Source organism: Molothrus aeneus, chromosome Z (genome assembly GCF_037042795.1).
Source record: "Molothrus aeneus isolate 106 chromosome Z, BPBGC_Maene_1.0, whole genome shotgun sequence".
NCBI classification, from domain to species: Eukaryota; Metazoa; Chordata; class Aves; order Passeriformes; family Icteridae; genus Molothrus; species Molothrus aeneus.
The window spans coordinates 56,550,046-56,667,224 of NC_089680.1; the positions used below are offsets into that span (position 1 = coordinate 56,550,046).

General features: G+C 39.4%; 4 protein-coding genes across 6 annotated transcripts; 3 read left to right on the forward strand and 1 right to left on the reverse strand.

Annotated features, from left to right (window-relative positions):
- Window positions 1-15,692: 15,692 nt before the first annotated feature.
- AP3S1 (adaptor related protein complex 3 subunit sigma 1) lies at window positions 15,693-43,730 on the reverse strand. Of its 2 annotated transcripts, XM_066568856.1 has the most exons (7): window positions 43,523-43,730; window positions 41,409-41,500; window positions 38,714-38,825; window positions 30,394-30,465; window positions 26,153-26,260; window positions 23,192-23,233; window positions 16,891-17,004 (listed from the first exon to the last, which is right to left on the reverse strand). In XM_066568856.1, the coding sequence occupies exons 1-6, from the start codon at window positions 43,589-43,591 to the stop codon at window positions 23,198-23,200; spliced, it is 489 nt and encodes a 162-aa protein (XP_066424953.1). In that variant the 5' UTR covers window positions 43,592-43,730; the 3' UTR covers window positions 16,891-17,004; window positions 23,192-23,197. The 2 variants fall into 2 exon arrangements, with proteins under 2 accessions (XP_066424952.1, XP_066424953.1); XM_066568855.1 differs by lacking the exon at window positions 23,192-23,233 and having other exon boundaries at window positions 15,693-17,004.
- A 132-nt stretch (window positions 43,731-43,862) lies between these two features.
- Window positions 43,863-48,357, forward strand: ATG12 (autophagy related 12). 2 transcript variants are annotated; one of them, XM_066569472.1, is made up of 4 exons: window positions 43,863-44,044; window positions 44,187-44,323; window positions 45,810-45,872; window positions 46,228-48,357. In XM_066569472.1, the coding sequence occupies exons 1-4, from the start codon at window positions 43,873-43,875 to the stop codon at window positions 46,285-46,287; spliced, it is 432 nt and encodes a 143-aa protein (XP_066425569.1). In that variant the 5' UTR covers window positions 43,863-43,872; the 3' UTR covers window positions 46,288-48,357. The 2 variants fall into 2 exon arrangements, with proteins under 2 accessions (XP_066425569.1, XP_066425571.1); XM_066569474.1 differs by having other exon boundaries at window positions 45,764-45,872; window positions 46,228-46,288.
- Window positions 48,358-54,662: 6,305 nt separating this feature from the next.
- Window positions 54,663-64,740, forward strand: CDO1 (cysteine dioxygenase type 1). The gene is made up of 5 exons (XM_066569013.1): window positions 54,663-54,901; window positions 57,058-57,135; window positions 59,053-59,210; window positions 61,630-61,799; window positions 63,981-64,740. Exons 1-5 carry the CDS (start codon window positions 54,720-54,722, stop codon window positions 64,008-64,010), a joined length of 618 nt encoding a protein of 205 aa, XP_066425110.1. The 5' UTR covers window positions 54,663-54,719; the 3' UTR covers window positions 64,011-64,740.
- A 38,076-nt stretch (window positions 64,741-102,816) lies between these two features.
- On the forward strand, window positions 102,817-110,447 carry TMED7 (transmembrane p24 trafficking protein 7). Its single transcript, XM_066569369.1, has 3 exons — window positions 102,817-103,081; window positions 105,390-105,635; window positions 107,534-110,447. The coding sequence occupies exons 1-3, from the start codon at window positions 102,914-102,916 to the stop codon at window positions 107,768-107,770; spliced, it is 651 nt and encodes a 216-aa protein (XP_066425466.1). The 5' UTR covers window positions 102,817-102,913; the 3' UTR covers window positions 107,771-110,447.
- Window positions 110,448-117,179: the final 6,732 nt, after the last annotated feature.

Here is a 117,179-nt window from a genome sequence, read left to right on the forward strand (position 1 = left end):
TTGAGGATATAGTGGCAGGCTCCAGGTCCTATAAAAAACTGAGAAGCAGCACAAGGTTGTTGTCCTGAATTACACTTTCACACTTCCTACACTGCATCTGTCTCCACAACTCATCTCAGGAACTCCCTTTCACTTCCGCTTTGTCTTGAGGCTTATCTGTCTTAGCCTTGCACTTTTTAATGGACTGCTATGGCTGAGTCCTCCCAAGACAGGAGAAGAGAGGCAGGAGATACCTTGGCACAAGCAGTCAGTACAGAATCTCAGACTGATGAGCAATCTGCAATCCATCAGGCATGAATGACAAGACCTAGCAGGAGGCTTTGTAAAGGAGTGATGTCATGTTTAATAAAGTCTGTGCAGCTCTAAAGAGTTTTTTGTGACACAGGCAGAGCCCTTTGTCAGGCAGGTAAGGCAAGGTAATAATGAGTAGGAACAATAAATAAAGGCTACTAAAAATTCTGATAGTAGAAGCAACAGCTAGAGGCTACTAAAACTACAAACTACTACAGGCTACTAAAAAAGGCACAAAGGGCATACACAATACACAATGGATTCATTTGTTAAAGACAAATGGACCTTTTGTATTCTGTACAAGAAGAAAGAGAATAAAACCGGGGAGTTGAGGAATAGAAAAAAAAAATCACCTAACAAAGTAGTAAACTTTGCTGAGTGAATCAAGCATCTCATTTGAAACAGATAGATGCTAAATGCTCTTTACAATAAATAGACAGATAGGTATTTAATTCTCCAGAATTTTTAATCTCTTTGAAAGCAAAAGGCTGTGTATTAAGTAACTTTGTCATCCAAAAGAAGTAAGCAACTGAATCAAGTACATATTTTATTTTTAACAGCTGTACCAGCCATCAGTAAAAGTTATTTTGTGAGCTGCAAGAAAAGAACATATAATTTTGAATCTTTTTAATGTCTCCATTACATGGCATTTACTTGTATGGAATAGCTTATACTTTCATATCCAGTTAAAACAGCCACTTTCCAAAGCATACAGCCTTGGTTCTTGAGACTTTAATACAATTGCCCCAGCCACATGAAGAAAGTTATCCCAATGTGATGAACATGAAAAGAGCTCTGGAGAGTAATCAAGTTACAGCACTTACAGTGATGTGGATTATATAAAATGTAATGAGTCAAGTTTTAAATCCTAGTAAGAAATATAGGAAAAGACCTAAAATAAACTACTGCCTTATGCGAGGACCCACAGTGAAAGAAAAATTACATATAAAGGAAGGAAATAAATTCATAAAAGAATCTGAATTAGTGTCAATGTAAGGGTTAAAGCACTTTTTTCTCTAGATGGGCTCATGTTAATAACATATGCAACATGCATATGACATTGTAACTCCCATAAACACAATGTATTAGAATTTTTTTAAATTACTTAATATTACCTGTGTTTATTTGTTAGAACACAGTTGGCATGGCTAGGTGAAGAAAACAAATAAAACTTTCCAAACCCTAGGCACATTTATCCAATTCTAAATAATATGTCTTTGGGGAAGTCAGATCTGGTTGCCCTAATAAACAGAGCAAAAACTTTAAGAAGAGAAGCTGTAGAGCTCAACTTTTGTTCTTTATACATCACATAATTAAGACTAAGGAAATAAGAGCAGACACTGCATCCATGTACTAATTTATAGATGAACTCTCCAGCTCTACAATATGACAGGGCAGCCAGTTGGTTTTTATGTTAAACTTCATGCCCACTGAATTACCCAACTGCAGCAGATTACTAATTGTTTATTTATATATCTGAGTTTCCATACTACAGTCATTACATGCCATCCAGATGTCTCAAATAGCTAAAGCTATGCTTACCCATGCTAAGTGGCAGATACACTAATATTATCACTGTATCTAAAGAAGAAAGCTTTTTCAGTTTTCTCCTTCTCACCTTTCAATCTCTTGATCCATCTCAGCCTGTGTGACAAAACCAGACATCTCAAAGACATTTAATTACCCAAGTGTTCTGTATCTACAGAGAAAAAAATGAAATCCAGTATTCTTGCTGAGGGAGCTGCTATACACCATTTCCTTTGGCATTTCATGGCAAGCCATCCATCCCACAGGCTTTGGCTGTCCCCATGGCACACGGCACTTGTGGCCCATTAGCTTGTTCTTAACTGCAGCCAGTGTTTGTCCCCTCACCTCAGAAACACAGGGGGTAGGAAAAGAGACAAGAATACAGAGGCAAGTGGTGAACTGGGAACACTGTGAGCACAGCAAGATCTCAAGTTACTGAGATGCACATCTCCCGGGATACTGGAAGGGAAACTGGCTTGGTGTTGGGTGACAGAGTGCATGGTTTTAGAGGAAATCAGGATTGACTAGTTCTGCTGTTCATGGAATAGCTTGTCTTTCCTTCTGGTTTACTTACAAAGTCTCAGCAAGCACATGGAATATTGCTATTCTAACAGCAATTTCTGATCTTTTAAGAATTGCATTCTAATACAGGCTCTCTTTTATTTGAGATTAATCTGTCATGGGATATTGCTGCTTGAAGGTAATGCTTGGCTAAAGCCGCCTGGATAAGAACGGTTGATATTCCAGTTCCAGGAAACAATACACATGCCCTGCTGTGTGGAAAGTAGGAGGAAAATACATTTTAAAAATCCAAATAAGGAAGGCTTCGCTAAAAAAAGTCCCTACATTGCAACATGTAGCTGCTTTCCCACTCCTAAAAAACTCCAGAGAGATTATTCTCCCTTTTGCAGATATTCACTTACTTCTATTTAACAGGAAAACTGAGAATATCAGGGATCTGGTTTGCATTCCTTTTCCAACTGGAATAATTTGCTTTAGATTTACTCATATTAATTTAGGGCTAGAAATATTTACCTTTACCATTCTCAAAATATAAGGTACTCATATGACACTCCAACCAATTTGTTTTGTTTGCCTTTGCAACTGTCAGTCAGCTTGGCAAGGGACCAAACCCCAAGTCAGGATGCTTAGTGAACCCTAAAAAGCCCCAAGCCAGGAGGAGCTTCGGAGTAGGCAGAACCTTCAGAAATCACCTGTTTGGTGTCACAGATGTTACCACCTTTCCACTGAGTGGTCAACAAGGTTAACTGGACTTCATGATATGCTCAGGAAGACACATCCACCCAGACATTGATTGTTGTGCTTTTTTTAAACCCTTAATCCTTGTTTCTTTTCTCAGCATCCCTAGTGATTATCTTCCCATGCATTGTGTTCCTTGGGTGGATAGACTTTCAGAAGCATAGGTCTCCAAAACCACTGGAGAAGAAGCTGGGCCATGAAATCCAGGTGGCAGAAAGACGCTCTATTCTCCTTTTATTGTTTTAAATCTTGTTTGACTATTTTTTCTGAAGTTTGGAAGCGGCAATTCCTTATCTTAAGGCAGAGCCTATCACTAGTTCATTCATCTACAGCTGGGCAGATTACAGGCAGGGATTTTTATCTGTGTAAAGAAAGAATTTTAATTTAGATTGCTTCTCTAAGCAATCTTTTCTGTTTAAAACAAATTGCAAGCTAGAAAAAAGACCACCAGAAGCAGAGGTCCAAAGTTATTTCATGAACCTTGGCTTAGGACAGTAGTAGTTAGGTGTTCAAATGCCTTTTAAATATGGCCTAATGGACCTTCTTGTCTTTGCACACACAGCCATATTGTGAACCATTTAGGAATGTTAGGATTTTGTGGTTTGATATGGTATGTGGTTTCAAAATGATGCTGAGTTTGTCATTGAGGTTGACCCTGGAGAGACAGACTTGTTTAGATCACTCTTTGCCAGTCTTTGCTCATTTTGCACTCTTTAGGAGTTTGTGCAAACTGTAATATCAAAGGGGCTTCCAGAAATACAGAGGTCCCAAGAGAATACAAGAGTACAAAAATGCATGGAGCAACACTGGCAAATTTGATCACAGGGTTCAGCCCCTCATCCTACTTTCAAGACCCTTTATGAAACTTGCTCAACCCCTTAGTCCCATTAAAAAATACTCAGTTAAATAAAGCTACCCTGTGTTCAAAGCAAGATCTAGCTTCAGTTTCCACTGTTTCAGTCACAGTTCTATGCACAGTGGTACGAGGGCATCAAGGAAGCTGGTTTGATCAGTACTGCTTGGTCTCAGAAATGTAAATTGTAGGTTTATTGGTTTCTTTCCTAGCGTGCAGCTATACACACTGATTGTTTCCACTAATTCGGAGTGGAGTCCCAAATGAAAAGCTCAACTCTGTCACACCTAGAGTGACTTTTTTTGAAAAACTCATTCTCTATGGTCAGAGCTCTGGATTTCCTGATCTTGTTTCCTGGTGTTTAAGACTAAGAAAAAATAACAAACTCCAGATGGTATAAGCCTGGCTTTAACCTCTCCCTACAGCCTTCATAATTTAAATGGGAAGGATATGAAGAATTACATAAAGATATAATGTTTCATAGAAACAAATAATGGTAGCTGTAAACACGGGCATATTTCTCCCATGTAACATTAACTGCCACCTGAAACAAAGAATTTTCTCTACCTTCTGAAAGTATTAGATTTTTGCTATTGCATAACAGAGAAAACAAAAATATCAATCTTCTATTAGTTTGATGTCACATACTGAGAAAAAATAATCTTTTATAGTGGTTTTGATACAAGGTAGATGAATGCATTGGATATTGCATGTTTTTAAACAGAAAAAAACTATGTAAAAAAAGGTTAAATTTCTTGTGGTTGAACCCATGAAGTAAATACAGAACATATTTTGTTTGTTTGGATCTTGGGGGAACAAACTGTTTTTATGTAGTCATATTACACTAAAGAAAGCACTGTAATGTATTGCATTTCAAAATCACATATTTATATAATAGGGAATGTACTCACATCCAACATAATCAGTCTCGACCAGAAAAAACTTGGAAACAATTTTGAAAAGTAAAAACTTGTAAAAACACACCTTTGTTTTCTAAATGCTGACATGCAAAGGAGGAAAAAAATCCCTATAGGCCTGAAGTAAACCTTCACATCTTTAGGATCTAATTGTGAAAAGCTGTTTATCATACATAACTTTCTTACACAAGTGTGATTCAGAGTACCTTTGAAACATCCTGTCTTGCTAAACTCCACTAGCCTCCTCACAATCTAGCTCTTAATGATGCTGCCTTTTACCTTAATTCCCACACTTGCATTTCACCAGGCAAATATCTGATAAAAATAAATAACGTAATTCATCTTCAGTGAAGAGGACTTGGCAGGTATTTTTCAAGTTTAACTGGTAAAGAAGATGGTGTCTTAAGACAACTACAGGTTAAATTGGGTTAGGAGGAGTGCCTGGAAACTGTTCCAACTTTGAAAATGATTCCTGTGCCATTTAGGGAGAAACTCAAGATCTTTCAAGATTTTCTGCAAAGAAACTGGGAGTGAGAAGCTCAGAATAGATAATAACATTTTGTTAATTTGGAACTACTGTGTGACTTCAGGGCTTTAGCTGTCCTTGCACCAGGGCAGCTCTGGTAGTTTCTTTGGTTTTAAGCAAAAATTGCATGCAGTGAAAACTGTCCTTAAAAATTCCTGTCAGCTCAGATTCACTCCTTAACAGTGTGGTCACAACCAAGCACCTTCTACAAAACTCTAATTTTAAAAAATTCATAATCTGCTGGATTGATGCTTCTCTCCCCGACAAACAAGTCACTCTGTACTGATTTACAAGTGATTGCATTTGGGAATTGCTGTGTGGTAGAGAATAGGGACATTTCTAAATAAACAATGATGTTGAGCACAAAAACGCTAGCCTCTGTGATCCACTGAAACATGAGATGGATCTCAGTATTCCTAGAGGAGGGGTAAGTTTAGCTGATTAGTTTTAGGGATACAAATAAACACAGCGTATTTCTAATTACACCAGTGAGTCACAATAGAGTGCTGGTTAATTGGGTAGTTTTGTGCCTGAAGTTCTAAAACCGTTTCAAAAAACAGTGTGCTTGTCCTTCTTCCTTTCCCCAAGCACAGCTTACTTCTTAGCAGCATTAGTTAATCATCACAGCTGACACTGTTTAGGTCACAATCCTCAATCTCCTTTATGTCAGGACATTTATGCTGTCCCTACAAAGCTCTACGTAAGGAAGTAACACAGCCTCGTTGCTCCTTGTGACTGCTTGATTGTGGTAGAACTCAACAAGTGTTATACTACATTAACAGATCTGAAAACACCCCAGTCACACCTGCTCAGGCCACCTCAGACTCAAAAGCATTTAAAAATCTACTTTTCAAAGTTATACTCAAAGAGGCAGACAAGAACATTTTCAAACACAACCCAAACATCAAAACACAAAATCCAGGGATTTAAGTATATTGGTCTTCACAACTTCTTATGGATTTTTTTTTTGTATACTATTACTTCTTAACTAGGGGCATGTGATTTTTCAGACTGGAAGTGCATCTTAGACAGCTACAACTCCAATTTCTTGACTGCTTTACTTTTGTACAATTCTGTTCAATAGAAAACAGAGGAAGGAGAAGAGTGGCTACCTAAAATAGAAATTTTGTGTATTTTTTTTTTTTTGTGGTACAAGGTTTGTTGTTTTAAACTGCAGAGAAACCATGACATATTAAGTTTAATTATGACAGTTGTGCTTATTCCTTGTTCACTATATACAGTGCAGTCATCTTGACAAAACTGCCATGTAAGTAAGGCTATGATTTATTCATCTTGGACAAAGTACATTTCACAGTTATAAAAGAAGTTCTGAAAAGTAGTAGAAAAATTACTTTTTATTACAATGACTTTTATCTGTGTATCTCTCTATCTACCTATCTCATCTCCCCCTTAAACCCTGTCCTGCACACTTAGAAATAACTCCTACACAACTTTGATCCCAATTTCCTCCACAAGCATCAACAATAACTCCTAGAGCCCTACCTTGATTCATATTCCTCTCTCTTCTAGTCCCTCCACCCAAACAATTCCATAACCAGAAAGTGATTGCAGTACCACTAAACTCTTAGTTTATACTAAAACAATGCACTATTAAAAACAACACAACTTTTATGTGTTCACTCCAAGGCTAAGCAGCTGTACAGCTCTCATTTGGACCTGTGTACTTCGGCAAATATGGTAACATAAGTCATGCAAATTCTCTATCATGAATAAAACTGACTTTGTGTGTATATATATATATATATGTATGTATATATATATACACACACGCACATATATATGTATGTATGTATGTATGCGTGTATTTTATATTACTGTGTTCACAAAATAGAATCAATGTGAGTTTGGTATTAAGATTTCATTTATGATGGAAAAGTCTGTCCACCTGGGGAAGACATTTCAGAGTCATCCAGAGACAGAACTTCACCAATATTTCTCCCCAGGGGCTTGATGGGATCCATACTGTTAATTCAGTCAAATGGCTCTGCAGCAAAGCAAAAGACCCTTCTGATTTTCTCATCTGGCAATCCCCTAACAAATTCACCTTTTGCAGAGTCTTCCAGTAGTATCTTGATTCCTACCCTCCCATCCTACATTTGTGAGCCATCTTTCTGGGATTTTTTTTCCAGAAATTTTACATATGGCCTCTGTGTGCCTGTCCTCATTCCTGTAACTTTTTCCATTATCTCTCTCTCAAACGGCTTTTCCCAAACTGTGCTTAATTTCTTTTCTCTTCTTGCCAAGAAACTCCCTTTTTTTCAGCTTCCACTCGCATCCCCAAGTTTTCTATTTCTTTCCATCCATTTGAATCAATTAGATTAATGGATTTTTTCAAAAGCACTCTTGCCTGATGTCAAGCAAGGAAGTTCAGTGGCGTCTCACACAGAAACACCAGAGTTGCAGTTCCCTCTCCAGCTAAAGTGAGGGGTCTGCAGCTCCCCGCATGTGCTGTAACCAAGAGAATTAGGAGGTCTTCCCACACATAAAGCTGTGAACCCAAGCTGTCAATCAGATCACCTATAAACCAGTGCTCCACTCAAACTGCCTCCACAACACCTTATCTGCTAAATCAATAAGAAGAGTAACAATAATGATGATGATGATGATTATAATCCTATCTCTACAATAACTCCAAATGAACCTTTTTTTATACAGAAAACTCAGAAGCTAGGGAGGGGAAAAGAGAACAATTTTGCTAAGGCAAAGAAAACACATGCTGTAATAATTTACTTGGGGACAGAAAAAAATTATAATATATTTGCATTGGCCTCGTGTTGAAACCTTGTGTGCTATACAGGTCTTTGGCCATTAAATGTCACTGGAACTCCCAAACATTTGGCACAGTATTTACATGTAACAAAAAGACTAAGTAAGTGAAAAGCCACTAGCATGTCTTCTGGCAATGGACTATCTCTATTTTCTTTACTGTTTTCCCTAACTTGAAACACCCTGCATTCAGCCTCCCTGCTGCCTTCTAGACACAGCGCTGCTTTTGCCACCCACCCTGGGGTGAGTCTGTAGCCTGAAGCCACAGTAGCAGATTCTCAGCTCTCTGATACACGCTGTGCATTGAAGGGCTCATGGGAGGCTGCAGTTTCCCCATCCCTTCTAGAAGAATACAGGCTCCCTGCTAATGCACCAGATATCTCCACCAGCTAATGAAGATGTTACCAGATGATAAATTGTCTACACCTGGTGAGCTAACACAATGCTTGTTCCCCAAAACCACTGGCCTATAAAACTTCACAATGCCTATTGTGTGAGAAGGAGAACTGGAAGTTCCCCAGCCCCAGTGCCCTGCCAACTCAGCCAGGTCACCTGGAACAGCAGGGTCTACAACCACCAGGGACCACCAGAGAAACCCCCAGAACAATGCATGCGTAAAGGGGAGGGGAAATATGTTAATGATTTTGGGGAAATGATTATCGTATGTATGTTTATTCTGGGACAATCAATCAATATGTGTGCAAAATACGGTATAAAAACAGAAACAATCCAGTACTCAGCATGCACAGATCTTGGAGAAGCTCTGTCTCTGTGCATCCACCCAAATAAAGAATGCCTACTGCTTAATACTACACTTGTGTTAAGGAGTTTTTATTTCACCAAATTTTTGGTAGCAAAGATAAAACTTAGAGGATCAGCTTGGGAGGAGGTGAGTGAAGTGCCTTAATTTTGAAAACTCACTTAAAACCCATTAACAATTCTAGCCCTCCCAACATATTCAAACTTTTATTTGGAAATATTTGGCTAAAAAATGATGAGGCAGGAGTGATGAGTGGGAAGAACAGGAGAGACATTTGAAATTCCAGAAGTGTGTCCTCCTATGAACAGGTATGACTGTCACAGCACACACTGGGCAGTGAATGGGTGATAGATACCATTACAGTCAAACTCTGAGAAGAATTTCAAAATAAAACTCTGAAGTATGAAACAAACTGTTATTCTCACTCCTTATTTTGATCAAGAGACTCTGTCTTCCTTATACTCTTACAAATCGAAATATCTAAAACTTAAAAAACATGGATGCCAAGCAAACTTAATGACTCTGGAATGTTATTCATTCTTCTCGTGGACAGGAGAAAAATTTTCTCAAAGGAAACGTCATTTGGGAATCCCAGTCTTGGCACTGAAACTGACATACACTCTGAAGAAATCCAGCCCTCCTCTCCTTTTAGCCTGTCATTTATTTAATAGGTAGCACAGGTAGAAGGAGGCTAGGGGAAAAGGGAGATTGGAGAACTCATATGTTAACACTACGTACCTTGAATATTCACCCCACCAGCAGCCCTATCACTGTTTTGCATCAGAAAGCGCACAAACATGGTGTAAGTACTTTCTTACACTCACAAATGCTGCTAATACTATGTAGAACATACTAAGAAACAGCAAATTTTCACTTTTCTCTCATTTAAATCCATTCATTTTCTATTCACCTTTGTTAATGCTTCCTCATCATTCATGCTGCCTTTAGATAAATGGTCATCAGAAAAGCAAAATTTGAACAAGCAGCAACTGTCAGATAATAAACACATATTTTAGCAGTTTAAAGCTCACTGCTTTTGTCCTTAGCCCAAGAAGATCTGGGTTTACAATGGCTATTTTCTCTCCCTCCCTCCCTCCCTCTGTCTCACTTAACCCAATAAATGATTTCTCAATTACGTCACAGTTTTGTTCCAAGAGTATAAAATGACCTGTTGAGCTCCTTCTTCTTTTACAACTTTAATTACACTCGTTTTTCTTATAGCTTTTGGGCAGCATCCTTTCCAAGCTGCTCTGCAAACTACCAATTTATTTTTGCCCAAGCCCTCTCTTTGGTATTTGCCTCCTGGGAAACCTAAGTGAGAGTTAGTAGGAAACTTGTCACGATACATACTTATGAAAGAATTAATTTTAAATAATAACTTCAGGCATGATACAACATCTTACTGAGCTACTACCCTCTCACATCACCCTCCCTCCTCCAAGTATTTCTCTTACTCTTCCCTTGGAATTGGTTGGGACAGATTTAATTTTCTTCATAGCAGCATGTGTGGTGCTATGTTTTGTATTTGTAACCAACCAGCACAGATAGGGCCCCCATTTCAGGTACTGCAGGGTCAAGCAAGGCCTTTTCTGACACCACCCCACTCCAAGCAGCGTGGGAGTGCACAGGAAGCTGGGAAATGACACTGCTGGAACAGCTGTTAACTTGTGTTGTGCTAACTCAAAACATTTGGGTAGGTGTTTTTGGATAAGTACATCACTAAGTATTTTAGTAAACTGCGACCAAACTAAAGAGATACTATAGTGGCATTAAACTACTTAAATGGGCTGTAACTGACTCCTAAGGACTGAAATTTTGAAGGTGAAGGAAGCCCATTTAATAGGGTAATACTTGCAAGCTTTTGCAATCTGTTGCACTGATGCCATGAGGGAAAGGATGAGCACTATTTTTTACCTTCCTTCTGATTTCCTGTGTGACTCTAAATTGTAAAATACTCTGTTTCCACCTACCAGTTTTTTTCCCGCAGATCATCTCTGTGATAGCACCTCTTGCTGAAGACCTGGATTAGCCTTCTGTGTAGCCTCACAGCCCCCAGAACAACTGTAACACCTCATAAGGCTTCCTCGGGCCATCACTTCTATACTGCAGATTCAAGTTACCCTCTGGCAAGAGGCTTTGAGGCTTTCACACTAACTTTCATTCTCCCTCCTTTGCCTGCACTACGGTTCCAGCAGGCAGGTCCACAGAAGGGCTTGTCTCTAACCAACCTTTACCTGCCCTTAATTTTAAAGTAGCAAGGGAAACCTCAGCCAGGATGCAGATGTCTGTATTAACATAGTTCAGTATAGAAACATATTCACAGAATCACTGAATAGTTGGGATTGAACAATAAACGTCACATAGTTCCCACCCACCCCCCCCCCCCCCACGGACAGGGACAAATTTCACTGAACCAGGTTGCTCAGAGCTCTTTCCATCTTGGCTTTACACACTTATAGGAGTGGGGCATCCACAACTTCTGTGGGCAACCTGTTTTACTGCCTTACCTCCCAGCCAGTAAAAAATGCTTTCCTAACATGTAATCTCAACTCACTGCCTCTCAGTTTGAATTTATGTTTTGTATGTTGGCAGCACAATCACATCTTGCATGACTGCTCAACACCTTGAGGAGGGACAGCAGCCAGGATGTGCCCTGCTGGACTTGGCTGTAGTACCTGTCCTGAAAACACAGAAAAGACAGACAGACCTCCCTGCCTGTGGAAACAGACTCTGTATGAGAGGCAGGCAAGCAATGACACGATAACATCTCAGTGTCTCAGGAAAGGAAAGGAATTATGAGTTCTGTCCTATGACCCAAACAGTTCTCACATGAAGTAAAACAGCACCTCACTCCGGAATGGGATGGCTGTTTGAATTGTGAAATATTTTTGCTGTTCTGGCACATATCAGCAGAGCAAATTATTGCAATGATTATTTCAAATGCACAGTCCATTTCAGTTTTGCTTCTCTCTTCTGCAGACTGCTTGGCCAAACTTGTTCAGATGGGCCTTTAGGGAAGAAGATGTGGGTGCCAGACACTATGTATACCAGTGAAGTTTCTCAGGTGTACAGAGAGTGCTGATCACAGAGGTATCCTACCATGCACACAGGTCATGCAGTCACCCAGCACACATCCCAAACTGTGACATTCGACTCACATTCCACAGCAACTCTGCTGGCCAAGTCAACAATCTTATAAGAAGAAGGTCTATGAATTTATCTGTGAAAGCTAACAAAAACTGAGGGGACTACAGAGAGGTGTCTATCTAAGCAGCTCACAGGCTGCTGTCGTTACAGGCCTGTGTTTACACACAGCTCTGGTAAGAAGCTTATAGTCCTGTTCACTAAGAATCTGGAGAGGGATTTGCTCCACACCTCCAGCAGCCTTTCTGGCTGTTTTTACAGCAGAGCCAGCACAGAAAGGGACACCCAAAGTCTGTGTCTGTTGCCAAGTCTCAGAAGAGCCCAAATGGGCAGGAAAGCAGTGGAACATGTCACACAAGTGTGCCTGTCAGTCTGCCTCATGGGATGGACGCTGGATCAACTCCAATGTCCCTAGGATTCCAGTCACAGGCATATTTGCTCTGTGCAAAGAGAGGGTGTCTTGACCTGCGGTTGCTCTCGGGTCACACTGCACTCCTACTGTGCCACAAGACCAAAACCAGCAGACAAGAGATCTGGCTGCCAAGCTAATATTCAGAGTGACTACCCTTGTGTTCTTGCCCATAGAACAAAAGCACTGAGTATTTTGGGGTAATCACTGAACACCAAAATTTGCAAGGACAGATAATTTCCCTCAATGGAAAAAGATTTATGATTTGTTATGGTAATTGTTAGCAGCAAATAACAAAACAGTACTTTTTGTGAAATTAATTGTTCACCTTTAGTCAGGTTTTGGCAGTACTCAGTTGCTTTGCTTGTTCTTCCTAAAAATTATGAAAAATCTGTGCAGAAGTTGAGAAATATATTTTCTACAGGACCTAGGCTGTTTTCCTTTAACAGTTACAAGCAGACAATTCCTTTGGTATGCCCTGCATATGCTGTAATTCTGTATCAAGGAGTTTTATGAGGTAACCTTTAGAACTTTAGCAAGTTCTCATTTCACTATCACAGGCCTAAGTAAAACTCAAGACTAATTTTAGCATTTATTGGAACGTGCTGCTAGAAAGAAAAGGTCAAATGTGCTCACAGTAAGGCAGCACCAATGTGAATTTTTGGCTTGAACCTGTTTCTCCTTGCAACAAATTACTTTCTTCCATCTACCCACGTCAAGCAGAATGAATCTCAGCTGCAACAGCTGTTAAAGAAGAGGAATTCTGTATACATTTGTAACATAAAATTTCCCCTTTTCCCCATTATATATGGTGTGGTGTCCAGGGAGGAGAGAGGAACACAATGACACAGCACATGTACTTTCTGTGCTGCTGATACCACAGACAGCATTCTCTGCCAACATGAGATACTTACCTTTTAACAAAAGAAGAGCCAGATATTTTTTCAGCAGTACTTACTGCCCCAGTCCCAGTAGAAAACTAGCTGCTCTGTTCCAAGTCTAAGGAGGCAGATGATAATGCCCACTCACCCTATTGAAATATTATCCTTTCTGCCCTTTCTATTTGGTTAGAAGAATCCATCTTGCAGTTCTAAGAGAAGCCTGGAGTTAGGAAAAATGGCTTTCAGTGATTCATTTACACTCGCTGGTACCCTTAACAGCACCACTTAAAGGCAGGCCCTATGGATTTGGAGAATGGCAAACTAGTTGTCTGTCTCCCACAGGTGATGGATGACTCAAATGGCCTTTTCTCCTTTTTAACAACATGCAAAAGAATGATATCATATAGACATACACATATAAACACATAAATATCCACACAGTCACCTATATCTGCTAAGGGTGGGTTTTTCTGTTACAAAAGCATTAAAAACATTTAAATACATAATCAAGAGCTTAAACATTTAGATCCCACATTCTGTTTCCATTTTGAATCCTAAGCAGTGGTTGAGAGGAAACTGATGAAATAGGAGAAAGAATTCAAAAGGCACATCATTCTCATGAAGGTGAAGAACAAAAGCAGATCAATATTGTGGCAAGCCTATGAATATCTGAGTATGACACAAGGCAAGCCTTAGAAGGTAAAGGGAAAGAAGCCATTTCCATAATTTCTATTAAGCAAGTATCCCCTCTTCCCAGCAGTGTCTAACGACACATTAAGAGGACAATACCTCGCCAGGCAAAGTAAAGATATTCCTCTGGCAAAGGGGTGGCAAGCAGACAGGTTCAGCTACCCAGAGGAAGCCAACATGGTCACAGCATCAGTGTTTATTTTGAGGGGAAAGTGCTACCATTGAGACTCTTCTATGGATGAGAATTTCTTTTAGAAAGGAGTGCAATTTTACTGTGAAAAATCTGATAAAGTGTTTTTTCCCATCTAAAGATCTTCTGAATAAGAAAGCACCAACTCTAAGCTATAGCCTCACATTAAATATTTGCTGACTAGTCACAGAGAAGCTTCATGAAAAGCCTGGTGTCAACAGAAGAGCTGTTCAGAGAAAAAGTCTTTTGGCAGAAGACACATCAGATCAGAAAAAAAGCAGCACATGCAACAGTTATAAAACCCACAAAACTAAACCAAAAGAATTTAGAATAGCCATATAATTGTTAAAAGCAAAGAACCTACTGAACCTAGTTCACCGAAATGAAAGACAGGCTGGCTATTGACAGGTAAGTTAATCTGAAATATGCTTCATGTCAAAATGCATCTCAGACATACTTTCTTTTGGGTGTTCCATCCAAATAAGGACAGAAAATACTTCTCTGCAAGGAATGAAGAATTTTTTAACTACATAACCTTACAAATCTGAAAAAGAACTAGAGGGAAGAAAGTGAGACAAAAATAGAGGACTCACAAGAATTTCTGAAATTCTGAGTTGCTTTAACAAACATCCCACAGAGCATTCTGTGGGTCAGAGTACCAAATGTTTCAAAATGTCCTATTCCTCCTTTGGCAGGAGAACTAACCATATTATAACAGGGGCAACAATGAGGAAAGCTTTCAACATCGTTACTTTCAATGTCACATGTGCCACACATTAAGAAGATAAACAAAAGTAGGCAAAAGCAGGTGAAATGGTGAGTTTCAGTTTTGTACTAGCTAAGATATCCAATTTGGGAATACGGAGGAATATCTCATATGGGGGATAAAAAATGGCCGCATATTTTACTCCCTCACTTTCTTTGGTCAAAATGATAAAGAGGCAGTTAATTACTTAAACCCCATCTGAAATTTTCAGAAGCCTCAAATTAAGAAATTCATTGGAAGAAGAAATATTCTCTTTGAGAGATTGGGAGAGAATAACTCTGTTTTTGAAAGCATTTTTAATATGGTGTATGTTAGTCAGTGTTTACTAAATGTAATACCAAGAATATACATGAAGTTGTTCTCTCCCCACTCGCACCTTAAGAAATACATTAAAATTCGTTGGATCGTATAAGATTTTCTACTACAGAAATAATTTCTCTTTTTCTTTTCTTTCTCAAATACTTCTAAAGATGTTAGCTACTGTTGATCAAACAGAAAATATGATGTGCTTCAAAGTTCATTCTATAGACTATGTCTCAATATTCAACTGAAAGGAAAATAACACTTACTTCACATCTGAAGTAAGGCAGGACGTCTCAGACTGAAATCTGTTGTTCTTGATAGAGAACTGTTGCATTTTCATATACAGTATCAACTAAATACTTCTTTGGAGAAAAAAAAAGGCTTTGCAGGAATTCTTAAATATCCCAATGATATTTTTATTATTCATTAAAACAGACTTGTACATCACACAGAGCTTAAAAGCATGATTATAAAAAACAATCACTATCCCCCTTTTATGTTTTTTAAATCACAGAAGAGTTTAAGGGCTGAGCAACTTACGCAGAGGTGAGAGCACTTAGATTTCTCTGAGATCTTGACAATACTATGTGTCTCATAAATCTAATTCTCAAAGCAGAGAATCACAATGTCATCAGGCACAGAGACCCTATTAGAGTATCCCCAATTATCTTTCCAGAGTGCCTTTCTTTATCACATTATTTGATAGACTCTCATGTACAGGTTTGAGCTGCCCAAATATAAAGTCCTCAGCCCATTCTGTGCTTCTCACAAGACAGAGCAATCACAGGGCCCATTTTTTCCCCTTGACAAAATCAGACCATCAGTGAAAGTCCATCAGACTGTGTAAGTATCAACATGTATATGTAAACAAAAATCATCAGATCTTCGTAAAGATAGTTTTTCCTTCAGTATAATAATGAACAGCTTTCATGAGAAATGTAAAGAGCCAATATGTTCAGCATAATACCCCTGTGTAAGCCCTTCAGAGATTAAACTACAATATCAATATCTGCTACAACATTATTTGTCAATATATAGTCAATTGGCTCCATGAATAGGAAATAATGTGGTTTATTGCAAACAGTAGACTTCAAAAAACAGGTATTTCGAAGTCCAGTTTGTTATGATTTTATTTAACAAAACATGAGTTAAATGTTTTCATGCAACATTTGCACTTAGGTCTTAAATAATCATGACAAACAGAAGTACTTAAAGAACACACTAATTATAGACTTTGGTGAATATACAAAAAACTTCAGCATTTTAGGTTATACAAAGTAAAGAACATCTTAAATACTTCCCCAAAATACTGCAGCAGCTGAGACACGGTGATATGCCTTGCAAGGGCATAGGAATGTAATTTAGAAATCACATGGGAACTACCCCTTTCCTTTAATTTCACAAACAAGACAAAAGCAACATTCAACTCCACACACTGATTTTTCAGGTTATGTCTATGCAGTACCTTGAGTTTTATCCAAACAGTAAAAGTAAGACATGTTTATTTAGTAAACAATTACGCAGTAAATCTCTATTACATTTCTCCCTTGTTATTACCTGGAGTAGCCATGTTATTTAAAAGTGGGCAGGTTTGGTACTTTTATACTGATGTCACCAATATTAATATTTCTTGGGATCTCTGGCAGATTCATATTCTTTACAGCTGAAACAGCCCGGGCTGGAGCTCCTGCTAAACCAGCCTGTATATAAAGTGAGGAAAAATGCAAGTCAGGCAAAGTCAGTCACAAGAAGGTTCACCAGCAATCTACACAGACAACTAACTTTTCAAGTATTTCCATGGTTACACAGTTAGAAAAACCACATGGTAATTGTGTTTGGAATGAAATGGGTTACTTGAAAATATTAAACCAGAAAGAGAAAACAGTTCACATATTCCTCTTTATATGGTAAAACGCGTAATGTCAACTGGATGGAAAAGTATGAGAGGAAGGAACAGGAGGCTTATCCAAGCACGTGTAATGTGCATGTCACAGAACAGACAGTCTCAAGGTGTTGGGTGTCCAGTGTGCTGCCTTTGCCTCTTACCTATGCTAAAAAGTTCACGTGGTTCACACTTGACTAGCATTGGTTACAGGTTCAGAATAAGTAACCTCAAAGTAACAAGGTGCTGAATGTCAGTCAAATCAATGAACAAACACAGACACAGACACACACACTTGTGTGTGTATATATATATATACACACACACACATACAAAAATACATATATATGTACACACAGAGGTATTTCAAGGTGACTTAGACTAAGATGAAAAGGATAAACACCCTGCATTTGTGGTTGATGAAGAGCATGCAGAGAGATTATTTCTACAGCCAAACTAGAATAACCTATTTCCCACAGTAACTAATTATACACTAACATATCTGCATCCCCTTGAGCATTACACAACAACATAGGTGCTATTACACAGCACCTATTCGTTTTTAAAGTTCTCTACTGCATGCAGTGTCTTTGCCTACAAAACTAGAGCCTTTCTGTATAAACATGCAAGTTTTACAACAGAGAATTGCTGACTTCCATTTAGTTATGCTTTTAGTTAAAGCAGCTGCCAAGTTTGCACACTGGGGTATATTATGAAATGCTAATAATTTACAGCTCAGAGGCCTGAAGACATACCAAAATCATCTTTCCCTATTGCTTCTGAAAACACCTATTCAAAACCTTGTTATTTTAAGGACTATTAAAACAAGACTGTTAAGTGTTACTACTATTTTTGAAGTTGTCAAAAAAACAGACTATTCATTTTAGGTACGGAAATGTTTCTCCTGAAAGTTCAGATTCCCTATGCAGATTTAGAATTTGCAGAGTGGTTTTACTTCAGGCTTGCCACAGAAGTGTAAAAATAATTTTTATTTTTGCAAGGAAATAAAAAAGCATGGGACATTTTTATAAGAAGAGCCCTTATTAGCAGAAAAAGGTATCATATTACAAATTTTCTGAATATGTAAAAAGAATTAACTTTTATTTTAATGTTTTAAAAGTAAGATTAAAAATACTCAGAAACAAAAAAAGTCACAGTGTGATTTACTAGTTTTACAGTGTGGCATCTTACAGGTCCACTAAAAAGGAGCAATCCACAAGAAACAAAGCAAGATGCTAGGAATTAGTTTAAAAAGACGAAACCTGTAGAAATGGAAGATCTTTAAATTTAGGTTTTTCAAAGACTGAAGAAACCAGCCCATTTGCATACAAAGTATTTCTGAACAAGAAATACAGCAGAATGAAAGCAGAAAAAAGGTTGTGTCATATTTGATTATTAAAAAGCATTGGTACATGACTACCACTCAAAGTATAACCCTTTCAGATTGTTGGTTTTCACTGAAATTCATTGCAAGTGCAGGGTAAAACTACTGAGGAGTGCATCTGACTTCCCCAGTGTCCACCTGGTCAACTTCACAAAAGGAGACAGACACCCCACACACTTGTCAGATAACAACTCTACTTTTTGAAGGCTATGAAAAAAAGATACTTCCTCCTTTCTACTACTCACTTTTAAGAAATAAAGTCAAGTTAACATCAGATTTTCACTTAACATCCTACCTACTGTTCTTCCTTCTCCCCTTAAAAACATAACCCAAATCAAAATAAAACTGATTGAAGCTTCTGATTTTGAACTAGCCCTTTACATGGAAAGGCTAAAGCGTCATAAATCCCTAGACTTTAGTCATGGGATGATTCCCAGAAGAAGAAACAGAGACCAGAAAGCAATAAGTCATCCATTAACCATATCTTCCCTGTCAAACCCTCCTATGTGAGACATGCCAAAGTTAGGAAAAGCACGTGGGGCAGAGAAGATAGCTCAGAAAACTGCATCTCTATTGTTATCAAATTTGCTCTCACTTGAATCATCAACAGAATTATCTGTTCTCAGAAGTACAGACTAAGTAAAACTCAAAAAGTGCAAAAAAGTATTTTGAAACCCTCTTTTTCCTTCATTTTCCTTAACATCACCAAGTCTGTCAGGTCATTCACCCCAGAGGCTCTTTCAATAGCAGTATTTTTTTAAAGGGGAAAATACTAGCAGTATTAAGAAATGGAAGTATCTAAAATCTGAATACCCCTGAATCTGCAATAAGTTAAAGGAGGAGTATTAACACTGCAATTTCTTTCTATTTACTAAAAAACAGTGCAGAAGGCATGAAGATGCCCAACACTGTCCTGTTATAACTAAGAACTTGGAAATACTAATTTTAAATCAAGAGGTAACTTCCAGTGAAGTCTTATTGGATAAAACAGTAAATGCTTTTAATCCTTTAAATTCTATTTGCAGTAATGGAAGAAAAATTCCTTAAGCAAAATAGGGCAATGTAAACTGTTTTCCACTGAGAAGATGAAAATATTAATTAAAAGCAATGAATTATACAATCTACAACTGAAGTGGTGGGAAACCAGAAAAATATAATAAGGAATGACATGGTAGCACATGGCTGGCAATTCAAAGGACAGGTGCCTTCTGGGTGGCTTGGATGGATATTTTTTACCCTAACTTAATGGAAGTTATTTATTCTTAATGGACAAATAACATTTTTAGTATAACTGGTTATTATTTTTACCTACCTGCTACTATCCTCTTTATACAGACTTACAGTCCCTGCCTCCCGCCCCAATGGCATAGGATACAATGGAGACACAATTGAGAATTATTAAAAATACCACAATTGACACAACCACTGCCCTTCCACCCCCCTACACAGTCATAACTTCCAACAGTCACATTTCATGAGGACCAATCCGGATCAAGATCAGTGAACATCCCTGACAAAACTGCTCTGATTGTCAGATTACCTCTTTTTTTGACAGCAAGATTATCTTTCACTATCACATGCTGGAGTAGAGATTTTCAAGCTATTACATTCTCTTCTCCTGGAATTCTCTATATTAAGTGAGTTTGAAGGATAGCGTATACATAAAATGCATGGCAGAATGCTATTTAGCACAATTAATGTCCACCCTATCGAGCACAATACATTTACACAGCATTTCTAAGAGAGAGCAAGCAGCTCATAAAAAATGTCTAATGGATCAAATGACTGAAAAGCACTTGAACTCCCAAGCTGGATAACAAATATAATTCAAATGCTATTATATTTTAACTCCTTAGCACTCCTTTTTAGCATGTCAGGCAGTGAACTAGTAGCAGAGTCCTTCCATTTCTTTTACTGGAAGTGAACTGTATTTACAAACAAAGGTACAACAAGTAGTACTTTCAGCCCTGTGTGCTTTTGAGGCATTTTCTAGAGAAACCTGATTAATACAGCTTCCACTGTAACACTGAACTCAACAAGCTCCACCTGCCTTTTTGATCATGTAATTCAGCAGGTAAGTTGGTGACGTGCAAAGAAAAAACTGTCCCACTTGAAAAAACAAAACATGTAGCAAGCTTTAAACATGCAGTGAGAATGATGAATCGTCTGTCACAGCAAGCAAATGACTGAAGCAAGTGAAAGTGAAGCTTCTTAAGACAATTAATGCAATTTCAGAAAGACAATATGAATTGCATACAGCTGGTATAACAATGAGCCAATACAACACAGTTTTGCCACAGCTCCTTTGTACTCTCAAATTCATTTGCTGTTGAAGGATGTGCTCTAATGTTGAAATGCTGCGTATTAAAATTTTAGGTTCCATTATTGCAAAAAATGCTTGTAAACATGTTCATATACTTTTAGAGAGCAATACCATATACGCAAAAGAAGATACTATTTCATAGATTGAAATAAACACATTTAATAACAGGATTTTTACTCGACTGGTCCTAATCTATCAAATGAGAAACGTAAGCTGTCATTAATTTACTTAGGTCATTATTAACCACTACAGGAATAAATTTTCTTTGTTCTCATCATCACCCTTTCTTAGAATGCCCAACTGGTAACTTCATATCAAAGTGATCCCAGCAACCCTGTTTTACTCTTTAAAAAGAAATTCAGATAATCTGGGTAAAGTGTTGCACATCACAAACATTGTTAATATACATATACAAATAAAAATGTTACAACTATCATCCCAAATAACTCTACACAGAGCTAGCTAGCACTAAAATAAATATATAAAAAACCACAGCCTACTGGAAAACAAAATAATGAAGGCTAACACTGCAAAATAAGCCACCCTTTTCCAGATACTTCAGAGGTACTAGGACCTCTCCGCTGCTGGTGTTTCATAGCAATGCTTCTTTTCAGAATAAGTATGACTTCAAAGCAGCAGGGATATGAAATCATGAAAGGATGCGATACATAATATAAAGGAATGATCATGTCCCCTGCTCATGAGGTTAAATAAATGAACATAATTAGAGAAAAACCAAAATGAAGTCTGCAAGTATATCAAAATGAGGCCAAACAGATAAGAAGACTTAAGACATACTCTTAGAAATTTTAAGCACTTGAATCACAAAAAGAGTAATGGATGGGAATGATTAATTATTTGTTTGTTTGTTTTTCATTGCCAGACCCAAAAATAAAAACAGAATATGTGTGAGCAGAACACGGAAAAAGAAAAGTAGCTTTGCACAAAAAGAAAAACAAAAACAAAAAGAAACCAAACCAAAAATCTGAGATCAAGCTCCCTAGTGTTACCAATAAAATACAGACTGTATGTTACAAGTGTTAGTTAACATATTAGGCAGAGGAAGGTCACGTCCTTGATTTTCTTCATGTGCTGTAGCATACTTCAAATTTAGGTTAAAGTGTTGCATGTTACCAAGAACTATTTTTAGTTAATGCTTTTACAACTCAGTGCTACTAAATCCAACTGCGGAGTTATATTTGTTAAATCTTAATTGTATTGTCATACACTATCCTAGGAAGACCACATAAAAAGTAAAGAGCAAAGATACTAATAAATTAAATAAGTTTCAATTGCTTAAGATTCCACCTGTTTAAAATACCTGCAGTTTGAATACACAGAGACTTAAAACAAGTGGAAATTAATTTTCAAGTACTGCCATTAACACTGACTGACATTCAAACTGTTGAGCTAAACTAAATGTTTCAAACAACAAATGGCAGGTGACATTGACCATAAATTGAACTTCAAACATACAGTCTCCTTCTCCTTCTTCTGTTCTTTGCTAACATTCATGTTCAGGGACTGCAGTTGCCGGGATATCTTAGACCAAAATCTGGACATTCAGTTTATAATGACAGCAAATGTACATCTCAAGTTGAGTACATGCTGACAGCCCTTCTCATTTGATGTTCAACATCCTTAAGGCTGTATCATCAACTTTGGAAATTCTACATCAACTTTACAAATTGCTCTGATAATTTTATTCTCTCTATACAGAACGATTTCAGTTTGCTGGTTTTGGTGCTGGGATTTTTAACGTTTCATTCACCTGAAGCTTTTTCTGAAACTTCTCTTTGCAAGCAGGTATAAGTTCTTTGTTTTTATCTGGAAATAGTAAATGGTGAAGTAAGAGAGTTTGTATTTTTTATTTTAGATTATCAGGGACAAAATTTTCCCATCAAAGGAGTTATTTGTATTATGTCATCATATCTTACTTTGTTATCTGTGTGTTCCTTTTTTATTGACATTAATTAAGCAGGATTTTTTGGCTAATATTCACACAAGTTCATAATCTTTTGTTTCTTAACAATGATACAAAGAAAAGTTAAATTCTAAAATGCAGGAAGAGAAATAAAATAAAAAATATGATGTCAATGAGAAGCTAGTAAAATACACTATAGCCAATAAAAAGATGAGGGAACTACAAGAAACTAGCACAAAAAGTAGGCTACAAGGACTAGTATGGGTATTTTTACACATAATTTTTGAGTCTGGCCTACGTAATTTATTGCCTTTGACATCATTTTGCTTTCCCTTTTTGTTAAAAGTACATTTTTTTCTAAAAGTCAGCAATACCTTTGTCTACCTGTCCTGTCTGGGAGACTGAAAGATAAAGGTCTGTAAGAGAGAAGAATGGAAAGAGCCAGAAAAGATCAGGAGGTTCAGAAAAAAATGAGGCCCAGCTTAAAAGTCTAAATCACACGCAGTTGAACACTCCAATTAGAGAAGAGGTAGCCCAGGTTTACCTACAATACTTCCAGAAGCTCAGAATAAAATCCCAATGACCCCTCTCCCAAAGAATTCCCTCCCTTTATCACAATGATTCTTTGGCTTTAGGATTGACCAGAAACCCATTCACAGATTAACACTAAACTGAAAGGCAGGGAAATGCATATAATACAACATTTCTCAGGGTACAAATAGTTTCTTTTGTAGCCCATCCAAATAATATTAGCTCAATCACAAATGTAAGCTAGGGACTCTCTTATAGTGGTTTAATTAATCTCTATTGAAAATATTCACGAATTCCTCAAACTGATAATTTTGGTAAGTACATGTAAATTTAATAAATACATTCAGACTTTTTCACTAAATTCTAACTGAAAGCCTGTTTAGAAACCTAGTGCATAACTAAACAAATACCTGTTGTTAAATAGCTAAATTTTGTATATTACTGAAAGCCAGATGGGCACAAGAAAAACTGAACTATTTTTCTGAAAATGTAACCCAGTTACAGCTTTATTAGTTTCATCATTTCAGCTATAAAAGAAAAGGCCACTTAACATTAAAATAGCTGCTTTGTAAATGCAAGAGGCATGATGGTGGTCTAAAAGCCAAAGGGACTAAAGCAACAGTGCTGTGGGGCACAGGTGGCACTCGTATACACTACGGACTACATTAATACTAATTTCTGTATTTTATTTTTTCTAATTAAAGAAAATGAATAAGATTCATTAGTTTTGGTTTCTTAGTGACCAGCATTCAAAATTTATTAAGTTATTACTTATTTTGATTTACATGGATTTGCTTGTGTCTTGAAAATATGTGTTCAGGAAAGACATACTCAAAGATTTACAATCTTGATCAAAAAGACAAAAAGAAAAGAAATAGCAATCAGGAATTTTCTGCGGATATACATTAAACAAATGATTAATGATCTAAGAAAACATTTATCAAGTATTGTGATGTATCTCAGCATTACAGTAACAGTTAAATTTGAAAAGAAATAGTCACTGAACTAAGGAAAAAGAAAGTATTTGTGATGAGCAGACTGAAATGTTCTGCTTCATCTCAGTCACCAAGTGTTTTAATTTATCACTGCTACTTCTTTACCTTCTATAATTCATTGCTGAATGTAAAGGAACAAGTTCCTTTCGCTTGGCATATACTTCAAGTTCTGCGTGGGTTTTTTCAGATCACCTACCATCTACTTTTATACTAAAAGCTCTTAAAAGAAAGAATGACTTGTTGATGAATAATGGAACACAGCAAGTATTGCAGCTGGCTGCACTGAATCGATGTGTTTCAGAAGACTAGTCAGAGTTTGGTCTACAGTTGATCTGGTAAGAGAATTTATGTAATTAAATGCTTTCAGATAGAACCAATATGAACATAATACATGGTAGAGCACAACTGCTGAGCAAGTTCAGCTTTTGGGAACATGACTGCTTTTTTATCAAATAAGGACAAGTGTAAGTATACAGAAGTTATTCAAATATAATAAAAATTTAGGAGAATAACTCCAAATATTCATCTCTGTGTTCAATGTTTCGTTCTGAGTGCAAGAAAAACATTAAAATGAACACTTTGGACATGTTCAAAATCTACTATAGAATCCTTTCAGATGCATATAGCTATGTATTGTGTCACATCATACCTAGCTTTTTATTGTTTTTCACATGTTGTTGACCGGATATAGTTTGGAAGTTGTGCAAAACAAAGAATTAAATGCATTCAAAAAACTTGAGGTGGCACAGCTTGAAACTGCAGAATTAGAACAGTATACACTGTACCACAAAAAAAACTGAAAAATTCATTTTTCTCTTTACTGCACTTCAGTTAGAACTAAGAAGCTCTCTTGGTCCTCTCCTAAAATGTCATTTAGTTCATATTTATGCCACCTGGAAGTCTGCTCAGCTGACTTCAACTTCAGAAAGTCTCCAATTCAAGCAAAGGCCTGTTTAGAAACTTGGATATTATTGTTTTGATGTATTCCTCTGTGGAATTACTCCCATCCTTTAGAATGTAGCACAGACTTAGCAAAGATATATTAGCAGCATTTTGGCTTACAAGGCACATACGGTGACGTTAAAGGGACAGTAATATACTGTATCAAAGATAAAGTAATTCTAAGATCCTTTCTTAATCTAAATGTCTTTCCTAAACACAAATTAAACAATTGTTGAATTGAAAAAGGATTCCCAAAACTCTTATGTGATCCCTCACTTAGCCCATTATGGATGAATACAGAATGTAATTTTCTCACTTATTGAAGACCAAAGGCTCAGATTATCAAAATTGCAGAATTCATATTTACTTTGAAGTGTCTAAAACTGGGCTTTAAAGTCTCTCTAGTCCACTTCAGTCCAATTTATTTCCTTGTGTTGCAGTATTTCTGCTGCTATTTATTTCAGGTGCTTAGAAACATACTATCAGACAGGAATATGTAGTCTTTGAAGACACACTTCGTTTCTTTATCTAACTTCATTTAAGTGCTGAAGTCACTAGTCCAGCATAACAAGTAGGCTGGAACTAAAAGGTTTTCTATAACAGAAACTTAGAGAACTACAGAAGTATCTTAATAGCAATGGTGCACAATGCAATTAGATATAAAAAGTAAAATCTAACCAGCAGCAACTAAACAGTTTATTACTTCTGATGAAAGGTACAGCACCCTGAGATACACTGCAAATTTTGGTACTATAAGCAGGCAGCTTACACTATTTAGTTAGCCACGAAGGACGAAGAGCATTATATAGCATGCATTTACTATAACCCTGTTTTTAGTTTAGAAACTACACAGTGCATCACTCTTACCTCAGATTTCTCCAGTTTATTTTGAGCATCAATCTGAGTGACAATTTCATTCATATTGGTCTCCAAAACCATTCCACCCATAACCATTTCAGCCAATATATTATGGACCTAAAAGAGACCAAAAGAGAATTTAAAAATGAAAAATATCCTACATACAATCTGATAAAATGGTCTAGGTACCTTGATACAGGGAAACAGTCTGTAAGTCGTTTAATTAATGTTAGCACTTAATCTAAAGCCAGCTGGAAACAAAGCTCATCATTTCATATTCCTTTCTGCAGTATCTTCTTTGTTCACACCTCTTACACACATGCTAAGAAACTTTCCCATTCCTCTTTTTTTATTCCCATTTTCCATCCAATTATTAGAGTTTGAGTTAGCATCAAGAGGAGTAACACCTCTAGGAAGCAGGTCCTACAAGACTAAACAAATTGCTCACAAGTAGATGTGTAAATACTCCTCCGGGCTACACCTGAGAAGGAAGAGACTCTGACGCTCACCGATCACAGATCCCAAGATTTGGCTCAGAAGTAGAATTGACATTCCCGAGACACCTGATAAATATGGAGTCTTCAGTACCTACAGCTAAGACTGACAGCTAGGACTCAAACTGCAGGAGCACAGAAACCAGCTGAGGACATTGCTGAAATGGGTATTTTTGAACATCTCTCCTCCCTGCAGCCCTGACTTGAGGATGAAAACTCTGGTTCATAATTGCTGCTTCAGAGTCCGCATTCAAACCATAATAAGACTTGGTTTGGGTTTTTTTCTTTTTAAAAAGGCATCCTTCTGCACACTTACTAGCAAAAATCCAGGGTTACCATGTAATGTATAATATTTTAATAGTATATTAGTATTTAAATCTGAAGACAAGGAGTATTTTTCTACTTTTCAGAAATAAACATGTACAATCTGGTATCTCAAAAGCATAATTTTAACTACTATTTTGGACATTCTCCCAGTTTCCCCATGAATCGAGGATAGAAGTAAATCTCTAAATCAAATAATCAGAAGGCAGTAAATCAAAAACCAACACAGTCCTTGCTTTTGTGTCATACCTAAAAAACAAAATTGAATTTGTTTCTCTGATACTTTTTAGTGTATTTCTAAACAAATTTATAGTTAATGTATCTAGCTAAGGTGAAAACAGCCCTTCTTCAGGCCCTTTTGTGCTCTTCCAAAACTCTTCTTCCTATACAGTTCTTATTCCTTTGCCTCCAGTATCTAGAATATTTAACTTCTTCCTCAATGCAAACCACTCCATACCTTGGGTCATGCTTCTTACCTTTCTCTGCATTTTTTCCTACTTTCATAGTGCAATAGTGAAGTATAACACATAGCCTTTAAAAATGTTCAAAGCATAGATGGCTTTAAAGAAGCTTGACTATTTTGTCTTGCCCCACTTAAAGGACAGCTTTCTAAACAGCATTTAATTAATTTTATTTGGTAATCTCCATATGAAAGGAAATCACAGCTTAACTAATAAAGTCACATAAGGATCATAATCCATTGACTCCCTGCTCTTAAATACATTTGCTCATATGTAAGCAGCAGCAAGATAAAAATAAACAGTAACTGTTTTTTCTTTTCAAATTAAAATTCATTGCATATACATATTAAATGTACAAATACACCTTATTGTCTCTATCTTTTCTTATTTAAAAAATCACTAACTATTTTTGCAAAAAAAACAACGACAACAAAAAAATCATTAATAAAAATGCATTAAGTGGAAATGAAGTGCAAAAGAGACTACAATAGTGTATTCAAAATAGTATTTAAGTGAAAGACTGAAGGCACAACAAATAGATATCTTATATTCCAAAAGGGATCTGACTGTTGAGAACATCAACTTTCTAAAATTTGAAATTGCTGGTTTGTAATAACAATTTTGAAGTGTTTTTACAAAAATCAAGAGTGCTTCCTATTTACATTCGATGCACTCTCTAAAAGCATGAATGCATATTCTAAAGAAGAAGGAATTTATCAAGAAAAAAACTCTCTCAGGGAAATTTGGCAAACACATTTTCTTGTCTTCAAGAAATTTGATTCTGAATGGTTCACTCATCTGGTTAGATAATAAACTCTTGCAAGAAATCATGATACTCCCAGAGATATTTCAATAGGTGCCAAAAACCAGTGAAAAAAACAAAGTATTCCCTTACATCCCTAGCTGAATGTATTCTATTATTTTAGTTGTATAATAGCTTTCAATGATGCCTTTTCCATCAGAAAGCATTAGGCTCTTGGACTCAGTAGGACTGAAATAAACCTGCCCCTCCTCCTCACAAGACATGTGAAAATGTCTTGCTCCAGCTATAGCAAGTTTTTTGGCTGCTTGTAATACAAATGAAGAAAAGTTAAATTCTCTTCTGTATGAACTACACTCCCCAACACCCCAAGTCCTCAACTGCTACAGCACATTAGAAACACTCATTCCACCTATATTCCATTCTCCAAATGAATTCATCATACTCTATCAATATTCTTGAATAAGCATCTGTCTTGGCTTCAGGTTACTCTAAGTCACTGCTGAGTCCTGTACAATTATAAACACCTGAGAAGCATAAATATTTCCTTACAGAAATACCACATAAAATACCACACAGCAACAGCTGTTGAGATTACATAGTTTAACTCTTCTACATGCCACCTCATCTTTTTACAAGAAAAAATGTTGGTTTAGGCAGCTCTCACAAGAGAATTGCAAGAAAGCAACCTCCCACAGCTCCATCAAGAACTGAAGACACAGAACAACTCTCATTCAAACAACTTAGCCAATCATCACTTTTCTCAGTATCAGACCACTCAAAATACAAATATTTTAAAAATTTCACCCCTAACAGCACCCACACATAAGCACTCATTATAACCAAGACTGTGAAGATCAAACAGGAGCAGCTCCTGTTTTTCCCTTTTGCACACTTGAAATATATTAACAAGAAAGAGAAAGTTAATGCACTAACTCTGAAGGCTCAGTGCCTTATTATGGTTCTTGACAAGTTGACCGTATCAGCAGTTTAAAAAAAATTTAACACTTTAATTTAATTCTCACAGATACATCTTCCTGTTTTGTTCTCTGACCTATAAGAATACTGATGAACTTAAACTGGACGGGGAAAACAAAAGGAAGAATCAAGATGACATCAAATTAGTCACAGCTGCCCAACTAATGCTACTGTACAGTTGGTGGCAGCCTTGCCTTAATACAGAAGTTCATGTCTCTATATTGAATTCTTTTGTTCATTTACGCTCAAGTTAAAAATCACTGCACTGGTTAATGTCACATTCAGAGCTTTTTTACTCAAGGTTTCACTGGCTTTTATTGTGAAAATGTATTATTTTTACTAGAGTATCTAACTAGTATTTTGGGTTCTTTCAGATACCTAACTTGGTATTATTTTCAGTCTGCTTTTTCTATCTTTTCCTTTGACATCTTTTGCTGTTGATGCAGAAAGATGTTCACAGATGGGGAAAGGCAAATGCACAGAAAGCAACAGTAGGAACAAAATGCAACTGAAGGAATAAATTCTGTATATTAAATTCTCAGCATTTTAGGTATTACACCGAGAAATGCCAAAGTCCTTTTAAATGAAGGGTGACTATAGTATGAGAATTTCTCTAAACTAGATTAGTAAGTAAAACACTTGTTTCTTATAGCTGGGAATATTCAAACAACATTGTTTCTAAGTGTTTGAAAAAAGACAGTCCGTTTTGAGATTTTAAACAGAAAGAGCCACACAGCATTTCAATTACATAATCATAGCATATTAAATGCACCTTCCATTCCAACATTTGACCAAACACCATCATGTTGATTAAGCCACAGCAGCAAGTGCCATGTCCAATTGCTTCTTGAACACCTCTGGTTATGGTGTCTCCATCAGTTCACTAGGCCATCTGTCTCAATGCCTGACAACTCTTTCAGGGAAGCGGTATCCAGCTTGAGGCCATCTCCTCTTGTCTGCCCATGGTTACTTGGGAGAAGAGACCAACCCCCATCCTGTTACAATCTCTCTTAGGGTGGTTGTAGAGGGCAGCGTGGCTCCCTCGAGCTTCTTCCTCTCCAGCCTGAACACCCCCCTCCCTGCTCCCTCAGCCACACCTCACAAGACATACTCTCTAGACCCCTCATCAGCTTTGTTACCCTTCTTTGGAAAGTAAAGCAGAGTTTAATATCAAGTATCAGCTGAACCAAATGTATTACTTGATAAAAATATTACAGGATGTGATCACAGTACCTTGTCTACATGGAAGATTAAATCCAGCTCACAGACATTTTCAAAGCATTTGTCTAGTGTTTCCACAAATACCTGCAAAGAGGGGAAAAAAGCACCAAAGGTAAATCTTTAACAAAAACTCTGCAGTTCCATTAGGTGTGAGGTTTGAGAAAAGCAAATACAGAAATTAAACAGCGGTCAGATCTTAAGGCATTAAAGGCATCTACCGAAATTATGTGATTAACATTATGTCAAAAGTATGTTATCTATGTAGAGAGCAAAACTGTATGCACAAGCCAATTTAGGTTAAAACTCTGCTTAAAGTCACACAGTTTCAAAAAACAGATACATCTTGAAAAACCAGTAACACAACCTACCTATAATTTTCTCAGCTGTGATTTAAAGTATTCCTTCCCATTTCATTAGAACTCAAGTATGAAGCAAAGAAAACCAGCTTTTCCCATCATTGTTTTTAGTAATTACTGCATTGCAGGCATTTCCTGGTTAACCAGACTGTTAACTTTGCTGTTAAGTGTCAACATCACTCCTTCCAGCAGCAGGACAGTACAGACCCACTGAATCCAGGATGAAAAAGGCATCTGTCTTAATGTCACACCTCCTGATCCTGTCAGGCATATTACCATATAAATTTAGAAAAGTCTGTAATAGTTCACACATAGGCAAATAAATCCTTCCTGAATCAAGAATATAAAAGCATAAAGATCCAAGCAGCTACTGCACTCCAGCCTATGATGCTCCCTGCCAGATATGGTCTGTACATCACCTTCCTCTGGGTGTTTCTGGAACAGATTCCTAGGCATTTATGTTTGTACCTTGCTAGACCAAGAGCAACTGATCCTCACTTAGTCCAGATAATGAAATGATGATTGCACTTGCAGTCCTGAAGTTCCCGAATACCAATCACCATGTGCTTGTGGTTAGTACTGTCAGAGACTCCAGCCTTAGAGAGTTGTACACACAGTTCCCTTTCTCCGAGGGATAACTCCTACAGACACAGGTTTTGTCAAGATCTCTCTAAGTTAAATATAAGATTGAGCTTAGGGTCTTCAAAGTAAATTTTGGAAAAAAATTTATTGATCTTTTATTAATGGCATGAAAATAAATGGCAACTTGTTGCAAATTGTAATCAGTTTTGTATGTTTCAAAGCCATTTTCTCACAACATGTATTTAATATTATTTATTAAGCTGTCACTGTATGCAATTTTTTATTCAATTCTTAACTCAAACATCCTAAAGAAGCAGTATGGAAGACAAACACCTCATTTTGACTCTCTGTTCCACATGATTTATGAACCCCACCTTAGTATTTGAGAGGCAAGAGATTTCAAACTGCCTAGGTCCAGGCACAGATCTGACATAGGTCACAGAATTGTTTAGGATGGAAACCTAAAGATGAGTGAGTCAAAGAGGTAAGCTAGGACTGCCAAATTCAGCTCTAACCCAAGTCCCTGAGTGCTACATCTAGATGTTTTTAAAGCACTAGGCATGGTGACTCCACCGCTTGCCCAGGCAGCCCACTCCAATGTCCAACAACCCTTTCAGTGAATTTTTTTTAATATCCAGTATAAACCTCCCTTGGCATGAATTGTTTCCTCTTGTCCTATTTTTTCTTTCTTGGGAGAAGAGATTGAAGTATCTTTATAACCTCCTTTCACATAGTGGTATAGAAAAATAAGGACCCCCCAGTCCTTCTTCTCTCCAGATTAAACACCTCCAGCTCTCTCAGCCATCACTCCTTGTAAGACTTGTGCTCCAGCCCCTTCACCACTCCACTGCCTTTCTCTGGTCTTGCTCCACCCCCTCAGTGTCTTTCTAGTACTGAGAAGCCCAAAACTGGACACAGGATTTGAGGCACGGCCTCACCAGTGCCCAGTACAGAAGGACAGTTGCTGGCCTCACTATTGCTGATCTAAGCCAAGCTGCCACTGGCCTCCCTGGCTGCCTGGGCACAGCTGGCTCATGTTCAGCTGCTGTCAACCAGCACCCCCAGGTCCTTTTCCACTGGGCAGCTTTCCAGCCACTCTGCCTCAGCATGGAGCGCTGCAAGGACTGCTGTGACCCAAGGGCAGGACCTAACATTTGGCCCTGTCAAACCTCCTACAACTGACCTTGGCCCATCCCTCCAGCCCATCTGAATCCCTTCAGCAGATCAACATTCCCACCTAGCACAAAGTCATCTGCAAACTGGCTGAGGGAACACTCGAACCCCTTATCCAGATAATTGGTAAAGATATTAGAGAGGCCTGGCACCAACACTGAGCTCTGGGGAACACCACTGCTGACCAGACACCACCTGGATGTAACTCCATCCACCTCCACTCTTTGTGGATGAAGTCCTGCTTCTACAGACATGTATTTTTATCTACCAACCCAGGGAAACAGATCTGCTTGACATCACCCATTCCCAAGTGTCTACCTCGCCCTATCAACAAAGATTACTTTCACATCTTAATTGCTGATCTTCAGATCCTGCTCAAACTGTAAAAGAGAGAATGATCACACACTGCCCTTGCTATGACTACTACTATTAAAGTCTTTAAAATGTTGAAATCAAACTATAAATTAACTAATGATCCATGCATTTAGACTATCCTTTAATACCAAAAATACAAATCTGTCACTTAAACTATGAACACAGAGCATATTAAGAGGCAAACTCAGGACAATAAGGTTTGGTGACAAGTTAACTAAGAAAATGAATATGCTTCTGTTAAATTATACTGAAGGGATAATATACAAAGCAGGGATTTTTCTTCAAGCAGTTGTTAATTCATTGCAGTAACAATAGTCTTCTGTAAAGACAGGATGTGAGCAAACAAAAAAAAACTAGTATGTTAAGCAGAAAAACTACACATTTGACAACGTGTGGTGCAAAACAAATCACCAAAGATGTTCTCTTACTTTCCTTGCACCTTAGGAGAATGCAGTTACAAGAACAGTGCTGTGTGACATTAGCTGCAAGAAGAAGATTGGAAACAGTGTAAATGCAACCTCTGTCCAATGGTTTTAGTTACAAGAGCTAAGAGTTTGACACTATTCCTCATATAGTCACCAACTCTGCACATGATTCACACATTGACATCTGTCTAGTTCCTTGGAAAACAAAGGAACCCATTAAAGACACAGACAACACAAGAATCCTAAAAACACCCCCCCCACATGTGTTTAGTAGTAACATGCAGGCTCACACATCAACAACACAGAAGTTTAACTTTTGTGACATTCTTCCAATAAATAAAGCTTCTATAGCAGCACTTCATTAATTGTTGGAGCAGTTACTTTTAAACCTTTACCTATTACACAGCAACCCCATCACACACAAACTCACAAATCTCTGTCTATAGTGCATGACCAGCAATGCACAACAAACATTTTTTAATCTAAGGGAAATCAGCTGGCACTGACTATTCCTTCACAGAGATTTTTCACTGACCAGGGATTTCTCACGGAAGCTTTGGAAATTTCCCCCATCTTCCATTCATGATGGCAAGTTCACTCAGAATAATGCCAGAATTTACAAGGTCTACACCTATTATAAATTATCTTTTAAAACACTAGCCAGCAAGGAAAACTAGATTTTTTACACTAACATTTCTTGGCCTGTTTTAAGATGCCTGCAATAATTGAAAAGGTAAATAAAATCAGAGTGACTTGCATCTGAATTTTAGTTGAGTGAAATGAATTGCACACAGAGGGAAGCAGTGCTAAAATTTAAGTACTTCAGTAATCACTTCAAATGCTGCAGACTTGTAGATCAGTAACCAGAAGAGAAAACACATCAATTGCTTTGACACACACACACATCAGTTCAGATGCACCATATGATGTTACTGGAAGAGTAACATAAATAAAGGAGTGAAATAGCAGGAAAATACGGATGCATGTGGAATTAATTACTAGCTCCCCCTTGTGCTTCATTTTTGAAATTATAATCTTTTATGGTAAAAAGAAAAAAAAACATATACATCTCCATGTAAGTAAACAGAAAACATTTAAAAAATGAAAACCCCAAAACCCCTACACCTTTCTTTTGTAAGAAATATGCTTTAATAAAGACAGATACACACTGGGAGCATAAATTATACAAAACAAAACACACTATTTTTATTGAATATATGCAAGTCTGGAGCTCTCTCTACTCAGCCATATGTAAAAACAAAACATCACCTTTTCAATGAAGGGCTTATTTTTAAAATAAGCAAATAAGATAAAAATGGAGTAAATCATACATTAGTAGGAAGATAACAAGGGCAGCAGAAAACTCAGAACACTTAATCAATTAAATGTATTGGAGCATAGATAATGTCAAATACTAACAAAAGCAGGTACAAAAGATAAGCTAAAAACAACAGGAGTAACTCATACCAAGAATATCACCTTCTTCTTCCTTACCTAAACAGCAATGGTAAACCTGAGGACAGAAGTAATTCAATCTGCCCTTGGAGAGTTCTCATCTCAGTCATATGCCTCTCTGTTTTTTATTTAATTAGCATAAAAGCATCCCTGGTCAGGATCCTTTATCTTTAAGAACTGAGATAAACATGTTACATAAACTGCACTGCACTTTCCACATGCCTCTCACTGAACACCCTTACCTTGAAAGGCTCCATTGAATTTCCCATGGAAGACTGATCTCTCACAGATTCCGCTGCTTGCTGACTCATTATGTCTTCAAAGTACAGCTATGGGCCAAGACACTCACAAATTCTTGGAGCTGACAGAGGCTCTTAGGTCCATAACATAGTTAAAGTACCACTGTAAAGACCCTTCATTTTTTCTTTATGGCAGGCTACAGCTAGTTGTGTTTTCACACATATTTCTCTTCCATGCAATAAAAACCTTACACTTCACAGGCTAACATAAAGATGCTAAAATAGCATGACAGAATTTACAGAATCCAAAAGACTGCAAAACCTAAGCATAGCACAGATGCTGACCTATCTCCCAATTCAAGAAAATAAATATAATAAAAAGAAACTTGTGTTTATATTTAGGAAAAAAAGGGAAGAAAATGGTCAAAAATTAACAAAGTGAATTTGCCTTTCGAACTAAGAAATCCAAGTTGAGACAGTATCAAATCTGAGGCAGAGTCTATGATTTGTAATGCATAAAGCATATTCAGTAAGCCTGAGTCAAGAAGATTTACCTGTGAAACAGCTCTGACCTAATGGTGGGAGAAGTGGCATTCACAAAAGTATCTTAAGTATCATGACAAAAACTTTCTGCTGAAAAGAACTGCAGACTACCATATGTAACCTAATCTCCTATGCATTTACCCGGTTTACAAGACAGAAACCTCAAAAGTGCTATACTGAGTTCTAGGTTTCTTTCACCAGTTTACTTTCCATCACAAACTACTACATATATCTACTTACTTTGTCATACATTATATGTATGTCATAACAAAGCCCAGATGTCTTACTCCTACCTGTGTTATCTCTGAACTACAGTAAACAAAGATGTATAAAAATGGTTCAACACTTTCAGGAAGAAACAAAGCTTATTTGCTCCAGTCAACATCCGTGTGTATATCCTGTTAGTCTACACTGCATGTGTGATTGACAAGTAGTAAGAAACTTTCTGAGGGCCCTCTTTCAGTAAAAGATACATTCTGATTGCTACTGCTAAGAGGATTACAGAGATCCTTCTTCTGAGCCAGTCTAGAAATTAAAAATATTTAATTAATCTCAATATTCTTAATATTTAACACATCTCTAATACCATATGCTATAATCAAATGGTTGAATGACAATGTGTAAGAGAATTTTGAATCCTCAACAGCTGTAGGTACTGTGGTGAGACTGTATGATTTATAAACAAAATCATACAACTCAGAAATACAAAATATTTCTACAAATGGAAATTGCATTTTTATTATTTCAGTTTCCTTTAAGCAATTATGTTGACATGTAATTAAATACTGGGGCATTTTTGGAAACTATGTGAAATACAAAGACTAGGAGATCAAAACCTACTTAAGCATTTTTGGTACAAGAAGCAGAATATTATAGAGAAAAGTTTAAATTCTCTAACTCAAAAAGTTTGGGGGCTATATAATTATGGGTAGTAGTAAGGGATTTTCTTCAACATCTGAATGTACAATTCAGGTTGCACTGTCTACGTATGAATATGCTTCTTTTCTCTGTTCATAAACATTTGGCCTCTTCCAAGTAAGAACACACAATATGTGACAGGCAACTAAGCAACCCTGTACAACAAACTGCTAGGAACAGGTAAAACCATCATGTACCTTACTCATTAACACTGCACTGTTCAGATACTGCAGAATGTTCAGTGACCAAAGATCATATAAGAATCCAGACGGGAGTTTTCCTTCCCTCCTACCCACGCAGGCACTCGTCTGGATCTACTGTCCGGAACAGCAACACTGGAGCAGCTGTTCTGAACAGCAGGAGGTGTCTGTGAGAAGCTATGCAACTTCAAGAAAGGTCTGCAGCGAACTGGGAGGCCTTAGAGACACACAGTGTTTCCACAGTGAAATAACCAATTGATACAGTCCCACATGTCAGGACAGATTTTACTTATGTAATAAACCAATTCTCTTGATGTGCAAACTTTTGAAAGGCTTAACAGTAAGTTATATTAACTCTTTTCTAGATATATATATGTGTGTATGTAAAAGAGATCCATTTTATGCAATGACATAAATCACTTAATGGTGTGAAACTGTTTTTTGCCACATCTGAGTTCACTAAGAGTGAAACTGTTTATTTGCAAGTTTTAAGTTGGAAAAATCACTGATTTAGTCAGAGGCCTCTTGACCTAGGAGCATTCATATTACTAGACATGGTAGTTGTTACTAGGTTGATAACAGACATATTTAGCAGTTTAAATATTGCCCACAGCACCAAGCCTGCCTGAGTTTAAGAAGCATTTGAACAATGCTTTAAGGCACATGGTGGGATTCTTGGGGGGTCCTGGGCAGTGCCAGGAGTTGAACTCAATGATCCCAATGGCTCCCTGAGTTGGAAGGAAACTGTACCTGGAAGCCTTGCAGAAGATATTCTGTTTGAGGTGTCAGTGATCTTGAACAGGCCATGTCTGCTCTACTGGGCTGAGCAGGCCAGATCTCAATATAATCTATAACCTGTGATGTCCTTGGCAAAAATGAACTGTAGGAAAGGAATGTACTGATTCTGACTAAAAGACTGTTGCATGTTTAGGGGTTAGCCATCCACATAACACAACCTGAATAGACACAGAGGCCTGTGCTGTGCTGCAAAAATTCCTTGGCCAAGGGATAAACTCAGCCAGCTCACTGTAACAGGAGCCTGCAGGCAGCTCCCACGTGGTACCAGCGAGCATGCCACCTGCATGGCCTTGCCATGACCCCAAACTGCAGCAAGAAGTTCTCCTGAAAATATCCTTTAGCAAGAGCTGTTTTCCCTTGAGGAAATTATATAATAGCTCAAATATTCAAAAGAGGGAAAGCATCTCTCCACAGACAGGAACTGCTCTGCCCTGCACACTGTGGGAAAACCCAACTGGGATCCACTGGGTGCCACATGAAGGTGGCATGTCCAGCACCTGAAGGGCTGTAAGATTTACCACCTACATTCATCTTCTCACTCTGCTCTAGTAAGCAGTATTCTTATTAAACCATTTGTGCTGTTGAGCCTTTCTCACTGAGAAAAAGAATGTAGGCTTATGGACCATCTTCCTCCCGAACAACTCCCACCCTACCCATCCCAATTACCTTAGAGCAGAACACACACCTAGGGGACCATTTGCCCTCCTTTTCTAAGGCATACCTGTCAAAAAGCTCATGAACCACAAGGAAAATTTAATCCAAAGAGTTTTTGGACATATTTATGCATTATACTTATATATATATTTATAGTGAGTAAATATATGCATGCATCTATGTGTGTGTGAGTCTGGATATATATTAATATACATAAATATAGACATATACATACAGAGCATTGCCTATCAAAGTTCTCACGATCCACACTTGCATAGCAAATGTTTGAACTGTGCCACTTTTACCTGCAGCCAAAAAAGATCTTGAAAAGCTAAAACAAAAACCAGTTTGTGCTCAGGAGGCTCCCAACAGTTTCCTCGCTTTCCCATCAACTTGGACAACGACTTTTCCAAAGACAGTCCAGAAAACTGTAAACAATCTGAAAATAATACTCAGCACTTTTTGGTATGTTCACAGTATAAAAGCAACCTTCCAAAAAAAGGCAAGCAAAATATTTAAGTTCTAAGCTACTTTAGAGTTGAATTACAGTTATTAAGAATAAAAAAAAAAGCAAAAAAACTCCAAAAAACCACAAAGCAGCAAAAAGAACTTACTTGTATGAGGTCTAAAATACCAAGCTCACTTTCTGAGGAATCCACACAGAAGACAAAATACAAGGTGGCATAGTGTCGGTAAATTAGTTTGTTATCGGATCCACCTATTAATCTAAAGAGGAAATAAAACGAGGAAAGTTTAGTTAGCATCTCAGGCTAAGCTGAGCAAATCCTCACAGTAATTTCAATTAACAGGAGGCCTATTATTAACAGCTGGAGCTACATTGCATCTTTTATTTTGTGATATAATTTCAACAGAAGACTAAGTAATAAGGCAGCTCAATTTACATTTACCACACAAGCAGTTATTGTTATCCATATGGATAAAAAATGACATCAACCTGTGCACCTTTTTATTAAAATCAATTCAAACAGATCACAAAAAAGCAGGTAGTAAATGTACTTTCATTCCGCACTAGCAGGCAGGCACTGAACAGGGATTAATCTGCTTTACAGATTAACAGTGTATGCCTATGAATCCTTCCCTGACCTTCTCAGAAGCGTATCAAGAGGGGAAAAAAAAAGAAATCTGTAATGAAGACTGGCATTTAGATTACCAAAAAAGCCTTAAATTAGGTTTATGATCCATTTCATAACAAAGAACATACAACACTTGTGCTACAAAATGTCTGATATCTTGAGAAATAGGACCATACTTCAAGCAGTAATTCATGATGCAATGTTACAGTCACAGAAGCAATTATATTTTTATGGACTCACTAATCATCATGGCCCTGAATGAGAAGAGGTCTAAAGAGGTATGTTCTTCCATTCTTCTGTTACGGCCTTCCAAAAAAAGGCACATAAAGCACAGGAGATCTACCTCAGACCACTGACATTTGCTTTGAGCTGTAAAAGGTCCACTCCCAGATAAACAAAAGTATTTTTTAGGCTCAACCTATATGGCTGTGACTGTTGTGACTTTTCCTTAACTCTGTACCAGAACTGACTCACTCATTTTGTGCAACATAACTCATCCCTTTAATTTCTGTCATTATCACAGAGAAAGAATACACTGATTTAAAAAAAAATCTTTTAGGTCACTTTTGTTTAAGCAAATTGCTCTGCATTAATGCTTGGTAGGGAGCAGGGATGGGGGTAAGGAAGGGGAACCCTTTGTTTCTGTAGAGCAGGAATTATGTTTGTGTCTCAGACAACACTTTTACAAACAAATAGGACAGCGGAAATACCTAGCAATTGAAGTTTCTTCTTTTGTCATCTATTTACCCAATTCTTTCAAATACTTCATACTTGCAGTACACATAGTTCTACACATAAACTGTTGAGGCCTTTGGGTAAACTGCAAACTATAAAGTGAACCCTGTCCTGAAAGAAAAAAAAAACTGAAAAAAATATTGAAATGGTAATCCTGTAACTGAGCAGCAGGGGGAAAACCAGAATTCTGTTCTCTATCTCAGTTTATTCTTGTTAAGCAGCTGTCATTTTTAAAAAGCTCCAAATGTCTTCTGCCTCTCACTTACAGAATTCAAACCAGAATGCTTTCAACTTGAGATCGTCTCCAAGAACCTGATGATAGAATCACCAGTTGAGTAGTCAGAAAAGAATAATTTAAATTTAAAAAACAGTATGTAAAAAAAATCAGGAATCATTTTGAGCAAGAAAAAAAGACATCCTAGCTTATATGGTAGAGCTAAGCATTTAACTGACTCTGCACACAGAAAATCTAGGTGTTAGAAGACCGACTTTCAGTAACCAGAAATTTCCATAAATATAATTTTAACAATCTATGAAAATCTCTGTCACAGACTGGAGATCGTGAGCTTATTCCACCAATTCTGACCCCTTCTTCTAGAGGGTGGCTTTTTATCTATTTACTCTTGAGGGCTAATAAATACTTCAAAATAAAACACATCTCCATTTCAGAATTTCTTCAGCTAAAGCAAGATGACAAAAACAATGAAGATGATTCAAAAGAGATTTTTTTTGTGTGTCTTACAGAGACAGAACATCTAAGCCTCACTTTCCTCCTACCTTGCTTTTCCTTTATTAATAAAATATCTTGGTTGAAACTGTACTAGTTAGTGCATTTAAAACCTATTTTTTTTCTTCCTAGTTCATGCAGCAAGCCCAAATCCTGATAAAAAGGCTGCGGAATCCTACTATAAAGGCTATCTGCTCAAATATTAGGAGTTCAAGTCAAAGAACAGTTACAAAGTATTAAATTTTCTAGAGATTTAGCTCAGTTGTCAGAACATGGTGCTAAAAACAGCAAGGCTGAGTTGTGGATTCCTGTACAGGCTGTTCAATTCAGACACCTTGTGGGTCCCTTCAGAATATTCTGTCATTCTGTGAGTCAGTGGGTATGGCAAATGCCAATGCCTCTTAAAATGTGACCAGCAATCTTCAGCTTGATTATAGCAAAACAACATCTGCCTGTTCCTTCCCCATCTTTGTGTCTGAAACACTCATGGCACATGGCACTAGATATAGCACTGTGGCTATTAATGCACTAGGGAAAAAAATTTTTTATTGCCTAAGACATTTTGGCACATACAGCTATGCTTCAGTTAGTAAAGACTATGTACACTTGCTGCAGAATGATATAATTCCATGTGTATCAACAAATCTCAAGTGGCATGGCATTTACAAAACAGCTGTGAAATGTTGTACTGCAATCAGAAATAAAAATACTTGAAAGCCAGTATTTGGCATTTATTTCAAACTTGATACTTACAGTCCTCCTTCTAGGAAATTACAGACATTTTCATCACGTTTTGATACTAAATGGAAAGTTTCTCTGATAATTTGTTGCTGTGTATCTTCACTCTGTGAAAGAAAATACACTTTGCTAAACAGGATTGACAATGCACACAAGACTGTAAAACACAAAGTATGTCAGCACTCTCAAACTATCTACTTCTGAAGCCTTAAATCTGGCAGCTAACAAGACATGTATTGTTTGTGTCATTTCAACACAAAAAGCCATTATTTACAAGTTGCAGAAAAAGCTATTACTGAGAAATGTGAAAAAGTGATTGTTTTTAGGGAACTTCTGTAAAAAGATAATCTAAAAGTAAGTTTTCTTAAGTAAACCAGAAGCGTTCTCAAGTACCTTGAATTTTTTTCTATCTCCAAGGTAGCCTGAACTACTTTTATCCATAAACTGAGAGTAAAACGAAGTCCCCAAAGCTTTAAGAGAGCAGGGAAGCTTCAAATCCCACAATATGTAACACTTCCAGAAATACCCTAAAATACAAAGGTACCATGAGCAACAGGTTCTCCTAAGCCATGACCTTTAATCTTAGAAGATCAGAAACATCACTTCTGAGACTGAATTCTTCTGGCTCTTCAGAAACTTAATTTTTAACTTTGAAATTATGGCCACAGGTCTACACTCTGAAAGACGAGATGATGACATGTATTTTAATTGCCATAAATTAGTTTCTTCTACCTAACTGCAAAATATTATTTACTTCACTTTATGCAGTTTCTGTTCTCATATAAATCAGCTGAAAAAGTTGGAGTTATAAGTTTTAGTATTATGAAAGAAGTACCTCTTTCACAGATCGGACCAAATTAATCTCTCCAGAAAGCTGTAGATGCATCCCCTCACAGAAAAAAGCTGAGATTTGCCTCCAGTACCAGTGCAATTGACACTAAAGAATACATAAGCTTCAAAAGATCCACAAACAAATCCACATTATTGAAATCACACATAAAAATACAATCTATATGATTGCACCTGTTTCTGTGCACCAGAAAGTTTCTTACTTTAATTTGCTATTCACGTTTTCAAAACTTCGAAGTATTCTGTTTACACAAACATATTACCCTACTTCAGGCATTGAGAAATTGTTCAAAGCCCAGTTATGAAACTGGTAGATCAGAATGGTTTTATAAGAAAAATCTGGTATCCTCTGGCCCTTTGTTCATCTCTTTCCCTTCTACCTCAGTCACACAAAAGAAGGACCTGAAATAGTTACACTCCTTTAATTCAAAGCCTGACCGTGCAAACTGAAGGGTCACAGTCATCATTCCTGCTCTGAGGTGTGCAAGTAAGATACATCCCTTCCAATGATCTGTGAGTTCTCTAATAACCCGAATTACAAGAAAGAGGTCACAAATCCATGTAACTGCACTGCTGAAAACGAGTTATTTGTTTACATAATTTCTAAGAAATACCAACTGTTTTCTTGCACTTTAATGCCTAAGCAGACCTCAGCATATCTGCTAGGAAATACAGTACAGTATGCTCAAAACATTATCTTAAAATCTCTTATCCTTCAACTAAATCACGAGTTTCCAGTGCACCTTCTTTCCATCCAGACTGAGCGTTTGTGCTGCATTTTCATTTTTCATTGTGCCTGCCTTCTACCATGTAAAAGAATGCTCTTTTCTAGTTCGTTACGTGTTCACGTCATCTGCAATTTCATAGTGCACTGAAACTTTCCGAGAGGAGAGGTTCTGTTCAAGAGCTCACCTGCCCCGCTCTGACAGCCCTGCCTGCACAGAGACAGCAGCCGGACACCGCACCGGGCAGCAGGGCTGAGAGCGGCGCTTACACGCGGCAGCCCGGAGAGCCAAGGTGCCGCTGGACGAGACGCCCTCCCTCCCGCCTTCACCCCGGAGCTCCCAAAGGCAACTCCCAGAGAACACAGGACCGCCTTTCTCCGAAGCCTCCTCACGTACGCGCTCTCAGCACCGACCCTTTCCCCCGAGGCAGCCTGGGCCCGGCGCAACCGGCAGGGCCGGGCCGGGCCGGGCTGGGGACCCTCACGTACAACCCCGCGGCCCGGCCACCGCACGGCGCCCGCCCGCCCGCTCCGCCGAGCCCCGGCCCGCCCGTACATAGCGCTGGTAGAACTTGGAGAGCCGCGGCTTGCCGTGGTTGTTGAAGATGAGGATGGCTTTGATCATGGTGGGGCGGCGGCGGGGGCCGGCGGCGGCCGGACGATCTGTGCTGTGTTCCGTTCCCTCCCTTCCGCTGCCCAGCCCGGTCCCGCTTTCGGGCCGGTGCCGGCGGGACGCACGCACCACGTGACCGGCGGGGCGCGGCCGCTGCCGGCGCGCCGCATGGGACGCTCCTGGCGTGTTACGTGACGGGAATGACGGCGTCCCACGAGGGACAAAACGCCTCGCGGAGCAGAGGCCGCCCCTCGGGTGGCGTCACTTCCCGCCGCCCGCGCAGCAGCGGCATCATGGCGGAGGCCGAGGAGCAGCCGCCGCCCGCTGCGACGCAGAGCGGCGGCCGGAGCGACGGCGGGGAGGAGGCCGCGGAGGGCGGGACCGCGGCGGGGCCCGCCGAACCGGCCCCACCCCCAGCCGGGTCGCCGGGCACCGAAGAGCCCGCGGGCGACGCGAAAAAGAAAAGTAATGGGGTGGGAGGCCTCCGCGGGGCGGGCGGTCGCGGTGACGGGCAGGCGTGGCGGCCAATGGGCGGCTTGGGCGGGCGGCTTGGGCCAATGAGCGGTGGCGGGCGGGCCCACTGTGACGCGGCGGGCGCTCCCCGCAGTTGACGTGCTGCTGAAGGCCGTGGGCGACACCCCCATCATGAGGACCAAGAAGTGGGCGGTGGAGCGGACCCGAACCATCCAGGGCCTCGTGGACTTCATCAAGAAGTTTCTCAAGCTGATGGCCTCCGAGCAGCTGGTACGGGCGGGCACCGGGCGGGGGCTGAGCGCTCAGGGCCCGTGTTGTCAAACCGGCAAAGACACTGTTGGAATCTAGGCTACAGCTGCCTGCAGGAAACCTGGAGTAGGAGCACCGAGAGAATTGTTCCAAGTAGACTCAGGATGTAATATTGAGCGAGCTGTGGGTGTGTGCAGCACGCTGTGGGTGTGTACAGCGCAGTGTGGGTGTGCTCAGCACTGACCTTTGGGTTTTTTGCAATGTCTGTATTTCTCGGTGTCTGTCAGGCAGAGCTGTGTGCACGCTGGGCAGCCGTGTGTCCCAGGGAAACATTGCTAGGCATTGTGTACCTGGTGGAACTAGGTATGGAAATAGAGTATTGGAGAAGCAGTCCAGAGGTTTTTGGGATCAGCTTTCTGAATCTGAGTGTCTGTTTCCTTCAGAACTCACATCTAAAATAGTTTAGCTACTGTCATAGGACTGATTTTGCTTTTAAAATGGGGAGATGGGAGGTGTTTGTCCTTGGGCAGCAGATTGCCGGAGTTATTTATGGATTCCTTCCTGTGGAAGTGACTAGCCAAAGTGGCCTCATGATAATACTGGAAGAGCTGGAAATACAGTTGCCCTGATTCTGTTTTTCTGCAGTGAGCTCTCAGTACAGTCCAAAGTTTTTATTGAAGATACACAGTTAAAGCTAGCCTCATTAAAGTAGTCACCTAAAGTGTAGCTGAATTCATTCTATTCTTTGTTTGGAGGATCTTATGTAAGTATATAGGCATAAATGCACTGGCCTTCTGATTCACCTGGAAATCATGAGGGATCTGCTTTTCCATGGTTTAATATCTCAAAGAAGAGTGATAAGTATGATTTTGACCAAGGACATTCTCAACAGTTTGAGTCCGTGACTATTATCTCATTACCTCAGCACAAAAAACCCCAGGAGCACGTAGTCTTCCTGTGTGGCTGAAGCCTAAGGCTGTGCTTCAAGAACAAAGCCCTAGGAATTTTATATATTTTATTTGGAAATAGCACATGATACCCCAGTGTCCACTGTTGCCCCACATAGCAGATCACAAGGCCCTCTTTGTCACTGAGGATTAGTTTCTATACATGTAAATGTATTTTTTAGAGCAGGAAGTGAGAAGGATGACTTGAAAATAGAACAAGATGTTTCTTACTTCTAATTGAGCAAATCTGGAATAGCATGAGTGGTTTGGGCTGAAATAAGAGCAAGAGCTAAACCACTTTGTGCAGTATGGGAGAATAATGGGTCAGCTTGCAGGAAAGGGAAATCAGTACGTTTACTTTGGCTTGGTCATCTGGTCAGACAGAGGGGACTCCTCATAGTCCAGTTGCTCCTCCATGCTGAAGTGAAGATGATAGTAACTGGTTGTATTCTTTTATATGCTTAAAGATTATAGCAGAACTTTTGACTGCAGAATGATTCTTCTCTGTTCCCAGTGGGATCCTGTGCTATCTCCATCTCTTCTCCCTGATTTTCTTGCAGTTCATATACGTAAACCAGTCTTTTGCTCCATCTCCAGACCAAGAAGTGGGGACCCTCTATGAGGTAACTTTCATCCTGACTATCCTTTCCAAATGCATTTAGCAGGATTTGTCTGCACACCTTGGGCGCTTGAAATCTCTCACTGCCCCTAGCAGTAATAGCTTGCATTTAATTGTAGTGTAATTGATGTTTACTGATCTGTGTGAATGGGGTCCAAAGAGATGTGACTCCCTGCAGTCTCTGGAACGCATTCCTTCATGTGCAGTGTGTTTCCATGCCTCTCACTGTAATGGGGAGCTTTCTCATGACAATATTCCATGACATGTTTATCTGATGGGAAGACTTTTTGTTTTCCTTCATGTATATGCTAGTCCCTGAATAATTGTAACAGATATTGTTTGTTTTTTTTTTCTTGCAGTGTTTTGGAAGTGATGGCAAGCTTGTACTGCATTATTGCAAAACTCAGGCATGGGGATAAATGACTTGCCACACAGTTGTTCAGGTTTTCTCTTCAAAAACGGAGAAAGGACTAACTTAAACTCAAGCTGTAAACACACAGAAAGAGGGATTTTTGCATTGCTGCCTATGAACATATGGTGCAGATGAATAAGCAAAGACCTGGTTAGGCTGTATGATTACATGGCTTTTTTTCTGATGTACATCTGGGGTACAGAAAAAACACTTGCACCTGCCATGTACAGTAGAGCCAGCGTTCTTGCTGCTGACTACTTAATTGCTGTATCTGAAGGGAAACTTTCAGTTGTCTGCAAGACTGACTGGACAGCTCTGTCCATATGTTGTACTGAAGATAAGAGAACCTTTTTATTAAAAGTAATGTCTGTGGTACATGTAGCCTGAGATTCAGTTTACTTCTTATGTGTTGTACATCTGTGGTGTGCATCCTATTCTTTGTGAAATCTTCATCTTGAATGCGCATTATCTCATATTATTTCAAGACAATATTTTGATTTTTTTTCTTGTAATATATAGGGGTTGGTATCTTGTCTAATTACTCCACCCTTTGCCTTCATCGTGTTGGTAAGTTGAGTACCTCATTTTGGATGGCACAGCATTATGAGAGGCCTCACAATACTTCCCTCCTGCACAAATTTTGTAATGTTTTGTTGAAGGCTCAAGACTTCAGCAGTTTTCAAGCTGTTTCTTCTTGCACTGTTTAATGACTTGCATCTTTAGCTGAATGATGTAGCTAGCTGTTGCATCTAGAGTTCTTGAAAAAGTAGATATGAGCTGCTAAAACCTCTATAAATTCTCTTTCTGACTGTTGTTAATTTTCATGTTTTACCAGCTGTGTAGTCCACTAAACAGTAGCATGCAATTTATATTCTTTTGCTAAATCATAGCAGTGAGAATTTACTTGAGGTTTTTTCCATTATTGAGAGGACTTTGTACCTTGGCAAGTGTGCTGACCTTTGCTTTTATTTATTGGGGAGTTTGGGTGTGAGGGGTGGAGATCTTTAGTGGGTTTATTTGAAGTGTCTGATGTACAGTCTTTTATGTTTGTTTAAGCTGAACCAAATTAAATGTTAGTTGTTTGCTTGGAGAATGTTCTTATACTGGATAACAGTTTTTCTCCCTGATGTAATCCCGTTCTTGAGCACATACAGACAGAACAGCCATTTCTAGTTTAAATAATGTGTTTACTATAATCTGGAACTGCTATTTCATACATAAGTGGCTCTTATGTAGTCTCTGCAGCCTGTGTATTGAATTTTTTTCCACCTGAAAGGACTTCTGGAAGAGTAATACCCAGTTTAACTTACTGACGTTGCCACAGTTTGTGTGCAGCGTGCACATACACCACTGTTACACAGGCACCTGCTCTGAATGCTTGCTATATGCATTACTTGATGTATATTGGCATTTTTTAAGTGGAAAGCTTGGGTTCCCTTCATTAAACTAACAAGGCAGAATTTGTTGCTAACTTTAAACTTCAAATAATCTATACTTTTGCCTACTCAGAACCCTGATCTCATGAATCTCCATCTCTTTAAAAGAGCTGTTGCAGAGGGAAGCACTCTGATCCTGTCTGGTTGAGGAAATTGCCTGCTTAGTTACTGTGAGGCCAGCATAACCTCGACAGCCACTAGAGGGTACACAAGGACAAAGGTATTTGCATAGTTTTATCTAGGACTCTTTTTCAATCTTTTTCATAGTATGTCCACATGCTGGCTTTACAAATATAAGTAGTTTGTTCTCCCGTGTGACAGTATGTTTACCTAAGATAAGCTACTAGTCTGGTTCTCTTTAAAGAATGTTCTATTGGTGCCTTTCACCTCACTTGATCTTAACAAATGAAACTACTGATAAACTGCAAATGTGCTTTTCAGAAGTGATGCAAGAAGGTTGATGTGTGTGTGTGTGTGTACTGGGGGCATTGTGTTTTGGTTTTAAAAAGTCAAAAGACATTGAGATCTTGAAGAACTATAGGTCATTGTGTCTGCTAACTAATTATAGAAGGTTGTCATTTATGCTGAATCTATAAATAATTTTTATTCTCTGAAGCTGAATAAAAAATCGTTTGCCTCAATTCCTCAAAATGTGATAATCCAATAATGTAAAACCCATAGTATGGTCTGGATTTCCTTCTTTACCACATGCATTTTTGGACCTGGATAAATGAATCATGAAGCTTTGAATTATTAATTTATCTAAGATTCAGCTTGTTCCCTGAACAATACTTACTTTTTACTGGTTGCTTCAGCATTTTTCTGCTCTTAATCTTTTTCTAACCCCAAGTAATTTTTTTCTTGGGGTCTAGTTTACCAGTATACAGCGAGTACTTACTGATCCAGCCCTTGCTTTCTGTTTCCTCAGTGCTCCTAAGCGGCTGCCTTTATTCTGTTCCTTTTATTAACTGCCAGCTCCAGTTCTGCTAATTCCCCCATGTAACTTCCGTACCTTCTTTACAGAGAGAGTCCTCCTTTTTGACACTTTCCCTTTGGGTTTGTACCGTGCATCAGGGAGGTGGTCAGTACTTAGCTCTGGTAGCTCTTTAAGGACCATGGACTCTGTTTGGAGCTGAGGTGTGATTTTAGGTGGCAGAAAATTTTCCTTGCTCATATTCTTAAGTAACAAACCATACTGCAAACATGTCAAGTACATAATGTGTCAAGTAAACAAATAAGTGCTTCCCAGTACATTGCTTTTAGAACTTGCAAGAGACATGTTGAATCTCCTATTTTAAAAAGGGACAGTTATAGCTTCTAAAATCATAGATTGTCCTGATATGCTTTTCTCTTTGAAAAGAATATTTCCAGTAAATTGGAAACCTAAGAAGCCCAGGTTCTTAGGTTTCCAATTTACTGGAAATATTCAGTATGAGAATACAGAACATGAGCTGTGTTCTCTGCATTCGGTGTCATTTAAGTGACTTCAATTGCTAGAGTGGGAGAAAAAGGGCATGAAAGTAAAGACTGTCTCTTGGACAGATCAGTGAGAGTTGTACAAAACAAAAAATAAAAGTCTAAATTTACTCAAAGTGCTCAACTGATATGCTACTATACTGATGCTGCTACTATACCGAACTGCCAATATTTGTAATGTAATTTAATTCACTTGATTTAATGTAACTGAATCAACAGACAAATTGAAAAAAATTCAATAAATAATTTTTAAAGACTGAGAAATAAGATAAGTATTGGAAAGGGAAGTTACTACACTGTTTTTATGAAAGACCTAGTACTTCACAACATCCTGATATTAAAAAGTAATTCTATGCAAAATTCAGTTACCCTCTTTCAAGTTAATACTCACCAGATGCAAACCCTTCACACTGTGAGACACTGTTTTTATTAATTATTATAATGGTTTAGAGACTAGCTTTAATGATGGATTTCTAATTTGTAGTTTGAACTAGTCTTAAATGCACATGGAAACCTGAAGAAGCTAAATGAAACTAAAGTTACATCAAGAGTGAAATGATAAAATACACACTTGTGCCACCTATGAGCATACTGAGCAGATGTCGTCATTTCCAGGACTTTAAAGTCTCAGAAAACTACTGCTTAGACCTTAACAGAAGATGTGTCTGTGTTATATCGCCACAACTCAAACTTGAATGTACTGATACACAGTAAAGTCACAGTGAGGGGGTTGGAAATCCACACATCCATTTTTCCAACTCCTTCCAATGCCAAAGCAGCTTCTATTTACCAATTGTCACTGTTCATGCTCATTTTGCAAGTCAAATTCTGCCTCTTTGCACAGCTTTTTGACTTATGTTGCTCTTGACTACCCTGAAGTCTCAGATATTTTTCAGAGATATTATATAAAGGTTATTCAAGACATTATCTTACTACAACATCTTGATCTTGAGGGTGAGAAAAAAAAAGGGGGAGCAAAAACTTCTTTAACTCTGGAGTTTTTCATGAGGACTGTGACTATTACAAGCTGGTATAAAATTCAATGTGCATTAAAAAAAAAAGGTTTTCAGCCTTGTTTTGTATTGGATCATCACAAGAAGAAAAACGATTGACAAGAAAACCTGTAAAATGCATTTCTTGTTTGCAAAGACCACGCTTCAGCTTTGTTAGTACCATGTTTAATATGCTTCCAAGGCTAAACATTACAAAACCCCACACTTTGCTCTTGCTTTAAGAGCAATAACGCTATGAGATGTCAGATGCCTCTTTTAGTCAGAATTAGAGCAACAAAAGCTCATTTAGAGATTGTTTCATCCTAAAATAGGTGGTTAAAAAAGGTTGAATCACATTTTTGACTGAGACCAAAATGACTACGTTAAAGGCTTAATGTTAAGCCTGTCATACTACATCTATGTCACTAGACTTGGTAGTGCCAGGAAATTTCTGGGACACTGTAGCTCAGTCATCTGTACAGTTGGTTGTTAGAACACTTGCTGGCGCAGGTTTTGGCCTGTGCTCAATTCAGGAACTGGCAAGGTACCATTTCTGGTGGGCACTTAGGATGTGATCGGCCTGTTACAGAGTTCAGGAGGTAAATAACATTGATGAAATCTGTTCTGTGCAAGCTGGCTGCGGTGCCAGGGATCAGTCCTTGGGATACTTGTGGCTAGGTACACAGGTGAATTTTCAGGTGAGATTTCATCCCTTTTATGTGCAATAAGAAGAATTAAACTTTGGGACAAAAAAACATGGTCCCTCTTCAAACTTCAAGAACAATCTAGGGATTTTTAAAAAATTATTCCTCTGCATTCCCTCCATGCAATTGTCTCTAAATGACAGAATTGATAGGCTCTAAATGCCACAAATTTATTTGTCTTTCTTGCAGAGAAAGATGTCAATATTTTGTATTTTATTTATAGCATATGCATTTCCCACCAAAAGTGGATCAGACTGATTCTTCCAAGAGTCCCGTCTGTGGTGTGTGGTTCAATGCCACCCAGCTCTTCACTGCATTGTTTGGAGTTTGCTTTTACCTTCAGCAGAGCTCATGCCCTTTAGTACTTGTTGGTTTTTTCAATGAATTACATGATTTTGTTTGTGGCATCCTCATTTCACTGGTGTTTTACTTCATGTTTTTAGCCTGAAGATGGTGTTTAACTACATGATATTTGATGCAATTGTTCTCAAGCTTTTTTTGAGAATTGCTGTGCATGCAGCAGGTTTTCATCAAAGATCTCCTGCATACTGAGTGATCAATCTCACTTTATACAACTGAAGGACAGCTGCACTGATACATTGATTCATGACTACATTGAGTCATGTAGCCCCAAAACTTGCACTACAATTGCAGATCCAGGTTTTCTCTTTAGAACCCTCTACAAACATCAGAAACTTAGGTGAACAGAGACTTAACAAAGAGGTGACTTAGTAAAAGGGGTGGAAGTAATTTCATCTGGAGGAAGAGGTGTAAGTACTCATGAGGGTGTTGAAGTGCTATTGCCTGGCCAGGCTAACAGACCAAAGAGACACAGCATAGTTGTTTGCCACAAGAGTCTGGCCATTTAGACATCTTGGATCCCACCTTCAACTGGCTCACAATTTTTATTTGGAGTTACAAGATATAAAATAAAGTACAGTCACAAGCTACATTTGCAGGCCTAGTACATGGTGCAAAGTGTCTAATGCTGCAGTTTGATAATTCCATTGATCTGACTTGAAGATTTTCCTCAGTAAAGCATGAGAGAAACCTTGTGAGCTGCACGGGAGTAGGAGATGATGTGCCAGTAAGTGACTGAGCACTTCAGCTAGTAAGTGTCTCCTGGAGTTAGATGTCATGTCAAATGATTGCTTGATTTTCTTATTGGGTAAAAGCAGAGTGCTTCAGCATTTGTGCATAAAGCAAAGGTTTTGTGGTTAAAGCCCAAACACCTATTCTCCAAGACAAGTTTTTAATAGGATACTTGAGAAATACATATTCATTTCTTCAGGTGTATGACTTCCAGCAATAAAAGCACATAAAGTCCTGCAGTCTACTTGTGCAGAATCACAACTGAGAATGTAAATACAATTCCTTTGCTGTGTGGATTTCAGTGTTCTCTTTTTTTATATTGAATTTTCAGTGACAGTTAACTGCTGTATGTGCTCAGCCCCTTGTGCCATTTTTGTTAATACGGCATAAGCAAAAGCACAAGTTGGAGAGACATAAATATTGTTCCTAATGGTGTTCAATCAGTCAAGTAATCAACTCCTGTAGAAGTTTTGGGGATCAAAAAGTAGGTTGAACAATTCCAAATTAAAAGCTGTAAACACTTTTGAATAGGAGCAAATAAAAATATAACTATATAAACTATAATAAACAGTAGCAGTTGTAAACTGCAGTAGGTAGATCCAGCCTGCAGTAGGTAGATCCCTTACTTGTAAGAGAGGGAGGTATAAAATGTCCTTTTATTAGCAGTATTTAACTAATGACCTCATCAACTTTGTGGCAAAGGAATCAAAGTACTGAGGTGTCAGGGATTAACGGCAGTGGCATAACTAATTTTCCCCTGAATTTAAATACCAGCAAGTATATATATATATATATATATATATATATATATATATACACCATACCTCCAAGCACAGGTGTACAAATAAACAGAGAAATATAGCTGCTGGAAATTAGTTTCTGTCAGATCCTGTGACTATCAGAATAAGACAAAAAATACTTGAAAACTTACCTCAGCTGCATTTCAGAACCCATAATTGTGATTCTTACATTTTATTCTTGAGAGACATTCTATTCCTTTGGGCAGTGCTTCCAACAGCTGCCAAAAGAACATGAGTTCTGCCTTTGAAATAAATGACAGGGTATTTCACACTACTTCTAACTCTCTGTAACCTACAGCAGTTTTGATGGTGCTGTATGAGACTTCTGAGGCGTACTGAAAAATGTGCTACTTGTCCATCTAATCCTTGGAGAACACCAACCAAGAGCTGACATTGAACAAAGGCAAATTTTGTTAAGAAATAAGACTCATTCTTAATTGTGGATTTGAAAAAGTTACCTAGGCAAGCGATGTGCTTGTTCATTACCTGCATTTGGCCCAGGAAGAGTGGACGTGGCTGCTGAGATCAGCACAAGGGTTGTGTTTAAGAGATTTGGGATAATCTTAGGTTCTCTCAGACCTTAAAAATCTTGAAATCATTGCAGTTTTCTCTCTCTTTCTCTCACACACATACCAACAATAATTTACAAAATACTGTTAAAGCAGGGCCTGCTCTCTGCATGCCAGGAGAAGTTCTGGAGTGATGGCTGAAAATGTACCTATTCAGTACATTGATTTGTGTTTCATTCCAGTTTGCTAGATTCCAGCCCCATTTAAAACTGGGAAAGTATTGCATACTGCAGTGAAGTCAGAAATTCATTCAGGCTCTCAAGCTATATTTACTTTATTAATGGCACTTCTTTTTGTCATGCCTGTACTTTCATGTACAGGTCAGGAAGAGGGAAGAGAAAGCAAGTGTGCTAAAAATCCCTTAATGTAACTGTCTGTAAGGGAAACTGCAAGCTGCCAATGTTGTGAGCACCTTTGAGCCTCAGAGCTACAGCAGGCCACACCACCAATCTGCTTACTTCCAGATCCATAATCATAAGGCAGACCTGAAGAGCTGAATCTTTTTTTCTCTTTAAGAAAGAATAGATGGATTTTCTTCAAATACTGTTCTATGGTGTATAGTGAATTCTGTTGCCAGAATTCATGACTAATAACAGCTTTTATAACTAATAACAGATTAATTACAACTAAGAACAGACTATTAACAGCTGAAGTGGAAGGAAGACAGCTGGTGTGGTATCTACTTGTTCTGGTGCCAGTATATGGATTAGATAGACTGAGGAGCGTGAGGACGGTCTGTTGTTTTAGCACGGTCTGTTTTGTCCCATTTACTATTTCTGGGTGTCATTCTGAGTGCTAATGGTTACGGCAGCCCTAAATGTTCCTGCAGAGTGCACTGGCTTTCAAGAAACAGCACTATCAATGGGCAGGCTGTCTGTAAGCAATCTCCAGCAACAATCTTCTGTGTGCTTGAAATAGCTGTGTGTCTTGTTTTGCTTTTCAGTAGAGCTTTTAGATGTATTTTTTTCAAACCAACGTGTGAGTAACGGAGGCAGCGGCAGGGCGCGCTCCCCGGCAGAGGGAGAGAGATGCTTTCCGCCCGGCAGCAATAGCCAGTTCTCCTATTTCCCCCGCCGGGATACCGGAGCGCCAGACGCCCGCCGGCCCGACCTTCCCCGCTTCGCCCGGGCTCCGGCGGAGCAGCAGCAGCAGCGGGCGGTGCGAGGAGCCTCGCAGCAGCCGCCTCTGGCTGCCCCCGCCCGCCGCGGTCGGTGGCCGCGCTCACGGGGACGGGGACGGGGACGGGCAGCTGTCCGCGGGCCCGCCCGCCGGGGCGGTGGTGAGCTCCCGCCGTGCCTCCCGGCGCATAAAGGCAGGCGGCGGGGGCCGGCCCGGGACAGCGGCTGGCGGCGGCACGGCAGCGACCGGCGATGATGGAGCAGCCGGTGCAGACGGAGACCTGGAAGGCGCGGAGCCTGGAGGAGCTGATCCGTATCCTCCATCAGATATTCGCCGAGGATAAAGTCAGCGTGGACGAGGTCCAGGCGCTGATGGAGTCGTACGAGAGCAACCCCGAGGAGTGGCTGCAGTACGCCAAGTTCGACCAGTACAGGTAGAGAACACCCCGGAGCAGGGAGCCCCCGGCCGCGCAAGCAGCGGCGGTGAGGCAGAGCCGCGGACGGGGACTGGGATCAGCAGGGACGCCGGGCGAGCCCCTCCCGCTCCCGCCGCCACCCGGCCGACAGCTCCTCCGGCGGCGCCGAGGGGCCGCAGGGCAGAGGCCGCGGGGCGGGGGTCGCGGCGGGGCCGGGGGCGGGGAGCGGGCGGAGCGGCCGCGGCCAATGGCGGCCCCGGGGCTCGGGCGGGCGGCGGCTCCGCAGCCGCCCCCCGGCCGCTCCCGCTCCGGGCAGGGGGCCGCGATGGCCCGGAGAGACACAGCGGCGTGCCGCAGACCCCGAAATAAGCGATAAACCACAAAGTTGGGAGAAGGAGCCCGGGAGAAGCGCGCGGGGGGCGCGCAGAGTGACCCGCACTCAAGGCGTGCTCGGGGTCTGTGGCCGAGCCGGTGCCTGTCTGCGTGCCCTGCCGTGTCGGCGGGCCGGGATCTGCCCCGGGCTCCGGCGCAGTGCAGATCGAGGCTTTCTGCTGCTCACCGGCTGGAAGGAAAATACCTGTTGGGGTTCTAACTCCTCTTGCTCTGCCAGCGACTGATTTATCTCTGCCGCTGTTGGCTTCGCTGTCTTAAATTTCAAGATAAATACATTTTTATTCGAGTGTTTTCTTTAAAAAACAAACAAACATGGAAACAAAACCCCACTCAAACACCTCAAACTCCAAAACTTCTTTTTAACTGTGGCATCGTGACAGCATCATTCTAGCTGAATGATTCTAACATCATTCTAGAGACTTTTTTAGCCTCCTTTCACCTCTCTGTGACTATCTTCCATTTGGAACAAATCATGACATTTGTAACAGAACATAGGAAACTAAGAATCAGGAAAACAAAGTGTGTTAACATTGGTTGTGGCAACCTTTTATTTATATATTTATTTATTATTTGTTATTTATTAATTTATTTTTGTCCAGCCAGACCTGTACAGAAATAACAGCACTTGAGAAGTTTTGTCAAATGCCAGCATTGATTAATTGTTTTCTGACATCATAGGAGACATATGTCTACGTGATATATGTACACACTGTGGATGCAGTGAGAGGCAGTGTATAGATATAGATGTTTCCTTTGAAAGTAGTTCTCTATGAGCATCCTTTCTTGAGTAAAATAGAGTGGACTTATGGGGATACCAATTTTAAAGTATTCAGTTGACATCAGTGCACTTTCTGTGTGCCCTTGCTTGCATTTTTCAGGTGAGACTGAGGCATACCATGGTAGGCATAAATATTTTCTTTACTTGGCAAAGTGCAAATACTCATGGTTACTGCTAAAATTAAATCTGAAGGTCTCCCACTGAGCTACTTGTACCATAGCATCAGACCCAGATCAGAAGGGTCACACTATGGGAAGCTAGAGCAAAATCCAAATCCCTTCTCTAGTGAACTTTTCAATTGAACAAGGTGATCAGTTGTTCAGGGGAAACTTAAAGGAGAGTAAAAGGAAACAAACATAAGATGTTATTTGAAAAGAAATTTTGCTCTAATAAACTTTGTTTAGAAGTAGATCCTGGCAAAACGTCCCTCACAGGTGCTTTATCCACACAAAAATGCTACAATACAAGACATGGAACTTTCAGGAACAGAGTGGGAGGACCATGTGCAGGAAGTCTGGCATCTTCATTCTTTGTTATTTTGGCTTTGTACAAATGAGTTCTGTGTAAGAGAAGGAAAGCCAAGAATATCAGAAAAGGAGCTGCAGAAGAATGTAACTATGTATTTTTCTTGTTTCATTGCAGTCCTCTGTTTCTAATTATAAGCCAGCTGCTGAAGTGACTTCATTCAATAACCATTTTGATTTGATCCTGTCTACCACTCTAGTCTGACTCACAGTTCCCAAACTCCAATCATCTATGTAATTCAAAAGAAATAGTATTCAAAATATTAGATATTCCTTTTCCTTCCCAGAAAAATAACTCTTACCAAAAAATGCCAAACTTATAAATACAATTTCATTTTTTCTAAGTAAAACTTAGATTTCAAGAAAACAGAAGAAAAATAGTTTTTGTATGTCACAACCTTCTTTCATAAACATGTTTGTATAATTTTCTCTTTTGTAGACATATTAGTACAGTTAAGAGCAAACACTTTGTATTTCAGGTACACAAGAAATCTTGTGGACAATGGAAATGGAAAGTTCAACTTGATGATCTTGTGCTGGGGTGAAGGTCATGGCAGGTTTGTATTTAAAAACTATGATTTTAGCAAACATATAAATTCCCCATATCTTTTGTATCTTTGTCATATAAAATAGAGGAAAAATAAATAAGTCCTATGGGAGCTATCAGAAGGTGTCTGGAAAGTAAGCAGTGCAGAGCTCCTATTAGTATAGCAGTCCTGAATATCTGCTGTAACTTTTGCAAGTTTGTATTCCATGACCATTTGTAAAGCACTCTTTCAAAAATGCTTTGTTTTTCTACAAAAGCTAAGCTTCTCTACTGTTTTTAATCCCAGAGATATGACCCTGTTTAACCTGTCCCATACAACAGACCCATATAACACCCGACCTCAGAAGCAGGACTAGGTGCAGTTTAAATAGTCTTCACTCTTTCAGGATGTTTAAATCTGCCTTTGTGGCAAGATGAGAAAAGTAGATTTGGATTAGGACTGCCGACAGGGAGGAGGGAGCCCCTTTCCAGAACTGTTTGGCTTTCTCTAGGTTCGTGCATCCCATCTCTTCCCTCAAAATGGATCATAATGCTGATATGGCCTCCCAAGTCATGTGCATAGACTGTTCACTAGGTTGTGTTGTCCTACACTATGTCAGGGCAGGATCTGTCTCTTGGAAGGTCTTTCACAAAGTGTGGGCTGAAGCAAAAAATGCAATAGCAAATATGCAGGTTTTGGACTGAATATTCTCAAATCTAAATAGAAAACCTAAGGAGATGTTGGAACAGGGTTTTTGTGTTTGTTGCAATTGATCATGTATGGCATTCTTTAGAGGATGCCATAATATGAAACTCAGAGCAATACAGAAACTGAGCTCACCACCTCTACTCCTCCTAGGCTATTCCCACACAGCCTGTAATTTATGTTAAACTGTGTTCAAGTTGGATGGACATTTGTTACAGCTAGACTGAGACAAGCTGGTTTTGCTTCCTGCAAGACGAAGGTCAGATTTTCTCATGTTATTTGGAAGGACCATGACAAAGTGGCATTTGTGAAGTGTTCTGTGCCTGAAGCAAGCTCTGCTCTCTCAGCATCTCAGTTTGCAAGAAATCCTAATTTCTGCTGAATAGAAACAGTAATGTACAAGTACCAAGTTTTTGATTGCAACTTATTAGCGCTGTACTTCAGAGGGTCAAATTCCCTCTTCTCCTTTGCCCCAATGAGTGGAGAGCTCTCCCTTTGTCCTAATCCTGTTTACTTCTATAATAGTTACTCCTGCACTTAAAGAAAAATAAACCAATACTAAACTAAATATCTAACCCATATGTAATCTCTGAATGTGGAAAATAAAACATGCTTCAGAGCAAGAAGAGAGATCAAGAAAGCAAACAAATCCTACCAGATTCTGTTGAGTTTCAACATGAAAATGCCAGTGAAATTAACAGCTTAATATAGCTGGTTGTATTTAGTACTCTCAGAGTGAGAAGTATGGCTTTTTTTTTTCAACAATGCATGTGAATCCCAGCAGTAAAGGGGCTATAGAAATTAAGCAGCATTAGTTCATTTCTTCATATTTTGGAAGTGAGCATGGTGGATTTGCAGAGATCAGGTACACTTGCAAGTTTGTATCAGCCTTTTCCTGGGATCGTGGTAGAAGCATTGTTTTATTTCTTGGCCCAGAAGAGTTTTTGCATTCTGGAGAAATTTTCAGCCCTACTCCTTTCTCCAGACTTTCTTTGTGGTTCTCCATATTGAAGTCATAGGCTGACCAATATCTGACTTTTCTCCAAATCTTGCTGTATATGAACTTAGGTCAATATATTTCCATAGCAGCAGTGTAAGTAGACGTTCCTTAATACACGTCCTTTGAGGAATGGAATTTCATTCTAAGGTTTTGTCCTCATACAATATGCTATGTTGTCTGTCTTGCACTGAAATTAAATATGCATATCACACTGAGTTTGGTTATTCTTTTTACATATATAGCAGTATCCATGATCACACTGACTCACACTGCTTTATGAAGATCCTCCAGGGAAATCTAAAGGAGACTCTGTTTGAATGGCCTGAGAAAAAAGGAAATGGTGAAATGACTAAGAAATCAGAACGAGTTTTGAGAGAAAATCAATGTGCCTACATTAATGGTAAGATATTAAGCTTGTTTTGACAATTATCTGTCCATGAGTCTTATTCCTAACAGAAGAGTTCATCTGCTTTTTAGTCTCCTACATTTAACAGTATAATACCTATGGCTCTATGCACAGTTTAAGAATGTGACTCTTTAGACTCTGCAGAAGCCTATATTTAGATTCAGTAAAATAAAGACCCGCATCAAAAATGTGCTTTTCACTCACTCTTAAAGCATTGTAGCAATTGCTTGTAGCAATAATAATAATAATATACTGAGTATCTCCTCTAGTCCAAACAGCCTTTAGTATTCTGCCCCTAATGATTATGTGAAATTGCTTGTAAATATAAACTTGTATAGCATTTTTTAAGTAATAAGAGAAGCAAAGTTTAGGTAGCTTGATCACCTTGCTTTTTTTTTTTTTTGGTTCTCAAAGAAGTAATCCTTTTACTCAGTCATGGAAAATTTATGTTGAAAATGTAAAAACTGTCTATGAAATAAATTGACCAGCCAGGAACAGAAACCTGTGACAGTGCTACTTCTTGTCCAAATCAACAAAAGGCTGTAGTGCTGAAGTGCAGTGTGAGCAAAACTGAAATTCCCAATCTACAAAAAAAAAAACCACAATGTTGAGAATGACTAAGATTCCATCAGTAAGGCTCTTTAAGTACCTAAATCCACGCCATCAACCCATGTATCTGTAACTATTACCACCTCCTGCTTTGCTGGAGACCATTCTGGAGTTGCCATCTGGGTGTAATGTGTGCTGGTGCTACGAAAGACCCTGCACATTGTGCTGGACCACTTTGAGTTCAACAGAACAAAGGTGAAGCAGCAGACAAGCAGGTCATCTGCTTCATATGTCATGGGTAAAACACTGGAGAGCGCATCTAGAGGGGCTGACCTTGGGAACTTCCCAGCTAGAGGAAGACTCATGTTGGGTTAGGAACTTAGCCAGGGTGAGGGCACTGGGGAGAAAGACTGGTGTTCTGCAGCCCTCTGTTGAAGCTTTGCCGTGCTAAATGAAAACACTGAATTATAGGACAGGAAATGGCTTGACACATCTGCTGATGCTCCTGTGCCAGGGACATGGGTTCTCCACCTCAGTCAGGTTTCCCTGCATATGCAGTCCTTTCCAATGCAAACAACTGCAGACTCTGTGCATCTTACCCAAAGCTTCCTCAGCTGTTTAAAACAAATTTGGTATCCAGTTCTCTGAGGCTGTTTGGATCTCTGCCATGTTTCATAACAGATGTTTTGGTTTAAAAGGAACACGTTAAGCAAGCAGAAGGAAAACACTGACAGTGTGTTGATTGCCATAATTACATTGATAGCAAGTGCCTTCATGATTCTACTGTGTGCTTCTTGGTTGCTCTTGTACGTAAGGGTCAGAAACCACTAAACTGTGTTTATTTGAGTTCTCCATTAGATGAGCAAAGATTTAGGACTTTCCCCCAGCTGCTACATCCTCTATTTAGACAAAATATGTTAACAACACTTTGGGCTTCCAATCAGAGTTAAGAGTGTACTCATGACTCTCAGGGTACCATGGCTATGTTGCACAATACATGTCCAGGTATTATATAACAAATTCAAGTACAAAGGCCTGAGCTGTTTTTACAGCAGGATCATAAATTAAATAATTTATGTTTTTACAGCAGGGTCATAAATTAAATTCAAGGTCTCTCTTAAGTAACTCAAATGTAGAATGGAGTAGAATACACTCAAGTGTAGAATGGACATGGTTTGTTTCACAGATGTGATTCTTCATACCTTACATTTTTCTGTAATTGCTTGATTTTGCTTAGTATTCAGTCATGACTGGAAGTGTGTCAGTCACTATTGATTAGTCGCTTTATAGGAAAGTGTAAACAATGAAAAATGTGTTCTCCAAACCAATAAACTGGAAGGATTCATTAGGAAACAGATCCCTGCAGTAGAAGACACCATATGTCTGCCCATAAGTCCATGCCCCAAATGCATGTAGCTGACTTTCAATGTGACTGATATCCTTGTTACTTGTATAATACAAAAGCTTTTGCCTCCTTCCCGCTTCTGAAAAATGTATAGCAACAGGTCTCCTAGGAAAATAAATGAGCTTGAAGTCCTTTGGGAATGAGAGCTAGAAAAATATTTACTGTATGGTCTTCCTTAATTTTCTTGGGATTTCTGTTGGCCTTTATCCTGTGGCAGAAATTACATGAACTGTGGAAGGCAATAACACGTTTTGAATTACCAGTGTATTTAGGAATCTGTGCTAGAGAACACCAGTCAAATTCCCTGTACTGAGTTACTTGTTGCCCATAGAAGTATGGCCATGCCTATTTGCTCATGAGTTACAGTTTAAAAAGTATTTTTCCTAGGCAATTGAGATCTTATTGGATCTTCCTGCTAACACACCTTCTTTTTGCCATTTTGTGCCTTTGCTGGTGTAGACTCCATTGGCCTGCACCGTGTGGAGAACATAAGCCACACAGAGCCTGCTGTCAGCCTGCATTTGTACAGCCCACCCTTCGACACCTGCAACACCTTTGATCAGAGGACTGGGCACAAGCACAAAGTCACGATGACCTTCTACAGCCAGTTTGGAGAAAGGACTGTCTGCGTAAGTACAAGATGAGGTGCTCCTCACCCAGCCCCAGGCTCTGAGCGCTGTAGGGATGGGCACAAGGGGCTGCCCTGCTGCCTGCACAGGCTGCAGTGACCCTGCCCTGGGACATGCAGAAGGGTCAGCACCTCTGCCCTTCCTGGGCCATCTCCTCTTGGATCAGATAAAACTTGTTTTCAAGTACTCTTTGATTGGTCAAGTTGCACTTCCCTTATGTGGAGTTCCCTATTTTGTTGCCTTCCTCTCCTTCAGAGCAGAGAGGATTAGTGAGACATCTGCTACTAGTTAAGCATCTTCAGGCTGCAAATTATGGTAAATACAACCTAGCCCATGGAAAGTGTGAAGTAGCTACTTTGTTTTGGCCAGCATTAGTCAGGTGTGACGTTTCCTGCCTAAACTGTCCTGCCAAAAGGGATCACATTTCAAGAGGTTTTAAACCTTGTAGCTTACTGTAAATACTTCTTTAATCAATTCAATTCTTCATAATCACAATATTCAGAGAGTAAGACATGCTCTGAGAGTAAGAGTAGGCCAGTTGTCTGTTGTCTGCATTCTTAGGCAATGGGTGATTTTATTTGGATAGGAAAGAAATCTTAAGACCATTTTTGGAGCAACCAAGCTGGAACACATGGGAGGGGTTAACAGGGTTTCAGCACTATTCCATGCATTGGGAAAAATAACTGCTTAACTGTGGAGAAAAGACTGATTCTGGATGTTCAGCCAAAGATGTTCAAACACTATTTAGTTTTGTTTGATACTGAACACTTTCATTTTCCTTGAAGCCAGAAATTCAGTGCTCAGGAGTTTCCTAGAGCAAGTCCTTAGTCAGATCAATTTAAAGTTTTTTATAGTTGTAAAGTACCATGTAAATTATTTTTCTGAAGCCTGCCACATTACCAAACAGCTGAAAAAGAAATTTTAGCCTTGCCAAGTTTGAAAAGTTCTTGAGAAATAAATTTGAATTTATAGTTCAGATTTTAAAGGGTAATTAACATGGAAGAATTCTGAACAAAAATAATGCAAGGATTCAGTGTTTGTTTTCTTTCTTTTTCTTTTAAGCCTTTATTGAATATTTAGTACATAAGATAGTACGTGAGACTAGGTATTTTGGCTTGGAGTGTTTCCCTACTCTGATCTGTAACCATCTGGCAGTGTTTTCACCATTTATGGGGCAGTGGATCTGGCTTACAGGAAAGAGCTAAATCTTAATTGTCAGGTCTCTTTCATGAATTCCTCTAAATGGAATTCCATTAAACAAGAAGGTGGTAGCAAGTCTGGACCATTCAGCTGCCTAAAATGACTTCATGCTACAAAAACCTTCTGGTCTCAGTGACTTGGTTTCTGGTGAACAGACTGGAAAAGCAAACTTTCTTCTGCTTACCAGATCACTGAAGGACCCAGGGAAGCAGAGATCTATAAATGATAAATACCAAGAGAGTAATGTAAAGTAATTTGTTTGTCTTTTATGAGTGAGAAGATTGGCTGAACAAAAGCACATTCAGTTCTTCCTCTTTGTCTTAATTATTTTAGAAAAAATTTAAATTTTAGATAAAATTTAAATTTATAGATAAAAGACACATGTAAATCCCTTGTGATTTCTGGCCTCTGGCCATGATGAAGTCTTGATTAACTAACTCTCCAGGAAACACACAAAAAGTTATATAAGCTTAATAAAAAAAACAGTATGTGTGTCAAAGGACTTGCCCATTGGAGTAACTGCATAGTTTAAGTACAAAACATGAGAATACTGATAGGAAAGTCCACTGGCAGAAAAGTGATTTTGTGTTGGGTGTCACAGCACACCAGTTTCTTCTGCCAGGAATTTTGCAGGGGGAGGCAGTATCTGTTTGCAGCCTGTCTTCCAAGCTGGACATTCAAGCAGTTTCTGTCAAAATGAAGTAGAGCAGGCTATCGGGGAGACAAGATAGTCTGAAGTAGGAAGCAGTCCTCAGCAGTCCCTTCTGCCATGAGCTTACTCATGGTCACCCAGAGCTAATAGACAGGATGACTTTTTCAGGCACATAGTGCCTTCTACAAAACTCTGTCAAGGAGCACTGAAAACATACACTCCAGGTATTTTTAGGAGCTACTCTGAGAACAAAGGTACACAACGAGACCATGAAATAGGCAGTGACAGTTTCTTTCCTCAAAGCAACAACTTCTCCTCTTTCCTTTTAGGCTACAGGAGTGCCGCAGGAGAACAACTGAGAAGCATCAGCACGCGTTTGCGTAAGACCTGCTGAATGTTTAACCAGGGACAGAAGACTTGCATGGCTAAGGCTGACAGCCAGATCCATTTCATTACTTGTACATGGGAGTACTCTAGGGCAGCCTCCAGACCACACACAGTTTCCTCGAGCAAATGCCAATTATGGGACACTAAGCTAACTAGTGCCATAACCTGCTTCAGAGGTTAGATGCCTTTTCTTAGGCTCCTGTTAGAATTAAATAGCTGGTTGTCTAATTATAGCGCCTTTTAAACTCCACCTTGGATGTCACACTGAGAATATCAGAAATAGGGTTTTTAAACATCATCTGATTCTTCTCAATAAACCTATGGGGATGTATGCTCTCAATGTAATTAGTAACTATATAAACTTCTAAGCTTCCAGTCACTTGTACTTATGGGTAGTACAGTAGATACAACTAACAGCAGTGCCTTTTTTTTTAATTAAGTCTTTTAGGTTTTAATGCTTTAGGCCATCTTGATAGTTTTGTGCATTTTTTTACCTTTTTTTTTTACAATTTAATTTGTCAGATCGTGTTTTAAATAGGAACAGAGAAATGCTTCATGCATGATGATTTTCAAAACTGATCCCACAGAGATTTGACATTTAAGAAGACTAATAATACTTAATTCAGCTAATGTCCAGTTTCCAAAGCATTCTGTGTAGCTAATGAAGAAGAAAACTGAAATAAAACTGGATTTCTGCACTGATTTCAGAGTTTTAAACTTTTTTTTCACTGTAACTAAAATACCCATCACACTTTACCAAAATCCACATTCCTCATGAAATTTTTTCCAAGTAATACACTGTTAGAAAAGACTTTTAAAAGCTGGCAGTATGTCAAACATGCAAAGAATCCTGACTCAAATTAAGTTGGGGGCAGTTCTGTCACTGAGTGTGCTGATGTTTAATTTTATCCTCCAGATTTAGTCACAGGGAAAGAACCTTCTTGAAAAGAGTTAACTGTAATTAAACACATAAAAATCAGCAAAGCTGAGTGATGGAGACTATCTCATTCATTTAATGCAGTTAATAACATGTTCTCAAGGAGGGAATGTGTAGCAATTCTCCTAGTCTCGTAGGTGACTGCTGGTTAGTCAGAGAGCAGTTTAAATTTTGTCAGTATTGGGCTGAGTCACATATTTCCCTCTATATTGACAAGCCCAGGAAATATTTACTTTATGAGACCCCATTTCCAGAGAGGCTGTGTCAAATTTTTAGAAAATATTTGAGCAGTGTAAATGTTTTTGAATGAACCTGTGACTTGTTTTGAAAGTGTAACAGCATGAGAGATGAGCTGAGGCTGGAAGTCTGGCTGTCCTGCTCATGCAGGGTCATCTACAGCAGATTACTCAGGACTATGCCTAATTGGATTTTGAGTATCTACAAGGACCAAGGCACTACAGCCTCTCTGGGCTTTTGGTGTTTTATCACCTTTTCAGTAAAAAAGGCTTATGTTTACACAAAATGTCTTGTATTTCAGTTTGCACCCAGTGCTTTTTGTTCTCCTCATCCTTCCTGCAGAAAATAAGCAGTTTCACTTAATTAACTTCAATTACAGCATATTAATCAGGCTTTTGCTTACTAGGTAGAATTAAAGAACAAACTTTACAGCTTGTAGACCACATGTTCAGTCAGGCCAGGGGGAATGGAAGATCAGGGAGACAGCCAAGAAGGCACAGTAGATGAGAGCAGCTAGCTGTTCTAGGATGCACACACAGAGAACCCCAGATACTTCTCCAGCTAGTCACTCATATGCCTAGCGAGTGGAACAGAGGAAATACGGGCAGAAGTGATAACAACAATCTACACGAGTTGTCCCAAGTACAGTTTAGCCATGGTAAGCATGATATCATGCATTGCATAGCATAATACAGGAATTTAGGTGTTTCAGAAGAAGGTAGCTACTGGGGAGTTGTGTCCTCTGTACTTCAACATGGTAGCCTGCCCAACATAAAGGGTACAAATACAGGAAACTTCAAGAGAAATGTGTAATTGAGTCCAGAGCCTTTGGAACACATACCACAGCCACTACATTTGATACTTCCTAAGCATTAGCTAAGCATCAGGTGCTCTGAACAGCACAAGCATAAAGCTACTACCTACCTACTAAAAGCAATATTCAGTCAACAAATATCAAGTAATATAATGAGAAGCATAATCACCTTTCCACTCACACAAATATGCTCGTATGACTTGTGCTGGTTTAAAACACAGGAACCAGTAATAGCAAAATAGTATTTGCACACTATTATGGCTGAACGGCCAGCGTATTAAATCTTCTAGCATATGAATGTACCTTAGGTTTGGAATAGTGTTAACTGGCCATCTGATGAGGTAGCAATATGCTGTAGGCTAACAATTAGATTTCATTGGGCAATAAACAGATGTTTAGCATTTCATATGCTTTTACCTGAAAGGTGCTATTGACCAATGTCACTGTAAATTGAAGAGAGTTTAACATTTAACTGAGTTACTGCTAAGATCTTTACGTGCTGAGAGAAACTGCCTCAAATCATCCAGGCTGGTAATAGCAGGAGGAACTCAGCCTAAATATGATTTGATGCATTAACCAAGACTTCAGTGAAGGAGCTGTAATAGAAAGACATAGGAAGGCAAAGTAATGCCAGGATTGGAGTGAAGTGCAATATTTTCATAAATTCAGCAAATTCCAAGGGTGTGGTGTTTTTTGTTTGGAGTGTTGTTATTATTAGCAAGAAGAGAAACTGTTTATCAAAGACATGTTTGAGATGGGAAGGCTCCATGGCCAAGAGTCACTGGGAAGGTATGTGCCATATGCAAGGGAAAATATGACAGTGGGGGCTCTCCAGGAAAGGAAAGGCCCTCTCAGTTAATTTGGCTGTGGCTGACAAGGGCTAGATACAATGAAACTGGAGACATGTTTGAGGGGGGGTTCACTTACCTATAAACATCAAGTGAGCAGTTCTTTTGCTTCACATGCTGAGATCTATGACCTCTAAAGCCTCTAGCAGAAATTGTTTCTCAAAGAGGGTCTCTTGCTGCCTAAAGAGTTTCTTAATGTTCTTGCAGATAATTGAGCCTGAAGTTACCTTGTGTCTAGCTCACTACAAAATCTTGGCATACACAAATCAGTTCAATTTTTTTATTTAAGCCTTGAGTCTCTTGATGTTTTAACATTGTTCATCATTGTCCATTGTTGATGTAGAGGAACACAGAACCAAAATCCACCCTATATATAACCCTTCTTTCATTACAGTTTTTTTTCTTAAACCACAAAGATACAAGATGTGCTAGCAAGTCCCTGTAGTTATTTTTTCACACACCTCTCATCACTGAGAGAAAGCTGTGTTGCAAGAATATAGCCTTCCCATGGGTAAAAGAGGTGACCTGCCTACAGTAACTGTTTGCAGAGACAAACAGAACAAATCAAGCAGAAGCTCAGTGCTTTTCAATCATACCATATACTCTGCTCTTGCCAGTTTTGCTCATGAAAGATTTCACTGTCCTTGAACATCAGTCATATGTTCTGTGAATGGAGAGTAATTCCATTCACTGTCTCTAGTAAAGGAAACAAAACAACCATGGATCAACTGTGCAGGTCTTCCAGACTAGCTCTGACACTTGTAGCTCTTATGAAGCTTTACTCAATAATTTAATCTCAAATCTCTGAACCCTGTGGTGCTTAAGACTACAGTATATTTCTTCAGGGATTAATGACCCCCAAAATAGGCATAGACAAACTCTTCTGACCAATTTGATCTTTTGTGCATGCCACACAAAAAACATTTGAGGGTTTTTTCAAAAAGTAATGAAAACATCTTACGCCTTTTCCAGATCCATCTCCCCTTTGCTTTTACTCTCCAGTTCACTAGAAACCTTTGGTACAGACAGATAAGTACATTATTTTCTCTTAAAACTTAACTTCTTGACATTTAAGGTGTACCTCCTTCCTCTCTCATTGCAGGTTGAAAGGAACACATTAAGTTAAAATCAACTCTATTTTCACTTCACTTTTTCCAGTAGGAAAAAATTCTTTCCTGAACCACAAAGATAATGTGTATATATTGTTCACTGACTTGTGCTTTAGTTTATTTTTCATGTCTATTCTATGCTTTCAGCCCCCCGTGCTTCCTCCCAGGCTTAGTTTAGCTCTTTGGTCGACACATGGTGATGGACATTTTAAAACATGAGGGATACATGTGAATTAATGATATTTCTTAGGAGATGAAACATCATTAACCTACTTCTTTAATTCATAATGATTAGAGGAACAGCATAAGAGGATTGTGTGGCACATGCTACCCTGATCTGGCCAGTTTCCCTGAGAACCATGAATCACATGAATCACAAAGCTGCCATGAGAAAAATATATTGCCTGACCAGAAAGAAAAATTTCTGCTGCAAAGGACAGCTCCCACTCAGTATTCCAAATCAGATCCTCAGGATCTTTTGGTTTTCTTTTTTGTTTGTTTTTGTTTCTGTTTTATTTGCTTTATAAAACACATTGTCAATGCAAGGCATTTGATTTTCATTGTAAATCACTGTCTTGGGAAGCTCTGAGAGTCACAGTTAGAGAAAGAAACCCCTTCTCCCTAGTTGAAAAAGATCCCCCAGCAAAACATGCTCTGTTAACTATGAGCACTCTGATCAAATAAAGTTGCTGAAAAATGCTTCTTCCCTTGTTTCAATCTGCAGACAGATATGCAGCTTTTCCATTAAGAAAATTACTGAATTGCTGTGTGAGTGCTTGGAACCAGATGCAGAGACCTCCTGTTGATCACTCTCTCAGTGGATGGCCCTGAAGGTGCATGTCCTAAGCATAAGGAGGGGCAGAAAGACATTTCTGAGGGGCAGAAATAGTTCTGGACATTAAAGAACAACTCTGTAAATGCTGACAGTCTGTTGCTACTGCAAAGACCAAGTTCACTTGAGGTCTGGTTACATATGCTTGTAGAGCCCATGGTTTGAACCTTTCACTGGAATATTGAAAAAACCTACTGGAGGCACCCAGACCTGTGGCACATATTTATTCCCTGGCATTAGCTAGGGCTCAGAATGAGCCTGAGATTGCTTGTACGAGAATATTTACCAAGCACAGGCATAGGGAGAAAACAAGCACTTGAAAAAAGTTTTCTTCATAGGAAATGTGCAAAATAGTCCTGTTTAAACTCAGACACTGGAGGAAAGCTTATCACCTTCTTGGGCAAGATCTTTATCCAATTGAGCTTGGAATAGCTGTGCTCTTGTCAACCAGATTAAAATGTTTTACACTGATTGAAAAAGCCATTACTAGGATTGAGTATTTACTTCTGGTTACTTGTATTACCTGAGATTTCAAACTATATCCCTTCCTGAACATGGTTACTTATGAGTGAAGAGGTGCTGCTTGAGAAAAGCGCTAACAGCCAGTTTCACATCTACCAGGAGTATTTAGAACTAAAGTCTTCAGACAACAGGCAAGTATGAGAGGAAAAACTTCTTCCTACATCATAGCATAGTGAAAACAAATAGCATACATCTCTGCTTTTGGACTTCACTTTGTTGAGGCATTGCAATGTAGACAGAGATTAAGAAGGTCCTTTAATTTTTTCTACCCTATTTTGGGGTTCTGATATCTTGCAAAAATGAATGTTAAGGTTTATAATCTGAATTCTGGCTCCTGCTCTGTTGGCACAAAACACTTGAAAAAACAACTTAAGTAATTTTAAGACTCCCAAACTTGGAATTTTTGCTAACACAGTGTTTAAGGCATCTTGCAAAGCACTGCAACATTCCAATTGTAAAATTTCTTGTACCAGGTAGGAAAACAGTCTCAAGGTTCTCAATGACATTGAATTGCATAAAGTACAAAAATGTAAACTATTGTTGCCCTTTTATATGCAATGTGATATCCCTTGCTCCATTCCTGGTACATAGGAATGAGCCAGGATGAATAGGCATTAGAGAGAATTAGACTGTTGTACACAAAATGAGTTAAATTTTGTGTAAGTAACCTGTATAGCCTCAACTGCTTCAGCATCTGAGCTCCTGAAAGTTTTTATTCCTACAGTATGAAGTCTGTAGCAGGTGAGTAATATGAAATTCTTTAATTAGAAGGGAATTGAGCATGGAGGAGTTGGTGGCTTTCTATCAGACAGGGCAGGTAGCTCTACAAAAATGTTGCAAACCCTCTGCTAATTTTCAATTAATTTAGCTAACCTTTATTCCTGTTGCTACCTAAAAAAATATCACCTTCCACGGACAGCTAAAATATAAGGACTTGCTCTTTATAGAGCAACTATGCCCTCTATGAAGACAGGCTAGGGAAGTGAAATCTTTTCAGCCTGGAAAAGGGAAGGTTTGTGTAGACCTCAAAGCAACCTTCCAGTATCTGAAGGGAGCCTACAGGGAAGCTGAAGAGAGACTCTTCATCAGGAACTGTTGTGACAGGACAATGGCTCCAAACTGAAAGGGGAAAACTTTAGATTAGATATTGGGAAGAAATTCTTTACTGCGAGGGTGGTGAGGCCCTGGCACAGGTTGCCCAGAGAAGCTGTGGATGCCCAAACTCCGTCAGTGTTCAAGGCCTGGTTGGACAGGGATTTAGTGGAGGTGTCCCTGCCCATGGCAGGGGGGCTGGGATGAAATTATCTTTAAGGTCCCTTCCAACAGAAGCCATTCTGATTCTATGAGGAATCATTCAGTTACCCTGCCCTTCTATTGAAGCACTAAATTTGAAAATAAGACCTAGAAATATCAAATGCACCCGTGCAGAGAAAACTCACTTCAAAAAGAAATAATGTTAGGTATTTTGTAGTAGTTTTTGACTCTGAAGTCACAACCTTAACATTGAATAAAAGCAACTTTTATAATCAAAAGTTCCCAAACACTTGTGCAGGTCTTTTCCACAGAGCTGAAAATGATACAAACCAAATGGAAAATTCTTTTCATAGACACATACTAAAATAAAGGTGGGGTTTTGGAAACCAGCTAGTTCTAAACAAAACAGGACCAAATATTGACTTGCCTTTGGAATTCCCTTATTTTCAATGGCAGAACAGCTACTTAAGAGGATCCCAAGGAGATGAGTCATGGAGTCACTGTAACATTAAATGCTAACCTTAATTATAAGTCATTTCTCTGAAACAAGGGTTGCTTTCTATCTGTAAGGGGTAGCTCACTGTCACTTGAAAATAATGAAGCAACTGCAAGTAACTGCATTTTCACACTGCCACTAGCTTGTATTTACAACCCCTGTTGAAAGCCAGCTATACCACAAGCCAGAGAGATTCCAAAGCTCAGGCCTTGCCATGGACTGCAGTTTCACTGGGATTAGCTGTGTGAAGAGATTTGTACAGTTCAGTGAGGAGCAATCAGGACCAAGATTCACCAGTGGTTTGAAACGGACAGGTCAAAGAGTTGCTACCTTCATCTAGCCCCCTGAACATATATGTTTCAAAGGCTGGAGCCTATTTGTAGGTTGAAGATCCTTCTGAGCCACCACAGTCTGCAACTTTGCATATTAAGGTCCACTGAAATTAACACCAGATTTAATCCATATAGAGCAACAAATCACCAGGGTTCATTATGCACACTTTCACTATGCACACTTTCAGCTGCGCTTGGTGCAAGGTACAAAATGTGCCAGTAAGGTCACACTCAAAAAAACAGTGAAGCAGCAACCCATTAAACTGTAAATCTCCTCCTTCCTATTTAGGATGGGAAGAAAGAAATATTTTGGTATTGTACAGGTATACTCATCAACATAAGAATTTGGAATGACTAGTGGTTGCTTTAACCCCCTACACAGAGGTCTTGACCTTGTTGTTAAATAAATACAGTGGCTTGAAGCAGCTTCATGCCATAATGAAAAGTGACAGCACATTGAGTTAGCACACAGATATTTCTACACACTGTGACACACTCTGGGTTCATGGAAATTATCCCATGCTTAAATAAAGAGAATTTGAATGGCCCTGGATGATGGACCGTGCAGAAAAGAAGGAAAGATGCTGACCCTGGATGAAGCAGTTGTACTGGGAGTAATTATGAGGTCCTAAGATCAGATTTGCCTACACAAATCAGATCTCAAAAGAATATTTTATAGAAGTTTTCAATCAACTCACAGTCTTTGCTTCCTAGGAGCACAGAAGATCTCCACATGCAAGATTCCCTTGAGAACTCTGCTGATACAGAACCCTTAGAAGAGATCTGGAATTATTGATTAATGAAAGGGCAATGACTTAGCAGTTATTAAAAAAGCCATGCTGATTTCTCCATGTTATAGCTACTCATGTTATTGTGATGCAAATACCTTATACTAAACACTAGGAGTGCTGAGAAGAGAATTATTTTTGTTTAACAAGTACATTAAGTTCCTACTAGGGGTCAAAGTACGTGGCCTGGCCTGCTAGGGTAGGGGCATGATGGTTTACAGGACCCAGTATTGCCATCTCATTTGAATGAATCATGGGTATATCTCAACTAATTCTCTTTTGCTGATTGATAGAGATCAGCTGCATCACACCCACTGGAGCATGGTTCTGGACTACACACTGGGCTCTTAAATCCTTTTGGGTTGCTGCAGCTTTGCTGGCACTTCTCCAAGAGATCAGAGTTGGTACTACCTACCTGTGTGGTGGCACAGGATGTCACAAGCCAAGCAACTTCTCAGGTAACTTCTTGTGTTACCACTGGCTCTTCCAGATATGTCAGTAGTTTCCATGGATTCATCCTCTGGTATCACTCTTCCAGATGAGGCATAAGGAAGGTAACTGACTTACAGACAACCATAATGGGGGAGTGGTGTCCTTGTGATAGGGTGGATCTTGTAACTCATGTTTATAATTCATAAATTAATAAGAATAATGCTCCAGACACCCATAAAAATAAAACATTAATTTGTACCACAAGAGTCATTAGATCAGCTAGCACAATTAAGAAAGAAGGACAAGTTTCAGGAGGATACACCTTCCTGCATGGAGATAATGAGCACATAGGATTAAATCTCAGGAGAAATTTATGCCTAAAATGGAAATCCACTGGTTTACAGGAAAGTTCTTGATGGAGGTGGGATTCTTTAATTGAAAGGCAATATCACCCAAGAAAATAAAATGGGATTGACAGGAAATTTGAAAAGACAATGTCAAAGTTCAGAAAAGCATTTAATAGAAGTGCTTTTGTATTGAACTTTGAATTTAACTATTGGTACCCACAGAAGTAGACCTGGATGCAACGGTGCCGATGTCTCTCTGTCCCAGTGATGTAATAGCGAGTTTTTGAGGTTGTGCATTTGGAAAGGAGAGCACCAATTCAGCTGTGTCTTTTATGTTCTTTATATCTCTTAGATCCCCTTCAGGAGAGACAGCTGTGATTTAAAAATTCCTGTGAACTCTCCTGAGTCAAACAGGAGACAGACTGTTCTTCCAAGATGTGCCTAGCACCAGAAGTGTGTGGGCTATCTGGGATCTGAGACTCCGTGATGGTTTTTGTTATGTTCTGGCTCTAAACCACTTGTTTTCTTTACTTTCCAATTACTTTTCATTGCAGGGCACAATGTTAGTTCATCTCACAGGAATTTGTTTACTGATTTCCACTATTTCAAGCCTGTTTCCTGCTTAGTTTTCAACTTGGAAATTACCTTTTTCCACATAGACACATTTTTTCCCCCTACAGTTCTGATTAGATACTATTTTTTCCACTTTTTGCTTTTCTCTCATAAGTCCTATTACTCCTGGCTGAAGAACACCAGTTGGCCTGCAGCTGTATTTTTTGTTATGTTTGAAGGTCCTCTCTAGTTAAGAGGGTGTCTTCTTTACTGGATGCTGACCAGTAATAACTCAGTGAAGTAAAAGTAGGGAAAATAAGCCAGGCATTTTGAAGTGCACTCTTGATGTGGTTTGAAACTTATTTTTCATTATCTTGGGTCTGTGGGAATATGCTGTCAGCTTAAAATTTGTTTTTATTCCCCCCTTTCCCCCCCCACCCTTGTCATCTTGCTTTTACTCCTTTTTTTTCCTGACTTTCTATGCTATTTTCTTTCCCCTCTCACCTTCCCCAACACCCTCATGCCCACCCCTCCCCCCACCTTAATGGTATTTTCTAAGCATCATGGCTTGTAGCCAAGAGAGAGAATTTGATTTTGTGGTGAAGCTCTAACAAAGCAAGACTGGGATGTTCAAATGGATTGGCAAAGCAGCACATTCAGCATGGAAGATATATAGGTTTTTCATCCACTCTTCTACATTACAGTTTCCAAACAGTATTTCTTCAGTAATTGAGTACTTCCTTCAAATTATATCTTTTTACAGGGATTAAGCCTGCCAAATAAATCTATCAAATTGACAGGGCTTCCTGTCTCACCTCTTTCTCCTAGTCAGTGGTGCTTATAGCAAGGCTAGCATAGAGGCACAGTAGAAGATTCTGTTTCCTTAGTGACCTCATACTTGCTAGCACTAAGTCAAATTCCTTCCTTTAAGTCAAATAGATAGGATATTGAGGTTACAAATAGGGCACTGAAGGAGGAGGATATTGAAGTAACAAAGAAATTGTCATTTCAGAGTGAAAAGTTGCCATAACATACAAGGAGTCCTTTTAGTCCTTACTACTGCCTGTGCAAACAAAATGCCCAGCATTTTCTGAGGGAGCCCTGACAGACATGCTGGGCCATGTCGATAATGCATCATCACACTACTGTGAGCTGAGAGAAGTGGAACCAGACCCTGCATTGCCAGAACACCTCACGGTGAAGTGTAACATAAATCCTAGCAGCCAACAGGAACAGCAGTAGCAGCTGGAAGACATTACATTACAATTAGAACTGGCTCCTACTCTAAGACTGGTTTGTTTAAGATCTGAGTGCTTCTCTACTAATAAAATATTTTAAATCATAATACAGTTTAAAATATACAATATATACATAGTCACTCTATAGTACATAATCTCCACTCCCACTTGGGAAGGCAGAAATTTTAAAACTGTGTCATAACATGCACACAATTTAGATTTATTTAACATTTTCCATGGCTCTATTAATTTTCTACTTTCTAAATATATAAACTTAGCTAAACTGGATATATACAGAAAAACAAATTTTGAGGGCTCTGAGTGGTATGAGGGGTATGTTTTCCTGTTCTAAGCATATAAATCATACAGTGCATCCCAAAAGGATGATCAAGATATCTTTGTCAAAAGAGGGGTTTACTATAAAAAGGGGTTTACTATAAAAATAACTACAGTGAGAGATGTGCCAGTTAAGGACAGGTGGTTATATGCAACCAACTGTATCTCTGTGTATACAAACCAAGCAACTCCCAAGAACTGTATCCAAATCTGTGTGTACAGATTGTATGTGTGAATGGGAATTACTATGTAAAAAAATAAATTTAATTCATGCCTGTCTCCCTTCAAAGGACACATACAACTGTGACCAGAGCTTGAGCGGGTGTCCTGTGTTGCTTCTGCTGGAACAGAATTAGAAATACCTGGACCTCATAATCTTGCTAAGAGTGGAGTGCCTGGGGACTTAACTCATGCAGTATGTCAGACGCTGCACCTCATACAGTCATATTCCTAAGGGACAGCCAAGACAGAGCACGGAATGAAAACTGATGCTCTGGAAGGAGAAGACTCATTGTAGTCTCATGTCATGGTGGACACAGAGGAAGTAGATGGTGCCAAACTAATTCAAGCCAGTAGGCAGCTCAAAAGGGAAAACACTCCTCCCTTCAGTGGAAAAAAGGGCTGGAGAACTGGTTTTGTACTTTTTACTTGGATTCAACTACAAATGTCCAGTTCTCAGTGGCATTTATAAGACTGCTTGCTGTTCTTTCCTTATACACTGTAGTTGAGGTGACATGTTTGACTTAAGTCCATCCATGAGTTTCTTCTCCTTCTGCACCTTTAATGCCTGGTTTCTTAGCACATCTCTTATTCCTTCAGATGTACTCTCTTGTGCACAGAACATTTAAGCTATGCTTTGATAAATGTCTGGGGTTTTATATTTGTACTTCAAGGTATTTATTTGGTTTGCACTTACTTTTATTTTCTTGGACTACAATTAATTTAAAGTTCTGTATCTTTGCTTAAACATGAAATGTATTAGTCAGTGATGTGATAGCTTGAATTCTACTTTATTACACTTAGGTGGAGCTGGCAAAATGATTATATTGATCCAAGCTGAAGTTGGGGTTCAGTTTTGACCTTTGACATACACAGAGTTCCTGCTGATTACAGTAAAAATTAGGCATATGCAGCCAAGGCCTAGGCTCAGCATTTGGCCTTTGGACAGAATGTGTATTAGGTTTTGCTTTTCTCTGGGAATAGAGGTTATGTCAAAAACCTTGCCTATTGGAGACTTGTTTACTTTTGCTTGTCTAAAGCGAGTTTGTTCCCATCATCTGACCCCACCTGAAAGTCACAGAGCTAACTTCTAACTTTGCCAAGTGTAGTTCTCCCAGATTGCCAGTACTTTTGCATCAATGATGAGGACAGGTCACGTCACTTTGTTGACACAAAGATATGCCTTTGCAATGCAGCCTGGGGATGACATTGTCTGTCTGTTTCACAAACAGAAGTATTACGTCAGTTCTTATTGGAAATTCCCCCCAGTCAGGCACCTAGTGAAAAACAGTGGTTTAACTGTTTAGATGGCACTTAGTTCTGTTTGTACAGGAACTGTTAAACTAATTTAACAACAACATATTTAAAACTGCCACTTAGCACAATGGAACCAAAAAACTGAAAACAGCTAAAAGTAATGTTAGTTTGAATGGCCTTAACAGAGCTGGCCAGATTTTTTTAGCATTTATTTTACTGTCATTCCAACAAAGTGCACAGAAAGTTGAAGGTGAGACAGATTTTTCTCATTCTGGTTCCAGTCAAAGGCACAGCAAGAAATTTCCTGTACTGAGAGCTTACATTGTCTGAAGATAAAACCAGAAAAAGTTGTAGGGGAAAAGAAGAATTCCCACACAGTTGCTAAGATAAAAAACCCCAGGCAAAGAAAGAAGAATGATTTGCTCAGAGTTACCAGAGGTTGTAGTTTTCTGAGGACCTGCACTCAGTGCTTCTAGACAAAGCACCAGAGTATTTTTCCACTCAAGTTTTGCTCCTTGAAGTAACATTTAATAGCATGCATGGCAGAGTATAAATACACATAAAACCATATTAAAGTAGTTCAGGTTAGCTGTGGTTTATGCCTACCCATTGTGTGTTTATGTCTCCCATAACGCAGGTGAAAATAGCTGTCTAGAACGGTAACATGGATCAACTTTTTAAGTAGTTATAGAAGCAGAACTGGGACAGACATGAGAAAGAAGGGAATCCCATTTACTAGAAAAAAAGAGGGTTTGGAAGAAGTTTTGGGACATCCTTACTCATCTGACCGCAGGACTGCTGGGTTGAAAGCACCACAGAATAGGGCTATGTAAAATACTCTAGAGCTTATGGCACAGTTCACATAGTACTAATAAAAAGGTACACATTTCTGGAGATATTCTGTGGAATTGACTATGAATTTTTAAGGCTCTTTAACTGAATTTAGCAATGTGCTTCTGATGTTAGAATAATCCTTTCCTGTAGCAACCTCAAAGTCAAGTTTTGGAATCACCTGAATTCCAGAAAACTATGGAGAAAATTGAATTTGAAAGAATGCTGGTGCTTACATGTAAGTGTTTACATATGTATGTACATGACTTAGGTGCATGTAAAGTAGAAAGCAAGGACTGTAAGGCATCATCATTTAAGGAGGTAGGGTCCAAAGAGGCTTCCTTTTCTATATGAGGGGAAAATTTATTTCTGAATTTTTAAGTTTTGCGGGACTGATTTCTTTTTTTGGTCTTGGCAAGTTACTTGTGCAGGCACTGCCAGTGATGGCTGCACACCTTTAGGCAAATTTCTCATTGTCGTTTGGTAGGATCATTTCCCTGATTTTCCTCTGAAAGCATTTAAAACAGTTCTCCTTTATAATATTAGTTGGTTTAGGTTTCTGTAAGAAAGAGTTTCAAATGGGAAGAAAAACTTGCTGTCTAAGTCTTCTACTCAAAGTTCTTCTCTTCTCCCATTGTGCTCCCAAAATCTTGTGCATAAGAAGTCTGAAAATGGTAATTGTTTTTGTTTCTGTTTTTTTTAAGAACTGAAACAATTATTGGAGAAATGTAGACTTTAAGGTCCTGATAAAAGCCTGTGGAACCCAACAAAATAGCAGTTACTACTGACAGGTTGTGAAGAGATCCATTGGCATCTCTGTTAAGAGGCTGATGACACCAGCAGAGCTTTACTAGAAAAATGTGAGGAAACACCTCCTTAATTGGGACAGATGCTGGGAATAGAATGATGTAAGCCCTTTCTGCCAGACTGTCAGAGTCATATCCTCTCTAATGGTTTAAAAGTTTAAAAGAACGTGAAGGGCAAGAAGATCTCTTCTGAGTCAAGCAATGGAGGAGCACCTGAATAGGTGAAAATTCTTGAGAAAAAGGTGGGCCTCTTTCAGAATTTACACACTGAGGAATGTGGCAAAACTATTGGGCACCCAGAAAACAAAATGTTACACAAGTTTTTGTAAAAATGCTGGATTGGACATGAACATTTATGAACAGCTTACTGCTGTCCTTTTGCTGCTTCCCTCATCTTTTTACTGTCTTTCTTCCTTTTGAAAAATAATTATCTTGATATTTCTATGGATTCAATTATTTATTTGACATGTTAGAATATCTGGAAACATTAAATTAGATAAATGGTCTCATACTAGAGGACAATTCAAAAGCCAATATAGCCATAAACCCTTTATTCCTGGTATATTATTATATGGTGAATATTTGGGCTGACTCTGCCTCACTTGCTATATGTGCATTCAGAAAGTCCACCTCTGAAATGGAAACACTTCTGAGTATTTTGGCCCATGTAAATGCCAAGCTGTTTCCATGTATTTGAAAGACAAAGTCCAGCAGGTTTACCCTGCAATATCCAGGTAAGTGTTTTCATAGAATAATCAAGGTTGGGAGAGACCTTCATCAAGTCCAACCACCAACCCAGCACTGCCCTAAACCCCTAAAACACATCACCCAATACCAGATCCAGACGCCTCTTGAACACTTCCAGGGATGGTGACTCCACCACCTCCCAGGGAAACCTATTCCAGTGTCTGACCACCCTAACAGTGACAATTTTTTTCTAGTATCTAATCTGACTCTCCCTTGTCTCAACCTGAGGCCATTCCCTCTTGTCCTCTCACTGCAGGCACTGTAGCAGATTCAGGCCCTGACTCACCTCAGCCCCTTGCAGGGAGCTGCAAAAAGCAATGAGGTCCCCCTGAGACCTCTCAAGGCTCCCCTTTCAAAAGGACAAATTAAAAAATGAAAGTTCAAAATATTAAGAGGCAGAAGCAGCAGCTGTTTCATGGAAACTTTGCACCATTTATTTTAGTAGACAATTTTATGTGTAAATACTGCTTAAAAATGTGAAATAGCTTTTTATTAAAAGATGTCAAACCTAAAATATCTGCCTATTTTCTCTGGGTTTTTTTCTGGTTTTTATTCCTTGTGCAGAAAATAAGGTCTCATTACTTAACAAGGTCCATCTCTTCAACTTTTCTTTTTTTATGCCATAAAATTTTTAAACATCTAGCACTTTTAACTTTGTTCTTATTTCATTGAAATTAAGTAGGAAGAAACAAAACACCTAATGGAAACTAACAACCTCTTTGTTAGATGGCATGCTGATGAGGATGGTAGAAATATCTACCCTGAGTTCAGGGGTCAGAGTTTGAGTGGGAAAAAAAATATTTTTCTTTCTTGCCTGGCTTTCTGAAACTCAATAATCTTTCAACAAAAGACCCTTTAGATTTGCAGTTATTTGGGACTGAGGAAGAGGTGTTCAGTTTCACTGTTGGCTCCTTCCAGGCAAAGCTATAATTCAGCAGCTTCCACCAGCACGCAGAAAAAGAGTTGTCAATCAGCAGTTAAATACTGACATGAATAGTGCCTTTGTCAATATTTCTGTTCTGCCTTTGAAAGCACACAAACCAAAACAAAAAATCTTTCAACAATGTGTGAAAAACAAAACTGAAAAGCTTCTACAACCTTTGGCAACTAGAAAGCTGCCCATATAAAGTCTTAAAAATGGAATGGTCTTTGTCAGGTGGAAGAAAGCTTGTATTCTGAGATTTGACCATCAGGTAGTTCAGCAGTGCAGCTGTGCGTCTTAGAAAAGTATTTCTTAGATGTGTCAGTTTGTTGGTTGTGCTTTTTTTTACCATCACGGAGCACTTGCTGTCATCATTGTATTCATCTTGAGTGAGTTTCCCTTTAAAAAGCATTAGCAAGACACTGAGTTTCCAGATCTTCAGTCAGATTTGATACATTCTAAGTTCTGCCAAATAAATCCCCAAGCTGGGTGATTTCCTTACCCAGAAGAATAAGGATTTGAGTTTGTGTTGTTTCCTTTTTAAATTCTGAATGTTCTTGGTGTCACAGACTCAGGATGAGTCTTTGGTAGCACCAGCAGAAAGCATTAAGTAAGTCAGGCTTAGATAACGTATTTTTTTGTGTAACGTCCTCATTCAATTAAGTTACACAAGCATATCTCTGACTTTAAATACAGGGATTATTTGAACTATTCAAGTGAAATGCTGCCCAGCTTCTGAGATGTTTTGCTTGTTCTCCATGAGTGGCTGCACTAGAGCTGTTGGCAAAGCCTTTTCTAAGTGTGAAGTGCGGAGAGCAGAGATGAAGACAAAGAAAGAGAGGCAGTTTTTTAAGAGGCGGTAGGAAAACCAGGTTTCACACGCACAAAGAATACACTTTTCGTACACATAAGTTTAAAATAATCTGTATTGGATGGTGTCAAGGACAGGTATTGCAGAAAATATTGCAGACAGTGACTAACTAAAGAGTACTGGGATAGAAGTGGAACAGTTACCTTTGAGTTGCACAATCACACTTGCAAAACTGAATATTCAGACTTGTTCAGATAAAAGGGTGCATAGGCCAAAGCTGCCAATTTATCTACTGCTTTTATTCTCAGTTGTTTTGGATTTTAACTTTCACCAGTGATGTCAGAAAATTATCAAAAATTATGTAATATCTAGCAGACTCAAAAGCATCACCACTGCTCAGTCTGCTCAGAAGCTGCTGGGAGTCCAAATTCTCTCAACAAAACTAAACCCAAGACTTTGTGTCCTAGTTTTTTGTCAGATAATTGTTTTTTGTTTTAGTTTTTGGTTGTTTTTTTTTTTTTACAGGATAAACTACTTCGTGCTCACATACAACAATTTGGAAGGTTTTTTTCAATCATCTGGCATCTTTAGTCTATGAGCTAATACCCTTTGCAAGAGCATGGCTATTATAGAATTGTTGTGTTTTCAGCAGTTACCTATAATTACATTAACAGCTTCCTCTGGATAGTCATTGCTCAGATTTACAGCTGATTTAACCTGTGTCTGTTATTTGTAGGTCAGTCAAGATCAGCTCAGCTGACTGTAACCTTCCATTTAGATTTTTAAATTAATTAGTCTTGATAAAATTCCAGTTTATTTTTACTCAACATTGTTTTTAATAGAGCAGCCCAGTTGCCTACCTCTACGTGCACTTGCTAGGAAGGTCCTCAATTCACTGATCACTAGGAAAAGAAAGAAATTCCCTGACATGCCAAGGTAGCAGCACTGGAAAATGTGGAGAGAAACTCTAGGGTCTTTGAAAAATGGGGAATGCTGAATGCATCTAAGTGACTGCAGGTGCCACAGAGGGATCTCTTTTCCAAAAAGAGATTCCTCTGGATTCTTCCAAGAAGACTCTCTTGGAGCATAACAATAACAATCTTCTGAAAACCTAATCCACACATGAATATTTAAGGGGAGAACTAGCCTGCAGATTCTGCTAAGGAGAATACTGATAAAATTAGTTAGCTAGCGTAATTAGTTAGCTAGCGTAAACCTTCTCAAAATTATGAGGTATAACACATGGTCTTAATTTAAAGCAGATCAATGCAGGTTCACTTAAACGGGAAGAGACAGATGTAAACTCTGAGGTAAAAGTAACTTCCAAATGCTGCCTGAGAATATATGCATGGAGATAGGTGGAGAGATATATACAGAAGCATTTAGCATCCAAACGGAAGCCTAAATTGTAGGGCTTTAGATCACATTCTGTAAAGGTGTGTTGCATGAATCTGTTGTTTCTCATGGCACCAGGGATACTTCCAGCCTGCCCCTTCTACTGTAGTAGAACTGATGTCTTGGAATGATGAGCAGAAAATAGCTGAGTGAATCTTGTTATTTATCCTGGTGTAATATTCTTATTGTGGTAATTAAAAAGCTACACTTATTTTTTTTAATTTACAGTCAGTGCTTAAATACATTTTTTCTAGATCTTTATCTAAGATGTGTAGTTATTTTGTCCACTGGAGTCAGTGAAGTAACAGTGACCTAAGTCATGAGATTTAATCCTGCCTGTGGCTGGAAGCCCGGTGTTTCCTTTCAAAGTTTTGAAGTAACAAAGAAGTAGAAGAAAAAGTAGAAGAAAACACATCAGACAGAAATTATATTTCAGTTTTGAACCAGAGACCATTTACTTTGTTTGGCTTTGGTTTCTGGGGTTTTTTTCCCCATTTATTAGTGTATTTATGAATTAGTCAACACCTACCAAAGGTGCTACTGCAGCTGAAATGGTAATCAATTATATATTGGAAGATCATTTGGGCTGTGCATGCATTGACAAGTAGGATAACACAGTAGGAGTAGATCTATAAAGTAAAATAATTTGTGGGTATTCCACAATACATTAATTTCAAGTAGTTTTACTTTAGATTGATCCTACTCTGATTCTGTTGCTCATTAGTGGCTGAAACAGTCCAGTGGCACATCTTCTGGGTTGGCATTACCTGCAGGTAATCCAGATAATATGCTTTGAGACCTCCCTGCAGCATGGAAAGTGGGAAAAATTTTGAGATTTTCTTTGAACTTGTGCTTCTGGTGTCACCTACAATCGAGCGTAGAAGGATGGTTTATCACTCTGTCCTGAAAATAAGCCATCAGTTTTCCATACTGCAGTAAGTACAGTCTGTACAAGGTCTTGCAAGTTCTTCCTTTGTTAAAAGACTTCCCACTGGATTATAGGTAAGCTTGCTTGCAAAAGGATTGTTTCTGAGCTGAATTAAAACATATCTAGTGTATAGCATTGTTTACACTCTTCTGAGGCTTTCCAAATAATAGGTGTTTCTTATTTTTGAAGTGTAATGAAAAGGAGACAAATCTGGCAGAAAAACTCAGAGGGAGTGGTAATGGCTTAGAATTTGTGCTCCCTTCTTCAGGCAAGGTGTTTGACTCAAAGAACTCAGTGAGCTGGGCAAGCTCACTGAGGCAATACAAATGTCGGTGATTGGAATTTCCAAAGAACTGACCAATACCTTTTATCTGGAGAGAAAATTACTAAGCTATGAAGTTTTATATATATTGTGTTACATACTTTCATTTTTGATGTTCCCAAATGACCAACATCACTTTATTTTTCAGGAAAGTTTTTCAGGAAAGCAGTAACTTCTCAAAAGCTTCTCCTCTCTCTATTGCTTTTTCACAAAAGCAATAACCTCTCAAATAAGAAGACAGACAATAAGAGATTGATTTGAAGACATTAATGCAATTAATCAGTATGTTTATTTGACAATAATGCTTCCTGGAATAGGTCTGAAACCACTGTTAGCCCCGATATCACAGTTGGTGAGAGCACTTTCCAGAGGGTAGCTGGAGGTGGCCCTGACAGCTGCACTGAACTGTCATGCTGCACATTCCATGGTTTAAACAGTAATTTATTTTGCAATCCCTGCATCATCAATTCTGGGATGTTTGTCCATAATGTTTAATGTTTAAAGAGGTCAATATTTAAAGAGACCTGTTTTCAGCAAATAAAAGCTCTTCGTTGCTTTAAAGTTAATATGTCACACACTCTGATGGTGATACAGAGAAAGAGCTGTCACCCACAAAGTGTCAGTGCCTCTGTTAAGATGAGAAACTATGGTGCCAAGTGAACCGCTAGTGAAAAAGACTGTTTAAAACTTCTGATGCAGTTTCTGAGTATCTTAGTAAAGTTCACCAGAGCTTAAAGGAAAAACTCAATTTGTTAATCCTATTCAAGACATGCAGGGGAACAAAAAAGTGTGAGTAGTACAAAAGAGGCTATACTGGATTTGCCAATGCAGAGAAATCTGTTGCTCTGCCTTCTTCTGCAAGCCAGCGTGGGAATAAACAGGCATGTGGGATACACTGCTGCTCCCAGCAATGCCTGTAAGCTTACACAGTATCTTCCTCTGCTTTGAAGTATCATGGTATGCTTGGCATCAAAGTTCCCAAAAGGATACTGGAATAACAAAAATAACAAATCTGTGAGTTGTGCTGTCCCTAGGGGAAGGTGATGGCAATAAAAGCTGGTACTATAGGCACAGAAGTCACAATGTACACAAATGTACTGTAATATGAGCAAAGAAGTAAAGGGCTGGTGGAACCCTTTCCTGTGCTGGTGACTCGAGGTTGGCAGGCTTTGCATCTGCTAACCCTGCTGCTTCTAGATCACTCCCTTTGCCTGACAGGGCTTTCTGCTGCCAAGGTCTGTGGCAGTGATGCTGGGAAGTACAGCCCACCCTCCCTCCCCTCCCACGCAGAGGAGGAGTGCTGCCTTAAACAGCAGATGGGAAAAGAACTCTGAGAAAAATCCACAGTTATCAGAGTCTCAAAGATCCTTATGCATCCGCTAACTGAAACTCTTAGAAAGATTAGTGAGAGGACTTCTTTCATTACACAAATACAAACATAAAATTTATTCTGATTTGGGGAAATTAACACCAAAAAGCAAAAAGAAAATCACTCCACAGTTTTGGAAAAACACTCCTTTTATCTACAATTAGTTTATTTAAAGGCTCAGGTTAAATGCAGTGTATTTGTTGAGCAAGCACAAACTATACCAGAAACATTCTTATAATTTAAATTCTCCTGATTTTTCTGAAGCTGTGGCCATTTGTTTCCAGATACTCTATGCAGTTCTGATAATTCTGGGAAAAGGGGAGATGTTAAAAAACGCATTGGCTCTTGACAAGGAAATTTGGTATTTTAAGCTGATGTGATTTTCACATCCTGAAAATGACATCAGATAAAAGCTTTCCTTGGCCAGAAATATTTTTTTTTGTTTGTTTAAAGGGAGGACAAAATACAGTTTAATACTTCTAAGTACCATTTCTATAGAAATGGGTGATATAGTTTGTTTCATCAACCTAAGCTTTGCAAGCTAGATCCTCCATAGTCCCTAAAGGCATCAATAATTTCTTGTAAATAGAAAAGAGAAACAAACAAGACTTATGAAATTGTCTCAATACTCAGGTCTCTGCACTCCCCCTCTCTCTGCACTGTTTTGTCTCCAGACCTCAAAATGCTGTGAAGTCAAGGCAAATTGCCAAGAGTTTCATACCCAGTGCTGAACTGGCATAGAGTCAAAGGTTGCTAGTTGCATTTGAATGCCAAAACAGAGCACAGCTCCCACTACGGGCTTTTACATGTCCTTTCACAAAGCTAGATACTTTGCAATCTTTGCCTCTTCTTTCACTGCTTGCTTTTCCAAGTTTTCCTTGAGTGCTAATCTTGCTGCTGGTAAGAAAGCATCTTGCATACTAAAATATTCCTCTTCAGTAGTAGTTGTCGATCTATGTCCTATGTCCCCATATGTGACAGGAGGCACATGCTTCAAGTGTTGCACGCTCTGTACACCTCGGCAGTATCAGCTCAGTGCTATTCAAGCCTGCTCTCTGGTCCACAATCACCATCCAGCCACCCTGAGCCAACCCCCAAAGCCCCACTGAGAGGCTGCCTCAGTCTAGGCTCCACAGATGTGTGTGATGGAGACAGACTGCTGTTTCTTACAGCCCCCAAACACATCCAGACTTCCACTTAGAAATGGAGCATGTTAAGTGCAATACTGCTCTGTCAGTGCACAGCACTAGCCCTCAGTAACCCTGTATGAATACACTCAGTGACTGACCACTGCAATCAAAAAAGCCACAGGCCACACCAGCTAGGATCTGTCCCTGATCCCTGGTCACAAGTAACGTCTACCCTCAGAAGATACCATACTGGGACAGCAAGATGTTTGACCCATAGCTTGCAAGCATACTTTTGGGATGCCAGTTGGCAACTAATAATTCACAAACTTCACTTTAAGATCAGAAATGTTCCCACTGAACAGTGTTAAATGCTTTGGGATCAGTCACCTGAATAATGTTATGAGCTCCGCTATCTGCCTAAAGTCCTTTCCTTTTAAAAACGTGTATATGTATCAAAGCACCTGACAAAATGGCAGATTGACACCCTGTCAATATGTGATATATTATGGCACTTTAATATGAGGCTTCGTTTTCTGGGAAAAGCAAGTACAGAAAAAACAAAAAAAAGTACAGAAAACTCAATGTAACATCATTTCTTGGTGGATGTCCATGTCCAAGTGGCCACCAGAAGCAACCTATACAACTGAGTAGATGTCTCCTCATACAGTGCAGTTAACTCTGGCAATGGGGGGAAAAAACACGGCAGCCTGTGGGGAAGAACTTAATCTCTGTTCTCCTGTGCAATTCTCAGCAACACAGCAAAAGGAACACGCACTACAATTAATGATTCACACATTTATAACTCTTGACCTTTGTTAGCCAAAACACCTAAGTAAACCAATCTCTACACTTAAATTTCTTGTAACAGCTGTGAATAAGGTAAATGTTTAAAAAAAAAGTTGGGCTGGAAGGATAACTGTTTTAATTCTTTAAGGTAAAACAAAACAGGAATACAGGAACAGTCAGATGGAGTTAAACAATTAAGCAAGCAGTAACTGCTAAAAACAAAATGTAAAAAGCTATTTTGCTTGTGTTGCACACTTCAATTTTGCAATGATAACAAATTATTTGTTTATCTCACCCAAGAAACTGTTTCCTCATTTCGTGTTACAGCAAACAGCTGACTAGGTGAAAAGGGTTGATCAGTAATTTTGAGGATTATAAGTACATCATTGATCTGGTTCCAAGTAAATGGTCATTAAAAAACCTGTTATCTTTGCAGCAGTTCATTGGACAGAACATAGTATTTTGACTATTTCCAACACTTAGGATGGCAGGCATGTCCTAAAAGAATATGCAAAATACACATACTCTTTTTAATCACTACTTCTTTTGGCTTTATCCACACACTAAAATGAACAAAGTCTGAAACTAACAAGAGCAGGGCTTCTTTTCTGAGCACATCTCACTGACGTTCCTACAGCTTGTAGCTAGAATTTTGTCTTATGGCAGCAATGTATGCTTTCTATTTTGCAGTAACATATGGCATAATGATAATTTAGAAGCCTATTTGTGTCAGGCTAGCAAGGGAAAGCCAATGAAACAAGCAATGTTTTTAGGAGAAATTGCGCAACTCGCTCTCAAGTACTCAGTGCTCTGTTAAGTGCCAGTGAAGAAATTCCTACCCATTTTTAGCATTCTGCTTTAGAGGCCAAAAGTAAATTGGGATCCATAAGCACTGTGGATTCCTGTAGCTCCACCTATTATCTGTTACTGCCAGATCAAAGCTTTTAGCTGAGTAAACCAATTTATGCTTCTATATTTGAATCAAATACTCTTGACAGTGCACACTCTGCTGATTAAAAAAAGGTGCTTAATCAGCATAAATGCATGCCTTGTGCACAAGAGCCCAGAATTTCACTGGAAACAGACTGCAGCATTTCATCTGGGAAAATGGCTGTTGTCCAGATCACCAGTGATTTGGAAGGTTGTTTCTGTGTGGACACATTAGGCACACATAGAGGCCTATAAGGCAATGGCTGCTGGATGATATTGGAGCCCTATGGCCACAGAAAGGGTCAGAAAATTAATTGTTGGAGAGATTTTAAGGGGGAATGGAAGGAAACTTGTTATAGCACCCTGAAAAGTGTAACATACAAAAAGTGAATGGGGGAGCTCACGCAATTATTCAGAAGTAAAAGGGTATCACTGTGGCTTCCTGCATAGAGACACAGTGTAGATAAGTGTTTGTGTCCCCTCCAAGATTTTTCTTATGACAAGTTGTTATTGAAGACAATTAAGAGTTATACAAACAAACAAACAAACAAACAAACAAACAAACAAACAAACCCTTCACTCCCAACGTTTTAAATAACCTAACAAAGGTTATTTTTCTCTTCCAAAATAAATTTTTGCTCTTCTCTATTGTGGAGTCATGATTTCCTTTGTTCTTCATGCTCAGGACTCAAAAAGTAAAGAAGTTCTTCATTTCTAAAGTGAAATAATGCAGACTTAAGGCTAATTTAGAAACAAACTTGCAGCTTCCCTCAAGCCCGCTGGTCTAGGACACAAAGATCTAGTGTTCTTCACTTTCAGGACTGAGAAGCAAGAAGAAGGCAGGAAAAGCTCTCTTTAATTTTACTTGTGTATTACTTGTGCATTTCCTTAAATAGAAGGCAAACAATATGATCTAAAGCATCTCAAAATTGTTTTCTTTTACTTTAATTGGCTGGCAGTTTGAGTTAAGATTCTTAACTAACCTGAGTCTCAGTGTTGTGCTCCAATCCATTCCTTCAGTGCTGTAACTACTGCTTTATTACTGCTGTGTATACCTACTGATATTGCACCCACTGGGTACTTAGGCATAAAATCTGGTCTATAGACATCAATGGGAATTTTGCTACTTTCTTTTCAGTCTAGAGTTCACTTACAGCTTGTTGAATCACTGTTTGGTTTGGTTTGGTTGTTTTTTTTAAACAGGGGGCAAGATGCAATTACATGCTATATATCACATTAATATTTCTGATGACTCCATTGATAACCGATGGTTTGTGCCTGAGATTTTCAAACTGTGTGATATGAGAAAACCTTCATTTTCTGTTTCAGTATTGCTGCTTTTTGAGAAGAAACGTTTCTTGTTAATCCACCTAAATGGGGTCTAAAAAAACCCCCCCAAAAAAAAAGCGGAAAGCAGAACAAGAAACAAACCTGCTGTTTCTAGGTATGCAACAACAGTTGCTAAAGCCATATCTGCAGGACAGAAGAGCTGTCATCACACCAGGAAAATGAGCAACTAACCCCTGGAGACCTTGCTCTTGAGATGTTGGAAGATATCATCATCATCATCATCATTATTATTAGTAATAGTATTAGTATTATATTGGAATATTATTATTCTATTATCATAATAATTATGTTTGGGAACATAAATATTAACCTAACATATTCAAATCTATCTTCCTTGGAAATGTGACTCTTTTCAGGAAAAACTGATTTGTATGAGTGAGCCTCGGACTAAGTGACCTTTGGTGTTTTCTCATTAAAGTAAATAATCATCCTTTTTTCTAGCTGTACTAAAGCGTTCTCTTGTCCAGTGGGATAGTGATTCTTTCTCTCTTTTTGTCGGCGAAGCAGGGGGAATACCTTCTTCGTATTAGAAGTACATGTATTGGTATATTACAACACAACTTAAGAGACAGATCTTCTTGAACAACTCCAGTATATAAAATCACTGCTCCGGGTCACTTAGTTTTATTAGAAATGAGCAGTGCAGGATCCTTCTTTGCCTCGACTCACAATTTCTGATTACTTTCATTTCTCCATCTTTCATTAATATTTCCATTTTGCTAAGCAAGCATAAAGCTGTTCAGTTTGGCACAGATGCAAATGACTTAGCAATTGCAAGCACAAATGTCCCATTATACAACTACATTTGGTTCCCATTTTAATCAGTGCAACAACTTTACAATTGTAAAAATGTGCAATTAAAAAACCTGTTGATATGATAGCATGATAGAGAAACCTTCACTTTTGAGATGCCACTACCCTCCAGCTGAGTATATCATGTTCAGTGCTACAGTTCTTGTCTGTAATAACACCCTACCTAGTTCACCTGTTTACGCTCTAAGAAATGTGCTGAGTTGTAACTTTTGTGCCCTTTTGAAGAAGCAAGAGAGGACAAAATGTGATGCCTTCATTTGGGTGACCTCTGCAGGTGCAGAGATGATCAGTTTGCTGCATTAGAGGTATCATGTATTGATCCATGGTAAAATTTAGCTATCTCCACACTCAAAATCCTTTTAGACTGGGGGTAGCTGACCTCAGAGTGAAAGAATTAGCTATTTCTGGAGAAAGAAAAAAGGTTGTTTTCCCTGCTTGTATTTCTTTATTGTCTTGGACAGATGATTTCAAGACAACAGATTTTTCTCCATTTTCTATGCAACACTAATAAAATAGAAAAGCCTTGTTGAGGACTGCCATCCTGGATAACTCTTCCCCTCAAGTTATGGCTAATATTCTGAATGTCAGCACTAGGAGGAAAGGCATGCGTGTCCTCTGACATACACACAGAAAGTTAAAAATGATCAACAACAAGTGACAATCTACAGAGAGATATCAACACTTTTGAAAATGAAAAGAACATATATATATATATGTATAATATATATGGGGAGGAGTAATTTAATAAAGTTCCCTCTCTAATTTTTAAACATAATATTATGAAAAGTATTACAGTTTCAGGGGTTATTTTATTGCTTGTCCAAACCCAAAGAAGCTTCAAGAATGCAATATATGCATTTTTAACATGCTTATTCCAGGAAGGAAACAGAAGGTTTTTTGTTCTCATGTTCTCTCACTTTTTTCAGCATCTAGTATATTAAATATGTACAAATGCAAAGGGTGTCCATGAATGAAAGATTCCACCAGTTCTGTTTGTCATCAGAACCACATATATTGGTGTCCAGACCTGCAGACTGCAGTAATGATGATTACTATCATTTTTGCAGCTACAGCCCTTAAATTTAAACCCCTCACTAATTAGTAAAAATATTAACCCAGAGACATAAATTCTAACCCAGAAAAATTAGCAGAATATATACTACAAGCATCTAAATTCCAGGGGGAAAAAAGTACATGGTTTCATTGCAACCTCCTTACAGCTGTTACAACAAAGTTGTTTATTATCAACATCAACATTTTGAAATTTAACTATGGGTGTCATTTTTAAAGTCTTCTGGAATTGAAACGCTGACACATGTGACTTTAAAAAATGGAAGCAGTATTCTAAATGAAGGCCCTGAATTTCTTGAAATACTTTATTTTCTCTGCAGTGTTTCCTGATGTCAGCTTTCTGTTTCATCTAATGTAGAAAAAAACGTTGTCAAAACACTGCCTGTACCATGGTAAATTAGTAATTAAATAAACCATACTACAACTATGATTAAACCAGATCTTGGTTTTTGTTTCTGTATACAACTTTAATTATTACATCCTTGTTACAATATAGAGAGTTTCAGTCTATCTTATTTTTGCACTGAAAATGTGTCACAGCATCCTAACTAGTACAAAGATGCTGAAAAATAAACAGCTACCAGTTCCTGGCACCAAGATGATCTACAAGCACTTAGAATTTTAGAATAAATACATGTCCTAAGAAACTGACTTTTGTTAACTGCCTCTCACTCATCTTCAATAGTATCCTAACCTTTCCTCTCCCATCTATAAGCAAATTCAACTGTTGAAGCAAACCCTTGTATTCTTGGTCTTGCTTCCCCTACCACAGCCACTTTAGAACTCTCCCGTCTCTGCTTTAAAATGTGCATCTGCCACACCAAACCAGGTTTGTCAGATTATCTGCTTATCACTTTTGCTAACAACACTGAAAGAACCTGTGAACATCTGGGACACAAAGCGTATTGCAAAATTATCAAGTTACTAAAAGCATCTTTTGAAGGCAGCTATGGATATATGTGTAATTTTACAGACTGGCATAAGCACACCATCCTTCTGTGTCTGTGATTATCTACCAGCCATCATTGAAGATTTCAATATGTAATTCAAAACACAGCATGGAAATCTCTCTGGTTTCATAGTTCATGCTGTTATAAAACCTGGTTATCTATTAACCTAGTGATAGCTACCTGTCTTACATGAATGTGATAAGTCCTGCGGACTAGACAGTATCCCTTATAGAGACAAATAATAAAGATTACAAGTTTGGGTGGATTACTTATGCAAATAATTTGAAAATATCTTTAGAAGGGTCAGATAAGATGATAACCCAAGAAATTACAGGAAGTGGAAACAGAAAATATGAGATTGGAATCACAGCCTGAAGAGAGAGAAAGGAAGCAGGTTTCATTGTCCACAACATTACTGTTTTCCTGTGCCCAGGATCCAGTAAAGAACAACACCAACAACAATCATTTCATAAAAGCCAGGCATCATGCTTGTTCTTTCTTTCTTTCAAAAAATATGTCTCCCTCAAAAAATAGGCAATCCTGTTGCCTGGTGGATGTTGTCATTCATCCTATCCATCAGATTTTGTAACAGGACTTGGGTTACTGTTTTCTCTTAACAGAGTGGCAGATGAGCAGCAGATGATGATTGTAATATCACCTCTCATATGAGCTGTTTTTGTACTTCTTCACAGGTATTTGTCTTCCACATGACTGACAGCTGAAGCCAGTTCAAAAAGGATGATTAAGGCTGGAATAGGTACGAAGCCAAGTTTCCTCCTGGTTTCTTTTCTTCTTCCTGCTGTGCCCCATGTGGCTGGCAGAGCTTGGTCATTGTGGAACAGAGGCTGCTGGAAGTGAATTCTTCTTAAGCAGACTGGCTTTTGTTCAGTTTTGACTCAGGCTTCCAGCCCAAACTCTTGAGCAATGTGCGCTGAGAAAGCTCTCTGTGTCTGTGTACAAGGGTTGTGTTGGTTTTTGGGGTTTTTTTTTGGGTTTTTTTTTTTAGCTTTTTGTTTGTCTGAGTTTTTCAGTTGGTTGGTTGGTTGGTTTTTGTTGTTGTTCTTGTTCTTGTTCTTTTCTAGAGGCTTCCAGTCAGATTCAATCTGTGGTTCAGAGAACCATTTTCTGAAAGACTGTGTTCTGTGCAGAGGATCTTTATTATCAGCCTTGTGCTAGCATATTCTTTGAAATTTACACTAAATTAGGCTTTAAGGTTTAGATGCAGATGAAATTATTCTTAGGTTTCTATACCTCTATTTCTTTATGTGGGCGAATTGCAGAACAAATCAGGAAGGCATACTGCATTACTTTACTTCTTGTCTATTAATTAATTAATTTTCCCCCTGTACAAATGTGTGAGAAAAATGGTGTCTACACAGAAATTTTTCTTTCTGAAAAAGGAACACATGATTGAACAGCTCATATTCTGTCACAGCCACAATTTCATCATGTGAAATCCAAGGGTGGTCTGTGTTCTAAAATAGTCAGTATGTTCCTCATCTTTTTGTGGACATGCAAGAGGCCAAACAGTTTTATGGGTTTTACTAATCCTTTTCCACTTCTCTTGGTATGACTTCCAGAATTCAGTATCTGCAATGTCTTTTCACAAGTCTACAAACTGAGACACTCTAGCAATATAATTTTTGGGTGCACTTATATCAGCACAATGTTCACAGAGCATTTTGTGTAATTGTTGAAAGAGTATCCCTCTTTCATTTTATTAGTGACAATGGTAGACAACCACTCCTGTCTGTCTGTTAGAAGTTGTCATCACCTCTCACCCAAGTTCAAAGCATTTCCAGCCAGTCTTTACCTGACAGCTATTTTTGTTGAATGCTTTGGTGAATCATACAAAACTGTATGTGCCTTTTGCTGCAATATATACTATATAGATCCTTTACTTACTTCTTTTCCAGCTAAAAAGAGAGGATTGAAGATTATAAATAGTTCTCATGTTTCTCCATCTAACTCCAAGTCCCAAAATTCACATTCACCTCTCTCTATCTTTTTCTGCACAAGGCAATTTAGAACAGCTACAAGCTCTTGGATAACAGCTTTGTTGTTGATAATTTTAATCCCACCTAAGAGACTTGCTTTTCCCCCTTAATCCTATTTTCCCCATCCTCATTACACCTCAAGAAATCCCTCTTCCTCTGCTTTTTCCTCCGCGGTTTTCATTCTGAAACTGTTTAATGTTTGATCTTTGCCTAGACTTAATCTGTTACAAATCGTCACATCCAGGCTTGAACTCCTACTTTTTAAACACCATGACAATATATTGCTTCTCCAAATGCTTCTATTTTCTGTAAGAATACATGAATGTACCAATACCTTAATCTGTCAAATACCTTCAAAGCAGCAAAACATACAGAATAAGTGAAAAAAGCCACAAAACAAAACTCCAGCTGATTCACAGTGGACCTGATTATTATGCTGGAATCACTACAAATAGAGAAGTCCCATCACTACATGCCCTTTTTAAAACTCTTTCTCCAGTTCTCTTGCAGGCCTCCTCAGACACTGGAAGACCCTTAGAAACTGTCTTGGAGCCTTCTCTTCTCCACGTTGAGGGTTAGGGTTGGTTTTCTGGGCTGCTGGACATTGCTGGGTCACGACCAGCTTCTTGTCCACCAACAGCTCCCCAAGACCTTCACCCCAGGGCTGCTTTCAATTCATTCCCTACCCAGCCAGTACCTGTGCTTGGGATTGCCCTGACACAGATACAGGATATTGCATTTGGCCTTGCTGAACTTCATGATGTTCACATGGTCCAATTTCTCCAGCCTATCTAGGTCTCCCTGCATGGTATCCCTTTCCTCCACTGTGTCAGCTGCTCCACACAGCCTGGTATCATCAGCAAACTTGCCGAGGGTGCTCTCAATCCCACTGTCTCTTGTCACCAACAAAAATATTAAATAGTGCTGGTCCCAAGGTTCCCCGATGAACATAATTTGTCAATGGTCTCTACCTGGACATTGAACTGTTGACTGGAACTGTCTGAGTGCAACCATCCAGTCATCTCCTTATTCTTCAAGTGGTCTAGACACCAAATTCATGTCTCTCCAGTTTATAGACAAGGATGTTGTGTGGGACAGTGTCAAATACTTCCCACAAATCCAGGTAGATGAGGCCAGTCACTCTTCCCTTATCCACTACCTCTGTAATCCTGTCATAGAAGGCCACCAAATTTGTCAGGCATGATTTGCCTTTAGTGAAGCTTGTCACCAATCACCTTGTATTTTCCACATTCCTTAGTTAGTTACCAGAAGGTTTGGCTTCATGGTTTTGCCAAGCTCTGAGGTGACTGACAGTTTTGTAGTTCTCTGGATCTTCCTTCCTTATTTCTCTTTTTAAAAATATGGATTATGTTCCCCTTTTCCAGTCAGTGGGAACTTACTGGACTGCCATGACCTCTAAAGTATGATGGATAGTGACTTAGCTACTTCCTTCACCAGTTCACTCAGGACCCACACAAGAATCTTGTTGGGTCCCATTAATTTGTGCACCTTCAGGTTTCTCAGATATTCTTGAACTTGACCTACATCAGGCAGCTCTTCATTCTCTCAATCCCTGCCTACACCTTCTGCAATTTGGATGGTGTGACTGGAGAACTTATGGGTAAAGAAAGAGGCAAAAACTAATTGAGTATCTCAGCCTTTTATCTCAGGGTTACAGCCCGCAGTAACCAAGTTTCCTATATACATCCTTAAAGAGCTCACACTTTTCCTAGTCTTCCTTTATCACCAATGTACCTATGGAAGGTTTTCCTGCTGGCCTTGATGTCCCTGACCAGGTTTAATTGTATCAGTGATTTAGTTTTTCTAATCTAATCCCTGGGTATTCAATCTCTCCATATTCCTCCCAGGCTACTTGTCCTTGCTCCAAGCTTCTGTAGGCTTGAATGTGTCCAGCAGCTCCATATTCATCTGCACACACCTCCTAAGGCTTCCTGTTCATTGGGAGGCTCCTGAGCCTGAAGGAGGTAATCCTTGAACATTACCCTGCTCTCCTGGGGTCTTCTTGCCTCCAGGGCTTTATCCCATGGCACTCTACCAAGCAGACCTCTCTAGGCCGAGACAGCTGCTCTGAAGTCCAGGGCTTGCTTTGCCCCTCCTCACTGCCCTAAGGATCTCAAACACCACCATTTCATGGTCACAGCAGCCCAGGCTGTCCTTGAGCTTCACACCCCGCACCAGCCCCTCCTTCTCGGTGAGAACAAGGTCCAGCACAGCACCTCTCCTTGTTGGCTTCTCTATCACTTGGAGAAGGAAGTTACCATTGAGGCATTCCAGGAAACTCCATGCTTAATGCCCTGCTGTATTGTCCTCCCAACAGATAATTAGGTGGTTGAAGTCCCCCAGGAGGACCAGGGCTTGTGAACATGAGGTAGTTCCTATATGGCCTGTAAATGACTCATGTCCCCTGTCCCTGCCATTCCTTTAATTCTGGCCCATCATCCATCCCCAGGCAGAACTCCATGCACTCTGAGCTTACCATTGACATAGAAGGCAACATATCTTCCTCATTTCCCCTACCTGTCCCTTTTTGAAGAGGAATATATAAAATATAGAGAATTTTATTGGTTTTGGTCTTTTAAGATATGTCAACTATTATGAAGCCACACTATTGGTTTTAATATTTTCAGACTGTTTCTGTAGGCAGAATGATGTATTTTATTAGACTGATTATGTGTAGTTGTAAAGGCCGTAAGTAATTAAGTATTATCATGGTTTAACCCCAGCTGGCGGCTCAGCCCCATGCAGCTGCTCACTCATTACCCCTAGTGGGATAAGGGAAATCAAAAGGGTAAAAGTGAGAAAACTCATGGCTTGAGATAAAAATAGTTTAATATGCAAAGCAGAAGCCACACATGCATGCAAAGTGAAACAACTAAATAATTCACTCCTTCCCAGGGACAGGCAGTTGTTCAGTCACCTCCAGGAAAGACAGGCTTTATCATGCAGAAGAGTGACTGGAGAATACAAATGTCATCTCTCTGAACTTTCCTCTTTTCCTCTTTCTTTGTCTTCTCTCAACTTCATATGCTGAGCATGATGTCATAAGGTACAGAATGTACCTTTGGTTAGTGGGGGTAAGCTGTCCCAGCTGCATCCCCTTCTTAGCTCCTTGTGAATCCCAGCCCACTCATGCTGGGGTGGGGTGAGGAGCAGAAAATGCCTTGATTCTGCATAAACACTGCTCAGCAAGGAGAAAACCCTGAGTTATCAACACAGTTTTCAGGACAAGTACAAAACCCAGCTCCATACTAGCTACCGTGAAGAAAATTTACTCCATCCCAGATAAAATCAGCATGAATGTTTTATAACATGTTAAAAATCTAAGTGAATCTAAATCTGAGTGAATACAAGTGCACATATGGAAACACAAGTCTTTCTTTCATAAGGTAAAGTGCAACAGGATTATCAAAATTCAACCATGACTGGGAGGAAAAAACCAAATCAAAAGGCAAGCCACTGAGAGGAGTGCTTTGGGAAGGAATCTTAAAATGCTTTATTTAAAATCTGGCCAGGGCATCCTTTGGGTTTCCTATCTAATTCACTGCAGCCAGCCTTTCATTGCCTCTCCCTGGGTTTTTCAGCCCTTCCCCAGATCCCTCCCCTTCACACCGTCCACTGAAGTCCAGGTTTGGACTAACAGAAATTGATCTTTCACACATCCTGAGCACTCCAAGTCCTAATGAAACTAAAATATTTGGGGATGATCCTACTGTCATACCCTAGCAGTACATGGTGTGTAACAGGCTGGGGAAGGCACCTGTCCTTGGAGAAGACTGGGAACTGCTAATGTCAGCTAGAGATTGCTGACAGTGGGTCATATCTGCCACTGATGCTGCAACAGAGACATTTCCCATGGAGTAACATTTCTTCATTTTCCATGGAGCAACTCTTGCAGCTCCCTCCCTGCTGAGAAGACGGGTGCTTGTAAGCCTCATTGCTGGCAATCTCTGTAGGTTACACACATGGACTGCTGGTATGTAAATGGATGTGTGCCTTTCACTGCTGAATTGTGAGCAGTGAACTGAAAGGTGTAGGCCTTGGATGTTGCATTCTGTTGAGCTATGCCTACAATATGTTTGGCTATGATTGCCACTATTTACTTAAATATTTTTAGCTTTCTGATATCCATTTATCACTGAATTGAAAGAGTCAGTTTGAAAGGAAGAAAACCTTAGGTACTGAATATACTTTGAACAAAAACTGAGAAGAGGGAACTAAAGGGGTAATGATTTTAAACAGAAAGAGGATTTAGACTATTTAAGGAAGATTTTTACCATGAGGTGGTCAAACACTGGCACAGCTTGCCCAGAGAGGTGGTAAATGCCTCACGCCGGGAAACACTCAAGGTCAGGCCGGATGGTGCTTTGAGCAACCTGATCTAATTGAAGATGTCCCTGCTCATCGCAGGGGCACGGACTAGAAGACCTTTAAACCTGCCTTCCAACCCCAACCATTCCATGTTGCGATGGTTCCATGTAAATTGTGGTGACCAAGAGCTCCCTCTTGTGTGTCACAGAAAGAGCAGCAGGTCCATGTCTCCCCAGGTCTAGCCTTGGACCACTAAGTAAAAACTTTTTCCTCAGACATTTGCAATCATGTTAAGTTTCCCACCTTATCTGAAAAGAAACAAAGAAACAAACAAATAATAAACCACCTTGGAATGGAAAACAAATACTGATCCATTAGACCTTATTATGTACAAACCTATTTTTAAAAGACATTGAAAGACATTGACATTTCTTGATATTCTTGTTTATACAAATACAGGTTCACAAATTGCTGTTATCAATAACTCAGGACTCTGCAAGAGTGCATGTGACATATTTCAGATCATAAGAGGGGTCACAGCTTTCCCAATATTCTCCCTTCTTCCAACTCCTTACACAGCAGCAGCTCTCAGCCTGTTCCTCTGTGAAGCTGTACATATGAAAAGACAGTAAATGCTTAACTTCGGGTGCACCTAAATTTGGTTTTCATCTAAAACATTTATTTAAATTTGTTATTTTCTTGTGTATTCTGTATGAAGGTGTTTGGGCTTTTATGTAATCAACTAACATAAGCACAGCCAGTAGTGCACTGACTTTTTGGACTCAAAGGAGCTCATTTCTTGTTCACTGCAGTTTTGGAAACATGAGAACAGAGGTTAGAAAACGCACTGAACCTTGAAAAAAGGATAAATTTAAGCAGTTTTAAGGTCCAGTAACTTTTTCCTCCACAGCATGACTTTGCACAAATCACACCGAAACAGTGTGATGAAAATGTGTTACTATACTTGACTGCACTTCAAGTGTTTTTTGCAAGTGCCAGAGTTATTCAGTGCCACTTTTTAAAGCACGAAGGCCAGTGAAATGCCTGTCTGGTTTATTTTAGTAATTTTAGCCTATCCAAAATTAAGCACTATACTGGGAAGTAAAGAGGAATTAATTATCTTGACATCAAGGTCTATTATTTATATAAAATCTGCCAAAGCAAGCCCAAAGCAAAGGCTTTTAAAGCAGAGATACTTAAAATGGGGAAACTTTAGCATTTTAGGTAGTTTGAGTAGCAAGATAAAGTGTACTGTGGAATATGCTTTAAATGAGAATTAAATTAAAACAACAAAGTGGAGTTTTCTAAACTGTTACACAGAGATTTCAGGAAAGATATTAAAGGACTGTAAAGGTGAAGAAAAGGTTTTTTTCTGTCTCACTATTTAAATAACAGGAACTGTTATTTCAGACATAAGATCTTATTTTATAAGCTTGCAATTTCATCCATATCTACAACATCTAACACAGGTAAAAGATCTCCAACTGCCTCAGGAGAGTAGCTTGATTCAGCTACTAAGCTGAGAAGAAACATTAAGACCTGAATATCTTGTATTTTGGAGATTTCCCTGGTCTTTCTGCAGTGGTTTCCGTGTGGTTTTGAAGGAATGAGAACTGCTTGTACAACTACAGTTCATTAGCAGTCTTCAGGAGAGCACGTTTTACCTGTCTGCACAAGAAACATGTGCCATTTGTCAATTTTCATTTTCCACATACAAAAAGTGGCAACATACACTTACAAATCAAACCAATGTAAAAATAAAATGAATCTCTGTTTTTTTCCTAGTCTTTGACTTAGCATGTAAGGTAAAAAGGATCCTTAATAAAGTCACGTATCTATGCATGCATGTATGGAGGAAGTTGTAACACAGACTTCTGCTTGAAAATATTCTGTCATAATAGAGGAAAAAAAAAACCTATAAAGGTTTTTCTCAGGGAAGAACTATGCTGAGAGCATCTGAAACTGATTCTCACCCTACTTAAACAGATTACCCAGGAGGAAAGGAAAACTCTTCATATTACTCCCTCTAAAATACATTTTTGAACTTATTATTATATTTATTGAACTTATTTCAGTTTCAAGCTGCAAAAGAATTACTGAAATTCATAAGTAGTTCATAATGCTAGTAACTAGTTCTCTTACTGTCGGGTCCAGCTGTTTGTCTCTGCCCCGACACGGGTAGGGTGGTTCTTGGGTGGCACGCGTTTCAAAGGACGAGTCTGGACTCTTCAGCTTTTCGGTCTTCAGATTGTTTATTGTTTCTTATCTACAAAATTTTCTGTCTGCCCAACAGAGGTCTGATCTGCAAGGCAGCCACGGGCACTCTGACCACCCACAAGGCGGTCTTGTCTTTTTATACTAAAATCTACGTACATGATATTTACCTTTATTTTCCAATACTTTTCACCCATGTTGGCAAGTGCACCTTCACCATAAACCAATCCCCAAGTGCCAACATCACCACAGGAGATGGAAGACAAGAAGAAGAAAGAAGAAGGATGAGACACGCCCTGATCCCTCCATCTTGTCTCCATAACCCCCCTGTACCAAAAACCTTAAAGTTTATATTTCACCCTATAAATGTGTCCCTGTTACACCCTTCACTCTAAAGTGATTCTCATGTCCTCAAACTGGTGTCACTTCTGTGGATGGATCAAAATCAAGCCATCAAGCACTCTTGGCAACATTCCAGGATTTCCGAGACCCCCAAGGGTTCTCCTGGCATCTCTGGACATCGGGAACGATGTGCTGAGTTCCCACATCTTACTATCATGATTGCTACATATATAAAACCACTAGTCCTTAACAAATCTACACCAGGTGAGCTGCAAGCACACCACAAAGTGGAGCTGATGCTATGCATTTAGTGCTGACAGCTCTGCCTGCTGATGGTGTAATGAGGAGGCACCAGGGTTAAGGGGACCACCTGGAGAGCTTTTTGGATGCAGTCTGCCTTCTTCATTCCCTTGATGTTTTATAATCTCTGACCTCAATCCAAAAAGAAGTTGATGTAATCTCAACTACTCTTGCTGATTTATTTTGGAGATTGGAACATCTTCTCCGTTTCTGCTTATTCTGCAGGCGTCACTAGACTCCTTTCTTGCCTGCTCTGTATCTCACCCCTTCTGTGTTGTTGATTATTTGGTGATATGTTTCCAATCATCATTTCTTAGGGAAGCTTCATTTTGCCCATTCAGTGAAACTTTCAGAAAATGGCTGGAAAGAATGAACTAGGAAACTGTAATCTGGACATGATCAGTTGCTGTGAAAAATCACAGAGGAAGTCTTTTTAAAATGTATTTCTTGCCACATGAAGGAGAAAGTGATTAGTTGTTTCAGTTCCTGCAAGTCTTTGGTCACTGATTTAAGTAAAATGACTGGAGCTGCATCACATGGCCCAGATATATAACCTGCTTTTGAGCCATCTCAGCTATCAGCCAGTGCTTAAGTGCCACCTAAAATAAAACAGTGTGTTTAAATGAAAACAGCAAACATCTGAGGATTAATTGTAAATGGATAATGTCTTCTTCAGCTGTAAGGTGGGTACTTGGTAAAGCATCTGCCATGTCACTATAATCCACACCTGCATATCTATCAGAGCCTTCTACACATGAATTTTGGGTACCTCTGCCCTATGAAATCCACAGTCCTCAAACTGATGCCCAAGTTTCTTACACAGTGGTGAGGATGAAAATCATACCTTTCACTAGCACAGGACTTCTCTCCAAGGCTAGAGGATTATACAGCAGCACCCCAATGTGGTGCCTCTTTTCGCAATAGGTACTTCATGCAAGTTCAGCCCCTCTTCCAGAGGAGCAAAATGGGTGACCAGACCCACTGCATTACAAACTCATGCGCCTGCCTGGGAGGTTTGGCCTGAGTTTTTCTTTTCCTACTTTGCCTGATTTGCCACAGAACTTAATATAATAAGAATGGAGGATATATTTTCTCTTTTATTTTTCCTTTTTTTATTTGTAAAAATAACTGAGAAAGGCTGAGAGTGTTGGCGCTAGAGAAGGGAAGGTTTTGTGCAGACCTCAGCAACCTGGCAGTATATGAAGGGGGCCTACAGGGAAACTGGAGAGGAACCCTTCATCAGGATCTGTAGTGGGAGGACGTAAAATAATGGGTACTAACAAAAGAAGGGAAACCTAGGCTAGACATAAGGGAAAAAATTCCTTATAGTGAGGGTAGTGAGACACTGGAACAGTGCCCGAGGAGGTTGGGAATACTCCAAACCTGGCAGTGTTCAAGGCTAAAGGGAGCTCTGAGCAAGCTGATCTAGTGGGAAGTGTCCCTGCCTAGGGCAGGAGGATTAGGACTCACTGAGATTTCCAACTGTTAACATTCTACGACTCCATGACTGACTGCTGCAATCAGCGTGAGCACTTTAATCGACGTTTTATATCTCTGTTTATGCATTCACCTCTTACTGACTCTGCAATGAACGTTCAAGTATCTGCACAGCAGAACTCTCCAGACTGCTCGGAGGGCACCGAGGTCGCTCTTTGGGTGCGCTCGGCCACAGGAGCCCGCCATTTCCAGCTACATGGCCTAGGGGGACCCCGAAAAACTTAATCTGCGGGCAACGGCGCCGAGTGGACACCGAGGGCCCAGCCGCGACACGATGGGGGAAAGGGGCGAGGCCACGGCCGCCGCTCCCCCGCCCCTTCCCCGCCGGACACCCGTCCCGGAAGCGCTCCGGGAAGGCGCGGGCGCTTCCGGGTGTCGCCGCTCGTCCCCTCGGCCACGCCGCGTCCCGCCCGCAGCCTCGCGGTCCCGCAGCCCCGGCCGCCCCGAGCCCCTCTGCCCCTGCTCGCCTCTCTCCGCGCCGGGCGATGCCGCCGCGGGGCTCCCGGGGGCCGCTGCCGTCCTTGCTGCTGGTGTGGGCGCTGGCGGCCTGCGCGGCGCGGGCCTCCGAGATCACGTTCGAGCTGCCCGACAACGCCAAGCAGTGCTTCTACGAGGAGATCGCCCAGGGCACCAAGTGCACCCTCGAGTTCCAGGTACCCCGGCGGGAGGAGCCGCTCTGGCCGTGGCGCCGCGCTGGGCCGCGACCCCGAGCCCTAAGCCCAGGCCCCTGCCGGGGGCTCTCCCTTAGCTTCCTTCCTGTCGGGAACATTTGGGAGCAGCGCCCGGCCAGGGAGTAGCGGCTGGATCCAATGAGAGGTTTCGAGCTTGACTGAGGAAAACTCTGCGGGAGTTGCTGGGAGGCAACCGTGTAGTGCAGGGCTGAGTGGGACACAGAGTTGGTCCTGAAGACCGGCAGTGTCCGTAACCTGGTGGCTCCCATTAGTGCCCCTCCTGAACAGCGCAGAGAATACCTAAAGCACGCCTGACCAACAGGTCGGTGTGCCGCAGACGTAATTGCCTTGTGGTTTGTGAAGCATCGACAGGATGAGCACGGTACCTCTTAAGAGCTAATATTTCGTGTTTCCGAGTACAATTCAGGTTTAGCTTACATACTAAACAGTGAAAGGGTGATAGGAGAAGGATGTGGTACAGCATCACTGTTTTGGTGCCTCTGAGTGTATCAGCAGGGCTGGAACTTTTCAGTCTGTCACTTTAGTAGATGAACTCACTGATAGTACAGCAGCAGGAGAGAAAACTCATGCCTGCTGACAAAAATCACAGTTATCTTTGGGGGCTTTTGAAAGGATTATGTAATTTTTATGAGCTGACTTTTCTGGCTGAAGTCCTGTGCTTTCTAGTTTCTCAGATGCTGTCCCATCTCAAGTATATTGGGGGAATGTTGCTGCCACATACCAGTCCTTGTTACTCTGTCCTGTGTGGTCTTAAGTCCTGGATATCTTTTTCTCTACCCAAATATTTATTGTCTCTGTTTCTTCATACAGTCTTTTCTGTCCAGTACTTTACCCTGCAGTTTTGAAAGGGGTATCACTGGACAGATAAGCATGCTGTTGCCACTTTTATTGGTGACCAGAACAGGATTAGCACTGCTAAAAGAAAAGTCTGGATTTGACCAGCCACTGGCAGCTTGAAGTGCTGTGTGAATGTCCTTTGGCAGTATGTCTCAAGGGCCGACAGGAGGCACAAGCAAGTTCAGTGGCAAGGAATCCTAGGGGAGCTTTAAAGTTCTGGCCAATCTTTACTACCTCTGTGTAAAAGCGATATTTTCAGGGTGCCTACAAAACTGAATGCAAGTGACTTCCATGAAAATGCACACCCTTATCAAATTGTAGATCGTATTTCAAAAATGAAGAGCTGTGTTATTGCTTGCCATCTGGATGCTTTTAAAATTTTGCCTTTGTGGAGGAGCTGCTGCTCCAGTCTTTTGTTTCAGTTGTACCACTAATGTAATAATTTTAGTAACCTGGTACTTCAGTAAACTGATGAGCATTTAAACAATGCCATCTGGACTGAAGTGCAGATACAGAGATACTAAAATATTTCAGTGATTTCTGCACACATATGAAATAAGTCTCTTCCTCCTTCAGCATGCTTTAACTTAAAAGTAAAAAGTTTGCAGCAAGGATAAAGTGTAAAACTGCTATGGTAAGAGTCATCAGAATACCAAGTTGTGAATACCTAAACTCCTGATCAGTCTTTCTGGGGAATCTGGGTAGTAACACACTATAGACAAACAGTAATCAAAGCCTTAAAAATCCCCTTGAAACAATTGTGAAGTTTTGAGTCAGTTGCAGGCATTATCCAGATGTGCTGGTTTTTGCAAGCACTCCTGTGTCTAACTTCAGAAGGGAGGTGGCAGGTCCCCCAGAACTTGCTGTCTTGACAGCAGCTGACAGGAAAATGGACAGATTGAAGCCAGACAGTTTGAAATTCCTGTTCTACTGGTCAAACACCATTCCTGCAGCCTAATGCAGCTGAGATACCGCAGGGCAGTTACACTTTCTTGGCCACACAGACGGGAGTGTCTTGCTGCATGTTAGCAGTCTCAGCTGGATGAACTAATTCCACAGAGGACTTGAGTGTACAGCAAATGTCAGACTCATTACTGTCATGTCTTTGCTGTCCCATGGAGTGTCATCTACCATAGCCTTTGCTGTTGTACAGTTAGAAATAACAAAGTAAGTCAAATTGTTTTCCTAAGGGTTTGAAAATACAGTTGACATTGCAAATGCTGAACCAGAAGCATTTTTAATTATTTTCTGTGTTTCGTTCATAGGAAAATAATTTTGCAGACTTGCTTTGAAAGATGAATGAAATGCATTATATTTTAACACACCTGTCAAGGCAAAAAGCTTTGCAGTTCCATCTGCCTGATCATACTTCTTAAAAGAAATATTTAGGTGTCCATATTTTAAAAAAGATTTCCTTGGTTTTTGTTTCTAGGTGATCACTGGGGGTCATTATGATGTTGACTGTCGGTTGGAAGATCCCGATGGCATTGTGCTGTACAAAGAGATGAAGAAACAATATGATAGCTTCACATTTACTGCATCCAGGAATGGAACATACAAGTTCTGCTTCAGCAATGAGTTCTCTACTTTCACACACAAAACTGTGTACTTCGATTTCCAGGTTGGAGAAGATCCACCACTGTTTCCTAGTGAGAACAGAGTAACCGCACTTACCCAGGTAAGTGTTGTGTTTGACAAAAGTTGTTAAGTGAAGGCAATTTTTCTTCAAGTTCAGCTGCTTTAGTTATCTACATTGCTTTTGAAAATTAATGAAGTGAAGCTTTTCAAATATTCTGAATTGCAACAAATAGGCCTTCTTTCTAAAGATGAGATTTGTAGAACACAGAACAGAGCTGAGAAGGAATCACCAAATGTTTAAGAGGAAATTAGAACAGAAACTTAAAGCCACTGTTGTTTGGGGTTTTGTTGTTTGGGTGGTTTCTGGTGTTTTTTTGATTGTTTTCCATTTGGTTGGTGGGATTTTTCTGAAGTTTCTAATGGAACATCCTTTCAATGACACAGTATTGTGTCTCTTGACATGTGGATTTCACAGATATTGGTGGAATAGGGTTTAAAAAATTTCCAAGTCTGGAGAAACTGTCAAAATTATTTCTATATTTAAAACAATAGAATCTTTTTTTAGGAGGAGAGTTCATGTAACTACTGTTTTTAAACTGGGGAAGGAAATTCTAGCAAAATAAATCAATAAAGTCAGCAATATTTATTTGGCTTCTAGATATTTGGGCTTTTTAAGTCTACAGAGTGTCAGAGCATTATTGTTATTTGTATTTTCAGGATTTTATAGTTTTCTACCACCTGTGCACAATCCAAATACCTTAAAACTTTCTTTGGATCATTTCATTAATTGCTGCAATACTTTTATTTTGGGTCCAGATTCTTGATACTGTATCTCCTAGTTTCTTTTTTTTGCTTCTTTGGAAGGAGGTTCTTTTTGCAGTTCTGGTCAGGCTTGTGGCATGACCAAATTTGGGCAGCCTTTCATGGGAGCAGTTAAAGGTAAATCCATAAAACCAGAGTGACCTTGTGTTTAGATCCCTTGTGTAGATCAGGATGTTTCTACAATTTACAAATAGCAAACCTTAGTTTGGAAAAACTCATTCTGAATTTTGTCGAGAAGATTATCTTAGACTTGTTCAGACACATGTCTTGAAAGTCATCAAAATGCAGTTAGACACAGATTTTAGGGACTCAGAGCAGTCCTACAAGGACATTAAACATTTCCTTATTATTTCCCGTTTGATCTTCAGGAAATACTCATTTTAAGCCATTAAAGAGAAACCTAAATTGTGAGTAGAAAATAAGTCTTTTGAAGATCTAATGACTGTCTCTTAGTGATCAAAACACAGTTAGGAGTACTTTTACTTACAGCAGATAAACTGAAACTGCAAGAAGTTTATATAAAAAATTATCTAGGACTTGGAAAACCAGTAATGCTTTTTTGCTTTTTTTAAAATGAAAAATCATTAAATTGGGCATGTTGGTAAGTATTTTTGTATGAGTAAGGTATTGAGTGCTCAGGAGCACTGAAGGATAACAATTGTCCCTTCTCTAACCAGTTTTTGTATACATGAGTAAGAGAATGGTCCCTTGACAACAGAATAGATGTTGTACAACTTGAGTGAGAATTAATCAATGAAGGTTGTCATATTTGTGAAAACTGAAGCACGTAGTATCTGCTCTGTGTATCTTAATATTATAAGCAACTGCTTTTTTCCTGTGGAATTAACAGCTGGAGGATCAGTGACATTTCAAAAATAATTCCAAGGGTCATTTGAAATCCAAGTATAAATTTGGAATTTGTTCATTAATTCTCAGAGCTTGTTGCTTTTTTTTAGTTCTGTGGTTTTATCTGCTTCTGTATTTAACAGCGTCGCATTTTTGTGTGTAAAGTTTCATCAGTATAAGTTACATTTTACTATATTTACACTATTTCTATCTGACATTGGTCTGAGTTAATTCTTAGCTTGCAAAATTACATGACTCCTCATTTTAAATATCAAAGCACAAAATCACTAGAAGGGTTCTTAATTCTGTGTTGTGTATTTGCTTCTCCAGATGGAGTCTGCATGTGTTTCAATTCACGAAGCTTTGAAGTCTGTCATCGACTATCAGACTCACTTCCGCTTGAGGGAAGCACAGGGCCGCAGCAGAGCAGAGGATTTAAACACAAGGGTGGCCTACTGGTCAATAGGGGAAGCAATCATCCTTCTTGTTGTTAGTATCGGGCAGGTATTTCTCCTTAAAAGCTTCTTCTCGGATAAAAGAACCACAACAACACGCGTTGGATCATAACCAGTAGCGGCAATGCTTCAGGTGTGTTAGTCATTAAGATTAGTGGTTCTCCAATTTAACTGTAGGTACAGAGATCTGAATATATGCAACACTCAAATGTGTATACTCCTCATCTCTTAAAAATCACAAAACAGACCCAAAAAGTTATGAAAGGGACACACAATTTGAAATATTTTTAAGGATCCTTCAAAACTTAAATATTTTAATTCCTGTATTAAAATATCTGGCAGTGTCTAGTGTGTCTTTATTTCTACTGATATTAATCCAAACCAAGTTTGATTTTTACCACTACAATTAGTCATCTGCAGTGTAACACTTTAAAATAACACAACAGTCTAGTGTCTGATGCAAGAGATCATATATATAAAAATCTCATTTCATTTTAATTTTCAGGCTGAATATCTTGGATTACAAAACAGAAAATGTGATTAACTGTAGTGCACTGTTTTGATTTGCTGTTTTAGAAAAATGGAATCATACCTTTTGCTTTTTTGTAAAATCATTGAAAGCTTGGCACTACATTGTGGTACACATTCTTTATCAGCCTGGAAAGTCTTCAGAATTTGCTGAATTTTATACTTCATTATGATTGCTTAAACATCTTCTATATTAAAATAAATACATTTTCTCTTTTTCAATGTTTGTTTTACTGAAGAAATTGTAAGCTGAGACTACTCAGGAAATCCACTTCTGCATACAAAAAAAAATCCAAATTTCCAAGTTTATGTAAAAAATCGTGCAGTAGAATAGGGAGTCTTCTAACTTTGTCATTGAACCTGTGCAGTACTATACATGCTGCTGCTGCTTTTTGGATTTAAGACCAGAAGTAGCTTGGTTTGTTTAGCAGCACAGCACCAGCACTGGATGAGGTTATATGATGTGTTAGGCACGTACAAAGCTTTTTACTAAATTGTTTTCCTAGTAAGAGGGCAATTTGATATCGATACTGCATTGCACAAGTGCTGTAAATATTCCTCTCTGTGTTGCACTGAGACATGACAGCCTTGTGCATCTAATTGCCACTCTATTTTGTTAGTTGTCAGGAAATGTTTTAAATATTTCAGGTTATCTTTTTAGTAGAGTTATTAGAGTTACATTGCTTTCACTGCTTATGTCTTCAGTAGCTTATGTACTGTAAAATTCTCTTTTATTTCGTTGTGGAAGGTAGTAAATGTATGTACATGCCCATAGTTTGAATTGAGCTGGTCGTAGTAAGGTTAAACTCCTTCAAATTGCTCTGGGGAAAAAAAAAAGTATACTGACCAATTCTTTAATGCACACAAAATAAACTAAAGTAAAAAATTTGTCATATATTACTAGCTCAATCAAAAGATGCTTCTTACACAAGTTCTTGGCAAGCAGAGAAAGAGTGCTACACCCTTATTAATTGCCTATAGTATTTCTAGCAAAACTTTGAAATTACTTGTTCAGGTGACACTTGAGCAGTCTGACGAATTGATCTAAGATGACTTGATTTTAAAATCATGTCATGGTTGAAAAAATAAAAGTGCCCCTACTCTGTTGTGAACTGATCGGCTGCTCTTTTGGAAACTGAAGGAAAACATCAGACAGCTCAAAGACTATTTAGAAGGTCATGGAGGTATTAAATTTCCTCAAGTAAAATTCAGAATGTAAAGTTTTGCTGTCCTGTACTGAATTTTGAATACTGCAGTCCCATTTTGGGATGCAGGTTCCCCAGAAATAGTTAGACCCACTAATACAAGAAAACAAAAGTCTGCTTTTGTCTTGCGATACAAATCTGTGCCTGCACACAACATTCTTGATTGTACCTCTATGCTTTCTTCTTGTGCTTCAGCAACTGACGTTTAGTACTTTTTGTGCTGCATTGCACACAGAGTAAAGCAAGTGGTACACTTCAGGTGCAAGTGTCAAATGAAAACATGATTTACTTTTGCTAGTGTTCATTATTTCTGGAGTTTGAATATTAGTTATGTAGCTTTATTCACAACAAAGGCATTTGGTTGAAGGCTTGAATTGTGTTGGGTTTTTTTTCCTACTGAGTTGTTCTGTGTGCTGGCAAAAGTGGTAAATAGTGCTATAAAACTGATGATGATCAGCTATTGCATACATGTCTCTTTATTCTTTCATAATGTTTGAATGTGTGAAGAGGACTGTTCCATTCAATGTTACTCCCACAGCAGAGGTTTAGTGGACTTGACTTTTCCATTAAAGTTAGGTGTCTGAACCAGTGGTCTGGCATCCTGCTGCATAATGTGCAGCAACAGCTTAAAAATGCCTTTATTTTTGTGTTGTTAAAAACATGGCACAAACACACGTTTAAACGTAGCTGTATATAGTTTTTAACTGACTGAATAGGATATAATAAAACACACATGCTAACACGCAGTGGGTGAAGAAGTGCATTGTGACCTTTGGTTAAAGCTGCACCTTTTTAATATACGAGCGGTTTGGTTATGGTGTGATACACAAGAAAACACCCTGCGTTAAAGGGGATATAGCTGTGTTTTTAATTGCTAAATGCTCTGGGTTTCAGCTATGTGTTGGATGTTTTATGTTTACAAGACTTTTTTCGTGTCCTGAAATGTCGGTTCTTTAGTTTGAGGACATGGGGGGGAGGGAAATTTAGTTTGAATAAGACAAAAAGCAGACCCTGTGAATATTGTATGGGAAAATAAAAAATTAATATATGAATGTAGTCCAATTGTTTTGTTTGCATATGGGATTGGGGAACATTATTCTTCAAAAAATCTTTGAATTATAATTTGATAGTCAGCTTGTGTTTTAATGTACTGCAGTTAATCTACCTCCTGACAGTTGATCATTACTTCAGCCATGCTTAGCAAGGTAGTGTGATTATTGGCTCTTTGCTCAGGACATCCTTAATGCAGGCAGTCACAGTCATAAATCTCTTCATGTTGGAGTAGAATTCAAAGTATTTAAATGCAGATGCCAGGAATTATTTGGGACCTACTGCATGTTTTCACATTAATTCTGTAGATACAGAGTTACAGAGGGAGCTGGAAAGGTGCCTTCAATTAATATTTTCCAATTACAAAATATGAACTTCAAATAAATAGTGACTGAATGTGTGATTTAAGGTACTTTATATTGCGTTGCATAGGTTTAAAGAACAGATATGATAGGCATCATTGTTTTGTGTGGACACCTTCCAGAATTACTCTTCTTGCTAAGTCAGTTGCTAGATATTAAAAAATTTCAAGACTATACAGCAATTGGATTAAGAAAAGCTTTTGTCTAGAAGTATGGGTAAATACTTCCTTCAGTGATGTGTTAATATTATGGCCAAGTAGTTGTCTGGGGCTTTTTAAGGTGCACGGCACCCAGCATTTTGAAGCAGTTAGTTGTGGTCGGTGGTGCTTTTCTGCTGAAAGGAGATAATTGTACAAAAAAAAAATTAGACGAAGTGAAAAGTTGAATCAGTGGATCAAGTGACATGCATGATGATGATGAAGGCTTTTATTAGGAAGAGAGGAGAAATGTGCTCTGGACCCCCACAAATGTAAACAATTCCTGAACTACTAGGCTACCAGAGGGCACAAGTGCAGCAGCAATACCACAACCACCTCCTTTAGGGGTGAGATAAAACCAAAAGTTTAACACAGGTCCTAAATGAGATGGATGAAAAGTCTTTCACATTCTTCCCTTGACTTGCAGAATCAAGTTCCAGAAAAGCAAGGTTATGCTCTGTGCACACTGAGGGTGCTACTGATTTCCATCAAGTTAAGTGTTGTGAGACATGAAGGAAAGTGGTGACTCAGCTTAGCTTAGTAGAAGCTCCAGACAGTAACAGCTCTCAAAAGGCTCATTATTTGTATTCAAAAGTCCCTGTTGCACTCCACAGGGCCTTTAAGAAGACTCATGCCTTCTCCCCACCTGCTGAGAGGAACCAGCGTACACATGTGAGAGGCCTGGTCAACATCTATTGTGTGCAGCACATTTTTAAGCACATGGACTGCCTTGTGTGCCCATGTTTTATGTTTCTTATTACAGGCTGTTTTGCTAGTGAATTAACAGGAAAGGGAGTGGCATGGGTTATTTGTAGTTTTGTTGCCAGCCTCCTGTTTCAGGATGGAAGGTCCTTAAATGAGTCATCTGAACTGTAGTTTTACCAGAGTGCAGAAACAAATCCTGACAGGAACACCAGGTTCCTTCATTTCACTGCTGATCATTGTGTGTTCAGTTATCAGTAGAGGCCATTGAACAGAACTTCCTTCTTTTTGTGATCTGAAAGTCATTGTGAGATGCTGTCAAGTTCAGGATACAGCACATGAGAGGCAGTACAGCAGGATGCCATCCCTTCAACAGCCTGCATTGTTCAGGTGCACATTCTGTAGCTGAATGTATTTTTTGATGTGTTTCCACAAGAAGGTTGCAGTGACCTCCTGCAGACATGTGTGACAGTGCATAGTCCCTTATCAGCTGCATATTTAAGAGGCCTCCACTTGATGGAGTATTCCTGGCTTTAGCAAGAACCTTTTTGTTAGGGATGGTTTCTATGCATATCTTGGATATTCTTTCCTAAATTATTGTACAGGGATTTTCCTGGCACCAAGGACAGTAAATTTATTCAGACTTTACTGTAAATGAGTATTCTTTATAAATCACCAAAACAGAAAGTACGTTGATATATTTGATATGCAGGATATGAAAAACCAAAGACAGGAATTTTCTTCCTGGAAAAATCAAACAGGAGGAAAAAGGGGTTGGGAAGGATAACACTGATAAAAGAAAAGAGCTTTTTTGGCACAGCATTGGCTTTTGCTCTGGTGTTTGGAGAACACAATAGCACTAGATGTCAAGAAAGTAACTTGACAGGGAGAGAAAGGAGGTAAGAGAGGGGAAAGAAGGAGGAGTTAGGGTGTATTAAACGGATAAAAAAAAAGAAGAGATAGGACCCATGTGCTGGGTTTGTGAGGCTTAAGGAGTGCCTAGTTTGCTCCCTATGGTCAGGAGGTGCTCCATCTGAAGGGGTGCTGGTGGCCTTTGGTGGCTGCTACCCCCAGTACAGGTTTGCAGCACAATCTGCAAATAGCAGCTGAAAATCAGACAGAGTCAAGTCTTCTAATGCATATTGGTACACACATAATGAGGAATTCAATGAAAATTACCCTGGGGAAACTCAGAAGAAACATGTGTCAAAGGGTGGGTGAAAGTTGGAAGAGCGGGCAGCTGCTACATGGAGGGAATGTGAAGAACAGAGGATGGTAACAACCAGGAAGTGCTGCCACCTGTGAAATACTCTGCCTCGCCTAAAACCAGTCTTTAATGCACTGACACAAACCCACAGTGACTCTGCATTTCTGTGTCAGTGATTGTCCTGAACTACTGACTCAAGATAGTCACCTGCCCACCCCTTCGGCATGTCCCTTTCACTCACAGAGATGCCTAAGACATTAAAGACCTCACTTACCACTACACTTGCCCTTCTCTGGAACAAAAGTCATCAGAATCCAAAAATTCACAGAGCAGAAAATGAGTCCATATTTCATGACTTGCACAAATCCTTAGGTCAAGCCCCTAGAGAGTTACACTTCATTAAGTGGAATTGTGTAGTAAATGGAATTTTTACCCTCCTGCAAATAAATTTTTACCCTCCCAGAATGTGAATTTCAAAATGCAATTAACATCTTAAAAACATTGGAAAATAATGCTTTTAGGCAAAGTATGTGGCATTTTTAGTCTAAATATTGCAGTTTAATTTCAATTATAGACTGTTACTGTTTACAATATCTTGGGACACAGCACATGTGTCCCAAGATACACAACCTCTTTCCTCCAGGTTATAATACTTTCCTGCAAGAATATTCAAAACCAAAATATTCCTTTTACTTTTTACTCCAAAACTCCAAGAGTTGATAGTTGAGCTGCTGGCAGCCAAGAGTCCTGCATGCAGTGCAGTCAACAGCAGAGGAAAACACTTGAGGGTGTCCTGGGAATCTGTATCAGTCTGTAGGGTTGGGCTCCAGATATCTGTTTCTTTTCCATAACATTTTCTCATGACCTTGAGTGGAAGCAGGACTGCTATAAACTAAGATTGCTTCTGAGCACTTGACTGGAAGCAGTAATTTTACTGAAACACATATTTGGAAGTACACAGAATACATAGCAATAAAGAAATAGGATGAATGGCACATGTCTGCAACTGTAAATCAATACACTTCATGGATGCCAAGACAAAACATTGCTGCCTACCTTCAGCTCATCTCTGTAGGACTGAACTTTCTTACCGTAAGTCCAGTCAATAGTGCATGGTAAAAAAATCCAATTAAGTACAAAAATTAAGTGGAAATATTGAACTCTCGGTAGTCATACAGGTAAAATTCCATATGGGGGAGGATGACTGATTTAGGGCAGAGAGTGCTAATAGGTGCATTGGTAACTCATCTTCTTTACTAATGCATAAAGAAACCCAGTGTCCGTGAGTGATAGGAACCAGGTTCTGGATTGGAAGGTATTCAGAAGTTACAATATTGGGGTGTCTTGCTGTAATGTGAGAATTTCAACATCTGAAATCACTGCAGAAACTATACTTCTGCCTTTCCATTTACTGGCAGACCAAACACTGCATTTAGTCAAGAGATCCCTGCTTGGTGAATACAAACTGTCACTTAACACTCTCACTGCCTTTGGATGTTTAGATAGGAAAAGCTCTGATGGGCTTTTACCATATTCAAATAGTGATAATTATAAACCTCTTCATCTTTGTCATACCTGTGGTACATACTGATACAGCCTAAATTCCCTTGGACCAAAAGTAGTTCTGAAGTCATAACAAAAGCCCTCAGGGAGTGGGGCTAGCCTGGCACTTAAGCCAACTGGATGTGCCTTCTCCTCTTGAGGCCCTACTCCCTCCTCAGGACATCTGTGCATTTCATGGCACACAGAACCATCCACTTCCCTTGAACTCCTAGGAATATATCAAGATAAAAACAGAGATCGTTTGGATCACTAAATCATAGCTTCTTCAGATGCATCAACCATGAAATGAGCATTTATGCAGGAAGGGCTCAAAGAACATCCTCCAGCCACTACAGCCTTCAGCACTCAATAGCAAGCAAATGGCCTATCATTAAAATACAAGCTCAAAAGTCTCAATGAAGATTCCCCAGACAGTAGTCCACTGGAAGCCCTTTAGCAGATCTTAAAGAAAGGTCACTGATGGAAAATAAAGTTGAAGGAATGAAATTCTGAAAGACCCAGAAGCCATCACACCTGCTCATTTAGTTCTTTTTGAAGTTCTTCTATGAGTTTTAGACACTGTGCTGGAAATAGCAGACCAAACACAGCTCTGCACACAGATTCACAACTCCATGCTTTCAAATTTTTGTGGCTATCCTTCAGAGCTCTTCACAACTTTGAATCAACCAGATGTGGAAACCTGGATGGTGGTACAAGATGGGCAGAAGAAGCAGGTGCATTTGAATGGTTATTTCCTTGCCACATGATTAACACTAGCTCCTTTTATTGTGGATTTGGAGCAATAAAGGTTCTTTTTTCCCCATTCCGCAGACTAGGCAGTGGATCTGAGAAGGGCAAATCCTTCTGTCTCAAGTTGCTCATTGAGCTTGTGGAAATAACTCCAAGGCAATACTTGTGTTGGGCTATGGAGCAAGACTCACAACTCATGTCAACTTCCAGACTCCAGGACAGCACGGAAACCCTCCTACCCACCTTGTGAAACCTAATAACCCATAGTCTTGTTCTTGTTAATGCTTTCAGCCCACCCAGGCCTTCATGGCTGGTATCATGGAAGTGAAGGCACATAGTGGCCAGGGAAGAAGGAGAGGGAGAAGGGAAGTGCAATAGTTTGCTTCCCAGCACTTTGCCATGCATGCAGGAATGTGGAGTATCTTTGAGTCTGTGGTGATTGATGATGGTTCAAAACTGTTGCACAGTGTCTAGTTCTAGCCTTGAGCTGCAGATGTAGAAGCTGGCACACAGTCTAAAGGACAGAAGACAGCACTGGACAACCTGTCTGAGGGTGGTGCTGCACCCCAGGGATGCCTTAAGGTAGAGCAGGTGGCTGCTCATTAATTCCAGCTCCTCAAAAAAACCCATTCATTTGGAAGGTTTATTTTTAGTATGTTGCCCTTCCAATTTGGCTGATTTGGCTAATTGGCTGTAATGATTTTCCTTCACATCTTCATTTCCAAAAACTGCTTTCAGGTGTGAAAGAAACACAATTTTTGGTCTCTAACATTAGTACTGCAGGACAGCAAGTGGATGCAAAGAGTGAGCTACTAATTTTTCTGCCAACATTGAGAAACTTTCAAGGACAAAAACTGTTGCTAGATGGCTTATGCAACAAGGTCCATGAGATAACACAGTGTGACAGCAAACTCCTGAAGCTGAGTAGCTGGGTACTCTGAGTATATCTTTACACTTTCTAGACCAATAAATAATACTTCCTGTGCTCTACCAGACACTCTGAGTAAAGACAGGGTTCCATAGTTTTTATGTAGCTCTGAATTTGAGTTCCACATGTGTTCCCTTGCCCTTTCCCCTCAGAATAAGTGCTCACCCAAGAATTGAAGTTGGCTTGGGTGCTTCAAAACTACAGTGCCCTTGCTGTAGCTTTGCCTACCCTGTGGCTGGGCTGCAAGACTTCTGCTGTGAGATTACTGCACTGCATTTGGAACCCAAATGAAAGGTAATGTGTTTCTATATCAGTAACCTAAAGAGAAAGACTTCAGTGTCATTCTAGAAAGTGGAGAAGGAGAGCAAACAAGTCAGCCTGGCAGGTTTGTGTAGAGGGGCTGGGCAGATGGAGAACACAGGTAAGTATAGGCAGTGTAGAGGCTGCAAGGCCAGATCTTTCCCAGACCCAGGCAAAAGTAAAGGACAGTAACTAAGCAGCACTGGGAACCACAAACAGGCAAAGTGCTATGGCCATTTGCACCAGGTAAGGTGTGGAGCTGAAGGGATAGGACAACAAATTAGCTGAATTGGCAGAACTACAGAAGTTCAGTCAACACAAGATTTCCCCAGATGGCACACTCAGGCATTCAAGAAGGTAGAGATCCCCCAAAGGTCAGCATTGCAGGAATTGGGATTACTTCACAAGAGACAGTTTCCTAGTGGTGGCTATGGGACAAGAATCTGCTGCTTGTGCAGAGAGAATATTTGTTTTCTCAGATGGAGAGCTCTCTCCAAATGGCAGCAGCTGAGAGAAATGCAGACACCTTCAGTAGCAGTCCTCTAAAACTTATGCTCTCCTCAGGTTGTCTGAGTTTCCTAGGCAAGAGAGCAAGGATTGCAGTGCACCTTGGAGGAGCAAAGAGCATAAAGAACAGCAAGAAGCAACTTGATGCTGTCAGAAAATTCTGTTACTAGACCTGGGTACCTGTGCTTGGGAAATTTGATAATAGCCAGCTGCTGGGCACACAGGCAGCAGGCTTTGTGCAAC

What these genes read in the sequence shown, in the direction of transcription:
- AP3S1 (XM_066568855.1), bottom strand. Translation starts at nt 43,591, where the DNA reads ATGATCAAAGCCATCCTCATCTTCAACAACCACGGCAAGCCGCGGCTC. An exon ending in AATTTCCTAGAAGGAGGACT is followed by an intron (nt 38,826 to 41,408) that starts GTAAGTATCAAG and finishes TTTCCTCTTTAG; the next exon opens with ATTAATAGGTGGATCCGATA. An exon ending in ATAAACTGGAGAAATCTGAG is followed by an intron (nt 17,005 to 26,152) that starts GTAAGAGTGATG and finishes CTTTATATACAG; the next exon opens with GCTGGTTTAGCAGGAGCTCC.
- ATG12 (XM_066569472.1), top strand. Translation starts at nt 43,873, where the DNA reads ATGGCGGAGGCCGAGGAGCAGCCGCCGCCCGCTGCGACGCAGAGCGGC. An exon ending in TGATGGCCTCCGAGCAGCTG is followed by an intron (nt 44,324 to 45,809) that starts GTACGGGCGGGC and finishes ATTTTCTTGCAG; the next exon opens with TTCATATACGTAAACCAGTC. An exon ending in AAGTGGGGACCCTCTATGAG is followed by an intron (nt 45,873 to 46,227) that starts GTAACTTTCATC and finishes TTTTTCTTGCAG; the next exon opens with TGTTTTGGAAGTGATGGCAA.
- CDO1 (XM_066569013.1), top strand. Translation starts at nt 54,720, where the DNA reads ATGATGGAGCAGCCGGTGCAGACGGAGACCTGGAAGGCGCGGAGCCTG. An exon ending in TGGGGTGAAGGTCATGGCAG is followed by an intron (nt 57,136 to 59,052) that starts GTTTGTATTTAA and finishes TTACATATATAG; the next exon opens with CAGTATCCATGATCACACTG. An exon ending in TTGGAGAAAGGACTGTCTGC is followed by an intron (nt 61,800 to 63,980) that starts GTAAGTACAAGA and finishes CTTTCCTTTTAG; the next exon opens with GCTACAGGAGTGCCGCAGGA.
- TMED7 (XM_066569369.1), top strand. Translation starts at nt 102,914, where the DNA reads ATGCCGCCGCGGGGCTCCCGGGGGCCGCTGCCGTCCTTGCTGCTGGTG. An exon ending in AGTGCACCCTCGAGTTCCAG is followed by an intron (nt 103,082 to 105,389) that starts GTACCCCGGCGG and finishes TTTTGTTTCTAG; the next exon opens with GTGATCACTGGGGGTCATTA. An exon ending in GAGTAACCGCACTTACCCAG is followed by an intron (nt 105,636 to 107,533) that starts GTAAGTGTTGTG and finishes TTGCTTCTCCAG; the next exon opens with ATGGAGTCTGCATGTGTTTC.